Source organism: Saccopteryx leptura, chromosome 2, assembly GCF_036850995.1.
Source record: "Saccopteryx leptura isolate mSacLep1 chromosome 2, mSacLep1_pri_phased_curated, whole genome shotgun sequence".
Classification (NCBI taxonomy): Eukaryota; Metazoa; Chordata; class Mammalia; order Chiroptera; family Emballonuridae; genus Saccopteryx; species Saccopteryx leptura.
In genome coordinates this window covers 235,197,055-235,341,233 of record NC_089504.1, presented here as the reverse complement: position 1 = coordinate 235,341,233, position 144,179 = coordinate 235,197,055, and the positions used below count along the sequence as shown (strand labels likewise).

General features: G+C 42.9%; 1 protein-coding gene across 1 annotated transcript; it reads left to right on the top strand.

Annotated features, from left to right (window-relative positions):
• Window positions 1-32,353: 32,353 nt before the first annotated feature.
• GRK3 (G protein-coupled receptor kinase 3) lies at window positions 32,354-143,340 on the top strand. Its single transcript, XM_066370607.1, has 21 exons — window positions 32,354-32,695; window positions 52,975-53,051; window positions 77,215-77,288; window positions 88,319-88,420; window positions 90,221-90,295; window positions 96,039-96,100; window positions 100,084-100,135; window positions 101,844-101,935; window positions 103,601-103,700; window positions 110,877-110,955; window positions 112,736-112,866; window positions 115,318-115,412; window positions 117,693-117,800; window positions 125,129-125,195; window positions 125,668-125,768; window positions 127,933-127,999; window positions 128,801-128,896; window positions 132,857-133,019; window positions 136,037-136,173; window positions 139,191-139,304; window positions 140,173-143,340. The coding sequence occupies exons 1-21, from the start codon at window positions 32,583-32,585 to the stop codon at window positions 140,332-140,334; spliced, it is 2,067 nt and encodes a 688-aa protein (XP_066226704.1). The 5' UTR covers window positions 32,354-32,582; the 3' UTR covers window positions 140,335-143,340.
• The last annotated feature ends 839 nt before the right edge of the window (window positions 143,341-144,179 follow it).

The following is a 144,179-nucleotide window of genomic DNA, read 5'->3' as shown; positions in this document are numbered from 1 at the left end:
ACAGAAGAGAGAGATAGTGGGAAATTCAGGTCCTTAAAGGCTATCAAATGCCCTGGGCACAAAGTTGAGGAATTGTAACTCTTTCTTCAAGGTCATGGGGGAGTTTTCAAAATGAGAATGAACTATTAGATTCTGATATCTTAAATACCTTCCCAGCCCCAGAATGGAAGCTGGAATGAAGTATAACAATTATGAAAACATGGGGACAGTAAGGTGATAGAGGGGAGGGTGTACAATTGTCCAGGTGATAAGTGGTGACAGCTAAGACAGAATACAAATTTCGAGGGGACATAAACTTTCAGCTCATAACATACACCCTGTCATGTACCCGCACAAAATAAATGTATTAAGTGCCTGTTGTGCGTGTCTTCAAGTGTAGGGGTCCGGCCCTCCGGGCTTCCAGACTAGGTCCCTGAATGATCCAAACCGTCCCAGCTTCAGAGTCCCCCAGGAAGCCAGTGCTAATGCCGACTCTCAGGCCCCAACCCAGTCATTCTACAGTAGGGTCCCTGGGGTGGGCCCTAAAACTCTGCATTTGAAACCAATGCTTCTCACCTCCACCTGCCTGTGCAGAGGATTCTAGTAGCTTCCAAATCTTGAGAATTGCCACACTGTTTCTGCATCCTCTGGAGAGTTGGGGGACCTGATTTCTCTCCTTAAAGCTGACGTTTCTGTAATGACATGAAAACCGAAGCTGTGTGATACGACAAAAGCTGAGTTGGGTGTGGGCTGTGCTGCCTCCCCACCCCCAGCTTTATTGAGCTATAATTGACAAGTGAAATTGCAAGATATTAAAAGTGTACATCATGATGATTTAGGATATGTATACATTGTGAAAGATTCCTCCCACCTAGTAAATGAACATATCCATCACCACACACACACACACACACACACACACACACACACACACACACACACACACACAGATAGATAGACATAGATTTGGTGAGAACATTTAAGTTCTCTTCACAACTGTCAATTATACAATACAGTGTTATCAACTATAGTCACTGTGTTTTACATTAGCTCCTCAGTCCTTATTCATTATTTTTTAATTTTTAAAATTTTATTGATTTTAGAGAGGGAGGAAGTAGAAAGAGAGAGAGAGACATCAGTTTGTTGTTCCACTTATTTATGCATTTGCTGGTTGATTCTTGTATGTGCCCTGACTAGGGATTGAACATGCAACCTTGGTTAGGATGATGCTCTAACCAACTTAGCTACTCAGCCAGGGGCAGACATTATTCATCTTATAGCTGAAAATGTGTACCTTTTTACCAGCCTCGTTCTATTTTCCCCACGAACTCCAGCTCCTAGCAACCACTTTTTGACTCTGTTTCTATAAATTTGACTTTTTTTTAGATTCCACATATGTATAAGCGATATGATATAGTACTTCTCTGTCTCTGCCTGACATTTCACTTAGCATGATGCCATCAAGGTCTATCCATGTTGTTACAAAGGCAGGATTTCCTCTTTGTCATGGCTGAGTAATATTCCACTGTATACACCTTCTTTATCCATGCATCCATTGACAAATGCGTAAGTGGTTTCCATATCTTGGCTACTGTAAATAATGCTGCAATGAACACAGGAGTGCAAACACCGCTTCATGATCCTGTTTTCATTCTGGAATGTATCTTCTGAAAACAGCAGTATTTGGAACAGAGGTTTCATGAGCTACTATTTCAGTGTGTGGAGGAAAGAAGAGACATGCATTATAATCCAGGTAGACCAGGATTTTTGAAAACTGGGTTTCTGTTTGAAAAGGGAGAGAGACTTTGCTTCTCTGAAAACTAGAGGTTGTTTTAGATCAAATGCATGACTCCTAGTGTCTTCATGGTTGGTGACCACTTACTATTCCCTCTTGGAGGTGACGCCTCCTATTTGTGAAATAAGATGGATAGGGCTCTTCTGCAAGGCATTCTTTAATATCAATAGTATTAATTACTATTAATAATTCAGTATTAATATTTAAAAACTCAAGTGCTGCAATCACTTTTCATCTATGGCCCCTCTCTCCCTTTTTAAATTTTATTTGTATAATAATAGTGTTATATAAATGCCAACTTCAGATTTTAGTGTCCCTTGGACTTCAGTGTTGTAGTTCTATAAATTCTTGCCAAAGAGAAGACAGATGTGCTGGGAAAGTGATCTTTAGGTTTTGTTTTCTGAACTATAGAGAATGTCACATTTTGTGGTCTCAGGATCCACTTAGCTGAGGAGAACCCTCTCTTCTCTTCAAGAAGATGTGTTACATGGAACTATTTTGGCCATTTTGTCACTGTGATAAATGTGAGTTTGAAAGCTAAGCCATCATGTGAGAGAAGGCAGAACCAGGACAACTGCAGAGAAATGGAGTCAGCACCTTGATCAAGCTGTTCCTGAAGCCGGTATTGACCAAGTTTCTTTCATATAAGTCAACAAATTTCTTTCATTCTCCATACCATCTAAACCTGGGGTTCTGTTTCTTGCAATGAAACTCTAACTGGTACATTGATCATTATGCTTAACAGTTTAAATATGAACAGGTCCTAATGGAGACCTCTGTTCTCACTGTGAGCCCCCCTGGAAGCCAACTCAGCACTTAGGGTCATTTTTAAAAAGCAAACAAACCAAGGGCTAACAGCACACTATGTTAATGGGAAATGAGTATTTTACTAAAATTATTATGAAAACTCTGAGGAGGGAATATATGAGGCATAAGAAAAAGCAAAAAACTTGAGGATTCTTCATCACTCATCCCCATAGAACCGTAGTGCTGACACTCATCTCGTTTTTCCTCTTTCCCCTCACCCTACAGCTTCTAATATCCTTTTAGTAATTCCACTCTCATGCTACACTGATGCTCAGTACTCTGCAAAAAAAAACAACTACATACAACAAAACAAAGCAAAAAGAACCACCCACCATCTGTCCCTCCATTTGTTTCGAACCCCAGCCCAAGGAACTCATTGAGGTCTCTGTCTGATAAAACCAAGGCGGCTCTTCAACTGTTGAGAAAGCCATACTTTTCCATATTGTTATCCACTGTGTTACGGAAACACACAAGGAACGCTCTGATGCTGTCCTCTCATCTTGGCAGCCACTACCACAAGAAAGAGGACAAATCGTTACATCCTTCAGTGAGACTTGAGTTATGCTAATCTCCAACTCATTCCCTTGGGGAGTTTGGAGGAGAGAAATCACAGGGGAATCTGAACATGACAAACTTAACCTTCTGAGGGATGTGAGAATAATGATCAAGCAGTGATGTCTTTCAAATCTATTTTTCTAAAACCACAGCCAGTGAAAAAGGACTTTTTTGTATGCCAGAATCTGAAACCCGAGTTCCAAACGTATCACTTGTGCATACAATCTGTGGACATCAGTATTGTATTTCTGATGTAATCCTCATACATTTATGATAAACCTGCCAAAGAAGCTCTACTGTATATCTTTTCTCATAGTGGCTGGAGAGAAGATGAAAACATTCTTGACAAAACTGGAAATCGTGGTATGTATCAAGGATAAAGGTCACAGCAGTGCGAGGGGTAGAAACTGTGTTGTTTTACACCCAACGACCATTCTAAGTTTCTAGAAAAGAATCACAAGGAACCAAGATTATCGCTTGGAAAATGACGACACACCTTACATGGTGAAATTGTAACAAAGATGGTCAGCGAGATTTCTGGGTAATTAATATAGGAGTTTTACAGCCACAATAACAAGCTAAGAAACCATTCTTTCCTCCCTCCCAGTTTCTCCTCCCTGTCCCTTAAAAGACCTTCCCTGATTTATTTTTATAAACATTTTAAACATTCTTAAGATTCAGACTCTTTTTTTTTTTTGTAATTTTCTGAAGTTGGAAATGGGGAGGCAGTCAGACAGACTCCCGCATGCGCCCGACCGGGATCCACCTGGCATGCTCACCAGGGGGCGATGCTCTGCCCATCTGGGGCATCGCTCTGCTGCAACCAGAGTCACTCTAGCACCTGAGGCAGAGGCCACAGAGCCATCCTCAGCGCCCAGGCCATCTTTGCTCCAATGGAGCCTCGGCTGCGGGAGGGGAAGAGAGAGAGAGAGGAAGGAGAGGGGGAAGGGTGGAGAAGCAGATGGGTGCTTCTCCTGTGTGCCCTGGCCGGGAATCGAAACCAGGACTCCGCACACCAGGCCGACGCTCTACCACTGAGCCAACCAGGGCCAGGATTCAGACTCTTTGAAATTAGACAAGCTCTTCCAGTTCAGACACATCTATGCTTATCATTTAAATGGTTTGTGAACAGAGAAGTTTCTATTGATTCTTGCTCTGTGTCAGGCATTGTGGTGGATGATAAGGGCACAAAGGGGGCTGAGATACAGGCATTCCCATCATATATTGATAATAAGTGGGTATATAGTTTTCTCGTCATATCTCTGTCTGGCTTTGGTATCTGTGTAACACTGGCCTCATGGAATGAATCAGAAAGTGTTCCCTCCTCTTCTATTTATTAGAAGAGTTTGGGAAGGATTGGTCTTTTTTTTTTTTTTTAAATAAATTTTTATTTTAATGGGGTGACATCAATAAATCAGAGTACATACATTCAAAGAAAACATTTCCAGGTTATCTTGTCATTTAGTTCTCTGTTGCATACCCATCACCCGAAGAGAGATCATCCTCCACCACCCTCCATCCAGTTCTCTCTGTACCCCTCCCCCTCCCCCTCTCCCTCCTTCCCTCCCCCCACCCCCCATAACCACCACACTCCCGTCCATGCCTCTTAGTCTCGCTTCTATGTCCCACCAATGTATGGAATCCTGCAGTTCCTGTTTTATTCTGATTCGCCCATTTCACCCCACACAATGCTACCAAGACTCCACCATTCCGCTGCAAGTGATCCGATGTCATCATTTCTCCTAGCTGAATAGTATACCATGGTGTATATGTGCCCCATCTTCTTCATCCAGTTCTCTATTTTTTTTACAGTGATTAAAAGCCTTTAAGCAAACTCTTGGCCAATACAGCAAGAATCCCTAAAAGAGTAGTGTCCTTAACATGTTCACCAAGTCCAAGTTGACCCCATCACCATGCCAAATCCCTGAAAAATGCAACCCAACCACAGTTCAGTCTGTTAGGAGCTGTCACAGGGAGCAGGAGTCCAGGAAAGTTCCCCACAGGAAAAGTCCGCATGGCACTGGAATTGTTGTCACCATTTTATACTTTGCAGCTCATGTCCAAGTCCCAATGACCGCTGCTTCTAGCTGGTAATGATTCAGGTAGACTGGAAAAAGCCATTTGCAGCATGCATGGATATGGAGCTTCTGTTCTTCTCTGCCTGGAGAGTTGAGACCAGGTTGCTTTTCCCTGGAGCTCTGTGACTGTGGCCTGGTAAAGAGAACCTTGGGATACACTAAGCTGGGTGGCAAAGGTAAATTCATAATATAAGTTGGCAAAAGGAGGAAAGAGAGCTCTAAATTAGGAGTAGGTCCCAGCCTGAAATATGAGTGGGGCATTGAGGTAGGAGGGATAAAGGAAACACTATATATTAAGCAAAGCAGCAGAAAATAGGACTATCAACACCCACAACAGAGATCTTTGAGGGAAGAATAAAAAACCTGACTATTCAGGCAAAACATAGTTAAGTGGCCCTTGTGCGAATGAGATCAGTTTACCTGCTTCTTGGAAGAAATACCCTAGGCTCGTCCACAGTGTCGTAGATGGGGCCGACGGCCCTGGGCACCTTCAGCCTTCAGTGGCAAACCCCAGCTTTCTGGGCAAGGTTAGGTCATAGGTGGCTGGAGCAGGGCTGGAAGAGACTGAACCCTCCCTTAGAGGAGCGAGGGGGAAGCCCACCTTCCAGTGTCCCTGTTTCCTCACAGCAGAGGCGTGTAAGCCTGGCAGGCTTTAGCTCAATGACCTTCCTTTCCACTATTGAAGCAGGACCCAGATGGCATCCTATGAGACCCCTTTGGGGTGTTGGAGCCTTTAAGGGTGTATCCTAAAAGCTGGTAGTTCCTCTGATCTCTATTGGGCTTTTTCTGCCTCTAGGTATCTTAAAAGCCATTCTCAGAAGATCTCGCTGAGGGGTTTGAGGATCCCCATCCGCTTATATAAATCTTTTCCATATATCTGGAGCTATTTGGAAAAAAGACAGAACAGTGTTATTAGCTAGATCTAATAAAGAAGGTAGTAGTTTGCAGGCGAAAAAGATTTGGTGTCTCCTGTTCATCAGCATTCAAAAAAAATGTAAATTTTTTTTTTTTTAAGTAAAAAGCATGATATGGTAGACCCATCGGAGTCATTGGCCTGGTGTGCAGGATTCCTGGGTTCGATTCCTGGCCAGAGCACACAGGAGAAGCGTCCATCTACCTCTCCACCCCTCCCCCTCTTCTTCCTCTTCGTCTCTCTCCTCCCGCCCGCAGCCAAGGCTCCACTGGAGCAAAGCCACCTTGGGCACTAAAGATGGCCCCATGGCCTCCGCCCCAGTCGCTAGAATGGCTCCGGTTGTAAAAAGGATTGGTCTTGATTCTTCTTTAAATATTTGTGCCCTGGTTGGGTGCCTCTGTTGGTTAGAGCATTGTCCCAATATGCCAGGGTTGCGGGTTCGATCCCCTATGAGGGCAGACACAAAAATCTACTAATGAATGCATGGGTGGGTGGAGCAACAGATATCTCTCTGCCTCTCTTCTCCTCTCCCCATCTCCCTCTCTCCTCCTCTCCTCTTCCCTTCTTCTCTTTCCAAAACCAATAATATATATATTTTTTAATTTGTAGAACTCACCAATGAAAACATTTGGTTCCTGGCTTTTCTTTGTTGAGAGGTTTTTGATTGCTGATTTAATCTCTTACCACATAACAAGGTCTATTCAGATATTCTATTTCTTCTCGAGTCTTGGTAGTTAGTCTGTGCATAGCTAGGAATTTGACCATTTCATGTAGGTCATCTAATTTGTTGGCTTGAATTATTCAGAGTAAAAGGTAGGTATTGAACTGTTCCCTGTGATGAAAGGTAAATACTAAAATAAAGCCTAATAACAGTGTAATGTAAGCATAGAGGAGGGAAGAAGTCTTTTGGGTGTGGACATGAGAGGAAATCCACAGGAGGGCGCTGTATGATGAGTAAGAGTTGGTTAGGTAGCGATGTGTAAGAGGGGTATTCGAGATAAGGAATCACCATGAGCAAGGACAGAGAGGAATAAAAACGTGTGGTGACAGAACAGAAAGTGGGAAGAGCAGAAAGGGGATCTATGGACCAGCAAACCATGAGGTTGGGACAAGAATGTGAAAGGTGCTAATACCATGCTAAGGATGTTGGATTTCGTCCCTTGATTGACAGGAAGCTAATGACAATTTTTAAGCAGGGGTTTAAGAATAGCAGGTTTGTGATTTCCTAGAAAGATCGTTTTGGTGGCTGTATTGGAAGGGAAAGACTGTTGGCAGGGGCTGAGGCGTCTGCTACCATCCATTATAAAAGATGCTGCCTGACCAGGTGTTGGTGCGGTGAATAGAGCTTTAGCCTGGGATGCAGAAGACCCAGGTTCAAAACCTGAGGTTGCCGGCTTCAGTGCAGGCTCACAAGCTTGAGCATGGGGTCGCTGGCTTGAGTGTGGGATCATAGACATGACCTCATGGTTGCTGGCTTGAGACCAAAGGTTGCTGGCTTGAAGCCCAAGGTCACTGGCTTGAGCAAGGAATCATTTGCTCTGCTGTAGCCTGCCAGTCAAGGCACATATGAGAAAGCAATCAATGAACAACTAAGGTGGCACAATGAAGAATTGATGCTTCTCATCTCTCTCCCTTCCTGTCTGTTCATCCATCTCTCTGTCTCTCTCACAAAAAAAAAAAAAAAAAAGAAAAAAGAAAAAAAAGATGCTGGTAGAGTGTTGGTCTGGCATGTGGAAGTCCCAGGTTCAATTCCTGGTCAGGGCACACAGGAGAAGAGACTATCTGCTTCTCTACCCTCCCTCTCCCTCTTCTCTCTCTCTCTCTCTCTCTTTCTCTTTTTTTCTTCCCCTACCGCAGCTATGGCTCAATTGGTTTGAGCACATCAGCCCAGGTGCTGAGTATGGCTCCTTGGAGCCTTACCTCAGGTGCTAAAAATAGCTCAGTTGCAAGTACTGCCCCAGATGGGGGTTGCCAGGTGGATCCCAGTCCAGGTACATGTGGGAGTCTGTCACTCTGCCTCCCCGCTTGTCATTTAAGGAAAAAAAGAAAAAAGAAAAAAAAAAGATGCTAGTAGAGGAATGAATGCGGCAAGTTTGGCAAGAGGGTAGGGCTGGATCCCTGAGACCCTGAGCGGTGGAACCACTAGGACCGAGACAGCCAGCAATGAGGCACGAGAGTGGAAGAGCACTCGATGACGAGGTCAGAGCAACCAGCCCGGACCGTGCCAGTCCTCCAGGGCAGTGAGCAAGTTCACTCCTGATGCTTCCTACATTCTGTTGGTGTGTCTCTGGAGGGAAGTTACAGACACTGGTGAGTTTGTGTTCACGTTCATTATAAAAACGCTAAGGGGGAAAAAAATCCCAAAGAGAATAGAGATTTTCTGAAAAGCATTCCTGTCTCAAGGAAGCTGCATGCAAATGGAAAAACCTTGACATTTAATTGATTTCAGTAATCGTGAGGACATTGTGTTTTCATTCAGGCTGTGCAGTGGGGCTTTGAAACTGGGAAATTGACAGACAGGCCCTTGTTAGAAGAAATTAAAATGGTTCCAAGTTGCAAGGTTGAGTCTTTTTCTTTTCATAGGAAAAAGAAATACCCTATCATTTATAATAGTCTGAATGACACTTAGCATTATTTCTGTCCTTTGGAAGATATAATCTAAGCTTTTCCAGATAATAAAAAGCAGTCTGAGAAGAGTGGATGACACATTTAAAAATACTAATATCTGAAAATATCCTGTTTTGTGGATTTGACTTGCGAACCATGTAAATTTCTTTTATAATTATGAAAAGTCAAAATGAAAATGAAAACTCATACATATCAATCAAATGCAAATGTGTGGACCTTGTTTAAATTCTAATTCGGTCCTGGCTGGTTGGTTTAAGCGTTGGCCCAGCGCGTGGGTGTCCTGGGTTGGATTCCCACTCAGGGCACACAGGAGAAGCGACCATCTGTTTCTCTACACCCCACCCCACCCTGCTCCTTCTCTCTCTCTGTCTCTTTTCCTCTCCTGCAGCCAAGGCTCAAATGGTGATTGGTTCGAGTGCACGGGCCTGGGGCACTGAGGATGGCTCCGTGGAGCCTCCATCTCATGGGCTAAAAGTAGCTCAGTTGCAGGCATGGCCCCAGATGGGGGTTGCTGGGTGAATCCCATCCAGGGTACATGCGAGAGTCTGTCTCTCTATCTCCCCTCCTCTCACTTGGAAAGAAAAGGGGAAAAAATCTTAACTCAATCAAATTAACTGTAAAGTATATATGTTTGTAGGTCATGGAGGCAACCAGGAGAATTTGAACCCTGACTGAGTTTTTGATAATATTAATGAATTATTGTTAAGTGTTTACTAGTGATTCTGCTACTGTGGTTATGTGTTTAAAAAGAAAGAGGATCTCTCTGTTTTAAAGATACATACTCTACTGTACATGGATAGAGTGATAGAGTGTCTGGAACTTGCTTTAAATAATCCAGTGTAGGGAGGGAACTAGGTAGGTATAGATGAAACAAAAATGACATGTATAGTGGTTGTTGAATCTCTATGGATGGGTAGGTATATGAAGGTATTATTTTTTCTGCTTTTGTGTGTATTTGAAATTTTCTGTAATAAAACACTTATGAATAAGAAACACCAGTATGGTGATTGTCATTTAGTGATGTGTCCTATGACAGACCTATCAGGGTTCTTCTTTAAACCTGAGACCCCGAAGCTGCATGGCTACTTCAAACTCCTCAGTGGTGATGTTCCCTAAGAAATCAGGACTTGGACATGAACCTACTTTGAATGGGCTGGTCTTATTTGAATAGCAATAAATAGAGATTTGCACTTGAGACCTTCCTGTTCAATTGCCTATCAACTTCCCTTCTTGGATTTCTTGCAGGTATCAACCTGCAATTCAGCCTATCTAAAACGGAGTTCACCAACTCCCTCTCAGATTAACAAAGAGATCACTTCTCCCCTCAGTGTTCCCTAAGAGAGTGGCACCGCCAGTCACCCTGTTTCCTGAGAAGAAATCTGGAGTAGCCTTTAGCATTTCCTTTGTCTTAGTTCCCTCCACCCCCCAGGACCCACCCTGCCCTATTGATTTCACGCCAATGTGCCTTTTGAATGACCCTCACCCAGTCAGGTCACCGTCATATTTTTCCTAGACTCCTGCAATAGCCTTTGTATTGATTCCTCATGACTTAAAAGCTTTTCTGTGGATACCTGTGATTTCAGAACAAAGTCAAACTCCTCACTATGGGATGCTTTATATCTTCCCCCACAGGACCCCCTGGCATGTAGTAGGTGCTCAATAAACAGATGAGATGGTGACATAAGGATCACTGAGACATAATTTTGTCCAAAGGGACCTCTCTCACCAAGCTGTCAGTGTCTCTACACCCAACACTAGCTCTTCATTTCCAACCCCAGCCCTTCATTCCAGGTGTCCACTTTAAAAATAGATGTAATACAGAAATTAAAAAAAAAAAAGACTGTGGAAACCCAGAACATATGCTTGCAGCTGAGGGCTGCTACCTACCAGCTGTGTGATTCAGTTAAGCTCCTTGTCTTCCCCTCTGCAAATTGGGAACAGTCAAACTAATTTTATAAGGGGGCAGAGGGGATCATTTTTGTGAAGTGTCTCTTCTGTTTAACACATGATGGCTACTCTATGAATATCTCCACGTTAGATGATTAAGAACTTTAAGGAAAAGATGGAATGAGTGAGAAACAGAAGTAGTCAATGCAAAACCTGTGACAAGTTCTTGAGCAGCCCAAGGTGTAAATTTTCTAGGTAGGATCAACACTTCTTCCCCTCTGGTTGTCTGTTTTTGGAGGGACACTGCCCACCCCCGCTGAGGCAAATAAAACACAGAAGGAGAAACATGGGTGGCCCCCAGATGTTTTGGTAATACTCCCTTGTGGTCAGCTGTAGTTGTGCGATAGGGCATAGCAACCCTCCCATCTCAGTGGTTTGCAACAAACAACGTTTACTCCCCCCCACCCGGGTCTGGGTATTAGTCAAGGTTCACTGGGCTGGGACCCAGGGCAGTGCCATGTGTCTCTCATGCTGAGACCAGGATGAAGGAGCAGTGGCCACCTGGAGCGAGGCCAAGGCACGACACACGAGTGTATTTAAAGCCTCTGCTTACGTCACCTCTGTTCACAGGCCATCGGCCAAAGCCAATTGCAGGGTCATGCCTCAGTGGAGTCTGGAGTCCACTCGGTCTACAGTGAAGCTGTAGCAGGAAGCTACGGAGGGAAGAAAGAGTCGTGAGCAAACAGCACGGGCTACCACTCCAACATGACTTGCATATTCATACATCTATCTCCACGGTTATTAAATTTATTTTGTATTTCCAGCATGCACAGCCTATTAGGAGCAATGACTCCCTTATGAATCATGGGTTAGGAAAGTAGAATTTTCCCAATTGAATTTTCCCTACTGAAGAACAGAAGTTCATTACTTCTAGCAGATTTACCATGCTAATGTAAGACATCGTTCATGTGAATGAGAGGGAAAACTGGGTGGTGGATGAGAACTCTCTGTACTTGCCTCACAATTTATCCTTAAATCTATTCTCAAATAGAAAGTTTATTTGAAAAATAGTAGAACATAATTCAGAAAGATATATACACCCTTGTATTCATTGCAGCATTACTAGTAATAGGTAAGGTATGCCAAGATATGAGAGCAACCTAGATGTCCATCAATAGATGAATGGATAAAGGAGATGTGATTTTATATATATAATGGAATATTACTCAGATATAAAAATGAATGAAATCTTGCCATTTGTGATAACATGGCTGAAACTAGAGGGAATTATTCTACATGAAATAAGTCAAACAGAGAAAGATAAGTGTTGCATGATTTCATGTATGATGTGTAGGATCTAAAAAACCCCAAAAGAATAAACAAAACAGAAACAGACCCACAGGTATGGAGAACAGCTCATGGTTGCCAGAAGGGAGGGAGCTGGGGATTGAGAATAAAAAAAGAAAATTAAGCCCTGGCTGGTTGGCTCAGCGGTAGAGCATCGGCCTAGCGTGCGGAGGACCCGGGTTCGATTCCCGGCCAGGGCACACAGGAGAAGCACCCATTTGCTTCTCCACCCCTCTGCTGCGCTTTCCACTCTGTCTCTCTCTTCCCCTCCCGCAGCCAAGGCTCCATTGGAGCAAAGATGGCCCGGGCGCTGGGGATGGCTCTGTGGCCTCTGCCTCAGGCACTAGAGTGGCTCTGGTCGCAACATGGCGACGCCCAGGATGGGCAGATTATCGCCCCCTGGTGGGCAGAGCGTTGCCCCCTGGTGGGCGTTCCGGGTGGATCCCGGTCGGGCGCATGCGGGAGTCTGTCTGACTATCTCTCCCCGTTTCCAGCTTCAGAAAAGTGAAAAGAAAAAAAAAGAAAAGAAAATTAAGCAAATAAAAAACCAAGTAATACCCCCCCCAAATAAAAGGTTTATTAAAAAATAATAATAACAGAACAGGGGCATCCTTTGAGGATAAAGACAGAAGTTTAAGCATAGATTTTTGTCACATGGCTTCACATTTATTAGTTGTGTGACCCTGGGGAAGTCACTTAACTTTCCAGCGTTTCAACTTCCTCACTTATGAAATATAACTACCATAGTTTCTTTCTCATGGGTTGAGGAAAAGAGGTAACAATCCCATACCTAAGCCAGGGGGCATAGGGCAAACAATTATGGCAGGGGTCAGGAACCTATGGCTGGCGAGCCAGATGTGGCTCTTTTGATGGCTGCATCTGGCTCACAGACAAATCTTTAATAAAAAAATAATAACGTTAAAAATATAAAATATTCTCATGTATTACAATCCATTCATTTCCTACCGCTCATGTTCATGGTTGCGGGTGGCTGGAGCCAATCACAGCTGTCCTCCGGGACAACACCAAATTTTTATTGGATAATGCGTAAGGTACACGGGTTGTTGTATGGCTCTCAAGGAATTACATTTTAAAATATGTGGCATTCATGGCTCTCTCAGCCAAAAAGGTTCCCGATCCCTGAATTATGGTGATCGTCATCATTGTTTATTAAGTGGTTGATTTCATCACATACCCAAAGTATTCTCGATGGATTCTACATGATCACTTTTAAAATCAAATAAAAAAATGTAATCAGGAAATGTTAAATGATATTGAAAGAGATGACCTTCCGATACTACTTTAAGTTCTAAAACATAAAGTAGTTGAGCCCAGGATGAATTCCTAATACTTCAAGTGTTTACGGTAATCTAGACATAGAAATATGTTTATCTTGACAACTGAAGAGAGTGTAATTATTTGGTGACTTCAGGCAAAAAGATTATGAATGTTCCATTAAAAAAAAATTACAGCTCTTTCCATGCATGAGCAAAGCCCCTCCATGGCTTCCTGTGGCTCTTAACAGGTTCTACAAGATTGTACTACCTGACTCCTGCCCATCTCTCTGACCTTATAAGCTGTCCCCAGCCATCACCATCAGCTCACTGAACTTTAAGTTCTCAGAGCCTGTTCCTGCCCCAGGACTTTTGCACTTGTGATTCTCTTTGCCTAGAGTGCTCTTCTAATGGCTTCTCCTCTTTCTGGCATCCACGCAGGTCTCAATTCCTCTTCAAAGAGACCTCCCTTGACCACCAGTTTGGTGTTCTTTCCAAATCACCATGCGGTTCCTTCACAGCGGTGTTGACAATCTAACAGTATCTGGTTCATTAATCACTTGCTATTTTCTGCCTCCTGTTAGAATGAGAATTCTTCGAGGGCAGGGCCCTTGCCCATTCTGGTGCCCCAGGGCCTGACACAGGCTGGCAAAGTTGTCAGAACCTTAGGAGCCAAATGGAGGCAGCGATGTTGTCATGGGGGAGAGGTGGGGAAATAATTACCAGTTCACCAGGAGGGAGGATAGTGTGAAGGGGTGTGGGGACAGGCGGCTGCTTAGGAACTGTTACTCGAGGTGTTCATAGAGCATTTATTTTTACATTTCTCTATGGTTGCACTGCTGCTCTCTTTTAAAATAATTTTTTTCTTTTTTAATTACAGTGGGCCTGCAATATTATATTAGTTTTAGGTGTACAATCCTGTGATTAGACCTTTATATACCTAGGGTGATTGTCCCCAATAAATCTAGTATCCACCTGACACCACCCATAGTTATTACAATATTATTTCTAAAAGGAATTGGTGTGTGTGTGTCTCACACACACACAAAGACAAAAGAAGAGAAGCACATTCATCCAAAGAATAATAGAACTGACATGGAAGCTTCATGTCTTATCACTTAACTCTGCCAGGTATTTTGGGGTCTGTGCTGTCTCGCAGCCTCTCCTCCAGGTCACAGTCTGAGGACCCCCTTGGGGGAACCAAAGGTCCCCTGGACCATTGCAGTTTAGCATGACCACTTCTTTCCACATCCCTGTTGTGAGCTGGGAATGAGATAGTTCCTTTAATTTCAGAAAAAATGAAAATGTTGGGCCCTGGCCAGTTGGCTCAGCGGTAGAGCATCGGCCTGGCATGCGGGGGACCCGGGTTCGATTCCCGGCCAGGGCACATAGGGGAAGTGCCCATTTGCTTCTCCACACCCCCCTCCTTCCTCTCTGTCTCTCTCTTCCCCTCCCGCAGCCAAGGCTCCATTGGAGCAAAGATGGCCCGGACGCTGGGGATGGCTCCTTGGCCTCTGCCCCAGGTGCTAGAGTGGCTCTGGTCGTGGCAGAGCGACACCCTGGAGGGGCAGAGCATCGCCCCCTGGTGTGCAGAGCTTCGCCCCTGGTGGGCGTGCCGGGTGGATCCCGGTCGGGCGCATGCGGGAGTCTGTCTGACTGTCTCTCCCTGTTTCTAGCTTCAGAAAAATACAAAAAAAAAAAAAAAAAGAAAGAAAATGTTTTCTTGGGGGGGGGGAGCTGTTGGGTAATGTTCACCCCCACCACCACTGCTGCCAGCCCAGATCCACATGCCCCTATTTTCAGGGGACCCTTCTCAATCAAAATACTGTTATTGAATGTAAATCTCAAAGCAGAAATTCAGAAAAATGACTCTCCGGCAGCCGTATCTTTCTCTTTGTTTGTTTGTTAACCAACACCAGAATATAAAGTCAAAATCCATCTTCCTCTTCCTTATGTTTTCTCTCTTTTCCTGGCAGAGAAGGAAGAATGTAGGTGCTTCTCCTAGGGCTTGATTCTCAGGAAGGTCATGTCACACCGGGGTATAGCGTCAGCACCTGCTCATGGTGTGCCCATGTCCGGTCCTTATGAACTGAAAGGTCTGTGGCTGTGGAGACGGAGCTGACACCGCAGTGGTTGGACAGCAAGGGAGGCTGGAGTTTTCATTTCCTTTCATTTATTTATTTTTGTTTGTTTGTTTGTTTGATGTTCAATAGTTGAATATTTTCCTACTGTAGCTGATGAACCAGCCTCTACAAACTTGGTTCCTGTTGCTGCCGTGTTGCCATGGTTTTAAATGTCCCCTCTTGTCCTGGCTGGGTAGCTCTGTGGGTTGGAGTGCCACCGATGTGCTGGGTTGTAGGTTCGGTGCCTGGTGGGGGTACACGTGGGAGTCAACCAATAAATGTATGAATTGGTGGAACAACAAATCCATGTCTCTCTTTCTTTCCCAAATCAATTAAAAAAAAATTTAGGCCCTTACCAGTTGGCTCAGTGGTAGAGTATTGGCCCAGTGTGTGGATGTCTTGGGTTTGATTCCCAGTCAGGGCACACAGGAAAAGCAACTGTCTGCTTCTCGACCCTTCCCCTCCTCTTTTTCTCTCTCTCTTCCCCTCCTACAGTATGGCTCAATTGGTTCAAGCACATCAGCCCTGGGTGCTGAGGATGGCTCTGTGGAGCCTCTGCCTCAGGCACTAAAAATAGCTCGGTGTGAGCATGGCCCCAGATGGGGAGAGCATCAGCCCCAGATGTGGGTCACCAGGTGGATGCTGTTCAGAGTGCATGCTGGAGTCTCTCTATCTCCCCTCCTTTTACTTGGAAAAGAAGAACAAAAATTATTTTAAATGTCCCCTTTTGTCTGTCATCTCAGGGCTACTTATCCATCTTTGCTGGTTCGTTTTGTTGCTTCAGTTTTGGATCATGAATGGAAAAAGAGGTGACCCTCCATGTTTCACGGAGAAGCCAGGGCCCAGAAATAGTAAATATTTGCTCCACAAGTGATTGATTACCCTTCATGCCATGATTAAAGTTTAACTTTCATTGAACAACTGCACCACCTGTAGAGATAAAAATAAATACTTGAGGATGTCTGTGACAGTCCTTTCACTGGACTCCCCATAGTCTCTCTGGATCTCCCAATCATCTATTCTCTTCACGGCACTTTGGTTTGAAAACAAAAATATGGAGACACCACGTGCCTATGTAACACATTCAATGGCTCCCTCGTGCCCTCAGGATTCAGCCCACACTCCTTATCCAGGCTTTACGGTCCTGCAGGGTCTGGCTGTTCATGGATGTCTCCAGTTGCATCTTATACTGCTGCTTTTGAGGCTGGGGGGCCGGAGGCTGGGTGAGTCACTGTGGCTCCAGTCACAAAAGCAGAACCACACGGTATTGTGGATTAAGGACTATGTTATACGACTCAGAACATACATATTCGTGCAAGAAGCTGGGGAAGAAACAGTCCATAAAGGGGTGCTAAGGATGAAGAGAATGCCTGAACAAGTGTGGCTGCAGGTAAATGAGCTGGAGCTTGTAGACACATCTGGAAGCTCGGTGCTTCCCGCTGATGTGGCAGTCTACAGAAGTTTGCAGCTGCCGCCTGTGTGAATTCACAGCTAAGTGTCTAGAGATGGGCTTGGCGTCACTGCTGCCCGGCAGAACCAGGGAGAAGCGGATATGGTGTAGGTAAGAAAAAAAGCAAACCGGGAGCTGCCTCTGTGTCTGCCTGCCTCTCCCTGCTGCTCAGCAAGGACAACCTTCCCGGTGCGATGGCTGCTGCTCCTCTGGGGTCTCCCTGCGCCTTCACACCTTCACCTTCCCAACTCGAACCCACAACCACGCAGAGAAGGGCGGTCTGAGAAATGTGGTTCCCAGTGTAAGCAAGTTGCCAACAAAATCCAGCAGAGTGGGATGGGATGAAGAATAAGAAAGACATGGCATGCTGATAGGCAAAGGTTGCAGGTTCAATCCCCAGTCAGGGCACATACCAGACAGAGCGATGTTTCTCTCTCTCTCTCAGTTTCTGTCTATCTGTCTCTCTCTCTTCCTCTGTCTCTAAAATCAATAAATAAAAGTAAAAGAAAAATAAAGACATGGTCCCTGTACTCAAGGAACAGGCAGAAAAAAGAAGAGAGGTCCAAATCTGAGTTTTGCAGTGTGATGTGTGATGTAATTCCCTCCTCCATATCTCCACCAAATCTTCAGTAAAACCCACACCCCTTGGCCATATGTTCAAGTTGGCTTTGCTTCTTTCCTTCCCCTCCTGCCCTCTCTCTCTCTCTCTTTTTCTTCCCTTCTTTCTTGTAGATGTCTTGTGTCTGATCTGAAGTTGGCCTAGCAACAGCAAAGACTGCAAAAATGGTTCAAGCACATATATATAGTTTCCATTTTATTAGAAGGGGACATGAATGTCCAACATTGAGAAATCATAATGTAGCCTAACTCTCTCCTTTTATGTTAACTTTAAATCACATTCCAATAAGCAACACCTCCTAATTGTAAAGCAACACAGAAGTATAAAAAAGCAAAAAGTAAATGTTATGTCTCCCCCACTGCCTCCCAGCCCTCTTACTCCTTGTGTTATCATAAAAGATGCAAAAGCCCAGAGAGGTTAAGTGGCTTGCTCCAAATCACACAGCACTCACTTTGGCCTTATGAAGGAGCCTCTAATGAGTGACCCATCTCTTAAAAGGGCACACTCTCAAACCTGTTCTCTAAAGTGCTGACTACCCAACCCAAGAGATCTGAGAGCCTTTTCACTTAAAACAATTTGTATTGGTCATTATGGTTGCAACTTCCCGTTTTCCATTAAAGTTGGCAGAGTGAGGTGACTGTCAAACACCACAGGCAGAGCTTCCTTTGGATGGTTATATCTTGGTCAGAACAATCACGGCTTAGGGACTGGCCTCTATTTTAGGGACTCAATTTTAGAGTTCACTTGAGTGAAATCAACTTATTATCTTATTTTGGCAATAACCAGAACGTTTGTGGATACATTACCTGGCGTGGGGACTTTCAAAGTCTTTGATCGTGGCCCACAGTAAGAAGTACATTTTAGGCCCTGGCCAGATAGCTCAGTTGGTTAGAGCATCAACCCCACACACCAAGGTTGAAGGTTTGATCCCGGATCAGGGCACATACAAGAATCAACCAATGAATGCATAAATAAGTGGAATAACAAATCAATGTTTCTCTGTCTCTCTCCCTCTAAAAACAACTTTTAAAAAAGTAAAGTACATTTTATAAAGCAGTCCAGTGCGCGCGCGCACACACACACACACACACATACGCGCGCGCATGAGACAAATATTTCACAAAACAAGATTTTAATTATGTGGCTCGCTGTCTGATGATTTTTACTCCATTCCGTTTTACTTCATTGTTTTACAATGCTGCTTACATCTTTCTAAATGTTATTTCCTGACCTACTAATCGGCCTTGAGTGGTAGCCTAAAAAAATGCTGATCTAGGGAATTTCTTCTTGCAATCAAGTAATCTCAGAAGGACACAAACTTAATCATAACATAGTCCCTTGTTACCTCAAATCAGAGCTGAGAGCATCAGAGCAGTTTAAAGCCAAGTTCAACAAGGCTGCCGTAGGTCTGCCTGGGTGACTTCGCTTCACTGTAGGGCTTGCTTCTCTAGTGACCATAATGCTCATGTTTGCCAAGGAGTGCTAATTGCTCCCATTTGCTGAGTGCTTACAGTGTGCTAAGCGATGGAGAGTTAAAAAAAACAACAACAACAAAAACACGATCTAATACTATGGTAGAGATGATTAGATAGATGTGAGGGAGAGCAGCCCTCTGCCAAAGGTCCCGCCCAGAGGCAAGAATAATGAACACTGAGTTGTTTTAACACCTGCTGGTATCAGTGAGACGTGGAAGAGAAAACATCTGCCACTGACATCATTGTGGTCACAGAGCATGATCCAGTTTGCACACCCTTGGAAGAAAAGTAGCAACAGGGATTTTACTAGGAAGGGCTACTCAGGTTCTAAATATGGGGGCTCAGGATACCAAACCTCCCCGGTTACTGTTACAAGATAATGAGAGGCAGCGGACATGCAGACCTCAGAGGGTCCTGGTAGGGTGTTGCGGGCAGGGTCCACCACAGCGGGGAGAGAGAGCAGAGGAAGACAGGCTTTTATGTTTTGCATTTGAGAACTCCAGGCAGGATGCAGGTTGTACTTCTCTGTCTGCCTCTGATCAAGGGCACATTGATGGTAAACCACATCATTTCATGCCCGTGTTGCCTCCCTGGTCAATATCAGTGTGTGGGGGAAAACTTGGGCTTGGAAGAGACAGATATTCCGTCCCTTCTGATGCCCAGGTTAGGACAATCAAGGCAGTCTGGTGTCCGATAACCAAGAAGGGTTAGAATCTAGGATTGACAGCACTGTGATGGTATTTACTTAAATCAAGCCAATAACAACTACATCGACCTCTACATAGTATATATAGCTCTTTCTTCCTGCTCCCAGTCAATGCCTATCAAAGATGACTGCGATCCTCATCACTAACAGCATTGATTAGTTTTGTCTGTTTTGCAGTTGCATATAAGTGGTCTTCTATACGTATTTTTTGGAGGTCTGGCTTCTGTAACTCAACAGCATATAATTTCCCCATGTTCCTGCTTGCCACAGTGGTTTCTGCTATTTCACTGATGTATAGTATTTCATCAAACGACAATGCAACATTTTATCATTCAATAGTTGGTAGATATCTGGGTTGTTTCTGTTTTGGCTATGAACAAAGTAGGTGTGAACATTTGTGTACAGGTTTTTTTTTTAGGTATACATAAGCACTCATTTCTGTAGGAGATATATATATATATCTCCTACATATATATATATATCTACATATTTACTCCTATATATATATATCCTGGAGTAAAATTCCTTGGTCATATGATCAACATATATTTAGCATTAGTGGGTACTGCCAAATAATTTTCCAAAATGTTCAAATCAATTCACACTAACACCAACAGTGTATAAGAGATTCATTCACTCCATATCCTTGTCAACATTTGGTTTTGTTTGTATTTTTTATTTTAGCTATTCTACCGTAAAACACTGTCCTAGACATCATTATATGTTATGATATATAGATGATCTCAAATCGTCATGACAAGCTTATTATTGTTCCCATTTTCTGAGTAAACCATCAGAGGCCTTGGGAGGTCAAGCTGCTTGCGTGAGGCCCTTTGGCAAAGATTCAAACTGTACATTTAACAGCCTGGGTCTTGTTTCCTGGTTCCAGATGGATACGCTATCCCATGACCAGTTGTTAGTCTGTCACCTCCGAGCAAGTGTTTAGGGTCACAGTCCCCATGCAGTTCATCCCCATGTGTGACTGTATTATAGTATTTTATTAAGTATCACCTCTGGGACTGGGCACATACCCTAACTCAATGCTATACTCCCTTGTGCATTGTGTTGATAGAACTTGTGCAGTGTGTTGATAGAACTAGTTCTTTTTTACTTTTCAAAGTATAAATTTTGGCCAAACCATACAGTTTTAAAAAAAATAAATAGCAAGTTATTTGAACCAGTGACCAAGGATTTCATTCTTTTCAATGGAGGAAAGATTTCTAAAGTGGCAGTGGACAGACTCAGAAGCACAAGGCATGGGGCTATGATCCCGCCTCCTGGTGGTTATGTTCTTGTGTCATCTCCTCTCCTGGAGTCTGGGTGGGACCTGAGACTGGCATTTTTTTTTCTTGTATTTTTCTGAAGTGAGACACAGGGAGGCAGAGAGACAGACTCCCACATGTGCTCGACCAAGATCCAACCAGCATGCCCACCAGGGGGTGATGCTCTGCCCATCGGGGCCATTGATCTATTGCAACAGGAGCCACTCTAGCACATGAGGCGGAAGCCATGGAGCCATCCTCAGCACCTGGGCCAACTTTGCTCCAATGGAGCCTTGGCTGCAGGAGGCGAAGAAAGAGATAGAGAGAAGGGAGAGGGAGAAGGTTGGAGAAGCAGATGGGCGCTTCCCCTGCGTGCCCTGGCTGGAAATCAAACCCAGTACTTCCACATGCTGGGCCGACGGTCTACCACTGCATCCAGCCAGGGCCTGAGACTGGCTTTTAACCAGTACAATATGCAAAGGGCATGATTATAATGCCCATCTTTGATGAAGTGAGTAGCTGTGTTGGGAAGGCCCGTATGGCTAGGATTTGAGTGCAGCTTCTAGGAGCTGAGGACAACTTCTGGCTAACAGCAAGAATCTGAGGTTCTAAATCCAACAGGCCATGAGGTACTAAATGTTGGCAGTACCTACATAACATTGGCGGCAGACCCTTTCCCAGTTGAGCCTCAGTTGATACTGCAGTCCCTGCTGACCCTTGACTGCAGCCCTGTGAGACCCTGAACAGAGGACCCCATTAAGCCATACTCAGACTCCTAACCCATGGGAACTCAGAAATGCAAAATGTGTGTTGTTTTAAGCTGCTAAATTTGTGGTCATACAATTACATAACAAAAACGAATACTAAAGCCTTTTCTCTGTATGGAGATGCAGAATGCAATCAAGAAATCTGATTTGACTAGCCTACTGCTCTCACCCCGTTAGCGTGCTGGTCATAGACAACCACCATTAGAAAACTCCCTGTGGGGCTGCTTACATCCTATGACCAGCAGCAGGTGAAGGCTTTTGGAGCCAAGCAACCCATGATTTCTGGACTGTAATCCCATAGTCTTGGGAAACCACTCTCTCTCTTGCCTATTTGTTGGGTTCTAAGTGCGATTATAATAGTTCCAATGACTCCCCAGTGGGCTGTTTAGTTGCAGCAACATTTCTTGAGCAAGGGTTCAGCTGAAGGAGTTTCCTAACCTTGTGCTGGTTTCAACGTGGAAGGTAGTTAGACTGATGGATCAACACAGATGGGCAGCCATAGGGGAGAGGTCAGATACCGGCAAATACAGTCCTATTGAATAGCACCCAGATCCTGCAGTGACCCAGGAGAAGAACCGTTGTTGCCACCCCAACAAGCTAGTGTTTGCATGGGTCATCTATTTGCATAGTACACACTGGTCCCTGGCACTTCCAAGGAGGAGGCAAAACAGGCATTTCTGTTCAAGGCCTCAAGGGTGGAAACACTTTGGCCTAATGTTGCTCCTCATTCTTGTTTGTTTAGAAAAATGAAGGCCTGAATGGACAGAGGTACTATTTGTTTGCTTCCTCTCATTCCTATTTAAAGCACTTTATAAAGAATGTCCTCCGGAAAAATCCAGCCCCCTCCCTCAATACCTCCTGTTCAGTGCAGTCCTTGGCTTCTCATTGCTTGCAGGACAAAACCCCAGCTTTTCAGTGTGGGCTCCGTGGCCCTGACTTCCTTGTTCTCCAGCCACGCCCCTCCTGCTCAGGGCTTCTCCCTAGGCTGTACCCTCCACCTGGAAGCCTGTTTCCTTCCCCTTTCTGCTTATCCCTCAGTTCTCAACTTCAATGTCACCTCCTCAGAGAGGCCCTCCTGGATCCATACCTGATTGGGAGGTGCCCTGTTGTAAGCACTCGCAGACATCTATAACCTTTTGGCACACAGCACATTTAAAAATGATTTTTTTTCCATTGATTTGAGAAAGAGAAGCATCAACTCATTGTTCCACTTAGTTGTTGCTTTTAGTTGTGCACTCACTGGTTGCTTCTCATATGTGCCTTGACGGGGGATCGAACTTGCCACTTGGCATGCCAGGATGACATTATCCACTGGGCCACCAGGCCAGGGCCAGCACATAGTACAACTTTAGTTAAATGATCGATTGACTGTCAGTGAAGACCCCCTGCTCAGATGTTATTCTGTGAAGGTAGGGGGTGTCTACCTTGCTCCCACTGTCATTCCAGTGCCTGCCACACAGTAGGTCCACAGTAAATATTTGCTAAATAAATGATTGATGAAATGATGGAATCTGTGAATAAATGAATGAATGGAGATTAATGTAATTTTTAGAATCTGAGACCTTACTTGTCCCCTGGCAAGATGGGGAGGAGAGTCTTTGTCATAATTCCATAATTATCACTCCGCTTTGGGGTTACGGTGGCCAGACTATGATTCCCTCCAGGGGACCAACCTCTGCTCTCGGAGAGGTCGGGTTTGGTGATGCTGGCACGGCAGGGGTGACATGGGCTGGTCACTGTGACAGAAAGAGCTTCAGGACTGGAGTGGTTCCAATCCCCAGCTAATTCGTAAATGCTTCAAAATTGGTCTCAAGAATGTGATTCTCTGAAGAAGAGCCAGGATTCCAGGACTTTCTGTGGCCTCCAGTTGAATTCCATGCTCAGTTCTTTCCGGAAGCCATTATGTACCATAGTGACGCTGGGAGCATCTGAGGGTGTCCCTGAGTCCAGGCACAGGGTTGGTCATACCTGACTGCACCCATATGGACATCACTCATTCAAACCAATTGAGCTTTAACTGTGTGCCTTAATTATCTCATTTAATCCTCATAATCCTCATTTAATCCTCATAATTGTTAATTACCCTTAGTTATAGAGAAGACAACTGAGATTAGCTTAAGTGACTTAGTCTAAGATCATACAGGTAACGTGTAAAGTGAAATTCAAATTGAGACCTCCATCAGTGGTCATTCCCTTTCCTCTCAACTATGCCACAACCCCCAAATTGCTCTAGTCCACTGAGGTCAGCTGAATGACGCCTGGGGTTAAAACAACTGCTCTACCTAACACATCACACACAGGCACACAAACAATCCTGGTCATGAAATGCTTGTAAGAAGGGAAAAGCCTATGGTTTTTTTTGTTTGTTTGTTTGTTTGTTTGTTTTTGTATTTTTCCGAAGCTAGAAACGGGGAGAGACAGTCAGACAGACTCCTGCATGTGCCCGACCGGGATCCACCCGGCACGCCCACTAGGGGGCGACGCTCTGCCCACCAGGGGGCGATGCTATGCCCCTCCGGGGCATCACTCTGTTGCGACCAGAGCCACTCTAGCGCCTGGGGCAGAGGCCAAGGAGCCATCCCCAGCGCCCGGGCCATCTCTGCTCCAATGGAAGCGCAGATGGGCGCTTCTCCTATGTGCCCTGGCCGGGAATCGAACCCGGGACTTCTGCACGCTAGGCCAACGCTCTACCACTGAGCCAACCGGCCATGGCAAGCCTATGGTTTTATAATGAAGTGTATGGTTTAAAGATCAGACATTTCTGGGAAAGGTGACCTACCAACAAATTCACACTAAGGTGTAAATGACTGATTGGAGATCTTTCTCATGACAGCCACTTTTGATGAAGGAGGAGGGCATGGAGAAGAGAGAGGCATTAGTGCCTAAAGGGCTAGAGGAACAAGGGGAGAGGAAAAGCAAAAATAGAAAGAAAAGCAAAAAGGGTTTAGGAAATAGAGCTTCCTTCACAGCGCAATTCAATCCTTCACAGTCTTGCATTATTGCTTGGGATAGCATTGGAGCAGAGACTCGAATGAGGAAAGACCAGGAAAAGAACTTGAAGGAGAGTATTCCAGGCCAAGGCACGAGGGGTGAGAGCCTCCAAAATTAGAGTTAACTTGACCAGTGTGATCCCAGGCTCAGTGAGTAGGCTTGTGTGTAGGAGATGAGCTGATAAGATCATTTTAATGGGAATTTTACAACTTATTGCACTTTGAGTGTGTGCTATGCTAACTTGCTTGACCCAGAATCCCCGTGATTTTTAGAAGACAGGAATTAGGGAAACAAACTCTGGGCTCAGACTGCCTGGGTTCAAATCTCATTAATTTAGTTATTATGCTTGTTTTTTGTTTTTTTTTTCATTTTTCCGAAGCTGGAAACAGGGAGGCAGTCAGACAGACTCTCGCATGTGCCCGACTGGGATCCATCCGGCATGCCCACCAGGGGGCGATGCTCTGCCCCTCTGGGGTGTCGCTCTGTTGCATCCAGAGCCACTCTAGTGCCTGAGGCAGAAGCCATAGAGCCATCCTCAGTGCCCAGGCCATCTTTGCTCCAATGGAGCCTTGACTGTGGGAGGGGAAGAGAGAGACAGAGAGGAAGGAGAGGGGGAGGGGTGGAGAAGCTGATGGGCGCTTCTCCTGTGTGCCCTGGCCGGGAATTGAACCCGGGACTCCCGCACACCAGGCTGACGCTCTACTGCTGATCCAACCGGCCAGGGCTTAAGCTTGTTTTGAAATGACATTAATCTCATGTTTATTTTATTTTATTTATTGATTTTTAGAGAGAGAGGGAGAGACAGGGAAACATTTTGTTTATCCACTTATTCATGCTGTCATTGGTTAATTCTTTTTTAAAAACTTTTATTTATTGATTTAGAGAGTGAGAAAGGGGGAGAGAGAGAGAGAGAGAGAGAGAGCAACACCAGTCTTTTCCTATATGTGTCCTGACTGGGGATCAAACCAGCAACATCATAACCTCATATTTAAATTGAGACTAATCCGCTCCATTACTGGAGTTCAGGGAAGATTTAATGAATAACCACACAATGGGTTGAACGTGATAGTTGGCACACAGTAAGCACGTAATACATGTTACCTATTATTATTATTTCTATTCTATATAGCCAAAGTGACTCATTATAATTATAAATCTCCTGGGATTGACTGTCTTGGCAAATAAATGATTTCTTTTTGTGTGTCTGCTATGTTGATGGTACTCAGTAAATCTTTGTTGAGTAAATAAGAGCATGAACTACTGTGGCATGCATGGATCAGGCAGAAATAGAAGGCAGAGCATAGAAAGGTGGAGGGAGAGTTAGAAGATAATTTGGTAGGTAATGGAGAGCTATGGAAGGTTCTTGAGGAGGGGGCAATAAAGTGTCAGATGAACTGGAAGGAGGGTTTAAACATAGGATGAAGAGTTGGCGAGCTGTGGGCATCTTGGGATGATGAATAAGGAAGACTTGTTCTGGAGGTTGTAGGGAAATGAGAAGGAAGGCTTTCCTTTCGTACTTACTGCTGCCTTGGAGGCCTACAAATCACCGTGGACAACTCCCCCCCCCCCCCCACCTTGGCACACCTAATGCTCCTCTACATGTGATGTGCTGGTCTGCCTACTACAGTCTCTTCATCCAGGCCTCTGGGGCTCTCCCTCATTCACCTCTCCTGTATCTCCAGCCAGCAGAGGCTTATCAAAAATCACATCTGATGTCATCCCTCTTCTCTTTGAAACCTGCTGCTGGTTTCCCACTGCTCCAACGATAGCTTCAATTTCCCTCCCAGACCCTGCATATTCTCATCCTGCAGACCTCTCCAACCTGTCCTTCTTTTTTCTGCAGGGGCTGCCCACTCGGACTCAGCTGATCCGACCCGTTTCTAATCTGGAATCCTCCCACGTGCCCACTGCCTGAACTATTTCAAGGCCTGAACTGAAGCTTCTAGGGTGGCCTAGTGGAAGGCTTCTCACACTTTCATGTGCCCGGAAATCGCTTGGGTATCTTGTCACAGTGCGGATGCTGCTTCCCTGGGTTGGGGGTGGGGACTAAGATCCCAATGTTTCAGCGGAGGCACCATCCGGAGCTCGTGAGAAATGCAGAGTCCTCGGCCTGGCCTCAGCTCTCTGAGTCTGAATTTGAATCTGCATGTTGGCAATTTCAGCACAGGGTCTGGGAGTTCTGGTTTAGAGCACCTCTTTGGGGCGTGCAAGCAACTTTCTAGTGGTTCCTGGGGTTCTGTTGGTTCCACCAGGCCCTGTCCAGACACCGTGATTTTATTACTGAGTCTGACCTGTTGGACTCTCTACCCATGATCTCAGACAGAATGAGGCCAGTTCAGGAGCTATTACCCCCAACCGAGAGAGCAGAAACAGAACTGGCTGAGACTAGAACAAATGGTAGGTGCAGGAAGGTGGGGGGTAGCTTGCAGTCACTGGCCCTTGCGGCATGCCTCCAAATGACTTGCACTTGTAAGTGTGGCATGGGAGCTCTAGAAGACTTTTCTTAGCAGACCGGGGAGGCCTTTCTTGGGATATAATTTCCCAGCTGAGTGGCATGTGCCCTTTCAGATAGAATCTTGGAGGAAAGGCCATCAGGTTAAGGTAACTTGGCGATACAGAAAAATTCTGGCCTTTTGTGAGTTGTATATCCAGGGGTCATCTTCTCACTCCTTGAGAGGGAGACAGGTGGGCTTTCCAATCCCATGGGAAAGCCAAGGCCCGCCCCGGGCATCTGGGGGCTCAGGGGGCCCACTTTCCCAATGTCATTGCTGGTCACGATGTCCTGCCTCTGCTGAGTTCTTGTTCTCTAAGTGTTAGAGCTGCTCCTTTATCCCAGTGTGCGTTCTGGCTCCCCACTGCCCGTGCAACCTGCCACCAAAGCCCCCACAAATACAAACCATAATGTGGTAGGGGTCACCAGAAAGGAATGACATTTGTGTGCCGATCAGCAAACTTAAAATGGCCCAGAAGACAGAAGAGCAGACTTCCTATTCCTGAAGGTTCTCTGGACCACCTCACCGTCCAGGGGTTTTCACTGGCTACCCATCCCACGGAGTGCCTGGCCTTGGGCCATCTCACTGGTCTCTCTTATTCACATTCTCCAAGTCTCCTGTTGGGCAAAGGCATTCTGCTCTCTTCATCCCGAGGTCTGAAGATCCCAGACCGACCTTTACATAGCCCAAGTACATCATGGTTCTCAGCTGCTGGAGAGCCTTCTAGGCCATTAGTGGCAGCAAGGACCAGCAGGGACTGGGTGGTTAGGATGCACTCTTTTTAGTGGGCACTTGTGGTTTTCAACAGCATTTCCCCCGCTCTTTAGATTAGCTTCCGATAGAAGACTGTGTCTTTGAGGCAAACGATCAACAATCTTTTATGTCATTTGTTCATTTATTCACTTACTCATTCAATACATATTTACAGAGCAAGGTCAGTGTGGCATCCGCTGCAGGGATGAATACAAACGTGCTTGTTTCCGGAAGCTTGCTGATGGGTTGCTCACTTCACCTGGGACTGTGGTGTCAGGGAGAATTATGAATACTCTAGGTCTTGCCTAATACAGTAAAAACTGAAACTCACAAGCTGTTATTGAGGGGTGTGCGTATTCTTCAGCTTGCCAAGGGATTCACTCCCGGATTAAATAAAGCCAGAGGATTTTAGAATTTGAAGGGACCTCGGAGACCAGCTCATTCAATCTGATTAGGTAGCGGTGGAAAGGGGAATTTAAAAAGCTTAAGAGACTTGTTTATAATGACCCAGCAATGCCAGAGCCAACCAGTCACATCCAGGTCTGCTTTTCCATTCCCAGGACTGGCTTCTTTCCATCATGCTGTGCATCCTGTAGAGATCCTCCAGTTACAATAAGGATAATGTATGTTTTTCTTTTTTTCTTATCAAGTGAGAGGCAGGGAGGTGGAGAGACAGACTCCCTCATGCACACCGTCCAGGATCCACCAGCGACCCTGTCTGGGGCTGATGCTCTGTTGCTGGGCAACCAAGCTATTTTAGCGCCTGAGGTGAGGCTATGGAGCCATCCTCAGCACCTGAGGCCAACTTGTTCATTCGAGCCATGACTATGGGAAGAGAAGAGAAAAGAGAGAGAGAGAGAGAGAGAGAGAGAGAGAGAATGGGAGGGAGAGGGAGTGGAGAAGCTGATGATCGCTTCTCCTGTGTGTCCTGACCAGGAATCAAACCCAGAACTTCCACACATGGGGCCGAGTTCTACCACTGAGCCAAACAGCCAGGGCCAGGATAATAATTATAATAATTTTTTTGGAGTGCTTTCTATGTCCTCAACACTGTTCTAAGTGCTTTCATAAGTTACATTATTCTCATAGAAATCCCATTAGTGTCATTGATAGAGTGTTGAAGCACAGAGAGATTAAGTAACCTGTCTAAGGTCACACAGCACAGAAGTACTGACATTGGGATTCTAATTCAGGCCATCTGGTTTCCGAACTCACACTCTGAATCACAACTCTCTACATCTTCTCTTTGGAGGGGCGACTCCCTGACCAGGAGCTCCTGTAGAGAAATTTGTTTCCACCCACATATTTAAAGGAAGTTACTTCTGCCTTGAACATAATTTCAGTGCCATCTAAATCAAAGTTTGGATTCCTACCTTTCAGCAGATCTTTTACAGTTTTGAGTTGCTATGTATAGAGCCTCCTTTAAAGTAAAGCTTTGCTGTTAAAAGAGCAGAAAAGCAGTCCATATGATGTGTGTGACAATAGCAGAAATTGATCAAAAGATACAGGTGAAATGGGACAGTGACCCCAGCGCATTAGAAATACCTGCTGACTTTTCAGAGTGAGATGCTTGGAAATCAACTCATTCAAACCCCAATTGTGTGTGATCTTCTTGAGAAGTAATTAGATTTTAGGGGACTGCTTACTACAAAAATCAAGTGTCTCTTAGCAGGGATTGGATTAAATATTGTGCTATTAAGGTCAAGCATAGTCACTGGTCAAAAATCTTCTAATTGAAGTCTTAGAGTTGACTTTTTTTCATGTGTGCTTGACTAATTTCCAGAGTAACTGCCACTCCCCCATCCCAGCTTTGATTATCCAGGGATTTCTCACTGTGAGTAGGCAGTCCCAGTACAACCCAGAATCTCTAGTTAGTTCTCTAGTTAGCTTCTTCCCTTTGAAGCTGCTATCAAATTATACAAATTAATACTGGAGAGTATAAACTTGAATGCATCTATCTCAGCAACACCTCCCCTAATGAAGGGAAGTCCTAGAAAAGGGAAAAAGGGAACATTAGATGTCTGGAGTTTTATCTATTATCACAAACAGCGTGAGCCCAAAGTCATTTACATTGTCCAGAGGAGGGGGAGGAAGAGGGAGGAAACTTATTTGCAAGGAAGCATTATTGGCTGCTGATAAATGGGAGGCTATTTACTTTTTCTCTTCCTTGTAATGGTTGTAATGATTACAGGCTGGTGATGGTGTTTAGCAACAGGACCCAGCAGGTCAGTTATGACAACTTCATCACTGTCATTAGTGCTTTTTGTTTGTAGCGAACATAAAAGTGTTCAGCCTGAAGAGAGTCCAGGAAAAGAAAGAGAAGAGCGGGATGGAGAAAGTGAGAGAGCAAAGGGGAGAGCCAGGGAACTGAGGTTGGCACACTGTTAATACCAAGTAAAGATACCCCTGGGGGATCCAGTCAGCTGACTTCATGGGTGGAGGGGATCCAATTCTGAACTCCCTGTTCTTTCTTCTAAAAGAGCAATTGCTTATGTTTACAAAGGCTAATCATTTTTGCCCATTTTGGTTCCTAGAAAGCCCCAGGGAGATGTTATTTTTGGTAAGGGGTCTTCCTGCTTCAAGTGTAAAGACAATGTGAACAGTTTCAGCATCTAGCATGTTAGAGTAAAAGAAAGCAAATAAACAGAGAAAGTGCAGTCATCTTTGTTGGAGACCTACTGGGTGTCAGGCAAGGTGCATGTTTACATGTTTTATTTGATGATCTGATCATGAGATCATGTATTTATTTGATGATCTGATCATGAGAAAGCTTGAATGATATAAAGACATTGAAAGACATTGTATTAATTAAATCATTAAATGTGTTAGGCTTTTTGGGGAACTTACCTCTCCTCCTGGTGGGGACCTTTGACAAAACATTCTGTGTTTCTATTTTTAGGGAAAAAAATAAGTGGATGGGAGATGAAAGTTTGATATTTGGCTGATGCAAATCTTGGTCTCATTCCTGTATTTTTTTTTGCCCACAGGTCATTTTAGAGTTTCTGCTGTTCAATCAAACTCCTTCAACTTGTCTCCTACTTCTTACACCCCCTCTTGTCCTTTTCTGGACAACTTGACGAATGTCATGTTGTGGATCTTGAGAAATGTCTGGTAAACCGGCCAATTGCGATGGCAGGCACAAAGGGAACAGATCCGGGGACGGGGGAGGCGGGGGGCGTTGGTGTGGTGACAGAGGGAGAGAGAGAGAGAACAAAAGAGGGCAGGGTTCTTGTGATAACCAAATCAGGCTGCTTCTGCTGTGACTTTACATGTAATGTACAACATTCAACCTTAACCATTTCCGGTCAACTCTGTTAACCCTGTAAACAATTGACAGAATCTTGACTCAAATCCTAGTAAAATCTAGGCTGGTGTTGCAATATAGTCAAGGCAGATGACTTAAAAGGATTAAAAAAAAATTTCCAGCTCAATATCAGGTCTTCTGAAGACTTCTGGGTATCCCTTAACAACCGCTCCAGTTTGCCGCATGGTCTCTGAACGTGTACTAGGGTGTGTATCACTGCAGAAAAGTAAGAAGCGCATGAAACCCCCAGGCCCACGTGGGAGTGCTGACCAGACACAGGCTGTGAGGAGCAGGAAGCTGGAAATTCCCTCTTGCCGTAGTGTTTCAGCTTCTAGCTTTTCCACTTCCCTAAATCACCCTTGTGGTTGGTCTGCGTGCACAGTAGGTGCTCTCTGATTATCTCTTGAACTGATAACCACAAGAGCAGGAATACTAATTCTCATTCTCACAGATCATTTTAGTACCCTAACTCAAACCTCCCGCCTGATGGCCACGGAGCGGTGACCACCTTGAGCAGACAGCTCCTCCATCCGTGGGATCCCTAAAGGCGGCTCGGCCCAGAGGGGGAGCTTTCACCCCACTTTGACCGGCTTGGCATGAGACATAACTTTCTCCAGCTATTGGGTTTCTCTTTGCTGAGTTTACAGAGGGGATGTTCAGGGTTAGGAGGAGGTTTGGAGGCGCTGTTGAAGGGCAACCTTGACCGCGCCTTCAGCATCATCAGCGGGGAGGAACATCGCTGGGGCCACCCCAGACCTCCTGAAGGAATGCTGATTGAACTCTTCTTATTGAAAACTACTGTGTCTAGGGCACGGTGACCTCTTGGGTGGTGGGTGTCGGATCCCGTGCAAGTCCGACTTGCAGTGGTCCTGGGGGGAAAAAGGGGCGTGAGAGCGAAGATCTGGGGGCGGGAAGTCGGGAGCAGGAAAAGGAGAGGAAGTCCCTCGTGGCCACCCCGAGCGGAGGGCGGGACGGTGCTGGCGGGGACTCGGTCAGGAGGCCAGGGGTGGGAGGGCCTGGCTGGTCAGTCCGAGCGCGTAGGAGCACTGACCACTGCAGCCCCTCTCTCCGCGCCGACCCCTCGCGGAAGGGGCGGGGACGGGGGCGCGTGCGCGGGGCCGCGGACGGCGCGCGCGGGGGCGGGGCGGGGCGCGGTGACCCCGGCGGGCGCGAGAGTGCAGCGCGCGCCGGGCACTAAGTGGGGCGCGGGGGGCGCGTGCGCGAAGGGGCGCGCGCGGGCGGGAGCGCGCGGGGGGGGGGGCTGCCCCGGGGCGGCCCCCCCACGTCGGGGCGCGGCGGGCGGGCGGCGGCGGCGGGAGCGCGTCCCGTCCCGGTCCCGAGGAGCCGCCGCCGCCGCCGCCGCCGCCGCTCGCCAACATGGCGGACCTAGAGGCCGTGCTGGCCGATGTCAGCTACCTGATGGCGATGGAAAAGAGCAAGGCGACCCCGGCCGCCCGCGCCAGCAAGAGGATCGTCCTGCCTGAGCCCAGGTACCAGCTCCGCGGGTCCGCGCCGCGGTCCCCCTCGGCCGCCAGCGACCCCCTGCGTCCGGGAGGGTCGGGCGCTCGGCGACTTAGGGGAGTGGGCGCTGCGGGGCGGGTGGTAGTTCCCGTCTCAGAAGCGGGGCAGCGGAGAGGGCTTTCGGGGGGACTCTGGGAGAGAGCGCCGCAAAGTGACCCGCGCGGCGAGGGGCTGGTAGGATGTGTTATGACTTCGCTGGGTCAGCTCTACACTTGTCGCCCCCTCCTGTCCCATCTCTGTCTCTCAGTCCAGACCCATCGCTGTCCGTCCTAGTCTTATCAGTGCCCCTCCCTGTTCCATTGCTGTGGTTCCCACCTGCCCCATCCCTGTCCTTGTTGCCCCATCTCTGTCACCCCTTCTGCTCCATCCTTACCCTTCCCATCCAGCCCCATCCTTAATAGACCCCTTCCGCCCCATTCCTGTCATTCTCATGTGCTCTATCCTGGTCGTCCCTTCCCTGGTTCCTGCTGTCACCCTTTCCAACTCCATCCTCTCCTCAGTTCCCCTCTGGACTCCTTAGCGGGGGAGTGCAGGCGTAGTGTCTTTTGTCCCAGGTACTTAAGCTGCAGTTTTCAGTGCTTGCTCCCCTTTAGGTCCAATAGTCTAGTCAGCTTCCTACCCACCTTTTCCACTCCTCTGTGTCCCCAGGCAGTAATTGGATTGTGAGCCACTCAGTTTTCTTTTTGGTGCTGAGTGTGTCACCTGAGCTGCTTCTCTCAACTTGCAGATCTACTGGTGGCACTTTGTTAAAACATTGAAATAGGACTCAATTAAAAATGCACATTGAATGAGTGATTCCAGCCCGGACTTTGTTGTTGAAACGACCAGAGAAGGGCACCCATGGAATTGGCAAGGGGTTTGGTGAGGCCAAACCAAGTTATACTTTTATCTTGAAAATGATTTATTATTGATGAGCTAATAAAAGACTTCACTAGTTCATATCCTTAGCACACCCTCAGAAAAGGTTCTTCATCAGATTAATAGTGAGTTTCAAATAGTGTGTCAAAGCAAAAGGGTTGCCCCCCTGCCCCCCCCCCCCCGTTTCTTTCCTAATTAACACTATCATGTGTTGTACAGTGAAAGTGGCTTCTTGACGCTAAATAGCTCTTGGTGGAATTAATGATAAAAAGAGGCATCTTTTTTTATGGTGAATTTGAAGCCATGCAATTTTGTAAAATACTGGAACCTGCACCAAGCTTAGAAAGCATCAGTCCTTGAAGTTTTAGACACCCAAGATTGCTTACCTTGACATAAGAAAAGAAAAAAAAATTTTTTTTTGAAATCTTTCTTTTGATGCTAAGTGATCACCAGATTGTTTTCACAGGTCCATTTATGAGACCAAGCTCTATGCTATAGAAAATATCAGCCTCTTTGAGTTATTTGTTGTGGAGAGCCAAATTGTGTAAATGAACACGTTTGATTATTTTTGGTTTGCAGGCCCTTCTTAGCCCATGCATCTTGTTGGTTTTGCAGGGAGTGCTTTTTGATAAGCAATGCCAAGCAGTAAAAATCAGGGAAGAGTGCAGACCTTCCGGAGTGTTGTGAAATTAATACTCCTGTTCCAGACTTGAATGGTAGTCAGTGCTGTTTAAAATTTCCGGCAAATGGGAAACTAAGTAAAGCAAAAACCTCTTCCCTCCCCAAATCAAACCTGAATTTCATTAAAAGAAACTGCGTTTCTATAAGCATTGTATAAAATGCTTGCTTTTTCTCCTGCCTTTCCTCTTCTTCCTAAAGGGCAGAGAGTCCTAAATATATAATTTCTATATATGAATTCAGTAAATCTTAATTCAAGTGCAGTTTTTTGGGTGTGTGTGTGTGTGTGTGTGTGTGTGATGTATAATATTACTAAAATTAGGAACTTCTGTTCATTTTTTTTCTTGGTGTTTCGAACTTAGTATGACTTCTGCTTTTTGGTGTCCTTAAAAACATACGTACTTTAGTGCTTAGGGTATTCACTTCCTTGTATAAATGCCTTTATTTTAGGTGGTATTCTTTAGTAAGGTTTTTTACTTTTCAGGCAGAATTAGTCACTGCAAGCTTATTTCTTAGGACATTTTAGAAATGAGAAATATCAACAGGAGAGCAGTTTTAGGAAACAGCTCTTTAGTAATTGATATTCTGTTGCTATTTTTAAAATAGATTCTTGAATTAGGCCATTGGAACCTCCTCCAGGGATCCTAATTTGTTTTGTATTTATCTCAGTGGCTTTGGCTTGAGTTTTGTAATATGACTATTTACATAGTAACCACCACTCCTTGAGCTGTGTTAGGATTCTTTTACATTGAGATTATCAGGCAAAACATCTTGCAAGTTTTTTTCTACCACTGGATGGCAGTTAGTGGCCTACCTGCTGGATTTCGGGGATACAAGGTTGGGGGATTTCTACGTATCGTTAAGAAAGTTAATTTCATGCTAAAATGCCTCAGCATAGTGACTCAAAAAGACTAGTTTAGTTTCACTCTTTTGGTAAAGGTAACTGCTGGTCAAATGTTTTCTGATGAGAGTTTCTACTTCATTTTGGAGTGGTCCCTGTGATCACCAGTCTTTGGTATTCTTGTAAAAGAGCTTTAGATGAGTAATTTTAGTATCTAAATGACAAACGTAAAACCAGTCCCTGGCCTGTCACACTAGTGACTTTATTTCCAGCTAATTATTTGAAGTCACTATAGTCTTCTCTGTGCTTCCTGATTTTAGTTCCTTTGCCTTTTCCACCGTTTTAAACAGAAAAGCAAGAGAACGAAACCAGATCTGGCTGGGACTGCAGTCCCCTGTGCTATTAGGGGGAAGAATCTCAGAAAAATGGAACGTTCGGCCCAGGGGGGATGTTACCTCTCTGAGATAGCAAGAGGCAACCATTTTGTTATGTTGACACATTATTCAATTAACAAACCAATGGGTGTAAATCCTGTGAAAGCTGACTATTTGTTCAAATTATAGAGCTGCTGTAGTTTACCGAAACATTTGTTGAGCTAATGAAGCTGATAATGGGATATATTGGGAAGAGTAAACTGATTCAAGGACTCCCTGTGCAGACCCAGTTAAAAACATCATTCCGACATGTGTGTCAGTCGTCTTAGGACATGTGAGAAGGGAAATACTTTTGTTTAATAGGGTCTAATTCATAAGCCAAAGCCTAGAGAGGCTTAACATTTTAAGTAAGGCCTGGGGTGATCAAGACAGCTTTTACTCTTTTAACCTTTTTCAAACAATGAAGTTTGGTCAGCTTCCACAACCATGGTTGAAAGAGGTTGAGTAACACGAAACTGCCCTTTCCCCTGGGGTGTCATTTCTGCTTACATGGACCTTGCAAATTTTGGATCATCAATTGCAAAGCTTGGCCTTTCAGGGTAGCCGTACAAGACGATAGTAAGGTCTGAAAACAGCATTTTAAAGATCCATTTTTCACTTCCTTGGGACATTTAGACAGTCCTCAAGGAGACTTGTGATATTATTTATTTTGGTTGATTGAGTGCGTGATTGTAGAGCTGTCTCTCTGAGCCACTCAAAAGGGAGTCTCTGAGGAACCTGACCCAGACCACAGCCCCTTCCTGCAGCGGGTTTACAGTCGCGTGGGAATCACACAAAGAGCTGAGCCGAGAAAGGGGCTTACTTCAAAGTGTAGTTGCTTGAAGGCTTTGTTTAACAGAGGACAAGCAGCATTTGGATGACTTTTATTAGTCTGTATTCAGAGAACACATTATATTTGCTGATTGTTTTACAATAAATTGTTGCTTATTCCCTTTGAAGAGCTGTCTAGCCTTACTCTACATAGTAATATAATACTATGAGTTTGAATCATTCTATTTGTAAAACTCTGATATGGAATTAATCTCGAGAAGTATCTCAGTTTTCTTCTTTCGTGGAAATGGAGTTTCGTCAGTCATTTCCCGAACTCCATTGAGTGATCGGTGGATAACTTGAAACAGTCTTCTCTCTTCCGGTGGTAAGGGTATTCTAAGCCTGCACTCTCTGTACACCCAGCTGAACTTTGAACTGAAAAGTCAATGTTGAAAGAAAGAATAGCCTTCAGGAATAAAGGACCTTTTCTTGTTGATGGGAGGGTTTCTATGTATAAAACAGTGGTGATGTTCTTGCTTCTCTTTCACTAAAGGCACAGATACAAAATGTAATTTGTTCTGAACTTTCAGTTATTATTTCATTCTTGATCAAAGCTAATTTGTGTCAGGGACTTACTTGAAGGTGGAAGGGCTGTGAGTAGCTGTCACTTCTTAGAAATAGATGTTCCAGTGCAATCAATTTAGGACCTAGAATCTGCCCAAGTCAAGCACTGTGCAATGCTTTGAATTATCAGCCCATTTAGACCTCCTTGAGTTCTAGGCAGCCCCATCTGTTATATGCAGTGTCTTAGAGACAGCCTCTTGAAAGTGCCTCCACGCACACTGAATTTGGCTTTGCCAAACATCTGTTTGGACAAGGGTGGGAACGTCTGGATCAAGTACCAAGGTTGCAAAAGGGAAGTGTAGGTCTTCTTCATCAGTAAGTGGCTGGCTGGCAGAGTTGGAAATTCAGAATCGTAGAGAACAGGACACTGGGGTCCCTATAGCCCTGACAAGGGAAAGAGAACTTTAACTTCCATGAAGTAGCAATATAATAACTTACCCTTTCTTGGGAGCTCACCCTCCACCGGGCAGTTTATAGAATTAGTTCATTTGTTCCCCAGTGTTATTACAGAGGTAGCATCAGCCTCATTTTACTGAAGGAACAGGTGCTCAGGGAGGTTAAGGAACTCTGCCCAGGTGACAGCTGAACTTGGCCAAGGTTTCCCCGAATCCAGGTTCTTTCTGCCTTGCTGTGCTGGCTCACAAAATAAATAACGAACACCCTCCCCGCTTATTTTGCCAGCAACAGACAGAATAGCGATAATTTTTTGTTTGGGGAGACATTGGCCGCTGTCTCCATCGGCGAGCAGTGCAGCATTAGAAAAGTCAGGATGGTCCTTGGAGACTGAGAGAGAGCAGCCCTCCCCCCCGGGACCCACGAAAACAGTAATTATGACTAAGTGAATAAGCAGTTTGTTCCTTATTTCCCATGAGGAGCTTGAGGGTTAAATGTCTGTTCTGTTTAACACAGACGTGCAATCTTGCTTCTCTTGATGAGAAATTGTATAATAGGCCTCTTCTGCCTCCTCCCCCCACCCTCAGCCTGCAAACAGTATTTCAACAGTTAAGAAAAAGGGCATCTCAGGCTACCTCCCTCTCCCCCCTCCCCCCTCCCCCAGAAATATCCATTTCTGGGAAAAAGGTAAAAGGGCAAAACAATATTTGGGGCTTTATTTGCAGTAAAAATCACTTCCCATTCACACAACCTTCCTTGGCTAATGAAACTGTGTATTTGAAGGATATTGTCGATGAAAATGTGTTCTGTGTGCACCATGGTCTTGCTTGGCCTCATTCTCTGGGCATTGGTAATGGGGAAATGGAAATTGATTAAGTTAGCAACTTCTACTTGTTATTAAGTCGTTTGTATGGTAAGTAATTTGCATGCTAATGAGGCTGGATGTCCCAGACCTGCCTCTGCTCCTTCTATTTCTCCCTTCTTCTTCACTGTTTTTGTCATTGATTGGAAGTTAGAACCCCTGGGCCTTTTTTGATTGCTGTAGGGGTCTAAAATGCCAGAGAAGTAATAGCTCGGCTCCTTGCTTATTTCCTGCAAATGTTTCTTCTAACTGGGGAAGTCTTCTTTTAGGTCATGGTGCTTCAGCCTTAGGGCAGAGCACGAACGTGTTCTACTACTTTGTGCAGGACAGGATAGGAAAAGCCCATCAGAGAACACGGTGGAAAGATGTTTGCACTCTATATATATACTTTGTGATGGGTGATTTGTAACAGTCAGCCCTGACCCAGCCTTGGGCTCCTACTCTTGTTTGTTACCATTTCCTTCTTCCAGGGTCTCAGGGGCAGGAGAGGGTGATTATATGGAAGTAGCTAGGACAAACCTTCACCCTTTAGTGAACTTGAAGGCCAGCTCTTATCGTTGGTCCCTTGTTTTCCTGTGCTCTCCCTGTTATACTATATCATACTATAATAAAAGAGAAAGTTCTAGATTAGGAACCAGGAAACATGGACCTGATTCCACTGACAACTTGCCACGGGTCCTCAGTAAGTTACTTAAATTTCTCTGTATTCAAATTCCTGTCTGTACAATGTGATATCTATTCATTTCTGATCCTGAACTGTCCCAATAAAAATCTCAGTCTCTTGTGAGCATTTTCTATCCATGCAGTATATTTGTAAACAGCAGGGGACACTAATTTCAAACACAGCTCAAGAGAAAATGATTGGAAGAAATATTAAAAGGTAATTTTGTTTAATTGTACCATGGGTGGTGGTTGTTGGGATTATATGCAGTACAAGACGTCACACCTTTAGAAAGCACAAAATAGTAGCAGGTATAAGGCAGTGTTTTGCAGAGACCCTTGTGCCATGTGTTCTCTGGGACAGGTTCAGGAGGCAGGACTTATGAAAAGTTGAATTGTTAATGGGGCAAGGAAGAGCAAATGTTGACCTTAGACCCATAAGTAGGTGATTTTCCCAGATTTTTTCCTCTAGCTGTATTGTGCCTGTTTGTCTACACATGGTGCCTGTGGCTGCGTGTCTACTCTTGGTGCCTCACTTGGTTCCTGTTCTTTCTTCCCTTCCTCTCCTCATTTCTTTTTCTCCCCTTCACCCTTACCATCCACCCATCCATCCATCCATCTATCCATCCATTTATTCATCCATTTTTATTCATCCATCCATCCATTTATTCATTCATTTTTTCATCCATTCATCCATCCATCCATCCATCCATCCATTTATTCATCTATCCATCCTGCTCTGGGCTCTGTTGGCTTCAGTATGAGTTCACAAGCATGCTGCTGTTAAATATAGACAAGTAAGCAATTAGGAGTGTTGACTCATCCTTTAGAGGTGTTTGCTTCAGTAAAACGAACTGAAAATTCTGATCTAAAAGCAGCAGGCTTCAATGTATTGAGCATAAGGCGATTCATTCCAGTCTTCCTTATACATCAACAGATTGCATGTGACTAACCTAACATTGTAGTATATTATGCTTGACAAGATCTCGGAAGACATCCAATGTAGTCAAGCATTGGATGGGTGACCTCTCTCTAACATCTAGGGTCGTTTTTGCGGAGCATCTTTGCAAGTTCTGTGGTGTGAGAAAGTTCTCTTATAAATCATTCTGTGCACCAATCTCTTACTGTCATTTTGTGGGCATGCAAAACAGGTTTAATCTCCCTAAAAAGGTAGAGCTCTTCAAATAGCCTTTTGTAGGAAGTTGTGATCAGTTCCATCAGTCATTCCTCATGCTGAACTTTGCACACTGCCTTGGAATCCGCTCATCTGTCTGAATGTTACCTGGCTCAGTAAGAGTATTAAAATTTATGAAGACTAAAAAGATATCTGTAAAATTACCTAATATATTTAGTGATAGCAAAACTGGTAATGAATCCTATTTCCGGTGTGTGGCTGAGTCCCTGTAAAGTTCCATTATAGGGAGAAACTTTCTGGTTCCTCAAAGGATTTAAAATTCATTACTGCAGTTTGATTAGGGTAATAATGTTTCCCTTAGTCAGAATCTGGAAGCTAGTCATGGGCTCCATGTGTATTATGACAACAGCTGACGTTTGCTGAGTACTAAGAAGTGCTAGGCATGTGTACTTTTTAGACAATTATGAGCTAAAATATTTTAGGAAGAGCCCTGGCTGGATAGCTCAATTGGTTAGTGCATGGTCCTGGTACACTAAGGTTGTGGGTTTGATCTCCGGTCAGGGCACATACAATAATCAACCAATGAATGCATACATAAGTGGAATAACAAATTGATGTATCTCTCCCTTCCTCTCTCTCTAAAGTCAATAAAATAAAAAATTTAAAATTATAAAAAATATTTTAGGAAAAAAGCAAGCAAGCTTTGTGTTGAAGTCTTCTTGCGAGGATTTCAGGGTGTATGTTTCATATATTCAAAAAATGGTGCTCTGTTAGCTGGGAAGGCAGCTGTTTTCTTCATTTTCAGTAACACAGCTTTCCTGAATAATAAGCTCTTGGTTTGTGTGTTGTGTAATTAAGTAAGTCCAGTGCTCTCCGTTATCTTATCTAGAAAGATAACTGGTTATATTTTCAGGTTATTTCTTCTTAGTTTTCTGTATTGGTATTGCTTTTGATAAGGGTCTAAGTTAAAAATGAACTAGAAGTTACACTGGAAGGCATTTACACAGCTGTGAAATACTGCAGACTTTCTTCTTGCCTTGTGACTGTCTGAGGCTGCGATGACATTTTAGATGTATCTTTTAAAAATATGAGGCTTTGGCTGTGTGGTGGGGGGGCGGGGCACTTTGTATTCCAGTTAATAATGGAATGAATCCTAGTGGGCGAGGTCATGGCACTTCAATACACGTTTTTTAATGGGTCCCACTTTTTCACCCACATTTGCTATTTCTTTTCTTATAACTGGGAAAGGACTTATGCAGTGACCCTTGTCATGACATGTTAAGTATGGAGTGTCAAGTTTTTGTGGCCTTTGTTTTCCATCTAGAACTTGTTAGTGGCAGTGGGGGAAAGCTCATTACTTATGCAAAACATCTCAACTAGAATTGGTCTAGAAGGGAAAGGTGTTCTCTGCACAATAGCAATTTTAAGCAATGAATGAGAAGATACTATGTCAGTGTCCCCCTCCCAACCCCCCCAAAAAACAAAAAAGTTTTTGTGGTCAGGGATTTCTTAGAGTTTAATAATTTGATTGATTTTTTTTTTAATTTCAAGTGGAAAAACAGCTAGTATCTTTGTGTTTCTGTCCTTGAAATCAAGTGACCTGCTTTATGGGGGATTGATGTTTTAAATTATTTTTAAAAATCGGGTTACTTTGTATATAAGGATTGTTTTTCTCTGGTCATTTTATCCTGGAAAAGTTGAATGAAGTAGATGGTGGAGATTCCTTCATATGAGATGAGCTTCAGGTTTAGCATTACAGCTTATGGTTAGCTCATGACTATGTGAGGTGGGATGTATGGATCGCAAGCCAGCCAGCCAAAGCAAGACTCTTCAGAAGTGGCTCTATCCTGTGCAGACTCTTTCTCCTGCCCTTAGGAAACTTTCTTGAGAACTGGGGTAGAACTTGGATCAGTACTGAAATGATCCTGATGGGAAGTCAACGTGTTGGACTTAACACTTAGTTCCGCATGTGTATATAACTTACTGAACTGAGGGATGTCTGATACCTTTGTATTTATGCGATGGATTTGAATTGAGAGCAAAAAGAAAAGAATGTTGATTCTTTTTAGTACTTATAATTCTCTGTAGGAAGAAGAAGTTTACAAAAGAAAAAAATTATTCTAGACTTGTCGACATGGAGATATTGAGAGCTGTGCTTTGTTAATTGGGGGGGAAACTAGCTCTCTCCTTAGACACTAGTGTCTTTCCTGTGGTCCTGGAGAAGGCCCGCAGCCTTTCTAACTCAGAGGCTAGACCTTCTCGCTGTCCCGAGCATGTCTCTGGCTCTTACTGTGAAATTCACGTCAATCAGCCAAGTCGGCCTGACCAGCCTATTCTCTTCTTGGAGGCTGGTGGTTCTTATTTTAAAATTAAAGACCCTTTTGAGAATCTTATAAAGCTAGAGGCTCCCACTCCCCAGAACACATCAACTCACCTATTAGATTATCTGAAAAGCCAAACTATAACTAAAATGTAAAATTTGCTGTTTTACACTCAACACTCTCTCTCCCAAGAGCCTAGATGCCCGAAGTCTGAGTGGGCAGAGCACTCTGTCCCGCAGGTTGCCCTGGAGGTGGGAATGCCCTGCCAGTGAGCGGCTTTGGTGACAACATGTCTTTTTGCATTTCCTTGCTTCCTGTTCTCACGGGTGGACAAATCCTGTACTGGGTTTGAAGCCACACTCGCCAGCTCTGCAGTCTGGCATATCTCTCCCCTTTGTATTATGTGGTGATTTAAAATTTTTATTTTCAGAGGGCAAGTTTTTTTTTTTCTTCTAATTTTCAGATTCTGGGAAATATCACCACAATACTCATCATCTCTATTTAGAAGGGGGAAGTTCAGGTTCTGAGAGAAGCTAATTGCTCAAGGTCGCATTGACAGCAAAGGGTACAATTGGGCCTCAGTGCAAATTCTGTGCATTTTATTTTATTGAGAGCTGTGCTTTGTTAATTGGGGGGGAGACCCCCATATATTAATTGATTGGCTTATTAATTAATAAATTAATAATAATTGTTAATTTATTAGAGACTTACAGACTACCTTTTGCCACATAAATCATCTTAGAGAAGGAGGTGCTTAGATTTGGGTAGAAGAACATTGCCAGTTTCAAACATGACTAATACAATTGGAAAGTGCATTGTCCTCAGTCAACCAAGGGTTATCAACTCAGGCACCCGAAGAGGTGCTCCAGTAGCTTACATGTAATTTCCCTGGTGACACTGATTTAGTAACAAATATATGGGTGATTCCTTAAGAGATAAGATGTCAGAAGTTTCATGTTAAGTAATAGGGTAGTAATCAATAGTGATGGCAATGTTATAAATTGAGAAAGGCTTCATGTCAAGGGTTCTTAATATTTCCCTACCCCAAACATTGTTTTGTAATTTCACATGCACCCATATCTTGAAAAACAAATTAAAGTTCCATTTTCTTCCTGTCCCTAAGTAAATGGGTATCCTTGGCTCGAACATACTCGCCAGTGACTCTCAATACATAAAGGATTTTCTTATGTTGAACTTGATAATGTTAGTGGTACATTCTGAACTGTGATAGAAAATTAATGAAACAGGTCACATGTTTAACCTTTACGCACAAAGGTGGTTGAGATGTAGAGGGGTAGAGCTCTGTTTGTTGGGAGCACATCAGCGAGCCCATGTGTGACTTGTCTTCTTTACCTAGTGCTGTGTGTTCAGCTATGCCATGTTAGCGTGTGCAGGTGAATCTCAGCCTTTTGAATTGCTGCTTGATGTGCCGTCAGATCATTTTGTACCTAACCCTGTGTTCAGAATCACAAGTGCCATCGCAGTGAATGTGCTTACCTGTGTGTCTTAGGACCTGTGGGTTCTATAGAATAGACCCCCATAGGAGAAAACATGGGCATTTTTCGTTTTGCTAGATGATCCCAAGGGGTCTTCTGTACTTTTCAGGGTAAAGAGAGCTGCATTCAGCAGTCTTAATGTTGTTATTTAAAATTATTTCACATAGACTATATAAATATAGCTGGATAGTAAGAATTAAGATTTTAACTGTAAATGAAGAGATACATGAGTATAAGACAAGAGCTAAGTAAAAACCCTGTAAGGTTATATTTGCATTGGAAAGTCATTTTAAATCGTTATTTGCTTTTTCTTTTCAAATATATGTATGTATCATCTCTAGCCATGGAAAAGCCCAAGAAATAACTGTAGTCTCATCTCAGTGGGCACCTGACTCAAGGTGTGGTCAGGGATTGGGCAAGAAGGCTGGGACCTCTGTTTCCTGTTGGATCAGAAAGGAGCCATTCAGGAGTTGGGGTAGGCAGCACGTTTAACAGATGCAGAGGCCAGAAGAAGGGATTCTCCTGGCCAAAGGTGGGATAATTTGAACATCAAAAAAATATGGCTGCCATTGATTAAAACACTCTGTGTCTGTTCAGACCCTTGTGGTCAGGAGAATAATGGCCCCCTAAAATGTCCATGCCCTTTTCTTCAGGACCTGTGAATATGTTATGGTACATGGCAAGAAGGTAGGTAGCAGATGGAATGAGAGTCCCTAATGTGCTGACTTGAGGAAAAAGAGATTGTCCCGGGTTTCCGGGTGGGCCCAGTGTATTACAAGGAAGGCGGGAGAGCCGATGTTAGAGTGACAGAGCATCAGAAGGAGTCACCCTGCCAGTGCTGGTGCTGAGGACAGAATGAGGGCCATGGGCCAAGGAACGTGGGCAGTTTCTAGAAGGCAACAAGGGAAAGGAGATGGCTTCTCCCCCAGAGCCTCTACTGCATGCACAGCGCTGCTGACACTTTGATCCTAGCCCAGTGAGGCCCATTTTAGGCTTCCGGCCTCCACAACTGTCAGATAATTAAGTTCTGTTCTAAGCCACCAAGTTTGCAGTAAAATGTCATATCAGCAATAGGAAGCAAATATACACATGCTCCCGTCGTAGAGATCCCCAAACAAACAGGAAAGGGAAACTTCCCTTTGCTCACCACTGGCGGTAAAAATAGGGCACCAGCTCTGTCTCTGAATAGTGACACTCAGCCAGGTCAAGAATTGAGGATGTCTCTTGCCTGTCCTTTAAGAACTATATTTTAGCATAACCGAAAAGTCCTGGTTGGTTTTCCTCTATCATCTTCTGTAGAAGAATTAACACCAATGAATTTCTGCAGCAATTTTCACATCACTAAGAAAAAACTCGTGCCTCCTTAGGTAAGGCAGTGAGAAGTACCTAGACCATCTAGGGGGAGTTCCTGCCCCCAAAAGGTGGACTTGGATCGGATCAAGTCTTTAGAGGTCACTTTCAGCTGACAGGAAGTTTGGAGGTAGAGGAACAAAGGAGGAAGCACACAGGTAAATCCATAGTGGGAGACATTGCAGGGATAGATGGCCATCTTGGTCCCTGGTGTGATGATAAAAAGTGGGTGCTCTAGGTTAAAGCAGATTTAAGGGATATAACAATCAGATGAATGTGTGATCTTGATTATATCCTGGTTCAAACCCACTATCTGCGTGTAATGAGAGAATCATGGAAATTGGGTATAAAGTGGGTATTGTTATTTCCAAGGTGGGGCTGGGAGGGACCGTGAATTTGGTTTGTATAAAAAAAAATCCATAATTTTTAGAAATGCAAATGGAAGTAGTAAGGATAAAAGGACATGTAGCCTGAGATTTGCTTTTAAAAATGGGGCAAAGTTGGGGGGAAGATAAAAGTAGCAGACTAAAATCTTAATAACTCTTATGATGTGTTGAATGACAATTGTGGGGGTTTGCTATACTCTACTCTTTTGTGCAATCTTTAAACACAATAGAGCAGGCTCTGGCTGGGTTGCCTAATGGATAGAGCATTGTCTTGGAGTGCTGAGTTGCATGTTTAATCCCTGGTGATGGTATGTACAAGAAGCAACCCATTGCACAACTAAATGGAACAACTCAGTGGAACAAAGAATTGATGCTTCTTTCTCTTTCCTTTTCCCTCTCTCCCTTCCTTTCTCTCTCAAATCAATGGAAAAATAAAAAATAAATGAGAAACAGTAGAGCAGATGGATAGGTGTGAGGATCAACTATATTCTTGCAGGGCTGATGAAAACCTGAGTTGTCCCAATGTCATGTGTAAGCGCACCAGTGACTTAGGATATAAATTCCTAAGACAGTTTCGTACACAGATGCAAAACGTACCACAGTTCCAACAACTTAGACCGAAGGGTGGATGTTGTGCTTTTTGAGAAAGCATCAAATGACTCAGAAACAGGCTCCATGAGAGAAATTGCAAAGCCGTGGGGAGAGTTTTTATTTGCAACCAGAGTCCTGACTAATCCGAGTAGTGCAGACAGATTTACAACCTCTTGCCCCCAAGACTTCTTATAGAAAGTTGAGAAGATGCAAGTAGGCCTTATAAGAGAGAAAGCATAGTGAGACAGGAAACTTTAGAAAATCATATTCGTTTATTCTGAGTAATGAACTTCGCTGAACTTATTCAGTGATGAGTATCATTAAATCATAGCTCTGATGTTTAAATTAAGCAGGAAAAAAATAATAACCCATGCTATGTAAGATGATCTACCCCTCTGAGCATGTTTCCATGCCTAGTGAAGTGATGCCACGTCAGTCTCTCTCACTAAAATTACTTGCACAGCTTTCTATTTTTAAATTATTTGGATATTAATTTGTCAAAACATTTCAAAATAAGTACTTTAAAGTAAGTGTTTTCTAATGTGTTGCTCCAAACCAGAGCTCACTGACTGATTACCAAGTAGACCAGTATGAAGAAAGACAAAACTTGGTTAAGAGAAGTCTGAGAAAGCCTGGGTTCGCGGGGAGCTCTGAGGTAGTTCTAGATAGGAGGGCTCCATGCTGGGAAGATGTCAAGGCGCCTCAGATTAACCTGTAAACCCAAGGCAACCCCAGTCAGGATCCAAAGGAGAATTTTAAAGAACCTGACAAGCAGATCCTCATTCATCTAGAAGAGAAAAGTGGGCAAAAGTAACCATTAACATCTTTCTGAAATGAAACAATGGAGATCTCCACCAAATATACAACATTGCTATAGCATTTAAAACGGGGGAATTGGTGCAGGCGCTGGCATGTAAGTGGTACAGCGTGCAAAGTCATAGGTATGCATCTGTTTATATTCATGTATAATATAATTTGAGTTTGGTTTATGTATAAAGTGGCATTTTGAATCTGGGCTGGAGGGGGAGGACAGTGTGTGAAAGCTGGCCATCTAATCAAGTCATAACCCCTCCACACTGTATACAGAAATAAATTTCAGAGTGTTTAATGAGGGAGTCATAAAAATATTGATATTAAGAATAGAAGAACAAGAGAGAATATGTTTTTATTACTGCAGAGTCTAAAGGGGTCTACCAAGCAAACCCAGACCTGCAAACCTATGGAGATTATTACTGGGTACATAGCACAAGCTAAACGTTCTTGTGTGAGTAAAGGTATGAACCAAGTTAAAAGACAAGGCATAAAGAAATTCCATTGGATGCTCTGGTATGGAGCCTAGTTTAGTTTGTGAGTCTGTTTGCCTGGATGATGCGCATTTACTGAGGTTCTGGACTGGTTCATGTTGTCTTAGGAAACACCTGGGGAGCAGGAGGCCTGGACTCTGGTGGGGGCAGGGAAGTATGGAGATTGGCACCCAACAAGTCAGCATTTTCACAGGTCGTAGAAAGAAAATGTCATGTGTCAGTTTTTCAGGGGAAATGTTTGCTTTACACAAGCCACAAAAGGCTCAGTATTAATCTCATGGGTGGTCATTTAGGTATTCTTCCCCCAGAGTTAGAAACAAGTGAGTCTAAAGCTGTACGTAGACTGCTTGTGGGCTGCCATTTTCCTCTGTGTATTTTTTTAAAAATTTTTATTTCCTTTGTCTATTTCATTTGGTTATTTGGTGCCAGCTGACTTACAAGGTCCTTCACTAGTGTTCCCATGCTTTCTCTCTCACTTTATTTTTGCCAGTGGCCCCTCGGGTCTGTAGTTAGTCCTACTGAATGGGGTCTGTAGCCCCTGGAGTTGCTCCTGTAGAATCATGCTTGTCACACTGTATTGGGGCTTCTTGCTTGCTCCACCGGTACCCCGCTAGACAAGGGCTCCTTCGTGGCAGAGACTTGGTGGGACGGGACTTGCTGCGTACTCCTACTGTTGCGTACGGAGCCCAGCTCAAAGGAAGGATACAGCACGTGTTTTGAAAGAATGGATGATTAAATGCTTTTTTTCAGGTTTCACATACTTATCCATCAGTGTAAACCCCAACCCAGTGCACCAACACGATTTTCTGCTATGAGAGTGGAAATATTTCCTGGTGAAGTGGGAAATTGTGCAGATGGCTCCTGGAAGACCTTCAGTCTTTCCAGCTTTATTCTGAAACTTTATTTACAACTGTGGACCTTCTTTCTTCACTCCGCTGTGATCTCCATTCACAGAGCAGCACTGGTGTCGATCCCTGGGACCCAGTCTGCTCCAGGGCTCTGGGTTATTCCTTCTGTCCCAGCTGACATCTGAGATGTGCATATGTATATATTTACAATATATATTTATATGTACATGTAAAATATACCTGCTACATATTTATATGTAAATATCACATAGTTATTATATAAGGCATGTACGTTTGCAGTGCGTTGTAGAAAATGATCCAGCAGGGCCCTGGGACGTGCCGTGGAAACTGATGCGAGAAGACTCACTTGTGCAGGAGTTGGGAAGGCATCCTAGCATTAGTGATCCCTACCTGGATCCTGGAAGATGTGTGGGAGGTTTTCATGGAAAGAGAAGCATTAGAGAGAATAATACTTACAGGCTTACTGGGCAGTGAAAAAAATCAAGTGTGGCTGCTGTGTGAGAAAGAGTGGCAGGATGTGGTTGATGAGGGGTAGGGGTCCCTTTGGAAATACTCCCTATAATGTGCTAAGGAGTTTGGCCCTTGAAATCTTTGAAATGAAATAAGTATGTGCAGAATGGCTCTTGGAAGAGAGCAGGATGCTCCAGGCTCTCCTGGGGACTCTCCTTGCCTGGGGTTCTTTTCCTCCCTGAGTGCTAATGTCACACAGACAACAGCACAGCAGTAGAATGAAGCTGCTTATGTATTTGTTGCCAATTCAGTAGTGTTTTGATAATAAGTGAGTGGATTCTTCTAAAATGATTATTGTAACCAATTTGAAGGGACAGTTTTGATCAGGAAGGTTTAGTAGCTTTGATTTAGGTCAACTGATACATTTGTTCGCCCTTCAGATTGCATCTGTTCAGGGATGACTTGTATATGATGATGGGTCTTTTTGGCCAGTGAAATTCAAGTACGTTCCATGTCACTTTAATATCGGGTAATATGTTGCCAAGAAAAAGGCACTAAAAACATGATGTGGATTGTCAAAATGTTGTAGGAAAAAAACCACAAAGGAATTCACATTTAGCTTAATTGGGTTGTGATCTTCTGAATGTAAATTGTCTCATGCTGAATTGCCCAATGCTATGTAAATTATATGCAATACTTTTCTGCCAAAGATCTGTTGAACCCAGGAAACTTGAGAGGAGTCCACATTAAACTGAACTAGATACTTTTACAGACTCTTCAGGCAGTCTTATCTGGCAGAGTTTGATGGTTTTGAATGCAGTGGTGAAGTTTCTTATTGTGACTTGGATAACATAACTCTCTGATGTGTGTTTAATGAATAGTTAGCGGAAAATATTTAGTACCTGAAAATGAAAAATGCAACTTCCTTTTGGAGGAATTGACTCTTGGTATGACTGCTTAGTCATCTTATCTTTTAAAACAATCTGCCTTGGGGTTCCTTGGTGGTCGGTAATGATGACAACTCTCATTTGTGTGGTGCTTCTAATAAGCTCTCTTACCATCTTGCTTGGTCTTCGCAACTGTTTTATGAGCCACTATATTTTTAGTATGACATATAACATGTTGTATGTTATTTGAAACGTTTGTCTAATTGCATTTTATTCTGGATATTAGAAAAAAACAAAATTCATAAAAAATATAGAGGCTTTTAATAACAGGAGCTATCTACGGTAACTAGGTCATATATAGTTTCTCTGCTTGTAAGGTGTGAAAGTACAACTCAGCTTGCCTATTCTTTGGCCAGTAGAGAGCAGATACCTGGTAGCTAGTCTTTCAACCACAGTAGTAGTAGAAAAAATTAAAAATTAAAAAATTATTTTGTGTTTATGTAACAGGACCGGTTATGTAGCAGGTCATGAGAGCTAGAATTGATCTATCTCCAGCTAGTTGATAGTAAATGAAAAAAAGCCCCCACACTCGACCTCTCCAGTCACTACAGGGAGTCCTTGGGTTACAACAGTCTCAACCTATGATGTTTAGAGTTTATGACGCTCACTCCCATAAAAACATTAAAAAATTGAGACGTGAGTGATTTGACTTTTGCCGTTAGTGTCACGCTTAACGGACTATGTGGGCAAAGTAGTTTGGTTGCGGGCGGTGGAAGAATACGCAGTAATGCGACGTACGAGTGCAGGAGTTGGCACCCCCCCCCCCCCAGTACGCTCACCTACGCCATTTTAGACTGTTAAAAGCACAAGTGTTTGGCTTGTGTTAGGATAGGGTGTGTTTTGACTTACACCAAAATTTGGGTTATGTCACTGTCATAGGAACGTAACTGTTGTAACCCGAGGACTCCCTGTATTTGCGTAAGGACAGATATAAATGTCAATGCAACAGGTTAGTTCAGAAATAGACCTACCCCTACTTAGTATTGAATCTGCTAAAATGCCAAGGTAGTTCAATGGGGAAAGAATGATTTTTTCAACACTGATGCTGGAACAATTAAGTATTATAAGGAGAAAAAGAACTTCAGTCTCACCTTGTATCATACACAGAAATTGGATCTTAGACCTGAACACAAAAGCTAAAACTTAAACATTTCTCAAGGAAAATGTAGGTTAAAATCTCCACGACCTTGGGATGTGAAAGATTTCTGAGCACAGAGTGTCCTCCAGAAAAAGAAGTTAAACCAGAACTCGTTTATTCCATACTTCTGTTCTTAGAACTTCATGAAGAAAATAAAGACACAATGTGCAGACTGGGAGAAACTATTATCACATACGCTGATATAGAACTTGTTTCCAGACTATGTAAAGAAATTTTACAACTGAGTTATAAGACAAATAACTCAATTAAAAGATAGACAAAAGATTTCATCACACACATCATAAAAGAAGATACACGTATTCCGATAATCGTGTTCAAACATCCTCAACATCATTATTCATTAGGGAAATGCGAATTCAAGTACAGATCAATATAAGATGCCACTACACACCCAACAGAGCAGCTAAATCGAAAAAGACTGACAACCAAAGTCGTGGCAAGGAATGTAGACCAACTAGAGCTTCATCCATTGTTGAAGGGGATGTAACAGTGCGTAACCAGTTTGGAATCTAGTTCAGCACTTTTTCATAATGTTAAGTATATTTTACCATATAACTAATAGTTTCACTTCTAGATATTTACCCATGAAAAATGAGAACATGTGCTCATAAAAAAAGACTCACACACAAATATTTAAAGTGGCTTTATTCATAATAGCCCTAACTTGAAAACAACCCATATGTCTGTCAACATGTGAATGGGTAAATGAATGGTGAAATACAATGCCATACTACTTGGCAATACAAGAGAACTAAGTACTTATGCACACAGCAATATGGATGAAGCTTGCTTATGCCCAGAGGAAGAAGCCAGACCAAAGACAATATGTTGTATGATTTTGTTTATATTAAATTCTCAAACTGGGGCAGGTAACCTGTATTAAAAGAATGGAGATCAGTGGTTGCCTGGATCCCAGTAGAAGGGGAGATTGACTGCAAAGAGGCACCTTTTGGGGTGATAGAAATATTTGATATCTCCATTGGGATAGTGGTTTACAAGTGAGAACTCATTTAATGGTGCACTTGAACATACATTTAATTATATTTATATATAAATGATGCCTCAATTAGTTTGTTTTAAAAAGTGAAAAAAAGCAATGCTTAAATTGCTGCCCATCAATGGATGATAGTGTCAATTTCTACACTTTCCATTTGGATAATCTCTTTTGGGTTCACTTACTGAATGATCCTTCCTTTCCTGACTTTTCTGCTTTGCTACTTCTACTATATAGCAGAGTTCCATGGCACATGCGGTCAGTTTATGTGCTTTCTATTCCATTTCATTGATCAACTTGTTTATCCTGTCTTAATTCTTTTAGCCTCATAACGAGCCCTATTATTGTCCTTCTCTTTAGTCAGAAATGTTTTGGCTGTTCTTTTTTTAAATTGAATTTATTGGGGTGACTCTAGTTAATATAATTATGTTTTTGCTATTCTCAAGCCTGTGTTGTGTTGTATACATTTCATAAAAAGTGGCTATGCTCCTGTGCTCCATAAAGAAGTCTCCTGGGATATTGATGAGGGACTATATATAGATTTTATCGATAAATTTGGGTAGACTTTGAAATTTGGAATATTAAATCTTTTTGTTCATAACCACTGTATATCTTTTTACTTATTAAGCTCTTCAGTAATGTCTCTTTATGTATATGTCTCTTTTTGTAATTTTCTCTATAAAGTTTCTGTACTACTTTGAATTTATTTCAAGACATTTGATGTTTTCTATTTTCTCATAAGTGAAATATTTCTTCTAATTATGTTTTCTTGCACGTTTTTTTTTGGTGGTTGTTGCTGTGCAGAGATGTGATTTTAAAAAAATATTAATCATATATCCAGAGAACTTGAACTCTTGTTTCAAAAAGCTCATTAACTGATGAACAGCCTTAGTTACATGTATGCATGCTTGCGTATTTGGGAAAGCAGTGGCGTTAAGGATGCCCATGCTCCAAGGCTGGAGCTGTGATGTTCCCAGCTGGAATTCAAGCCAGTTATTCTTGCAGTCATGGATGTCGAGTCAGAGGGGTCTCTCATTGAGCCAATATCCTCGAGTTATAACCTACATCCATGTATTTTCCATTTTAGTGATGGTTACGCATGGTTCAGACTGTCATTGTTAAAAATGTGTCGCTCCTCTCTTTTAGTATCCGGAGCGTGATGCAGAAGTATCTGGAGGAGAGAAACGAAATAACCTTCGACAAGATTTTCAATCAGAAAATTGGTAAGTCCTGCGTGTTCCCTCAGCATACTGTAACTTCAGTAGTGACATCGGGTGACACTGCGGTGAGGACAGCATGCAGTCCCCAAAGCTTTACGTGCTTTATCCTTCAAGCGGGGACTGGAGGAAATCTCATGTAAATTAATTGGGTACCTAATGATCACTTATATTCTCAGTAATATGTCTTGTGAATAAGCTAGTGGGAAACAAGGCTAGTTTGATTCAAGGTTTTGAGGAAATTTGGGAGGTTGCCAAAATGGGGTACTTGGTGACCAGAAAGAAGCTATCTCTGTTGAGACCTACTTCTAAGACCCTCAGCTTTTCTTGATGCTGTTGTGCTGTCTCTGGTCACAAGGGTTGGGCTGTGTCTTCACAGACATCACCCCACTCTCATGCTTGGCTATCTCCTTCCAAAGTGTAGAGCTGGGTCACTTGATCTTGGCGTTTCTCATGGGTTTACAGGTTTGTTTTTTTCATTTTTCTGAAGCTGGAAACAGGGAGAGACAGTCAGACAGACTCCTGCATGTGCCCGACCGGGATCCACCCAGCATGCCCACCAGGGGGCGATGCTCTGCCCATCCTGGGCATCGCCATGTTGCAACCAGAGCCACTCTAGCGCCTGAGGTAGAGGCCACAGAGCCATCCCCAGTGCCCGGGCCATCTTTGCTCCAATGGAGCCTTGGCTGCGGGAGGGGAAGAGAGAGACAGAGAGGAAAGCGCAGCGGAGGGGTGGAGAAGCAAATGGGCGCTTCTCCTGTGTGCCCTGGCCGGGAATCGAACCCGGGTCCCCTGCACGCTAGGCCGACACTCTACCGCTGAGCCAACCAGCCAGGGCGGGTTTACAGGTTTTGTATGCCATTCATTCTCCTCAGTTCCACATCAGTGACTTTTATTCCTGTGACCCTGTTCAGAGTTTGTACCTAACACGTCACCAGAACACCTCCCTGTGGTATACACAGAGGTCAAGGACCTCTGGCAGTGCCCAACTATGGCTGATGCTGGTCCTGGCTCGTGCAGACGTGCAGTTGTGTAGAAGTGTGCCGTGGCTGCCACAGTTAGTGCCTAGAGAAATTAGGGCTGAGCGGAATTGTTTTAATGTGGAGTTTCAAGTCCAGTGAGGAAATGAGGTGTGTTCTCACCTGCCTGCTGAGAGGCTCACCATTTCTTTAGAGGTGACTGTTAGCGGCTTTAGGTAAGAGCTTTAGTCTACATACTTTTCCCCCCATTCCCAAAAATCGGTCCCTGCTGTCCAGAAGTTTTCAAAAGAATATTTTATTCTCAGCTAGGGTGGATTCATCATTTGGTCTGCCAGCTGGCTAGTTGTTCATTTGTTCATAGTGATGTGATAAACATAATCTAGGATTTTTACATGAAATCACAGAGAACGGATGCCCCTTTCCATTCTTTGGACCTTGCTGGCCTCTCACGATCACCCAGGTAAGCTTGCTGAGGAACTGAGGTTTTGTTTTTCAATTATTTCACTAGTAGAGGACATGACTGAAATTTCAAGAATTTAAGGTCTTATTGTAGTTTCCTAGATCTCTAATTCTGCATTCCATGATTCATAAACTAAGACTGACCTCTTTGAGACCGAATATTCTTAAAAATAATCCAGGGTTGCCCCTCCATATCCACGCAAGGATGTGTAGATGCAGGTCGGTGATGTGACTTGTCCTGATTCACAGTTCTCTATTCTAATTATTCTTTGAAGCCTGTTGGACAGGAAACAATGAACAGAAAATGTGCTGTAGAAGGTCACCTGGTAAGAACTGGATAGGTTTTTTTCAAAAAGAGTTACGGTTCTCTTTTTGGTCAAGTAAACTAGAAATCAGAACAGAAAATCTTTGGATTTTTGTAAACCAATTTGTACCAACTCTACAAAAATTAGCCAGTCTGTTACAGTGACTTGCAGTAGCTTCTGTGATAACCCATGGAACCTCGTGGTGAGAAGGTGGGTGACGTGGTCTGAATGAAGGGTAGCTTGTCTCTGCTCCGAGGACAATGTGTGGGGAGTTCATGGCCCTTAACCACATGCCGATGTGTCAGCCTAATCACCAGGATCTGGTTGGGAACAGATTAGTTAAAAGCGTTTGGCTTTTATCTCATTTTGTATTGCTGCTCCTCACTGTTTTACTGTCATCTGTATGAATGCTCCTGCTACTTCTGATTGTGCACCAAAAAGAAAAGGAAAACTCTCATGGTAACCAGAGAGAGAAGCACGGTGTCTTTGAGAGGCAAGGGGAAAAAAGAATTAATTAATTGTTAAAAAAAAATGAAAACAGCATAAAAAATATAAAAATTTACATTTTTAAAATTTATTTTTATTTGTAAAAATGTATATACTTAATAACATTTTAAATTTAAAAATATATTTAGGTATGTTTTACACAGCATAAAATCCACCCATTATATATAGCTCAGTAGTTTTCCTTTAGAGTATTCACTGAGTTGTGTAATTGTTCCCACACTTTTATTTTAGAACATCTTCAACTCCCCCCTCTAGAGAAACTCCCTGCCCTTTAGCAGTCACTCCTCATTTTCCCCTCCCCACCTCTGGGTACCACTAACCCAATGGCTTCCTCTGTGTTTGCCTGTTGGACACTCCAAATGAATGGAATCCCGCAGTATGTGGTCTTTTGCATCGAGCTCTGATCATATAGTATTTGGAAGGTTCACCCATGTTGTGTGTAGCACCTGTCAGGACTTCTTTCCTCTTTATGCTCGATAATATTCCATTGTGCGAATATGCCACACTGTGCCATTCATTAATTGCTGGATGCTTGGGTTGTTTCCACTTTGTGGCTGTTGTGAATAATGCTGCTATGAGAGGAAGATCCTTTTTCACATACAGTTTGTGCGAGTGGTCCCCTGCAATGAAGACATACAGGTGGGTGGATGGTGACAAGCCTGTTTCCCCTGTACCTCTCTTCACTTGAAATGCACTGAGGATTCTTTCTCCCTTTGTGCTTTCTGCTCCTTGCTCTCCCTTCTGTAACCCTCAGCACACATGCAGCCCCCCAGACATGTCCTTTCCATTGTTTGGATTAAAACCCTACCTGACATAGGCCCCAGGAGCCTTTGCTCTGAGGGCCTCGTGGCATTAACGAACCCTTGGACCTTAGCTTCAGCCACGCTGACTCTTCTCCAAGAGCTCCTGCATTGGACACTGATGGTTTGTGAATTTTATCTCAGTTAAGGTGCTAAAATATTAAAAATGGTTTAAATAAGTAATTCCTTCTTCCCTTCCTTCTGATTTGTGAGCTTGGAGCTGGTCAGGAGAAGTAAGTTTATACTTAGAAGCTCACAGGGAAGAATAGTGACTGATTGGTGTCCGGGCTGGGGGGGGGGCAGAGCGCACGGTAAAGATGGACATAGATCTGTAATTATGTAGCTGTGTAGTTAACGTGTGCCTCTGCTTGTCTGTCTGGGCCCGCTTTTGTATGTGGTGTTCTCATTTTCTGGCTGGCATTAGGGACTGGGGAAGAGTGGGAGATGGGCCGTGGTAGGGGTAAGTAGGTCTCCCTCTCCAGGTCTGCATTCCCACTTCAGCACCCATCCTTTTCCCTTGGTCTCTCCCATGTGTTCTCTCTGCCCCTTTCGGTGACAGTCCTCCGTGCTTCCGCTTGTTGATGTCTGTGTTACCCCTCACAGCTTTTCTGTGGTTCTCTAGTTTCTCTTTCAGCCCTTTATCTGCCCCTCCACCTCCACCTCCACCTTTCAACTCCTTTTCTCACTTCCCATGCCCTACCAGTACCCCTTCCCGCCAGTGGTTAGCGCAGGGTTTGGGGGACGCTCTCCAATGTGGGCTGTAGCCAATTTGTAAGAATGTTTTGTGACATGAAAAGAGGAGGAACCTTTCATTTACTTGGCCTGTGAGTCTGTGCTGAGGTAATGGGTAATTGGCAGACCTGTGGGCTATGCCACGAACTGGTGGTTATTTCATTAGTTTTCTTACCAATAAAGGCAGAGATAATAATAGTAGCTACTTCATAAGACTGTTGTGAGGATTCAGCAGGAAATGCTTGCGAAGCTCTTGACACGATGATTTGTTCTCAGCAGATGCTGAATGAGCGAAAGCTCTTAAGTGGAATTGTTTATTATAAACATATTTCATCATCTACAAAAATGGACTAGAATAACCAACCCCCAAACAAATACATCACCCAGATTCAAAATTCTTCAGCATTTTGCTATAATTGCTTTGTTCATCCCCTCTTTTTGTAGTTGCCAAAATATTTTAAAGCAATTAGTAAAATCATAGCATCTCAGTCCTATATACATCTCCTAAAGATACGGAAGTTTCTTATACAACCTCAATGCCTTTATCCCAACCAATGAAAATTTATGGTGATTCTTACTAGACTTCAATACTGAGTTTATATTCAAAATTTTTTGGCTAACATGCCTTTTTATTCTTGGTTTGTTTCAATCAGGATCCAGATATTCTTGTATTATTCTTGTTAATAATGTCCCTTTTAATCAACAGCCCGTGCCCCCTGCCTGCCTTCCCCCACACAGGTAGTTGACTTATTGAAGAAACTGGGCCAAGTGTATTACAGAATGTTCCACATTTTGGATTTTTCTGTTTGCTTCTTCATGGCATTATTTAAATCACCCTTCTCTTTCCTTTAGCGTAAACTGAGAGGGAGCGCTAACAGCTCGATTAGACTTAGGTTTGGCCTTTTTGAGTAAGAGTCTGTCACAGGTGGAGCTGTGAGCTTTGTAGCAGGAGAGATACCACATGGAGTTGTCACTCTGGAGTCGTGTCATGAAAGTGAGCTCAGGTGTGGCCAGCTCTCAAGTTCCTCATTCAGCTGCCATCTGCCATGTCTTTTTCATTGACTATCTCTGCTTAAATCAGTCATTTCATCAAGGAGTTGCAAGATGGCGAGTTTTCTAATTATGCGTGTCCTCCCACATTTATTACTTGTGCTCATCAACTGGAGCTCTTCAGTTGCCTTTAAATGTAGTTCATGGAGGAAAGGCAGGTGTGGTTGGGAGAATTCTAAAACAACCCCAGTGACCTTCGCCTCCTAGCATTACTACTGAAAGAAATTTTGCAGACCTAACTAAGGTTGTGATCTGGGTGGGCTTAATCTGCTCACTCCATCATAAAGCACGAGAGATTTCTGCTCACTGTTGCTGGCTGTGCAGATAGAGGGGGGCACACAAGAAGCAATTTTGGGGCGACTTCTGGGAGCTGACAGGCAGCCAGGAATCAGGGACCTCAGTCTTCCAGTCATGGGAACTGAATTCTGCTAACAACTTGAATGAGTGTGGGAGCGGATTCTTTCCTGAAGCCTCTCGATAGGAGCTCAGCTTGCCAACTCCTTGATTTTGGCCTCACAAGACCCTAAGGAGAAAACCTGGACTTGTGAGATAAAGGATGGATGTTGTTTAAAAGTCACCCACTTTGTGGTAGTTTAATACATGGCAATAGGAAATACAGTAGGATAGATGCTCAATTCTTTGTGGTTAACTGCCAATTTTTAGAATAAAGGAGTGAGGGCCGCCTTTATCCTCCTTCTCTTTCTTACACAGAAATGATGTCTTAATGTGGATTAATTAAGTTGATTCCTAATTTGCTGTCAGTAAAATTTACATATTTAAGTAATGACCCATTGTTCTTGCTTTGGCTTATTGAAGGAATAGGTTTAAAGGGATGCTGGTTATTGAATAGACAGTAAAATCAATTTGTCAGTGGTGGTCAAGATAATTTTGTTAACAATTTTCTTCTATAATATATATTGAAATGATAATTCATCATACGCATGTGAGGTGCATGGCATTTGATAAATTTCATCTGTCTGTAAACAGTCTATTTAGCTTCTCTGCCTGTGTACTCTCTTCTATTAGAGGAGGATGTTTCTGATTATGAGGAGACTCCAAAGTAGATACTTATGCATGAGGTATGTGAACTGTTACTGTCCTGTATAAAGAACATCACCGTTAATGTAATATTACATCAGTGTTACAGACATTTCATTTTATAATATTGACTTCAGATCTTAATCCAGAATTTAAATATTAATCTTTTCGAATGGGTTTGCAATAATGTCTGAAACGTGATTTTGGGTCAAAACAAACCTTTGCAATTTTAACTTTTTTTTTGAAAGACAGCTTTATTGAGGTATGGTATTACATGCCATAAAATTCACCCATTGTAAGTTATAATTTGATGAGTTACAGTTTGATGAGTTTTAGTAAATTTACAGAGTTGTGTAACCGTTACCACGCTCCCGTTTCAAAACATTTCCACTCCTTAAAGAGGCTCCCTGTGCCCATTGGCAGTCACTCCCTGTTCCCATCCCGGCTCCCAGCAGCCATTAATCTGCCTTCTGTCTCCGCAGTCATTTGCCTTTTCTGAACATCTCGTATAAATGGAATCTTACAGTATGTAGACTCTAGTTTTTTGCATCTGGCTTCTTTAATCTAGCGTATGGTTTTGGTTTGGTTTCATTTATGTTGTGGGTGTACCCAGTGCTTCATTCTTTTGCTGCTAATATTCCCATTACGTGATAGACCACATTCTTTTTTTTATCCACTCACCTGTTGATGGACATTTGGATTATTCTCACTTTGTGTCTATTACGAACAATGCTTCTGTGAACTTTCATGTACAAGAGTGGACATGTGTGTTTTCATTTCTCTTGACTGTGTAACTAACTAGGAGTGGAATTGCTGGGTTAAATTGTAAATTTAGGTTTAACTTCTTAAGGAATTACTGTTTTCCATAGTGACTGTACCATTTTACATTCTCACTGTCAATATATGAAAGTCTCAGGTTTGCTGTGGTCTCGATGCTTGCTGTTGTCTGTCTTTTTGCTTATAGCATTCTAGTGGTTAAGATGTGGTACTTCAGCCCTGCTCAAGTAACTCAGTTGGTTAGAGCATCATCCCAATATACCAACATTGTAGGTTCCATCCCTGGTCAGGGCACACACAAGAATCAACCCACGAACGCATAAATAAGTGGAACAACAAATCGGTCTCATTCTCTCTAAAAATCACTCAATAAATTAAAAAGATTTTTTAATGTTAAAAAAAGTGGTACTTCATTGTAGTATTGATTTGCATTTCCCTCACAGTTAATGACATCAAATATGTTTGTGCCAATTAGCTGTACACATATCTTCTTTGATGAAATGTCTGTCTAAATCTTTTGCCCATTAAAAAAAAATTGTCTTTCTGTTATTTAACATATGTATGATTTCCAAGTATTTTCTCCCAGTTTTTGGTTTCTTTTTTTCATGGTGGCTTTTAAGGTACAGAAAGTTCTAATTGTGATGAAGTCCACTTTATATGTATTTTATGAATCATACTTTGGTGTCAGATATGAGAACTTTTTGCCTAATTGAAATCCACAGAGATTGTCTTCTACACGTTTTATCATTTCTTTTAGCTCTTTCATTTAGGTCTTTGGTTGACTTTTTTAAAGTTAATTTTTGTGTATGGCATGAACTAATGGTCTAAATTCGCCCTTTGTTACATATGGATGTCCAATTGAACACCATTTGTTGAAAAATGTTTCCTTTCACCATTGGATTGGCTTTGTACCTTTGTTGAAGATTAATTGACCATAAATGTGAGGAATTCTTTCTGGACTCTCAGTTTTGTTCCATTAATCTACCTGTCTGTCCTCATCCAGCACTATGGCGTCTTGATTATTGTAGCTTTAGATTTAAGTTTTGAAATTAGGAAATAAATATCGTACCACTTTGCTCTTTTTTTTCATCTAAATTGCTCTTTTGCTGTTGTGGGTGTGTTGCATTTCTACATGAATTTTAGCATCAGTTTTTCAATTGTTACAAAAAAAAATTCTGGGATTTTGATGGGGATTGTGTTGAGTCTATAGATCAATTTTGAGAGAATTGCTGTTATAACAATATTGTCTTTTGGTTCACAAAAATGAAGTGTCTCTACGTTTGTTGACGTTGTCTTTAATTTCTCTCGGTGGTGCTTTGTAGCTTTTAGTATTCTTGTTAAATTTATTCCCAAGTATTTTCATGTTTTCGATGCTACTGCAAATGGGATTGTTTACTTCATTTCAGTTTTGGCTGTTCGCTGCTAGAACGTGGAAATAGAATGGGTTTTTGTATCAATATAGTGATCTTGTATCTTGCAAACTTGCTGAACTAGTTTACCAGTTCTAGTGTTTGTATATATATGGATGCTCCTGTGTGTATGAGTGTGTGTGTGTGTGTGTGTGTGTGTGTGTGTGTGTGTGTGAATTCCTTAGGACTCTGTATATAGGATCCTCTCTCTGAATAAAAGCAATATTCTTTCATTCCAATCTGGTGCCTTTTTTTTTGTTTTACTTTCACTTTAATTTCTTAAGTGTTTTTTTTATGTTGGTCTCAAACATATTTAGCATGATTTCAAAGGACATTTACATAGGAAGAATATATAAATTATTTTTGGCATTTGAGGCCAAGGCATAAGAAATATACTTGTTAGGGGCTTTGACAACAAAAATGTATGTTTTGTTATAAAATAATACAATGGGAAAACAAAAATTGTACCAGTGGTCCTTTTAAAAAACATTTCTGAGCACTCCCTATAGAAATAAAGAAATAAAGATGAGCACAAATGTCATAGGTACCTATTAATAAACATTGGCAATTATATAAGACCAAAGAAATACTAAACACAAAAGAAACAGAATAAAATGTGTTGGGGTTTTTTTGTTGTTAGTTTCAAAAGAGCAGTTTCCAGTCTGTTTTATAATTTATCAAATCACTGCTTGAACTGTTTTGTTAAAATCTGCACATTTTTCTAACTGCAACTTCTAACTCAAAGGCTGGACTTAAATTATAGTAAATTGAGCACTTTTGCATATGGTTCTAGAGAGATCTCTTAACCTGGGAACCAGCCTATGTCTTTGCTTTCTCTTTTGTTTCTGCCTTTGTTTGGCTGCATTGGATTCTGTCCCCTGAAGGGCCTTCCTCTGACAAATGCTCCCCTGATTGACAGTCAGGGAGCCAGGCTCCCACCCTCTCTTATCTATAGAATTTCCTCCAACTGAGAAGAAAAACGGGGCAGGGGGCACACATTCAATTCTGCATCCATTGTCCCTATCTTTGTGGAGACTTTTAGTGAGGGAAAGAGTTAAAGATCCCTTTAAACTTTCAAATAGCAGAGATCAACACTTGACTAAGCACAGCTAATTGGATTTTTCAACCTAGAGAAATTAGGAGCACAGGTTCTACAGTTTCAACTTGGGTTTCCTGCTAAAAATGCTGCCCAGAGAGGATGGACACTGGAGAAGAGGGGAGAGCTGTTAGGACTTACAAACCTGTTGGCCGCACGCACTCTTTCCCGTTGACTTTCTTATTGCCTCTGTTGGCTTCAACAAGCTTGGGTATCAGTTCCTAGTGTTCGAGTCTGCCCGATCTGGAAGACGTCACCCACCCTGTCGTGAGACTCTGCTGCTCTCAAATTGGGGACATCTGAGAGATGTGAGGTAGCTTTCAAAAAGGATAAAAAAAAAAAAGCCAAACCAGTTCTATGAGAAAATGTAGTTGTCTTTTAAAAAACAACAACAAAAAACACTGTTTATTAGAGCTGGTTTTCTTTTTTAAAGCTTTCATGCGAGTTCTAAGATCAGTCAAGAAACAGTTAGACAAGCTTCATTTTACTAGGATAAGAGAATCTTTTCATCCAAACTAATCCCAAGAACTGTAGGGGCGCTGGCGTATGGCCACCTAGGCCCCTGGTCTGCGGGCTGGCAACTCCATGATCTCTTAAGTTGTTGCTGTTTAATTTCCCTGAATATTTCTGAGTTCCTTCTTGATAGGAATTAATATTAGTTTAAGACAGTGATGGCTACCTGTGTACTAAACACTGCGTGTTTTCTACGTCAGGTTAAGTAATGTAACCATGTTCGCTGAGTGTGAGTGACGGGGGAGTCAAGAGGCTCTTGAGGCAATCATGAGGACTTGGCTTTTACTCAGAGTGAGATAGGACACAGGGAAGTTTGGGTGTCAGGGTGGCATGCTCTGACTGAGGTGTTCACAGCACAGTCTAGCTGCCTGGAAGTGGGGCCGAGGAGGCAGGAAGCAGCGGCTTCTGCGACATGCAATGAGCAGGGATGCTGGCTCTGGCCCGTGGGCGGGCAGCAGTGGAGGTGATGAGAGGCCACTGGTTCCAGACTTGAAGGTAGGGTTCGCAGTGAATTATGTTGTGGCGCAAAAGGGGGTGGAAGGGATGGGGACTGGCAGGGGACACATGTCCTCAGGTTCAGGTGCGGCCAGGGGTGCCGGGAAGGCTCAGATAAGAAGATGGGGATGTAGGGTAGTGATTTTGTTCATGCATCTTGTTGGTGACTTGATTTGCATCGCGGGCTTTTTGCCAGAAGAGAATTGTCATACCTCCTTTGCATTCTGCCCGATGCTTTTAGGTCAGCCTTAGCTCAGATCTCTGCCCCAACTCTGCTAGCTTTCAGCTTGCTGTTAAGTAGAGAAGTCTTAGGATTCGGGTTAGACAAGAAATCCCAGTGAAGGTGGGGCAGGTAGGGTTGTTGTAGTCCCTCAAAGAGACTGTTTTAAACAGTGGTGCACAAAAGGAGAAACGAGGGCAGCTTCTTAAAGAAGCACATGTTCTTACTTTGTAAGATGCACTTGCTAAAGAAATCTATTTAAAATAGAAAACTTCACTATAACTTAAAAAAATAACATTGTTGGTTTTCAAAGTTTGCTCTTTGGGAATTCATTTGCTTTATCACATAATTTCCAACTATTTAAGAAGATTGAAATTAGTTTTGTTTTGTGGCTCCTACTCTTAAAGTAACAGGTGGGTTCAGGGTCGGTGATGGAAAAGAATGTGACAGAATAGCTTGCTGGGAACCTTGATTTGGGCCCTCTTCTCCCATTGTTGCTTTTTAGTGTCTGGTTATCAGAATGTGCCTGGTTTCCTTCTGGTGAGACATCACACATAGAAGGATCCAGGTTTTGTTGCTGTGTGTTATTTATTGATTAATATGCTATATGCTGTGTTATTACTTTGGAAGAACAACTCTATAGAGGTCTAATACGCATATAATACTAGGCATCCATTTTAAGTATAGAGGCTGAATTTTGGCAGAAGCGTACTCCGTGCATTACTGCACAATCCACATACAGACCATTTTCATCACTTTTAAAAGGCATACTCTTGACCCTTTGTATTTAGCGCACCCAGCCCCAGGCACCTGCTGATCTACTGTAAGTCACAGTGGGTTACACTTGGCTTTTATAGAGCTTCATATAAATAGAATCAAACAGTGTGCACTCATTTTTGTCTGGCTTATTGGCCTCAGCACAGCGCCCTTCTTTGAGGTTCATCTGTATTGTTGCCTATGTAGAGATTTTGTCTCTTTTATTGCTGAATAGTATTCCACAGTACAGACTTAACACGGTTCACTTGTTCGTGGACACTGGGGTTGTTGAAATTTGGGGCAAGTATAAATAGAGCTGCTATGGACATTTTTACACAAGTCTCTGAACATACCCTGTCATTTCTCATTGGTGCGTGTCTGGCAGAGTACTTGCTGGATCTCCTATGATAGTTGTGCGCACATTGCGATTGTTATGTCATCTTGATGTGTCGACCCCTCTGCCATTATGAAATTCTTTATCCTGATAATATATTGTTCTAACATCAACTTTGTTTAATATTGATATAATCACTCCAGCTTTTTTGATATTGGTGTTTGCATGGTACATCTATTCTATTAACTCTCTGTTGATTCGAGAGAGAGAGAATCATCAACTCATTGTTCTCCTTAGTTATTCCATCTAGTTGTGCACTCATTGGTTGCCTCTCATATGTGCCCTGACCAGGAATAGGACCCATGACCTCAGCATCCTGGGATGATGATCTATCCACTGAACCACCCAGCGAGGCCTATTACTCTGACTCTTCCATTTACAGTTGAGTAATTAATAGTAGAGTTGGACTTAAGTCTCATATCCTCCTATTTGTTTCTTGTGACTTTCCCCCTTCTTTTCCTGTCTTGTTGGGTTGTATACGTTAGGTAGTTGTCACTACTAGCTTCTGAGCCACACCTTTTCATTTCATTTATTTATTTTATTGGTGTTTCCGGCACCTTGGCTTCCCTGAACTCCTGGCTCCCTCACCTCAGCGAGACCACCGTGGTCTGCTTGGGCCCCCCCCAGTACCAACTTTCAGAAAGTACCTTCAGGCCAAGAGCTGGCCCACCCCAGCGCCTCCTGGTCAGTGTCCCTTTCCCCAGGGATTCGAGCCCTTTCCATGCCTGAAAACAGTCATTGCATGTATTTTGTACAGTTTTCTGGCTGTTATGGTGAGAGGTTGAATCTAGAACTTGTTACTGTATCATAACCTGAAGTGTAATTTTATTTTTGAAATAAAAAATTAGGCTCTTGGTGGGAAGAACAGGTTAAATATCTGAAACTGGACTGCTTGCGAAACCCTTGACCTATGACACCATCGGTTTCTAGCTTCCCCATAGCAGCACAGTCAAATCTAAGAAGCAGAAGCTTTGAAAAGATCTGAATGATGATGGCAGTAGTCATCAAGGTCTTGCGTGGTCTGTGCCGTATGTACGCATGTCATTTAGTCTTCAGGATAACCCCACATGGAAGTCCTGGTAGCTCCATTTTTCAGGTGAGAGAAGAACCACTCAGAGGTGAAGTGACTTGTCTAGCATTTTGCAGACTTTGATGGCCTGAGCTAGGGTCAACCATCCAAAGTGGGATCTGCCACAGTCCAGAGCCGGGGCTTTCTGTCATTATGCAGGGCAGACTAATCGAATAACTAAGTAGTAGGTTTTCTCCAGATTCTGTAGATGAAATGTCTTCTGGGGCAGTAGTGCAGTCTAGGTTAACTGATGTGGGAACTTCAATGCATGAAGTGGTTAGTTTCTTCCTGAAATAGCTACTGTTAGTTTCTTCCTGAAATAGGAACAAAGGGTGTCTAATGTCCCATAAGAGGTGGTTCTGGAGAAATCACCCTCTGTCTTCTCTTTTCCTCTTCTTTTCCACCTTTCTTCTTTCACTCTTCCTTTTCTTTCCTTTATCTCTTTCCCCCCTTTTCCACCTGTCAAACAGCACAAGAGCAATAGCAAAAAGGAATGAAATCAAAACCAATCACATATATGCACCCCTGTGTTCATTGCAGCACTACTTAAAATAGCCAAGATATGGAAGCAACCTAAGTGCCTGTTGACAGAGGACTGGGTAGAGATGATGTGTATATATGCAGTGGAATACTATGCAGCTGTACAGAAGGAATGGAGTCCTGCCATTTTTGACAACATGGATGGACTCAGAGGGTATTATGTTAAGTGAAATAAGTTGGATAGAAAAAGACAAATACCAAGTGATTTCACTTATATGTGAAATCTAAAAAGAACAAAACAAATGAATAAACAAAATGAAACAGAAACAAACTTAGATACAGAGAACAAATGGACAGTTGTCAGAGGGGAGAAGTATAGGAGGTTAGGTAGAAAAGAGGAAGGGGTAGTACTAATATGATACTGTATATCAACTGCAATTGAAAAACCTTTTTTTTTTTTTTTTTTGTATTTTTTTTCTGAAGCTGGAAACAGGGAGAGACAGTCAGACAGACTCCCGCATGCGCCCGACCGGGATCCACCCGGCACGCCCACCAGGGGCGACGCTCTGCCCACCAGGGGGCGATGCTCTGCCCCTCCGGGGCGTCGCTCTGCCATGACCAGAGCCACTCTAGCGCCGGGGGCAGAGGCCAAGGAGCCATCCCCAGCGCCTGGGCCATCTTTGCTCCAATGGAGCCTTGGCTGCGGGAGGGGAAGAGAGAGATAGAGAGGAAGGAGGGGGGGGGGTGGAGAAGCAAATGGGCGCTTCTCCTATGTGCCCTGGCCAGGAATCGAACCCGGGTCCCCCGCACGCCAGGCCGACGCTCTACCGCTGAGCCAACCGGCCAGGGCTGAAAAAACTTTTTTTAATTAAAATAAATAATCTCTGTCACAGTTAAATTCCTGAAACCATAGAATGTTAGGTCTAAATGAAACATTAGACTTTATCTATTCCAGTCTCGTAGTTTTATTGATCAGGAGACTAAGGAACATTAGCACAAAGCGAGTTGACTAAAACCACACAATTTGTTGACATACAACAGGAGTGAAACTTTAGAGTACACTAACCATGGGGACCATCTGATTTCCAGGTATTGTGACTATCACTGGGGCCTAAGCATCTTGTCAGTGCCCGGTAGATAATGAAAAGCCGATGACAAGAAGGAGACTAACCAGGCAATTGCTTAAATTAGTTGTCTAGGGCCTGACCTGTGGTGGCGCAGTAGATAAAGCCTCAGCCTATAATGCTGAGGTCGCTGGTTCAAGGCCCCGGGCTTGCCTGGTCCAAAGCACATATGAGAAGCAACTATTATAAGTTGATGCTTCCTATTCCTCCCTGCCCCCCTAAAATCAAGAAATAAAATCTTAAAAGCAAATAAATAAATAAATAAGTTGTCTAGGGGGTGTTTCTTAATGATTTGAGAAGGTGATTGATTTCAAGAAGGAAAGAAAGCCATCCCCATGAAGATCAGGTGGAAGCACATTCTCAGCAGAGAGGGAACAGCATGCTCTATAGAAGGAACAGCATCGTAATAAACTGAGGAAGGAAAACACACAGCCTCTTTTAGAAACAGCCAGAAAGGCCCAGGCAGGCAGCACTGAATGAGAAACAGGGAGAAGATAAAGCCAGAGAGGTGGACAAGACTCAAGAACTGAAGGGCCATTTGGGGTGGGGCGTGTGACAGTGTGCTTGGTTTCTGTGATGCCTTCTGACTCTCTCCTTGTCGCACGTGCCCTGTCATTTTCCATCTCCACTGCCACCACCTTTATTTATATCTGCGATTACAATCCAGCGCAGGTACTGGATGATTGCACTTGGATTGCAGCATGACCCACATTTTTGGGGACGGTTCTCCTATTTTTCTTTTCATTCTCCAGCCCCGTTCCTGTCTGTGATAAGGTCATCTGAAAATACCCTTTCATAATGTCACGTCTGCATCCTGAGCCCCCACCGCAGGGTAACATTCCATTTGTTACTGTCATTTGAGTCATCTGAACTGGCCTCGGTCTTTTCTTCTTTTCTTCTTCCTTGTCTCCTGCTACCCAGCCTCACTGGCTGGCGATACACTGTCACCATGCACACTCGTCTGTGTCTGGTGTCCCTCTGTGGGTTGCCTCCTGGCCTGTGTTCTTTTCAACGATCCGCCCATTTATGGGTTAGCTTAGCTATAAACAGCCCATTTTCTGATGTCCCTGCTGCTGCACGTGTGGCATTCATTTGGCACTTGCTCTGGAAAATGTAATAGGACCAGGTGCCTCATTAGAGCTGTTTCTCTAACCAGACTCCAGAATTTCTGAGACCAAAGATAACTTCTGGTGCTGTTTCCCCCCAGTGACTCTAGGGAGTCAGGGTCAGTATGTTTACATATCAGAGGGATCGGCTTTTTATTTTGTTGATTTTGTTTTAACATGAAATTCTTTCAACAGCCATTGCTATAAAACTCTTATTTGCAGCATTGAGTATTTGTATACCGGTGACTATTTTCTCAGTGTGATGACAGCATTCCAGGGGTGAGTAGTGATCCCCTGATTGCACACCCAGTGTCCCCTTCATCACCTTCCCTGTGGCCCTTGTGGGTGACTGCACCGTTGGGATGGGTGACGATATGAACATAATGGAAGCAGAGGGGTGAATTGGGCAGCAGTTTTGAGCACACAGGTCATGGGACAGCAGCTGTGGAATTGTCTCCCCACCCCTTGCCCAAAGGGTAGACAGAGCGTTCACTGAAAAAGCCAGTATTGCTTCCCATGGCAGCATCCCCACTTCTGGGAGATGGTAGGAAGCCCTGAGTGTAACTGCCTTTATAAACGTAAACTTTCGGCCCTGGTCGGTTGGCTCAGCATTAGTGTCGGTCCAGTATGTGGAAGTCTCAGGTTCAATTCCCAGCCGGGTCACACAGGAGAAGCGCTCATCTGCTTCTCCACCCCTCCCCCTCTCCTTCCTCTCTGTCTCTCTCTTCCCCTCCTGCAGCCAACGCTCCATTGGAGCAAAGTTGGCCCGGGCGCTGAGGATGGCTCCATGGCCTCCACCTCAGGCGCTAGAATGGCTCTGGCCTCAATGGAGCAACGCCCCAGATGGGCAGAGCATCGCCCTTGGTGGGCATGCTGGGTGGATCCCAGTCAGGCACATGCGGGAGTCTATCTGCCTCCCCCCACCCTGGCCCCCGGCTTCACACTTTGGAAAATATACAAAAACAAAAACAAAAAAACCGTAAACTTTCTATACAACATTTTAAAGTACCTGTGTCCTGTAATTGAGAAATTACTAGAATCAGCTGGTTATCAGTCAAAATGAATTTGGGCATCGTAATCAGAGAAACCATTTCATTGCTCTAGTAAGCAGTCTTTTCGTGCTCAGTTTCAAGTTAAAATATGAACAGCACCTCTAGCCATGAGTCACTGAGGTTCCTCAGCAGCGGATGTGGGCCTTCTTGTCTCAGCAGGTGGGGCGTGGCTGCCTCACCACCTGGCGTTCTGCTCTCACGGTTCTTTTCATTTGAGTCTCAAAGGCTTTTGATAACATCTTCACATTCGAAACAGCGATTTTCAACCGGTGTGCTGCAAGAATTCTTAAATCATGTAATACCTGAGTATTTAGTCAGAGGTACTAACCTCTTTTCCTTTAGATTGTCAAATAAAAACAATGACAACAGCCAACACAATAGCCATCCGATGTAAGTGAATGAAAATTATACATTTTTTTTTATTTGGCAGATTGGGAGAAATATATATTTTTTGGTGTGCCACGGAATTTTAGTAATTAATTTATGTGTGCCATGAGATGAGAAAGGTTGAAAATCGCTGTTTGAAGAGAAATATTAAGGGAGTGATGGTAGGCAGGCAGTGCTAGTTTACAGGGGTCAAGGACCTGCTTTAGCTCAGCTTAGGGAATGGGATGAGGATGTGAGGGCCACCTGGGAACAGGAGTGGTGGCGGATGAGGGTCCTGTCACAGAAGGCTATGGGGAAGGGAAGGGGGAAGAATTCAACTTTGCTCAAGGCCTCAGACCTGGATTGGAAAGCTGAGTTTTAATTTTTTATAAAACAATCGTCCACTTGTATTAAAAGCTATTCCTCAGCAGGCTCTTTGACATTTCGAAGCGTTCAGCAAACGCTCATGATTGTGTAACTGATAAATACCCGGTGGTACTGGTACTGGTATTCTTTTCAATGGCGCCGTAGCCTGCTGGACGGTGCCCAACTCTCCTAGCATCCTCAAGAGCAGAGGTCCCCAAACTTTTTACACAGGGTGCCAGTTCACTGTCCCTCAGACCATTGGAGGGCCGGACTATAAAAAAACTATGAACAAATCCCTATGCACACTGCACATATCTTATTTTAAAGTAAAAAAACAAAATGGGAACAAATACAATATTAAATAACAAGTAAATTTAAACCAACAAACTGACCAGTATTTCAATGGGAACTATGGGCCTGCTTTGGCTAATGAGATGGTCAATGTGCTCTTCTCCTGACCACCAATGAAAGAGGTGCCCCTTCTGGAAGCGCGGCGGGGGCCAGATAAATGGCCTCAGGGGGCGCGGGCCGTAGTTTGGGGACCCCTGCTCAAGAGCATTATTACGTAAGGAAGCATCCCTCCACTTCTCCCGTGGAAGAACTTGCTCTGTCCAGATTTGAAGTCTCATTCTTCCCTTTGCTCAACTCCACTCTCGGAGCTCCCCGCCCCCCCTCTCGACCCTCTGGTCTATCAGTCTCTCCGGGCCCAGCCTGTACTCAGCTCTTCCTGAAACCATCCGTGACTACGTCTTAATTCCTGCTGATCTCCCACTTTGGAAATTTAGCACATGTTTATTGAGCCGAGTAAGTCCTAGCCATTGTGCTAGGGATTAGAGAGAACCAATACACAAGAGCGGCCACCGCCCTGTGAAGCCCGTGAATAAACAGCTGCTGGTGACTCGCACAGAAAGAGGTGCATTTGGTCCTAACCTGCCGCCCGCTGCCTGTGCCAAAGGCCAGCATCTTGTTTAACGGGGAAGTGCTGGCATTTCCATTAATGCCAGGAACATGACGAGGACCCAGAAGTGGACACGTGGGTCACCCAGATGGGGCCGAGTACCTAGAGGTGGGGAGGTGGACGGATTCCATGAGCAGCAAGGATTGGATTGACTAGCGAACCTTGATACAGAAAGTCCGGAGACACTTGTGAGCCAGAGACCGTAACTCAGATTGAAAATGGGCAAAGGTCATGAAAAAGCAAAAGCAAATGGGACCAAAACATAGGAAAAGACTTTCAACTTTATTTTAAATAAATAAATAAGAGAAACACAAATTTATATTTTTTATCTTTCTGATTGGCAAAACCTCCAAAAGCTTTATAAGACATTTCTGGTGTGGCAGTGGGTTAGAACGGGCACTCTGATCCATTGCAAGCGGGAGCACACCTCGGCACCCATCCAGCGGGGCTGGTTCGGTTGGGTCTGGTCACAGAATGCCTTTGTAACCTTCGGCTCCGAAGTTCCATTCTGAGGAGTGTATCCTACGAGCACGCATGCACACATGAGAAATGATGTATGGAGAGGGTATATTGGCAGCATCTCGCATGCTCATCATTAGGGAACGAGTTATGTAAATACTATGTTCCGTCCATGATAGAAGATCCTGCGGCTGAGGAAGCCACCAGGTTATACATAGTTACTAGTGCAGCCAGTTGTCCAAGGTGCCGTGTTCTGGAAGAAAGACTGATGCAGGCAGTGTGTATAGTGCAGTGAGAATAAGAATTGGTATTTGTCCTGCCTTTGTTTTGTGTTAGAAGGTTACACAAACACAACAAAGAGACCCAAAATGTCCGAGGCTCTACACATAGGTGTTTCTTTTCCTTTCTCAGTGGGTGACAGGGCAGGCAGTTCAGGTTAGTGTCTGGCACCCCTTCCTCACTCCCTTCTTGTGCTGAGCTCTTCCCTTGTTGTGGTGCTGGGGCCCTTAGGCCCTGTAGTCCTCTGTATCTAACTGGGTGAAAGAGGGTGAAGAAGTCACACCGATTTCTTAACAACCCTGGGCCAGAAATGACACATGCCACTTCCCCACTGGTGGTGGTGGTGCACTGCTGGGAAGACAAGTTCAAGGATGGGAAGGAAACTTCTCTCTCTCAGCCTTTTCATATGCCTTAAAAACTTTGAACCATTTTATCCATTCAGAAAATAGGCAATAGATAGTGGCTCTGTAGTGGGATAATGTGAAAGTGACAAGAACCCAGGGCTGCAGGCTCTGGAAGAGACAGCTCCACCTAGCCTCTGGTGGGGGTCATTCAAAACCCACTGCATTAACCAGGTGAAGTCTGGAGGAGGTGGGTGGTTGTGAGAAAGACGGTGGAAAAGTGGGTGGGGGAGAATCGCCAGGTGTTTGCTGAGAAGGGAATGGGTTTGCTTCAGAGAGAGGAGCCCTGTGAAGGTATGAAGGGCTCCTGGCATGTTGAGCAACAGACAGCCCCAGCTGTGCGGGGCAGGTAGGGTACCAGCTGAGCTTTGGTGCTGGGAGGTTGTGGGCAGAGTGTGGTGTGCACTGCAGTGCAGATGGAGCTGGGTCTTACCCAACATTCTGAGTGCCTCCAATGAACAGTTCAAAAGCAAGGGAACAGCACGATCAGACCCAAGGCAGCCGTGTGTGGGACGAACTGGAGAGGAGACAGGACGAGCCTAGTGTACTTGCTGGGTGGTGATCTGAGTGTCATGCATTCCCTTTCTCCTTTACACAGCGAATTTGACACTTAACTAATACAGTGCAATGAAGTATTATCTTTTATGTCTGCCCGTCAATACCGCCAATCAGATTATAATTGCTTTGAGAACTCCTTCATTTCAGAGTTTCATGCCATGAATGCTTATTGATTTTTCTTTTGTTTTAAATAAAGCCATGTATTGAAATAGACATAGAGAAAAGGGCACAGATCCCAAGTACATGGCCTCATGAATGATCACAAAATGAACACACTTGTATTAATTGATTAACTCTTATTCTGTTTCCTTTTTGTTAAAATTATGGTTAGATTCAGCATGTTCAATCCCCCTCCCTTTTGTCCTGGCTATGTTTAATCTGTGGTATACTCTCATACCCTCATTTCCATAAAGCCAGTGTTAATCGTTGTTTTGGACACCTTTGGGAAATCTAGATCAGATGGCTTATTGGAATAATATTTCTATTTAACTTAATATTATTTGACATCCCACTTTATTCTGAGTGTCAGTTTGTTTGTGTATAATTAGATGTGCACAGAACTGTGATTATTGAAGGTATTGACCACAGTCTGGTGACATAGTCAGAAATTTTTTTCTATCATTTTATAATAAATATTTTCAGAAAAGGCTGAAAGTAATCCAGCTATTAGAAGAGTTAAGGTAGAATTTTTTTGCCCCTGAGTTTTCCTGTTTTCCCCCCAGACCCAACATTCTTTTCTGTTCCCCGTTAAATTAGGAGTCAGTGGCTTAGAGCATTCTATACATTTTTCTTTGGCCACATTCATTATCATTGGTCCTTTTGTCCAACAGATCTTTAATATTCAGGGCCCCACGTCTCTTCCATTATCTAAATGAATGATTTCATTAATTAATAGAATATTTTATTGAGCATGCATGTGCTGAATTTCAATTGGGAGTGGAATGGATAATTTGGGTTTTAGGAAACCTAACTAAGTATTCCTGAATGACAGTTTGTTTATAATTTTCTCTTTCCATAAAGTTTGAAGTCAACAAGTGAAAGTTCTAGTTTGTTAATCAGAGTCAAATGAAAATAAATATATGTAAGATTTATATGAAAATTGTAATTAGCTAAATATTCATTTTGATTTATATTGTTCATTCCTGTTGGAACTTGGAAGAAATGAAAGCGAGTGTTACTCACTGGGAATTCAGCCAGAAGGGACATGATACCCTATGGGAATTTTCAGTCTTAATACTGCTATCCATTTTTTCTTCATTTATGAATTTGTTTTTCTATTTATCATTGAAGATTTTCTTTATTTTCACTTGTAGAGAATATTGTGTATCCTAGATGTGTCAGAATAGTTGTTTTTGACCTCCGCCTTACTAAGAACCTTTATTACTTACTTATTTTATCCCATGCCTCTGTGTGTGAATGATTTTATTTTCCATAGAAGCCTGTGCTTTGTATGGACATCCTGTAGATGCTGCGAACCCTATAAGTGATCAGGCAGCTATATATGTTTTAGTAGTTACTTTGTAGATAGGATTTGTTATATAGATAACCAGCTTTTCACGGATGGAATCAGTTTTAATTCTTCCTTTCCATTTTGAATAACTTTCATTTCCTTTTCTTACTTTATTGCACTGGCTAAGACCGTTTATAAACTATTGAGTAGAAGAAGTGAGATTAGATATTCTTGCTTGTTTTAAACTGAAATTTTCTGTATTCTGTTCATCTCACAGCTCAGGGAAGTCTTACTGAGATTCTATATGAATCTGCTCCTCTTTTATCATTTATCTCAACACCTTTTTAAAATTCCGTTATCTCACTTCCTATAAATCACACACTTATTTTATTTGCTTACTTTGTTGTCTGTCTCTTACACCAACCCATAAGCCCCTTATAGAAAGAACTCTCTCACCACTGGCTCTTACAGGATACTCCGTAAATGCTTTGTCAGATCTGTCTGTGTTGGTAGGTTATGCATTCTGTCCTCCTTCCCAGTGTTTGAATCTCTTTGTCAAAACCTAGGACAAGTATTTCTTGCAAGACTTCCTTCATATTTCTCTTCTCACTTTTATAATTTTTTTAGGAGGTAAAATTTCAAAATTTCTCTTAGACACCACTTGTATTGAACACTTTCAGAAATTCTCATAAATAGTTTATAAAAAGCAACATAATTCTTTCTGCTAATTTTTGCACAGTATTGTGGTGGAAAGTTGTGGTAGTTTGACTTCCCTAGATGTTATAAAGTTAATTAGCATTCCTGCAGTTTGCATGGTTCGCATATGGAAACAAGGGTAAACACATCCACGGTTATCTAGTAAGCACATGCAAAATCTGGAGAACTCACACTGATCAAAGGAACCTGGTAGGCAAATTATTTTCCAATTTTTGTCCTTTAGATTTTGTTCTGATCTGAGAAGTACTTTGTTTTTTAAAATATAATTTAAGTCTGATGAAGGTAAATTGCTTTCATCCTGGAACACAATGATCTAGAATTAATCCAAAAGGCAAAATATCTTCTGGCTGTTCCGTGTAACAGCTGCTGTGATAGAAAGGAAGGCTTCAGTTCCTGTGAAAACATGAGAAAAAGAACGGTATTCCCCCACTGCAGAATGTTACAGTAGTTCTTTGGCTGATCCTGTACATTGACAAAGGAGAAGTTGCATTAAAGAAGTAGCTAAAAACATTTTAAGTTGGATCTTTATTTATTCAACTCCCCCTGGCCCTCATCTTTCTCATTCCCCCTCCCTCTTTTCCCCTCCTCCTTCCTGGTTTTCCTTCGTTTTTCTCCTTGCTTTCCCCCTCCTTCTTTCCCCACCTTCCTCCTCCTTCCCTTGTTCTCTCTCTGACCCTTCCTCCATGTTCCTATCAATACTGTATTCTTGTTCCTAGATGGACCAAATTTTGGGCCCAAACCAAGTTTCAATAAAATTAAAAGCATTGAAATCATAGTGAATATGTCATCTGACCATAATAGAATTCAATATCAGAAATATATGTGAAGGAGAAAAAACCACTTCATATCTGAAAATTAAACATTTCTGAATGACTCACGGGTCAAAGAAGAAATGACAAGGGAAATTTGAAATGACTTTGAAATTAACGAGAAAATGAGAATCATCGCTTTTATTTGAGAAAAGATTAATATGCAAATAGGCAAGAGATTCCCATTTTCAACTCTTCTTACTTCTCTGCATCTTGAATTTGCCACTGATTCCCTACATCAGCCTCCCCTCGGCTCCTGGATAAGACGAGTGTGTCCATGTCCCTGCTGCTGGTCTGTACCCAGCCCTAGGTAGTGTGACCTTGCTGACTTAAGTAAGTCTGGATACTTTTCTTTTAGTTCCAATGAATGACCATTTACAGTTTTCAAAGGTCATGTTCCTGGAACTGTGGAGGGGAATTTATGGAGCATTTAACAGGCAAGTTCAAGTTAAATGATTCTTAGGCTAACCTTAATTAAAATCTTGTCTAAGCTGCTTCCTTTGTCTCAGTTCTCCCTGGGAAATTCTGCTCTACCTTCTTCCTACATGTTGGACTTTTGTGAATCCCTCTTCAGTTCCCTCTGTGACTTCTGTTTCTTCTTGCAGTCCTTTAATTATTTTGACTTTTGTTCTTGACTGATAATGGCCTGTCCTACTCAACGTCATTCATTCATTTAGGGTTGACTGTATGTTGGGAGTTAAGCGAGGCACTAACTTTGCAAATGAGGTGGGAGACTTATAAGTCAGATAATTAATTAGAATGTGCTGAGTACTTTGACAGAGGCAGGTTGGAAGGGTTATGTAAATAAACATTCATTCAGCAAATATTTATTGGCTTTCTACTGTGCAACGGAGGTGGTATTCCAGGCGTCCAGTACCGATTGTTTAAAGGTGATGCATGGGGTTGTAAAGGAGTGACAAATGATTTGGGGATGGGTCATCTGCTCTGGCAGCAAGTGCTTGGTGGGGGCTCTGAGGTAGTATGTAAGTGGTCAGAGAAGAGGCTAGAAAGGTTGTGAAAGTCCTTCCATCTTTTAAGGGAGTTTTGTCCTGTGTCCGTGGACATGGTGTTGATTCACTCCGTGGTGACCACCCTTACCAGCACTTCCATGCTGCTTGCATCACTGTTTCTTTGCTTATCCTGCACACGCGAGTGACCAGCGGCTCTAAGCAGTGGTGACCACTAGCACTGTTTATCATGTATTTTTAAAAAGTGGGAGGGAGGTTGCCAATAGAGACGGAACATCAAAGCAAGGAGTCAGGTATGTGGTACTACCTGGAACATTCCCCTCCAGGGTGTAGTTAGCCTCCAAAATCTTTACTTTTATTATTTTAAGGTAGGGAAGGAAGAGGTTGACGTATAAACACACTACTTTAAAAATACCCTGTGGGGTAAAATTTCAATATGCTGCCCACCCTGAAATTATTTTTTTCTTTTCCTTTAGGTTTCTTGCTATTTAAAGATTTTTGTTTGAATGAAATTAATGAAGCTGTCCCTCAGGTGAAGTTTTATGAAGAGGTAAGAAATAACTTTTTTACTAATGCTTTTATTTGAAAAGCATATTGAAACTGTACTTTGGAAAATGTTAAGACTAGTAAGTAGAGATTGACTGAAAGTAATACAAGATGTAACATATAGTTTGTTAGAGATGCTGACAACATCTGTACAGGTCCTATCTGTAAAGACCCTGGAATGCTCCGGAGGCATGAGGGACAGTGGACTGACATTCCACGGAAGGGAGAGTCACGCTGCGGTGCACCGAAGATGACCTGCTGTTCTATTTTCTGCAGAAACTTGCTGATTCTGGAGACAAAACTGAGGCAGAGGGCCGCTACTGGGTGAAAGAGAAACTAGCAGTTTCCTGGTCACACCTTGCTGGAGTGACAAATCGGAGACTTGGTGGGAGAGGGTGGAGGGGAGCGAAAGCGGTGGGCTGAAGCTTCCAGGAGACACACTGAGAACTCCCACAGCCTTGCTGTTCGTGCAGTATTGAAATGTAGACCCACTGTGGGCCGGAGTCTGAGGACTGAACGGCGGGAGGTGAAAGCCCAGGGGAGTGCTCTGATGAGGACCTGCTGCCACTTCCCGCCTGGGTCGGCCTGCGTCAGCCGTTGACTCCAGGTGTAACACAGTCCTGGCACATGGGAGTCCAGGTTTGGCCCTTGGCAGAAGGCAGCTTCTGGGAGACTAAAAGCCAGAAGAGGTTTCTGGGGCTAAAGTAAAAAAATGAACATGATTGGAGGAGCCCCACACCTGGGCTTAGTCTCCCTATCAAGTTATCTGCCAGGTTTTGAGGGTGAGTGGGACAGGAGGCAAAGCGCTGTTCTGAAAGCCTCCTAAGGGCAGACGTAATTTCAGTGCTGAGGAGACAGATTTCTCATTGACCTTCATGGAGAGCCATGCCTTAGGAACAGGGCAAACGAGAGGCAGACTGAACCCTACAAAAATGGCAACTCACACCCAGCCCAGCTCAGCCCTGTGGGTGCTGAGCCCCTCACTACCTGTGTGACAGAATACAAGGGGGCCCTCTCTGTCTTTCTCTGCAGAAAGAAAATAACTATAAAGAATCTACAGGGTTTCACATACAGTAAAAACTATTTAACACCTAAGAGGCAAGATCATATGACTCAGAAACAAGGCAATAGAGGGCAGACTCGTAGATAAATCAGATGTTGGAGACAGCTGACAACTGCTTAACATAACTCTAAATAGTTTGTTCAAGACAATAGCTATAAGAAACGATGGACAAAATTGATGAAAGGATAAAGAATTTCAGCATAATTTTATTATGAAAACCAAGTGGACATTTAGAATATTATAGGATTTGAAATTAGAATTAATGGCTAGAACCAATAACAGATTGTTTACAATGCAAGACAATAACTAGTGAGGCAGATCAGTACATAATCTCAAACTGAAACACAGAGAAAAAAAATGAAATAGATAAGGACATTAAAGACATGTGGGACATGGTTAAAAGGTCTAACATATGTAGAAGTGGAGGCTAGAACAGGAGGAAAGAATGGGGCAGAAGTAATACTTGAAGAGATAATACTAAGAATTTTACAAAATGATGAAAGACAGCAGCTTACAGATTCAAAAAACTTAGAAAATGCTAAGTAGAATGATTATGAAGGAAATATTTCTTTGCCCATTATTATAAGACTGTGGAAACATACCTACAAAGATAAAAGTTTTAAAAGCAACCTGAGGGTGTAAGAAGACACATTGCTTTTAAAGAAGCAATATTCTGACTGATGTGACTGTGACATTTTAAAAGAAATAATTTTTAAAAATCAAACAAAAGGCCCAGGCCAATTGGCTCAGCAGTAGAACATTGGCCTGGTGTATGGATGTCCGGGATTCAATTCTTGGTCAGTGCATACAGGAGAAGTGACCATCTGCTTTTCCACCTCTCCTCCCTATCTCTTCCTCTGTTTTCTCCTCCTGCAGCCATGGCTCAAAAGGTTTGAGCATAGTTGGCCCTGGGTACTGAAGTTGGCTCTATGGCCTTACCTCAGGCACTAAAATAGCTCAGTTGCTGAGCAACAGAGCAGTGGCCCAAATGGGCAGAGCATCGCCTGTTAGGAGGCTTGCTAGGTAGATCCTAGTTGAGGCTGCATGCAGGAGGAGTCTGTCTGCCTCCCTACCTCTCACTTAAAAAAAAGAAATCAAACAATGAAATGGCCCACTTTCAAGTACTGAAAAAAGAAAATCTTCTACGCTAGAATTCTACTCCCAGCAAAAATTTTCTTCAAAAATGAAGGTGAAATAAAGATATTTTCAGACAAAAACAGGATATTTGTCAGTAATGGACTTGCATTACAATAAATACTAATGGGAGCTACCTTAAGTAGAATTATCCCAGGTGGAAATGAAAAAAGGAATGAAGGACATCATAAAGGAGAAATATGCAAAATATTAATAGGTGTTGACCATGCAAAACAATAACATAATGTCTTTAGAGTTTAAAATATATGTAAAACTAAAACATATGACAGTAGCACAACAATCAGGAGAAAGGTTAAGTGTTTTTAAGAGTCTGGAATTACGGGAGAATAGTAATAGTAATACTTTGCATTGGTGTGGAATCAGTCAAGGATGCATATTGTAATCTCTAAGGTAACTTTTAAAAGAATAAAATTTGTATATTTAACAAGTTAAAAGGGGGAGATGGAATAAAACAAGATTACATTACTCTACAAAAAGGAATAAAAGGGGGACATAAAATAATAGGTGTTTAAATTGAAAACAGAATAAGATGGTAGCTATAAATCCATCTATAATTATATTTAATATATATGGGCTAAATACTACAAGTAAAAGACTAAGCTTGTCAGACTCAATAAATAACCAAAAACCCTATTATATGCTGCTTACAAGTGACATACTTTAAACAGAAGGATGGAGAAAGATGTACAATAAAATAAAATACTAACCTAAACAAAGCCGATATTAGCCGATATAGCTAATATTAAAGTATGCTAATGCTCAAATGCAGCTTTGAGATTGAGAGATTATTTCATAGTGATAAAGGGGCCAGTGTCACAATCTTTAAGCTGTATGTTACTATTGAATAATAACATAACTTCAAAATATACAAAGCAAAAATTGACAGGTTTAAAACAAGTCTTTAATCCTAGTGGGAGATACACATACTTTATGAGCTTGTAGATCAAACAGATAAGAAATTGGTAAGGCTATAGAAGATCTTAATAAAGTAATGAACAAACTTGACCAAACTTACTTATGTAGAATGCTACACCCTGCAAAATTAGAATTTTCATTTTTAAAAAGCACATATGGAACATTTATCAAAGTAGATCACATGATCTAAAGATCTAAAGAAAACTTCTACAGATTTCAAGATTGAAATTATTCAGAGTATATTCTCTGCCCACAATGGAATTAAGCTCTAATTTAATAACAGAGTTAATTAAGAAATCTTTAATTGCCTGGAAACAAATATACTACTAAATATAATATGGGTCAAAGAGAAAATTAAAACTAGGAAGTATTTTAAATTAAAATAGATTTAAGAGATGACATGAAGGGGAGTAATATACAGTGACAGAAAATGATCTGACTTTGGGTGATGGGCACACAGCACAATCAGCAGTTCAAATATATATTATAGAGATGTTCACCTGAAACCTATGTACTCTTATCATCAGTGTTACCCCATTAAATTTAATTTCTAAATAAGAAAGAAAGAAATAACATGTGCTGTTATCATTAACATAATGTATCTTTATCCCAAAGCATTTTGAGTGGTCCAAAGAAAACATAGCACTATTAGGATTGCTATTAGTAATTTCTGTACAGGTTTGAAAATTGAAGGGCTATCCCTTTCTTCCTGGTTTGTTGATACATGAAAACTTGATATTTGTCTATGGTTCTAAAATTATATCAACGTATTTCTGGCAAGAATGGTCAAATTATAATATACACATAGTGGTGTATAAAAATGAGCTAAACTCAAAAAAATTTTACTCAGTATGAAGTAACTTTATTATTTCATTCTGAATCACAATCAGGCATTTTATCTGGGTGTCAGAGCTTTATCTGTCAAAGAAAATTTTCATTCCTGTGTTGCTAAAAGTGTCACCTTTCCAGTTTCAGCACGTACTAAGTCGCCTTGTCAAATAGGGAGAACTCGCCTTGAACAGACAGCTGTTGCGAGGTTGCAACAGATGGGCGAGCTACTTGGGGTTATTTCTTAAGTTTTTCTTGCCAGTGTGACTACTGCTGATGTGTTTGCACTTGACCTTTAAACATTGGAGTTCCCCTTTGTTGGCTTGCTCCCCAGCCCTTCTTCTCGCCTCTCTTCTGGCTTGGCGCACGGTGGATCTGGGCTGTCAGATTATCCTCTTGGAGGATTATGTGCCAGAACTTCTTTATTCTTTTACTGAAGATAAGCATCCAGCCTAGAGATTCAAATACAGTTCTCTGAGTCAGTGCAGTCTGTGAGCATTGAAGTTACCCGCACTCCTTGGTTTTATCAACCTGATTGTTTCTGATTGTTGTTTTATGACCCCAATCCCTGGAAAATTCTTTTGTTAAGATTTCTAAAATGTCTTATTTTTTACATTGCATTTCAATTTTTCTGTGACCCCAAACTTTTAACGCTATCCATTTTCTTTGGGTTAAAGTCCTAATAGTTTATCCTGACATTCACATATTTTATTAGTTATTACCTAACCTTTCTCTCTTTATCTTTCCCTACTTTCCTAATTAGAACTTCCAGTAACCAACATTTCCAAACTCACTGAGCCCATTCCATCTTTTTTTGTTACTTATGTCCTCTCCCCAGCCTTGAGTGCTGCTTCCCCTTCTCAGCCTGTGGAAAGCCTAGACCTCACTCACTTTAAATTCTAAATTTAATTTCATCCTCTCTAACAAGTCCATCTGTACAGCTGTCCCAGTCTTCTGTGTTGCTTACTCCCTTGGTTTTTACACCATTGATTCTCTGTAATGCTCACGTGTAACTCTTAACACATGCTTGCTGCGTGTGTGTGGGATCAGTCTTTTCATCTTGACCGTTATTTGACTCATAGAAGGCCCAGCTAGGATCCAGGGGCAGCTGTCCCTCACTAGCTGTGGGATGTGGAGCCCATCACTGAGCAAACTCAGAAGCACCTCCCTAGTTTCAGTTCTGGAGCTTGAAAAAGTAATCAGTACATTGTTCCTATACATGAGGAGTTCACAGTATCAGGACTCACTATGGAGCTTCAGTTACTTCATCTATGAAATGTCATTAGTGACTATCTCCTGCTACTAGACAGGCTAATTGTGTCTCAAATAAGATGCTGGGTGGACAGTTGATTTCTAAAGCATCATATCTATAATATGCTATTCAGATATATGGGATAACAGAGTGGATGAGAGTTCTAGCCCTACACTCAGACTGCCTGGGATTGGATTTGGACTCCACTGGTTACTGGCTGCATAAACTTGGGCAAGCTGTCTGGCATCTCTGTCTAGGTTTCCACAACTAAGAATCAGTGTGATTGCAGTGCCTGTCTCTTAGGGTTGTATGTGAAGGCAACACACCAGAACAGCACCTGACACATAGTTATTGCTCAGTGTGTTGGTTTATACACTTGTTTGTTCCAGTTAGATTTGGAGGCAGCTTATAAAAATATGTATATGATACTTAGATTTAAAAACAAATCATAAAAAACAGATTAGAGATGAAGCTACTATGTACAATTTTCTTCACTCACTCAACCAATATTTATCAAAACACCAATGCTGGGAGGCATTGTTTGGATGAACAAGATAAGGCAAAGTCCTTGCTGTCTTTTAGTTTCTTTTTTTGTTGAGACAGACAAAAAGAAAAAGTAACAAATAAACAGGAAATGTATCAGGAAGTAGTAATAACTGCTTACAGTGACTCAAAAGAGGTTCAAAACATAGGAAATACATCAGGAAATAGTAACTTATGCAGTGATTCAAAAAGGACTCAAAACTGATGTACTGTGACGTGGTGGCTACTTTAGGGTGATGGGTCAAAGATTGGCTTTCTGAGGAGGTGGCATTCAAACTGAAACTCAAGTGACAAGGAAGCTAGTCTTTTGAAGATAGGAACTGGGTGGGTGTGGGGAGACTATTTTAGACTAAAATCATGGCTAAGACATAGCCCCCAATGTGGTGAGAAATAACTTGTCTTGTTTGAGGAACTGAAAGATCGTTGTGGTGTGCTGTAATGGGTAGGAGGGGTAGGCTAGTGTGAGAACAGTTCAGAGACATGGTTGGGGCCAGAGTCACAAACTTGGATTTTACTCTCAAGCCTATGGAAAATTTTAAAACGGGAGTGTAGGGTGAATGTTTTATGATATCAATTAGATCAAAGTGGCTGATGTGATAAGTTTTTTTCTACATTTTTACTGATTTCATATCTAGTTCTGTCAATTTCTGATAAAACTAGATGTAAAATCTCTAACTCTTGACTGTGGAATAGTATTATTTTTTGTCAGTTTTTTCATGCATTTTGAATCTCTGTTATTAGGTGCATATACATTTGTGATTGTTATATTTTTATATGAAATGCTCCTCTTTATTGCTGGTAATATTTTTGTCTTGAAAATGACTTCCCTGAATATTAATATAGCCAGTTCAGGTCTCCTTATGATTATTGTTATCATGATATATCTTTTCCTATCCACTTTCAGTGTTTTCTAATAGTATAAAGTGTATTTCTTTTAGACAGATATGAAAGTGTCTGCTTACCCCATTCTATCCTCACTCCCATTTCTGACAATCTCTGCATTTTAGTAATCTTAGATGTTGTATTTGTCCTTTGTGGGATTAGCTCAGTTTCTCGAGTCTGTAAATTTATACCCTTCACCAAATCTGGTAAAAGTTGGGCCATTATTTAAAAAAAATTTTTTTTTCTACCTTAATCTCTCTTTACCCTCCTTCTGAGATTCTACTTATATACATATGTGATTTTTTGATATTATCTTAAATATTACTGATGTCTTTTTTCAGCTGTTTTCTTCCAAATAGTTTTTCTTTCTATAGTTCTTATTGGGTAATTTCTATGGATCTATCTTCAAATTCATTGACTTTTTCTTTGTGTATCTCTAGTCTGCAGTTATGTTTGATTGAATTTTTAATTTAAGATACTGTGTTTTTTATTTCCATTTGGTTCTTTTCATAGTTAATATTTTCCTGATGCTACTTTCTGCCTTTCTATTCATTGCAGCTATGCTTTCTGTTTTGTCTTTGAGTATAGTTATAATTGCTGCATCAAATCCCTGTCTGATAATGCCAACATGAGAGCCATCTTGGATTGGTCTTCATTTATGGTCTGTTCTGTTGTATGTGGGGCACATTTTCCTGTTTCTTCATATGTAGAATAATTTTAGAATGTTTCTTGTACATTGCTATTGATATATTGTAGATAGCTAGACTCTGTATTCTTCCCCGAAGGGTATTGGTTTTTGGTTTATAAGTTTGGCTTATTCAAACTCTGTCCTCTCATACAACGGGTAGCAACTGAATCTTGTTATTTTTTTTAGCCTTATCTGGACTGCTTTGTGTCTGCTGTGTTCACATGTCATTATGGGGCCCAGCAGAGATTTTGACAGTTTATATACACAGAATTTTAGATTCTTCCCCTCTGGCCCTTTGTTTCCAGGAGTATCCTCTCTTACTTTCCAGCTTCTGTCTGATGCCCCTTCCCCAAGTGTACTTTTGGTCACTCCAGTGCCTCAGTGTAGCTGGGTGTCGTATATGTCCAGAATTTGTTTGTTTTTCCACAGGAGGATGACTCTGTCAGCAGTTAGCTGACTATTTCCCAAAGCATAGCCTGGGTTTACAATCTGTTTTGAGTGTGACGCCAACACGATCAGCTGATGATTGGGAGATGATGGGTGGTGGGGGTAGAATCGATGATGATTATTCCTCTTTGGCTTAAGCTCCTGGGAGTGTGGCTTTACTCATTTTTGTGATAAAGAAGACAAGGGGAAGAGCCCATTTGCCTGGGGCAGAGAGGAAGTGGAAATGTCAAATAGGTAGTTAATGACTTAGAATGCAGAGCTCAGGGGGACAAGGAAGCCCTAGGGAGCCAGACTTAGTCACGGAACACGTGTGTATGACACTGTGACTGAATGGCTTTACCCCAGGAGAATATAGTGGGTGGAAAGGGGGTGCCCCAGCATTGTGCTCTGAGGCATGGCGAGAGGTATCAAGAAGTCAAGCCGGGGATGGAAGAACTACCGAGGGAGACTGAGGACGAGGGGCCAGAGGCAGACCCTTGTAGAGTCAGAGAGGAAAGCTTCCAGGAGGGCAGGAGTGGCAGCTCAGTTGCATGCTGTTGAGAAGTTAGTGGAGCTAAGGACAAAAGAGAGATGCTTGAGTAGGCAAGGCAGAGGCCGCAAGTGACTGTGTAGACCATCCCACCGGAATGGTTGTGGAGCAAAGGTGGTGAGAAGGTGGAGACCGGAACAGCTGTGGACCAGAAGTGCTTGCTCTTAGGGTTCTGAATCTTTAGGCTCCGTGTTCTGCTGTGAGCTTTGTAACTACCGAGGCAGGAGGGGACTGCAAGACCAATGTATGTTTATTACTGGTGACGATGCTTCTGCTCTACTGTAGGGAAAGTCTTTGCACCTTGAACCCAGAAGTCTGCCTACTTAGGTTGCCAGGACAACCTATCTGCCAGAATTAGAGGTGGCATTTTCTTTTTTTTCTATTTTTCTGAAGCTGAAAACGGGGAGAGACAGTCAGACAGACTCCCGCATGCGCCCAACCGGGATCCACCTGGCACGCCCACCAGGGGCGATGCTCTGCCCACCAGGGGGCGATGCTCTGCCCCTCCGGGGCGTCGCTCTGCCGTGACCAGAGCCACTCTAGCGCCTGGGGCAGAGGCCAAGGAGCCATCCCCAGTGCCCAGGCCATCTTTGCTCCAATGGAGCCTTGGCTGCGGGAGGGGAAGAGAGAGACAGAGAGGAAGGAGGGGGGGGTGGAGAAGCAAATGGGCGCTTCTCCTATGTGCCGTGGCTGGGAATCGAACCCGGGTCCCCCACACGCCAGGCCGACGCTCTACCGCTGAGCCAACCGGCCAGGGCAGAGGTGGCATTTTCTATGTTATGCTACAATAAGGACATCTTGTCTAGAGCTCGCTGGTAGTTGACTGCATGTTGTTCAATTGGTGATCTTACTGGTAACAGTAAATTTTGAATGATAGCCACAGATACTTGAGGTTCTTACTTTACGTAGTAAGAGTTACATTTTTGGTTGTTCAAGTTGAAGTTTATAAAGCACAGGCTCTTGATGAAGCAAGTATTGTGGTTTATAGTATCATTTGCCTTAGAAGCTAGAATTCTTGGTATAACTGGGTCATTACAGTTCATGAAAAGCTTTCATAGAATCAGCATTTGTTTAACTTGGTGTCAACCTGCTTTCTAGCTCCCCTAGAATGTGGACTTACATTTCATTTCACTTATTTCCAAGGATGATATTTCCACAAAGGCTTATTATTCCTTGAATTTGTTCAGACGTGTAGGCAGAAGCATCGGTCTTTGGTTCACTAACAGTCTACCTGCTTTAGCCTAGCGTCTGGCATTCACCTGGCTAGCACAAAACAACAAAAGCAATCAGCTGAGCCAGAATCCTAACTTTATTTTTTGACTTTGCTTCTGGTTTTGGTGGCCGGTTTCTCTTGCCTTGCAGCCACCACAGTTGCATCTGCCTGATGTTTGACTTGTCCTGAATTAATTCGGGCTGGTTAAGCCCAGGTCCTTTGATTATTGCTGGATCGCGTCTTCATGAAAAGTCTCCTCCTCTTGGACGGGGTCTGAACCTACCCTAGTCTGCCTGCCTTTTTATGTCAGGTTTTATTATCTGTTCCAAGAAGACTCCTTTCTAAGCCCTGGCAGATACAGACGTGTGACTCTCAGCTGTCTCAGTGTTTCAGGGCGTGTAAGATGATCTGGTAGTTTCTTTGTGTGAGCAGAGAGGCCTCGGATGGGACCTCAGTATTGCACACCCCTCTGGTTACCAGAAATCCTTATGGGGTTTACTGGTTTTGATTTCAGAACTGCCAAATCCAGACTATAAAGGAAAAAGGTAACTTTTATTTCCATTAGTTTATACTCTCCCTTGGGAGTAGTCAGCCCCACCTTTTATCCTTCAAGAAAAAAAAGTACTCAGATACCAGGTAACTCAATAGAATGGCTGGCTACCTGTTGGAAACATTTCCCCTCCCAATTTGTCGTGTGTAGTAATTAGTCATCGCATTGAAGATCTTTGCTAGCGGTCTTCCTGCTAGCTCCCTGTTTCATCTGTGTTTTCATTTTCTCTTTTTCTTTTGGATTAACAGTATTTCTGTGAAGAAATTAAAACTCCGCTCTGATCCAGAGCTTCCGTTATCAGGTTAGAATGACTGGGGCCATTTCCATGTAAGACACATATTTCTAAAGCACATTTCATTACTGGCCCCCGCTAACACTGGTCCGGTTACCTCCCTGAAGTTAGCAATGTATACCATTTTGAAGTAAGCTTTAATAGTGCAGATAAAGTTACAATGTTTAACCTATGGGTGGTGCCTTTCTAAAATATTTAGTTGATTTAAAAAAAAATCCTCTTTGCAGGAACCTTGACAATGTGTATATTTTCTCCTGTTAGTTTTTGCAGTGCTCTAGTTGAGCAAGAATTACATCATAACCCTCATAACTGAATTACAGCCAAATGTAACTTGTGCTTTTGGAAAGGGGAGTTGGCAGGCGTGAGTGGTCCATGACTGGTAGAGTACATATAAGATAATTGTAACCATGGCAGTGTTTGTTTCCCAATGTTGTGTTTCTAAATTTTAGTGATGAGGCTCATCATAAGAAAAATTCCATTTGTAGGTTTCACATTGAGTTTAAATTATCCCATCTTCATTATAACCACATTAGAAGCAGTTTTTTCGTGTGGAATAGCGGGTTCCACAATTTGCACGATCTTGGGTGGAAGCGATTTCTCCCAAGACAAGTAATGTCTCTGAATAAAGTAAGTTTCTGGGGAGGCATGCCTAACAATGGTAACTTTTGAACATCTAGATAAAAGAATATGAAAAGCTTGATAATGACGAGGATCGCCTTTGTAGAAGTCGACAAATTTATGATACCTATATCATGAAGGAGCTGCTGTCTTGTTCACACGTAAGTATTTCTTTGTTACTTTGGGGTGGATCTATATGAGAGTCTGCAGTGTTTCTAGAATGGAAGTAAAATAGGAGGAAGGTGTTCCAAAATTAAATGATACCCATCCAGGAGGGAACCCATTTCTTCTGTTTGTCATTTGTTTCCTGCGAATACCGATACAGTGTCCATTGTGCCATATACTCTTAATGTATCTCCAGAAAGCAGATACTTGCGCTGCAAAAATTGATGAAATGAAACAAGTAATTCAGGACAATCGAAGAAAAGGCTAGTCTCAATTCTAGACTTTCTTAAGGAAACTAAACTTTATTATTTTTAATTTAGTTACATGTTCCCAATTAGACCAATCAGATATTGATAAACATAAGTCTTAAGTGGGTTCTTTGAATTAATAAGGAAGATTGTAATTATTATATGAATTATGTTCATTAATTGTTAAATAATGATAAAAAACTTTTGCTTCCAAATCGGATAAACAGTTCAGTTAGGTCATGGGAATAAACTAGATTTCTAGGAAATTATCTTACCAGGATTGAGTGGAAAAATTAGTAATAAAAATTTACCATGTAATCTCTTTACATTAAAACTTACGTTAAGAGGTTTTCCAAAGGAATGACCTCACATTCCTGGCCTGCTGTGTCTGGTATAGTAGCCATTGGCCACATGTGGCTGTTTAAACTACTTAAAATTAAATGGAATTAAAAATTCAATTCCTGCCTGTCCTGTGGTGGATAAAGCGTCAACTTGGAATGCTGAAGTCACTGGTTCAAAACCCTGGGCTTACCTGGTCAAGGCACATATTGGAGTTGATGCTTCCTGCTCCCCCCCCCATCTCTCTCTCTCTCTCTCTCTCTCTCTCTCTCTCTCCCCTCATCGAAAATGAATAAATTAAAAAAATCAATTTCTAATTTCCTCACAAGCCATATTTCAAGTGCTCAGTAGCTGCATGTGGCCCAATGGCTCTTGTATTGGACACCTTAGATACGCAATATATCCCTCACCGCAGTACGTTCTTTCGGCCAATGCTTGTCATGATAGTGATGTAGTTTTGTGATTCTGTTTTTATTGTATTGTTTACAATTCCTACTGACATTTGTATAGCTGTAGTGGCTAAAGATGACACCTCTTGTTACGTAATTGTGATACTGTTCCTTGGACCCACCTACCTTGTGGTAGAGAGAATTTCTGAGCTGGAGCGAAGCGTTGGCGCTGTGTGCCTTGCTGGAGAATGGTTGAACCTTGGAACCCAGATATTCGCTGGGAAAGCCTCTGTAAACTTAGTTTTCATAGAGTTCGGTAATTGAGCAGGCTTTGTAGCAGTGTGATATGCTTATTAAGCCATTCTTCTTATTGTGCATTATTGAAGATGTAATATGAAGTTTGGGGGAGGGTTGAGTTTGTAATTCCTGTCAGGTAATAAGTTTCATTCTTTTAGGACCAGTTCCCCTCTGCTGTGGTCACAGCAGGACTTTCCTGAACCTAGAGCCCTTTACCACCTGGCTCAGATTTGTGATCCTGCCATTTACTTCTTAGGCGTGTTTGCAGGCATCCATTTTCTCTTTCATAGAAATTTTAATTTCGTAGAAATTTCGTGCTTTCAGGACCACATCAGCTAATCGTTAGCTACCTCCATACTTGCCATTCTTCCCAACATGGAGGCATGTTAATATAATGTGGGTTTTTTATGTTTCTAGGTTACTGTTTAATAATTGTTATGTTAAATTGATGTTGTGATACTGTGTAACAGGTTTGTCATGTTTTATAATTTTTGAAAAAAAATACTGTTTTTATTTTTAAAAGCCATTCTCAAAGCAAGCTGTGGACCATGTACAAAGCCATCTATCCAAGAAACAAGTGACAACAACTCTCTTTCAGGTAACTTAAAAGCATTTCAGAATAAATCTATCTAGTTGGCCTAACCATTGATTGGGTGGCATTTTCTTTCCGTGTGTGTAGGTACTAGAGGACATGGTATCGGGAGGTCTATCAGGAGCAGTTGAAGTTGAGTATTGCTTGTCTGCTCTCTGAAATGTACTCTCCTACCAACATCCTCCATAACGGCTTTCCCGAAACAGGCCGCTAGAACTTTCTAGTAACTTTCAATAAATCAAGGAAGACGTTGGAAGGAAAAGCCTTTGCCCACTTGGCACCCAGGCACCGTGTGGGGCCAGGGACCTGACAAGATTTGTTTTATCCCTCAGATGACACATTTATTTTTAAGAATAAAGAGTGAATGTTGGGACAACCTTCACATCACGTCTGAGGAACTGGATTTAACCTTGGCTCCTTGTATTTGCAACACAACAAACCACAGTCCTGTAGATTTAAATTACAAGACTTGGAAAACTTGGTCCACAGATAGTGGACCTGTGTATTTTCTGCTCCTTAGATGTAACGGGCTCTCCTCCTCCCAAAGCCTTTGCCATCCTGTGTGTTTTCTGCAGAGGTGACAGCTTGCGATGGCATGGCCACATTTTCAAATGGATGATGTACTCTTTTACATTTCTGTGAATTAAAAGAAATAGGAAAGAATATCATTAAGTAATGTAATGATTTTTTTAAGTGAAAAGAACTAACATCTTTTTTGAATCATTCAGCCATTTACAGAGAGGTACGTTGAGTTTTGCATTGGTGCCTCAGGATAGGATTGAGTTATTTATGAAAATGGATTTAATTATTCTATAGAGAACATACTGACTTGGCTCTTAGGATGTTTGGATACAGAACACATCAAGTGTTAACCTTTCTGCCAAAATAAACGGCCTCTTCTTAAGCTGCAGTGCCTTTCTGTGTAGTCCAGTGGGTTGTAAACTTGGGCTCTGATGTCAGTGACCTGGCTTGAGAAGCCTGGGCCACCTCCTGCACCTCTCCTGACATTTTCCATCTGTGGAGCAGAGGTGACGGTGGGCTGTCCTGCAGATGGGGCCCCGAGGACTCTGAGAATGGTGCACCTGAGCTGCTTTGCACTGGACCCGCTGTCACAATGCCCTGTACACATTAGCTGTTACCAGAGTTTTTCCATTCAAAAAGTGCAACACAAATATCTGCTTTTTGTTGTCTCCATGATATTTTATTGCCAATTTCAATTTTCAGCTGACTTTGACGTGGTTCACAGATAGGCTATCCGTTACAGTTAACATTGCTGAATTATACCTCACCATTTATGGACTTTATACAGCTCTGATTTAGCTTTTCTTGTAGCACAAATAAGAAAGCGCTTCTGGTGCCCTGGCCGGGTGACTCAGTGATTAAAGTGTCCTCCCTGCACACTGAGGTCACATGTTCAGTCCCCAGTCAGGGCACATATGAGAAGCAACTAATGAGTGCACAACTAAATGGAGCAACTTTGTGAAACAACAAGTTGATGCTTCTCCCTCTCTCTCTTTTTCTCTCTCGCTCTTAATCAATGGAAAAATTTTTTTTTAAAGTTTCAGGTGAGATATAAAGACCACCACAATTATTCTATGCCTTTATGTAATAGCCATTTAGAAGCTACTCCTTTAGAATCATTTGAAACACTACTGGTTTATTCATGGAAAAATAAATTAAAATAATGTTCTGGTAAAATAGCTATAGAATAGATTCTTATTTCAAAGGTGGAGGAAATAGTCATTATTAAATGGTTAAAATAGGGAGTGTATTACTGTAATTCACCGTAAGATGTGCACCGTCAGAACATATTAAAGTCCAAACAGAAGTTAGCCTGACCTGTGGTGGCGCAGTGGATAAAGCGTCGACCTGGAAATGCTGAGGTCGCCGGTTCGAAACCCTGGGCTTGCCTGGTCAAGGCACATATGAGAGTTGATGCTTCCAGCTCCTACCCCCTTCTCTCTCTCTCTGTCTCTCTCTCCTCTCTCTCCCTCTCTGTCTCTCTCTCTCCTCTCTAAAAATGAATAAATAAAAAAAAAATAAGTTAGACATTTGGGTGTCCTGTATACAAAGGGCCATTAACCATACAGTTGGGTGACATCCTTTGAGTTGAAATTTCTTCCCCCACCAACTTTATTGAGGTATGATTCACAAATAGAAATTGTATGTAATCTAAGGTGTACAATGTGATATTTTGATACATGTATACATTGTGAAATGATTACCACAATTAAACTAATTAACATATCTATCATCTCTTATAGTTACATTTTGTTTATGTGATGAAAACATGATCAACTCTTCTTGATATAGTCACCATGCTGCACATTAGATCTCCCGAGCTTTACTCATTCTCACAACTGAGACTTTGTACCCTTTGACCAGTATCTCCCCATGTTCCCCACTTCCCAGCCATTCTACCTCTGCTTTTATGAATACGTTTTTAGATTCCACATATAAGTGAGATCATACAGTATTTGTCTTTCTGTGTTTAGTTTATTCCACATAGCGTAATGTCCTCCATATTCATCCATGTTGTCACAAATGGCAGGGTTTCCTTCTTTTTAAGGACTGAATAATATTTCCATTGTGTATATCCCTTCCCACATTTTCTGTATTCATTCATCCATCAATGGACACTTACGTTGTTTCCATATCTTGACTACTGTGAATGGTGCTGTGATGAACATGGGAGTGGAGAAAACTCTTCGATAAATACCCAGAAGTGGGATTGCGGGATGATATGGTATTTCTATTTTTAATTTTTGAGGAACCTGTATACTATTTTTCATAGTGGCTTCACCAGTTTACATTCCCACCAACAGTGCACAAGGGTTGTGCTTTCTCCAAATCCTCACCAATACTTATATCTTGTCTTTCTGAGAATAACCATACTCACAGGTATGAGGTGATATCTCACTGTGGTTTAGGTGTGTACTTCCTTGATGATTAGTTATGTTGAACACTTTTAATATGCCTGTTAGTCTCTTGTATGCCTTCTTTTGAAAAAAATGTTTATTCAGATCCCTAGCCCATTTTTTAATCAGGTTTTAAATTGTTTTGTTTTGCTATTGAGTTGAGTTTCTTATATTTTTGGATATTAACTTATCAGATATATGGTTTGCAAATATTTTATCCCATTCCGTAAATTTCCTTTTGCACTCTGTTGATGGTTTCCTTTGCCATGCAAAAGCCTTATAGTTTGGTGCAGTCCCACTTGTCTATTTTTGCTTTGGTTGTCTGAGTTTTTGATATGCTACCCACAAAAATTGTTGCTCAAACCATTGTTAAGAAGCTTTTTCCCCTGTGTTCTCTTCTAGTAGTTGTATGGTTTCAAGTCTAAGACTTGAAGTCATCTTGAGTTGATTTTTGTATATGGTGTGAGGTAAGGATCCATTTGCATTCTGCCTATGGCTCTTCAATTTTTCCACACCATTTATTGAAGAGACTATCCTTTACTCATTGTGTGTTCTTGGCACCCTTGTCAAAGAATCATTGACTGTAGATGTGTGGATTTATTTCTAGATTTTATTCTGTTCCATTGATCCATAAGGTCTGTTCTCTATGTCAGTACCAAACTATTTTGATTATTGTAGGTTTTAAAAAAATATTTATTTATTCTAGAGAGAGAGAATAAGGGAGAGAGAGAGACAGAAACATCAATTTGTTGTTCTAGTTATTTATACACTCGTGGGTTGATTCTTATATGTGCCCTGACCAGGAATCGAGCCCACACACTTGCCATATCTGAGCAGTACTCTAGGCCTGATTCCTGTAGTTTTACAAAAGATTTTGAAATCAGGAAATATGATGCCTGAGTTGATATTTCTTATTAAGGAGAAGAAGGGAGTGAAACAAAAATACTCTGATAGTAAATACAAAATGTTTTTTATTCTTTTTGTTTGCACAATTGATGTTAGAAGTAAATAATTGCATAGGCACATTTGGTAACAAAGGTTGGAAGGGGTCCTGGCTTACATTTAGGTGCCTAAAATTTGCCAGGCCCTGTGTTTGGTTTTCAGCATTCTTAGTTTTACTAAATTCTCATGACAGCATTGCAAGTTAGCTATGGCTCCCCCATTTTACAGGTTAAAGGAACTGAGAATCAGAGAGGTGAAATAGCTCATGAACCCATATTGAACTCTGGCTTTTGCACTGCTTACCTGGCATACTGTAATACTGTGTGGTTCTTTTGTTGAAAAGTGGCAATGTGGTGTATATACTCAGTCTTAAGAATTTCTAGTAACCTTTGTCTCTTACTTCATTAGCAGAATGTATGGGATGTTTGATAAAATATGAAAAATAGTAATATAGTTTTTATAAATAGAAAAATCTGTGATATACAATTTTAGCCTTTTTATAGGTCTTTGAACCCTTGATCTGTTTTATCTTTTGATGTCTTTTGAACCTCTCGAGATTCGTGGCCTTCAGTCTTGCCCGTAGAGGACTTAGTTTAGATCAATGTTACATGTCATCATAGAATCCTAAGATTTCAGAGTCAGAAAGAGCTTCAGAGAGAGAGTTCAGCTTTCCCTTTTGCCAGGAGGGGACAAAGTCCATCTGGCTTTAGTGACCAGCCCAGTCCCTGCCCAGGACAGTGCTAGCCCTGTGCGGTGGTGGAAGTGGTCTCAGCCCCAGTCTCCTTTCTGCTGCAGGAAGTGAGGCCCCCGAGAGCTGTGGCTGTCTCACTGCCTGAGTTTGGTCACTGTGGCTTCTGCGCACTTCCTGGTCTTAATCACTTGTCTTGGATTGTTTTTGTCTGGTCTTCCCATTTTTTAAGTGTTCAAAATTATCTGTGAAGACACAGAAAAAAATAAATTTGCATTATTCAGTGAGTGGATGATATCAAGATATTTGACAAATCTATCTAATTGATTCTATGCCAAACTGAAATGTTAGCATTTGCTATTGTTGTAGTTCTTGATTTAATGTTCATCTTATGGAAAATAAAAGTCAGGTTGTTTACTTGGTAATATGTAAAGTGGAATGAAATGGAAGTAGATTGTTCCCTGTAGGGGAAAAGTTCAGCACAGGGGAGCCGGGAGCCTTTCCTCAATCCCAGTTCAGCCATGATCTTGCTCACAGACCTTAGCAATGGATCTGCCCACAGCCTATGTACAAAATGAGGATTCAGATGACCTTCCCCTCATCCATCCCTCACCCCCTGAGGTCACCTTTAGCTCTGTGATTCTAAGGGGTGAAAAACCAATAAGAAAAATAGTTAATTTAAAAAATTTTGCTCCATGGGTCCCCTAGCATTTAGTCTTTAAACTCATTAATAATGCTGATAATTTACAGTAGTAATCTACATGATGCATTACATAACTTACTGGGCTCACTACAAAATAAAAAGAGCCCTTTGTTCAGAAATGATTAAGAGCGTTATGATGGTGACAGCAAAGCTTGGTGCTCTTCTGCGTGGAGCTCCATGAGACCACACAGGTCACACACCCGCTGGGCTAATTCTGGTCATTTAAGAAGTGTTTGTGACTTGCAGTGGGGATATAATGCCAAACAGGGTGGACCTGTCCTTACCTCCAAAGACTGTGCCATCAAGTAGGTAACGATTAAATAAATGCATATGCCTCTGTGAGTGACACCTGGACAGGTGCTGAGAAGGGCAAGTCCAAGGCGCCATGGGAGAAGTGCGAAACTCCGAACCTCACCTTGTCTGAGTCTCACCTGTTTGTTTTTAACTGAAACACATTTCTATTTATGCAGTGTGGAATATCTTTTCTTTCCTTTCCAGCCATACATAGAAGAAATTTGTGAAAGTCTACGAGGCAACATTTTTCAAAAATTTTTGGAAAGGTATGAAACTTTATGCATGTGTGTGTGTGTATAAAATCTTTTTATTGAGATACATTTAACATATAACATTATATTAGAATAGTAGTATATAGATAAAATCCTGTACTGTGCAGGTATAACCCAATTTAACCCAGCAAACGCTGTGTGTTAATTTATTCATTCACCAAGTGTTTACTGACCATGGGCTCTGTGCTAGGCTTTGTGGTAGTCTCTTTCCTCGATACTTCACATTATAGTTTTGATTTGTGTATCTGAATGTCTCCTTGACTTTTAGTTCTTGAGCTTCAAAATAGTTTAAAATTTACATAGGCTAGGGAACCTCAATATTAAAAGTACTGTATTGGGACACCTTTACTAATGCAAGCACAGCTACATAATTTATCTATTTTGTTTGTTTGGACTTTGAAATCATGTCTCCCAAAGTGGGACAAGCCTGTGCTTGATTTTAGTAGAGTTTGAAGGGTACAGTAAATATGTCATCACATATGTTGTTACTGTACCTAACACACATGTCCCTTTGGGTTACTCAGGCGATAGAATATTGTCAGAAAATTCTGAAACATGTCAGTGACATCTGTAAAAGCGTCCAGCTCATCAGCTTTTCAGTCAGTTCTTCCGTATTTGGAGGATTTGCCTGTGATGATGAACTGTTGGGGATCAGACTTTCTAAAACCAAATCAGCCCTCACCCTGATTGTGTTTTTCTCCACACACCCGGCTAAGTTCTGGACAGTGGACACGGCGATTGCGCCTCATTGCGGGAGCTGCCTGCAGCTGTTCCATCCATAATTGCCCTTTAAGAACAAATGCTCTTCATTACATTCCCCCCCCCCCCCCCCCCCCCCCCGCATGTTCAAGTGATTTAGAAAAAAAAACAAACTCATGTCTTGGTTCTACTAGAGTTCAAGAGATAATTTTATCCTGGAGCAGAGTCAGTACTTTGGGAAATGAATGTGCATACAAATAATTACGCTGCTCTGAGTAGGAGCAGAAACTTGGCCCAAAAGCAGCTGCCTCAGACCGAGGGGATGGGTTGCTGGCTCAGGGCCCACTCCATTGCTCTTGGTTCTCAAATCTGATCTTTCCCAACTCTGGGTCAGCCTGGCGTTCGTGTGAGCCTTAGGGGACAAGGGAGAGTAGAGGGTGGTCATTTAAGTTGAGGAAGGGGTTCAACCTGCATGGCTATGTTCTCCTGCCGAGGGCGCCAGTCTCTGCTACCATCACAGGAAACACACAGGAGGCTGTTTGCATTTGAGGCAAGCATTTAGGAAATTCTGGATTTCCTAAAACATTTACTATTTTATATAAATAGATGATTTTTAAAGTCCACTTGTTCATTTGTGTATATACCATACCTTTTTGGGTGCTTTTTTATGTTAATTCATTCTCAAATTGGTATGAAATATCCATCATCAGACCAAGAATTTCGAGCTTGGGGTTTGGAAAGCATGGACAGTCCATAGAGAGAACCTTGTAACGTTCACCATCCCCAGGACCAGCTGTGCGCCGAGGGCCTTGGGGGCGAGGCCGTGTCTAGGTGGCCATACCACACTGTGACAATAACGGTAACCCTCCAGCAGCACAGGGACTTCTCTTGCCGTCTCCTGAGGCCCAGCAGGGACACAGGGCTCAGTTCCAGGTAGCTCCATCCGGGAGGGAGGCTGTTCCTCTCCCAGGTGAGGCTCGTGAGCCATGTTTGTGTCATGAACTTCATCTGCTCAGCAGTCTAAAGCCAAGTCAGGGATCGGAGTTAGAGACACGCGCTCTTCCCCACCCCTCTTCCCTTGGCCAGCAGGGCACTTCTCTCCCTGGCTGTTAGCTAGTTTGCTGGTTGGTAAAATGTGCTAACGCACCACCCGTGTTGCCAGCTCTGAACCCCAGGGGGTGTTAGCCCAATGCACCACGTGGGTTTCACAGTAACAGTCATAGGTTTATAAATATGGAGTATACCCAGTGTGGTTTTGCATTTTGCTCTCACCATACTTTAAAAAAAAAACTGTTTGAAATCTCAAAATACAGTTTTCTTTTACCAACCTCATTGAGATGTTAGGCGAATCAATGAAACACTCATAAAAAAGTCATTGTAGATTCACTGAAAAAAGATGCTATGTAATTACGGAAAGTTCTTCCGCTTTTGATTTTCAGTTTGATTATTAGCTTCGGAAATATTGTTAAATGACCCTGAGAAGGCATACTAGATGAAACCCCCAGGGAACTGGGATACTTGGATGCCTTGAGGCATTTTATTATAATGGTGATAGTACTTATGAGTTGTACTTCATAAGAACTACTGCCTTGTCTCTTTTCTCCCTCCCTCTCATCCTTTTTGCCTTTTTTTCATTCATCCAAAGAACCCTGAACACTGCTTATGTGTGAGAAATCATACCTGGTACTAGATGAAATCCAAGTCACCAAGAATGTTCTTTGATTTTTCAGGACTATTCAATCTAGAATGCATCTCTTTTGAAAACATTTTTTTTTTTTTTTGTATTTTTCTGAAGCTGGAAACGGGGAGAGACAGTCAGACAGACTCCCGCATGCGCCCAACCGGGATCCACCCGGCACGCCCACCAGGGGGCAACGCTCTGCCCACCAGGGGGCGATGCTCTGCCCCTCCGGGGCATCGCTCTGCCACGACCAGAGCCACTCTAGCGCCTGGGGCAGAGGCCAAGGAGCCATCCCCAGAGCCCGGGCCATCTTTGCTCCAATGGAGCCTCACTGCGGGAGGGGAAGAGAGAGACAGAGAGGAAGGAGGGGGTGGGGGTGGAGAAGCAAATGAGCGCTTCTCCCATATGCCCTGGCCGGGAATCGAACCCGGGTCCCCCACACGCCAGGCCGACGCTCTACCGCTGAGCCAACCGGCCAGGGCCTTGAAAACATTTTTTTAAAAAAAAATCAAAACACCTTGTAGATATGTTGCTTGTTAATAAAAAAAAGTAATAAGAAAATGATGTATCTATTAAATAGATATTTTTCTTCATAGATGGAAAAGCACTCATCTGAGAGCACATCACTGCAGGGTGACATAGGGTATCTTCTGATTCTAGTCTGAGGGTTCCTCTCCTACACTGTTGTGTCTCTGAGAGGCAGTACTTGGTCTGGGTTCAAATCTTAGTCTACCCGTTCTCTCACCATGTGACCTTGGGCATGTCTTAGTTTTGGCTGTGAAGTGGTTATCAACATAGTGTCTGCCCATAGAGGGTTGGATTGCATATATGAGCCTTTAGAGCCTGGCACATTAGAGTGTCTGCTACTTTTATAGTTGTTTGTAAGCATTAATTTTTTTGTCATTTAGAGCTGCTGTCCAGGACGATAGCCACTAGCCATAAGCAGTGTCGAGCACTCGAGATGTGATAGTCTGGATGATAACATGGGGCTATGATTGTAACATACACACCAGGTTGCAAAGACTTAATAAAAAAACAAGAGTATAGAATTTCTCCATAATGATTTTGTACTGATTACACATTGAAATGATTATTTTTTATATATTGGGGTTAAATTAAATATATTATAAAAAATTTAATTATGTATGTGGCTTGTGTTATTTTTCTTTGAACAATGATGATTAAGATAAAGATGTTCCTGTAGCATAATGACAGTTATAGGAGAAATGTGATGCTTTTCATTTGAATCATAAAATGAAGGCAATAGGTGCACACATTATGAAAAACGTGTTTAAGAAAACTTACTCTGGTGCTGGCTGGATAGCTCAGTTGTTAAAGCACAGAGGGTGGCAGTTCGGTCCCCGGTCAGGGCACGTACAAGAATATATCAATGTTCCTGTGTCTTTCTCTCTTTCCTTTCATCTCTCACTAAGTCAATAAATAAAATTAAATTAAATAAATTAAAAAAATAAAACTTACTCTGTTTGAGAAGTAAAACAAGTACACAGTATAATTCTGATTTATGTTACAGCATTGTTCTCTAAATTCAGTTAATCTGATATTTACCTTTCTAGTAATTATTTATGTTCTCTTTTAGTGACAAGTTTACTAGATTTTGTCAGTGGAAAAACATAGAATTAAATATCCATGTGAGTATCATTTTTTTATTTGTGTGTTTTGTTTTGTTTTTAAATAAAAACTCCCTCTGGCTTTAGTATGTGAGAAAAGACTTGGTTGTGAAGTCTGCTCCCGAGGGTGACACATGGCCTGAGCAAATGTCCTTGCAGCTTTACGTAGGAAACGTCACCCTCCCTTCCCTGCTGTAAACAAGTTAGGTTTTAATTCTCTTTTTTCATATCCCTATAAGGATGTGTTTGTTTATTTAAGAAAGGATATTTTAAGCAGTAAACGACCCTTTAATGGAAATACTGGTGAAAATGCAAGTCTACCAAATGTCATTCCTATACACCCTTGTCTGCTGTCTTGTTAGGTATTGTTGTGTAATAAAAACGATGGCATCTTTTCTTAGACCAAAGTGTTGTTGTTATTGTTGTTGTTGTTGTTATTATTATTATTATTATTTTGACACTGCTAAAGCAGTCCTTAGACCCTGGCTACTCTCTACCATGTATTTCCCTAGAGTTACATCTTCTTTTAGCTTCCAGCATCCATAATTCTAGGATGCGATCTCTGTGTCACTTGTAGAACATACCTTTCTTTGTCCAGCCTCTCTCACCTTCTCCTTCCTGCTCGCCCTTCACAGAGGCTTGTGACCGGGGAAAAGAAATTATCAACTGGATTTTTTGTGTGTGTGGGGGGGTGTTTTTTACTTGAATGGGCCTATTGGAAGAGGAGTTGGGTTTTTATTTTTTATTTTTTAACCTCCCCTTTCGTCACATTTCCTGGCAGGATTTGGAAGCGAGAGGCAGTAACACATTTTTAAAAATCCGTTCTATCTGCGGTGGCTCTTCCTTATGTTCATGACCCTTCAGCAGGCCTGCTGTCCTCATGTCCCATGTCTGCTGTGTATCCAGCCTGAAGCCCTTGGGGCCAGTTGCCCCTGCCTGACTGCAGACATGGTGTTTTAAGGGGGTATTTAGAGAAACCACGAATCTGACCCTTAGTTTGCCAGGATCTGTAAACTAGTAGACATTTGCTCTTGTCCAGCGGCATCTTACCATGACTGTGGGTTGTCTGTCTGCCTTTGCTCTGTCTAATGCTGTTAGAACTCTGTATGAAGCAGGGCATTGCTAAGTTGTTTTTTAGCAAAAGGAAAGTGCTTCTGAATAAAGCCTCTTTATATAGTTAGCTCACACTCAGTCTTGTTTCATGCTCACATGCCCAGCATGAGTTCTCTACTCACTGATGCTACCGATAGAAAATTCACATGGCCGGCATCTGTTGGGTTTTCTGATCGTATGGCTCACTCTTAGGAAAACACAGATGACCTTGACAGGGACTTATTTTGCTACATTGATGGTTCCTGGAATTGCTGAGTAATTCCCAAACTTTTGGCTTCAGAGTCGCTGACGTTGCTTTTTATTTTGACTGGAAATGTCACAATCGCTTGACTTCAGGGGATGAGTCTGTAATCCAAGATCTATGAGATTGGAAAAGCAATCTAACTTGGTTCCCACTTTGTTATCTTCCCATCTGACTCTACCTTGCACATTCCGGTGGTGGAGCAGGAGGTTCTAGAAAGCCTTTGCCACCTCGTGCAGCCCCGTCATGGAAATGGCAGGTCCCCACCTCAGAGCTGCCATTTTAATGACTTGCGCATGTTTTGTATAGAAAAAAATCTTTACATCATCATTTTTATGCCATTGTATGTTTCTATTTCGTATCCTGAATTCACAGTTGACCATGAATGATTTCAGCGTACACAGGATCATTGGACGGGGAGGCTTTGGTGAGGTGTACGGTTGCAGGAAAGCAGACACTGGAAAAATGTGAGTTTTCGATGCTTATGCAGTTTTTTTCAGGGACTATCAAGGGGATCTTCTGCTTACATCCAAAGAAAATTCTTGCAGAGATTTTTGGGAGCCCATGATCTCATTCCTGAAGAAACAGATATTCTCTTTTCAGTGGTGGCCACCCACAATTTAGCCTGTGCAGTTCAGCATTCCAGGAGATGTGGGTTCCACAGATGAGTAGCTGACGAGGACGGTGGATGCCCCTGGGGCAAGAGGCAAGGTCATGGGGCTCCGTCACTCATCTCAGTCACTTGTCTCATGGGAGGTTGATATGAGGCAATAAGGTGCACATCAGCCGGGTGTCAGCGTCTTCTGGGAATGAGTCATGGAATTCTGAAGTGAGGGGAGAGTTTATGTTACTCTAGAAGAAGTTTAAGTGAACATATCTCTGAAGGCAAAAGAGAATGGAAAAGTATGATTTGATAGACTAAAACCTGCAAGTTTGGTTAAGTGACAGGCATGTCAGATCAGTGGGCAAGTGAGAACAGTCTGTGATATTGGTTTGTAAAGTCATTGAGTCAGTGCAGGAAGGAGTAATTAGGGTGCCTAGCTCAGTGCCTGCCCCCCTTGCTGCCCCAGCGTCTCTGTGGGGTTCTTCTTCGGCCTCTGTGTTGTCTGTCCTGGTCCAGCAATTGGCATGTTTTTTATTAGGTGGGGGCTGAAATTTACCTTCAGTTTGTGCCCATTGCTCTTTTTCCTGCTGTGGGCCTGTGGGCAGGGTAAACCCTGTTCCTGGCACCCAGTTGTCTGAAGTCTGGCCTTGTGCTGAGACACGATAGCTTCGGGATTTCGGATTGTGGGTCCCTGGCGTCACACAGCTAGGTCAGAGTCACTTTTACACTGTCTCTCTGGCTTGGGCAAAGCCTATGTCTCTGAGCCATCACATCCTAGTTTGTAGAGATAAAAAAAGGTCACCTGCCTTCCTGTGAGAATTAAATGAGATAATTTATTGTAAAAACAGAATCCTGTTATGAAAGCATTCCTCCCCATTTGGTACTTGCCCCAGAGGACTGTTTGACCCTAGATGTTATAGTATACTTGTCGCTTAGTGCATTTCACTAAATTAGTTTTATTTTATCATTGCAGCTTGTTGAGATATTTAGAATAGGCTGTCGCAGGATGTTGTAGAAGTAAATGATATCAATTTGTCTCCTCATACACATTTGTTATTTCACCTCTCAAAAACTGACATATAGTAGAATGTCTTTCAACTTCGGTTTGTCTGATGATTTCCCACAGTTAGACTGGGGTTATGGGCTTTCGGAAGGAAGACCCCAGAGGTAAAATGTCATTCTTATCACATCATGTCTTTATTAAAGTGTTATTAAAGTGACCCTGGTTTCTTGTTACCCTCCCCCTTCTCCATGCTGTGCTCTGGAAGGAAGTCACTGTGCACAGCCCACACCTAATAAGGAAGGTGTGTGTGGGGGGGTATGTTCCCTTTCCTGGAGAGGGGAGTGGATTTTCTCTTTCTTAATACATGTAATAAAATTTTCTTTTTTTCATGGCACTTGGGTGCAGATTTGCTTCTTTTAAACACTGCCCGAATCTTTAGAAACTTCCCGCAGTTTGCTGTGCCTTGTTCAAATCAGTCTAGATGTATTTTCAGTGTTGATTTTTCAACAGTGTTTATGTTTCTAGGTATGCAATGAAGTGCTTAGATAAGAAGAGGATCAAAATGAAACAAGGAGAAACATTAGCCTTAAACGAGAGGATTATGTTGTCGCTTGTGAGCACGGGAGTAAGTAGTCCATCTGGAGCACTGCCCTTTTTTTGTATTTGTTTTATATCAAGACAGTTTGTTTAAAGTGCAGGCATTTTCTGGTGAATTATGGGGCTAGCTGATTCTCAGGTGAGTTAGGATTTATAGCAGGGAACCGTAGCACTGGGTTAATATAGTGTCCAGTTCAAACATTATCTCTGTTTATTGGGAGCTAGGAAGGTACTAGCAGCCATCACTGGGAACACCGCTACCTTCTGCCTTCAGTGCTCATTTATGATTAACTTCACTGTGGGATACGGTTGGTGAGAAGGCAGAGAAACAATCATACCAATAACAACAACAGAAATCACTTGAGTGCAGTTAAGAATTGACTGCACAACTGAGAAGGACTAAACCAGAGAGAAAAAGTAACAGATAGTCGCTCCTGTCCTTCATAAGCAGACAGAGAGGGAGCGACTGGGGTTGGTCAACGCCGCATCGTCCCCACGAGGTTGTCCTCAGTCAGCGCTTCCTTTGATGGTGACTTTATCTTCTCAGCACTTGCCGCTCTCTACCTGCTGTGGACTTTGGCTATTTCCATTTCCAGGACTACATGTCTGCCTGTTGGACGTTTTATTTGTATGTCAAGCTAACGTGTTTAGCTCAGCACATGCAAAAACTTGCAAAACAGTGTCCCGTTCTGATTTCTTTTTCTGTTAATGGTATGACCCAGGATCAAGGCCTTGCTTTTGTTTATTTGGACAGATGTATGTAAAGACATATCCAGAAGAACTCACCGTCCGAGAGGCTGGGCCTTGCCTGTGTGCACCTGTAGGCCTGTCGTCCAGCGGTCATGGTGGTCAGGGAGCCGGGTATTAGAAGGAGAGGAATGATAGGAGCCTGGAATGGCCGGCCCCGTGCTGCACAGCTCGCATGGGATTTAACACCAGGTGGCCAGGAAGGTTTATATGCAGCGAGACCTATGTGGGGCTGCCAGATATCATGGCTGGGTTCTAAATAAGGTCATCTACACCCGAAACATTTGAAAAATATCACATTTTAATGGTCAAAGAATCCCTTTCGTCTAGTAAGCAAGGAACCGGAGACCCAGGAGGTTAGTTTCCTCACCCAGAGTCTCTGGCCTCCCTGGAGCACCCCCAGGTTCCTTCCCGCCAGCGCTTTATGGGCCCCCTGCTTTTGGTTTATCACCTGCGCTGATTGCTTCGAGGTTAATATTATTCTGGCAGTAGATTTAATGGTTCTCGAAGAGCTCTCTGCTATTGGAGCCAAAGAATGTCATAATTTACCTCGACTCTAACGAATGAGAGTGCCGTAGCTATAAATAATTCTTAATCACGCTCCTCTCGCTCCCCGCACGTGGACACGAAGCATCTCAGACAAGAGTCAGTGCCCTGTGCTGCGACCAGTGTTTCAGCTGACAGGAGTGTAAGCCAAGCAGGCTGCATGCACCCCCTCCCCTGGGAGTCGGCCCACGTGGCACTGGCTCCCCCTTTCTGCTGGAAGTGTCTGTCCTCGATTCCGAGCGTGGATGTGTGCACACTGCAGAGTTTCAGTGGTTATTAAAATATGAATATTTAATGAGTTATCTCACAGCTTTGGGTGTTTATTCTCTAGAAGGCCTGTGGAAAACAGTCGTTGGTATTGGGCAAATATTCGTACAGTTTTTGTGTAGTGATTTCATCTTTTTTTTTTTAATTCAGCTGAGGGAGAATGTGGTTAAGGTGTTAATTCCCCACCTATCTACCACTAAGGGAATAAATAAAAAATTAGGGTTTTCTGGGGCTACTGCTTTGAATTAATTGAAGAGAATTGTTTATATAATATTATTTTTATTCAAATATCAAAACTGTTTAGTTTTTTTTTTTTTTTACATATAAAATTTAACCAAAAGAGTTGTATTAAAGTCAAATTATTTGGCATTGTTTTTGCTTGTCAGAGCCCACTTTATACGTTTTTAGTAATCTTCTTAAAATTGCCTCATTGCGGCGAAGTTTAAATCAGCCTTTACCAACATGATGCTGTAGGACAGGTCCCCAAACTATGGCCCGCGGGCCACATGTGGCCCCCTGAGGCCATTTATCCGGCCCCTGCCACACTTCCGGAAGGGGCACCTCTTTCATTGGTGGTCAGTGAGAGGAGCATAGTTCCCATTGAAATACTTGTCAGTTTGTTGATTTAAATTTACTTGTTCTTTATTTTAAATATTGTATTTGTTCCCGTTTTGTTTTTTTACTTTAAAATAAGATATGTGCAGTGTGCATAGGGATTTGTTCATAGTTTTTTTATAGTCCAGCCCTCCAACGGTCTGAGGGACAGTGAACTGGCCCCCTGTGTAAAAAGTTTGGGGACCCCTGCTGTAGGATGTTGGTATGATATTTAGCTACACTCCCTTGTTATAGTTGTTTTTTGTTTGTTTTTTTACTAGAAGTATTTTTTTTTCTTTCAATCTCAAATGGAGTAGTTTACCCCTCACCACTCAGACAGTGGGAAGTCCTGTTGCCAGTTTTGTTCTGTAATTTTTGCACGGTAACAGGGTAAGTCTTGTTTGAGAAGCAGAATAAGTACGTCCATGGCTGGGAGGAGTGCTCAGCACCGTCATTTCATAGATCCCTTAGTGTTCCTCTGATGTGTCCTTCCTCCCTCCCTCCCTCCCTCCCTCCCTCCATTCCTTTGTGGAGGACCTAGACCATGCCAAGCAGTCTGTTATAAGATGGGGTCCCAAAACCTGACTTTGCTCCTTGCTCGTATAGAGCTGCATAGAGAATGAGAGAAGGTGGTAGTATTCACATCATCTCAGAAGAGTACAGGTAATTGGACCATGTGGCAAGAGCTATGAAAGACAGGTATTCAGAAGGCGCTTACCAGGGTGGAGACGTCAGTAAGTGTTCCTGTGGAGTCAGGGGAGGTGCCAGCATGTGTCAGGTCCTGAGCACAGAGGGTTTGGGGACCTCAGAGAAGGCCGCCTGGCTGGTGCCGGATGTGACGGGGTGAGCAGCACAAGAAGGAGCTCAGAGAGAGAAACAGACATAGGCCAGAATGGACCATAAAGAGCTTTCTGGGCCGATGTGGAGAATTTAAAAAACCTTACAGCAGTTGGAAACAACATGTGTTAAGTAGGAAGATAACATAATAAGCCTTACAGTTGGAGACAATTCCTCTGACTGCAACATGGAGAAATTTCTTAAAGAAATACTTCATGGCTCATTTTATCACAGTTTTATGCAGAGTTGCTGCAAAATGCAAGCTATTTTGCTTACTATCAAAGACAGTTCTTTGCTGAGGGACTTTATTTTAGAGTCTACCTTGAAAAATTCACTATTACTGATTTTTATTTGTAATCAAGGCAGAACATCTTAACAGAAACCATCTTTGGAACTGTATCATCACCATTCATTAAATTGCTGCCTGTTTGTTCGTGTTGGTTGGTACTTGGTTCTTTGTGTCCCAGAGTCCACATGAGACTGGATGGTGTCTGCTCAGTGTTGCAGTCAGCGAGTCAGAGGAGGGAACCGAATCATCTTTCTTTCTCCAAGGTTTTACTTTACGTTGCTCTGGAAGTCTGGCTTTTAGAAGCAGCCTAGCGTAGATTTCAGCAGAGGGTCAGGAGGCTTGGGGTTGGAATGTTGGCCAGCCACCAAATTTCTCTGTGACCTCAGACAAGTCATTTCCCTTTTGGGAAGCTTGCGTTTTCTTAACATCTTTAAAATAAAGAAGTTGAACCAGGTAACTTAAAATTTTTTTAAAGAGCCCTTGCTACTCAGAAAGCCTATGATTCTAAATCTGCAGTTCACACCCCACCTTAGTAATGTATTCTCTTACGTATACTTTAACCTTTGGACATTTTCTCAGCACTGTCATGAGAAGGATTGTGTATCATCGTGTTCAGAAATGCCCCTGGGTGGGGTCTACCTGTCCCTGTGGTGAAGTGAGGCAGTCACTGTCTCAAGCCAGGAAAGACCCTGGCTTTACTAAGTCCTGGGTCCAGCCACTTCCCCGCTCTTCAGATGAATCGCTCACTGGATCAAGAACCAGAGTACGTGGGGAACTCCATTTAGGAAGAGGCAGGATGAGGCATCTCCAGCAGACTGTTGGAAAGGTCTGGTGCATCATGGCTGGGTTCCAAGTGGGACAGCCCCCAACCCCCAAGGTCACATGGCTGTTAACAGAAAAGCGATAGCATCTTTAGTTACAGCAACACAGATCTTGAAGTCAGTAAACGGTAGCACCATCTCAACAAAACTCTAAAGAAAACTAGGTAACCACAAAATGAATTTTGTAATTCACTCTGGGGTAATTTTCCCCAGAAGATTTGTGGAGATTTGAGTTCAAGTTCACAAATCTTCAGCAGTTAGGGATGCTTGAACTCTCATTTAGCTGGATGCCCTTAATACAGAGGTTTGAACAATGTGAATTTCCCTGCAGGTTATTCTGTTGAAACTTGAATTTAGTCATTCTTTTATTTCTGTTAAAAAAGTAGATATAGTGAGTCTTTGCCATTTTTTATTTGAATCAGTTGAGTGGCAAGTGTTTAGTGTATGTAAAGACTCTAAATAGACCTTATTCTAGAACCAGCATAGCACTGATGAATTTTCATGGGGGAGCCCACGTGTGAGTCCAGCACCCAGATCATGGGGTAGAAAGTGACCAGAGTCCCAGAATCCTCCCTGTGCCCCTTTCAGCCACTCACCCCCACGCCCAAACTAACTGCTACCCAGATTTCCAGCACCATAATTTAGCTTTGCTTGTGTTTGAACTTTAAAGGTTCTTGTTTGTGTGTAGCGCCTCTTCACTCAGTGTCGCTTGTGACATCGTCTATGTCGCTGCACACGACCGCCGTGCACTCCGTGGCTAAATATAGGGCTTGGCAAGCTATGTATATAGCCTGCGGAACAAATCTGGCTCAGGGCCTTGTCTTGTCCAGCCCACGAACCAAGAATGGTTTTGATATTTTGAAAAGATTGTAAAGAAAATAAGCAAAGAATACACGACAGAGACGGTCTGGGGCCTGCAGAGCCGAAAATATTTACTGTCTCGCCCTTTGTCGAAAAAATTTGCTGACCCATGTTCTCTGGTATGTCCATTGCACACATATACCAGAATTTAGGTATCTACTCTCATGAGATAGGCATGTGGGTTATTTCCTGGTTTGGGCTCTTCTGAGTAGTGTTGTGAGGAATGTTCTCGTGCAGTCCTCTGCGGGCACCTGAGCGCAGGGTCCGTGAAGGGTGTAGCCTGGGCGAGAATGCTGGTCACAGATTCGCAGGTGGTGCTCAGCTTCTGCGGGTGCTGCCCAACAGCTTGTGAAAGCAGTCACCGCGTGGTACGCTCCTAGCAGCCACGTATAGAAGATCTATGTCCTCCATTCCTGCCCAACACTCAGTATTGTCAGCCTTTTTAAATTTTAGCCAGTTCTTGTAAGTTCAGGTGATGATGGCATGTTGTGATTTTTAATGGGCATTTCCTTGAGGACTAGCTAAGGTTCAGCATCTGTTCCTAGGCTTGCAGGCCATTCGATAGCCTCTTATATGAAGTGCCCATTTAATTATTATTATTGTTATTGTTATTATTATTTGCCATTTTTCTGTTGGATTGATTGCAGTTTTTTTTCTCTGTTGATTTACAAGAGTTCTTTATATGTTCTAATAAGAGTTTTTCCTTTATTGCATTTTTGGATTACAAATATTTTCTCCCATTCTGGGACTTTATTTTTTTACTCTCTCAGTGGTGTCTTCTGAGGAACAGAAGTTCTCAATTTCATTTTGGTACAGTTTATCAGTGTTTCATTGTTAGTGCATTCTGTGACCTGTTGAAAAAATCTTCACTTGTCCTAAGTTCAGGAAGATACACTCTTTCATTTTCTTCTAGCAGCTTTATTGTTTTAGCCTTATGTCTGTGTCCATACAGAGTGGACGTCAGTGTGGTGCGAGGCGGGGGCGGTTCCTTACCTTTCATTGCACAGAAATCCATTTGCCGCAGCACCATTGATTGAAAATGTCACCGTGCCCTCTGCTCTGTTGTGTCACTTTATCACAAGTAAATTGACCATTTACATGTGGGTCTATTTCAGGAGTCTCTGTTCTATTGTACTGGCCTATTTGTCTATCCTTAGAATAATTCCCCACAGTCTGAATTACTGTTGCTTTATTGTAAGTCTTGGTCTCTGGCATAATGAGATTCCCAGCTTTGTTTTTATTCAAGAGTACAGGGGGGTCCTTGGATTATGACACAGTTCCATTCCTATGACAGTGACATAACCCGAATTTTGGTGTAAGTCGAAACACACCCTAGCCTAAGTCACTTACCTATCCTAACACAATTGTAAAATCATAATCTAGAACATAAAACCACAACTAAGCCACAGAAAAAGGAGAAGGACATAAATACACTGTACTGTACACTGTACTGCGTGTTCTTCTGCCGTGCGCAAACTAGTTCGCCCATGTAGTCTGTAAGTACGACACTAATGGCGTGAGTCAAGACATTCACATCTCCACTTTTCAAGTTTTTATGGGAGTGAGTGTCGTATACTCGAAACATCGTATATTGAGACTGTCGTAACCCGAGGATCCCCTATCTATAAACTTCTCTTGTGTGTCTGGGTTATTGTGTACATTTTAGAATCAGCTTGTCATGTTTCATTTTAATTAAGATTGCATGGCATCAATAGAATAGTTTTGGGAAAATTGGCATTGTTGCCACTGAGTTCTTCAGTCCTTGACTCTGGTGTATCTTGTTCACTTTCAAATGCTAATTTAATTTCACTTTTATTCTTAGTGTTTGAAGGTAATAATACAGATCACATTTTACCCGCCATGGTATGGTTGTTCTAGCTCCAAATCAGAGATTGAAAAGGGCATTTGGCCTACCAGAACCAAAATGTAGACCAACAAACAGACGAGCAAGGAAGGAATAGCTTTCTGTGGAATCTGAGCCTTTTGCGAAGACATAGATAGAAGAGACATGATTAAAGCCAAGGGAGAGAGAGAAGACCTTGGAGTTCATTGCCCCATTTAGTAATGCTGTGTCTCTATGCATGTTATCATGTAACCTGCTCTGTTTTACTGTGACTGTCCAAGTTACCCTGTAAGTGTCTGTGCTCAACGCGTGGGACAGTGATGTGGGTGGATGCAGTGATGTGAGGTGTGCTTTTCAGGGAAGGTTTTGCTTTTCTTATATATATATTTTTTATTCTAGGATTGCCCTTTCATCGTATGTATGACCTATGCCTTCCATACTCCAGATAAACTCTGCTTCATCTTGGATCTGATGAATGGTAAGCAGACCCTGCGAAGTCTGGATACCCTGAGCGTCTTGGCCGTGACGGTGAATCTTTGCACGTGCTGATGCAGGCTGATGGACAGCTTGCCTCTTTCAGATAATTAGTTCCCCCCTGAAGATTAAGGAAACCTTTTACTCTTTAGTTTTTCATTAAAATTCATTTTTAAAGGTTGACTGTGGTTTCCCTCGAGTCCTCCCAGTCTCTCCCCAGCAAGTTGCATTTTCTAGAGAAGATTTTCATAGACTCCTTCCAGTGAAACTAGCTTTTCTGGAATGCAGCTGGCCTAGATCTTTAATTAGCTCGTTTGCTGATCCTCGACTTTTAGGGATGAAATATCTCATAAGAATGTAAGAATATTGGTTAAATGTATTTAAAAACCTGCTTTGAAGGATTTTAGCCCAATTTTCTGTACCTTTAGCCAAGATCAACTATCTATTGATTTTTTTAAGCTATGAATGAATGATGACCCTTAGAATGCCCAAAAAGTTTTAGCTAAAAAAAAAAAGTTTATAAAACAGACAGTGAGATAGTATCTAGTACAATTATTTTTAGTTACAAGAGCTGAAATTAAAGGACATACAGCTCAACAAATGAAATACTTTTTTTTTTTGAAATTTACATGAAGTTTTACTGTGTTTTGAGTGTTTAAGATGGGGTCTATCTGACAGTATGAGGGATTTCACAGACATAATGAACAGAAGCCACACAGCAGCATGTATTCTGTAGAATTTTATTTGTGTGACTGGCAGGACAAGCAAAACAGAAACTCTGGTTGCCTGATGGGACAGGGGTTGCAGGGTGGGCGAAAAAGGTTAAAGGATTACGAAGTACAAATTACCAGTTATAAAATGTAAAGTATAGCATAGGGAATATAATTAATAATATTGTACTAACTGTGTGGTGTCAGATGTGTGCTAGATTTATTGGGGTGATCACTTTGTAAGTTACATAAATGTCTGACCACTATGTTGTACACCTGAAACTAATATAATATATTATGTTAGCTATAATTGAAAAATAAATTTTACTGGCCCTGACCGGTGGCTCAGTGGATAAAATGTAGGCCTGGTGTATGGTCATACCTGGTTCGATTCCTGGTCAGGGCCCACAAGAGAAGTGGCCATCTGCTTCTACCTCACTTCTTCTTCCCCTTCTCTCCTTCTTCCCCTCCCACAGCCAGTGGCTCGATTGGTTCGAGCATGGCCCGGGTGCTGAGGATAGCTTTGTTATTCCAAGTGTGTAGGCCTCAGGCACTAAAAATAGCTATGTACTCGAGCATCGGTCCTAGGTAGGGTTGCTGGTAGATCCTGGTTGGGGCTCATGCAGGAGTCTCCCGCTCTATCTCCTCTCCTCTTACCTTAAAACAAATTACTGTATTTGCTTTATGAACTATCAATATGACCAATTTATTTATCTGTTTACTTATTTTTCCACAAGGCCAATTGCTAAGCCAGCTACTGTATCCCTACATATAGGTTGACTCAGTTATGAGATAGGATTGAAGTAACCCAAGCAGAAGAGCTAATCCCACCCTGTGGGGTTTTCTGGGAGCTGTGCTACCAATCTGAGAATGACGACTTCGTTTGATATTGTCCTAGCCATCACTGCATTTAAGTCTTCTCATTGTTTAAGTTTTCTCTGTAATTTTTAAAGTGTTTTGTCAAACTTTAGAAATCGAAGATTGGCATATAGACGACGCAAAAGTTTTCGACTATGTCCCAACTATTTAGGATGACAACAATTTTTAAATTAAATTCTTTATCTCTGATTCTAGGGGGTGATTTGCATTATCACCTTTCACAACACGGGGTGTTTTCTGAGAAGGAGATGCGGTTTTATGCCACTGAGATCATCCTGGGGCTGGAGCACATGCACAATCGGTTTGTTGTTTACAGAGACTTGAAGGTAAGGCTGTCCGGCCGACTCACTGTGACCGCACCTGCACAGTAGGTGTGTGGTCCAGCTCTCCAGACAGCCCCTTGTTGTTCAATGTATCCTGTTGTTTTCCTTATCTTAGCCCCAAAGCAGTTGTCACCTGTGTGATGTCTTTTTCTTCCAGACTCTAAACTCTGTTCTAGGAGCTTGTGTCTGTCCTAGTTGTCACTGTCACTTTGGTGTCTGCGACAGTGCCTGGTACGGCTTAGAGACTAATTCAGAATTTTTAATTAGTTCATTCATGAAGCGCAGGACAGTAGTTATTTGGTGTTGCTTGTTTTACAGTTAATTGTAATTCAATTACTGTTCGCTAAGGAGCTGATGTGATCCTGGCTGTGTGTTCGAGCTGGAGCTGTACAAAGATGACAAGCAGAGAACATATGTCTCGCAGGACTCACACTCGTGAACCAGGCAGAGCTTGGCTGAGTCATAGCTGGTCGGCAGCGGCTCAGCAGCCTGCAGACGTTCCCCCAAGGCCGCTGTCACAGCTTCACATTGTTTGGAGATCACCTTAAAAAACCACAAGTAGATAGACTTTTAGATCCCTCAACTCCGTAACCCCAGAGGGCTATGTTTGAGTGTCTGTTCTTGTTTTGTACTTGTTTTGTTTTTTGTTTTTAAACCTCACTGGACTTTGGAAGCAAGTAAATAAAATAATAAAGAGTAAATAGAAAATAAAGCAAAAAAACAACAAAAACGAAATCTCGCCATTTGCGACAGCATAGTTGGACCCAAAGGGCATTAAGTGAAGTAAGTCAGACAGAGAAAGACAGATACAGTAGGATTTCACTTATATGTGGAATCTAAAAAAACAAACAGACGAATAAACAAACCAGAAACAGCCCGTCCATACAGAGAACAAGCTGATGGTTGCCAAAAGAGAGGGGAGTGGGGGACTAAATAAATAAACAAAGTTTGTAACTCTCACTACAGTTGGAAAAACAAAAATAAGTCTATTCTGAGTTTTTCTGTTCCAGACCGCAGTGCTTGGTCCTGGGTTCTGCTCTGATGAGGAAGCTAGGAGTTTGCTCAGTACATCTGTGGGGACACTCATCTGGTCAGCTGTCTGAAGACAGGGCAAGAGACAAAGGGGCCATGGCACACTGTGGACGTGATCATCTAAATATATAAATGTGTAAATAATAATGAGAAGAAAATGATAGGCATGGCCATTTCCCAATAGGATGGGAAGACCCTAGGAGACTGGGTCCACCTCCCATCTCAGATTCCTTCTTGAATGAACCATAGGTAACCAACCAAAGTGTACAGACTATGTTCTTCCTTCCAAGGAGCAAGCATGTTTTGATTTGCTTTTTATAATTACCTTCTAAGAATCTAAAATAAAATACTTTATTTCTTGAGCATATTATTATTATTATTTTTAAAATATTTGGCAAGTTTTAAAGCTCTTTCAAAGTTAAAGAATTATTCCCTTAGCTTTCATGTGAGCATAGAGAAGAAAAAAATGTATTTTCATTGAATCAGAAATAATTAGACACTGGTTGGCACATGACATTTTAGCTCCTCATGTGAGTTTTGTAGAAGAATAAAATGCATGTTGAAGGCCCATAAAGAACTACTGTAATGCATTTTAATTTAAATCTATAACCGGTTCCTAATCGTCTTTAGGCTGTAGTTTTGTTTTCTAAGCTATTTAGTAGGCAGTGGTATTATTTAATTTCTATTCCAACTTAATTCTAGTCCCTCATGATTATCTGTGCTTCATTTTTCTAATAGCGTGCCATCATTTTTATTTCAAGCAAAACAGTAGTTGATCTCCAGCAGAAAAAATATGAAGACACGACTGTAATTCAATGTATGTTAGGGAGAGGAGCTTTGTTTTTCATGATTATGCCAAGTAAATCTAATCGTAATGGATACATTTCATCAGCGTTGCGGTCAAAATTATATTTGTGATTTGGTGGAGCCCGGTGTTGATCATGCACCCATAAACAAATGACACTGATCGGGACTGGTGTGGCATGGTGGACTGTTTTGACTTCTTAGGCCAGTGTTGGTACATTCTTGCAAGATTCCTTTCTGTGCTGAACTGTCAGTCACCTTTTTGGAAGTCGTTATGCGTTACAGAAGCCATGAAGCCAGTGGCTGCAGTGCAGAGAGGAACAAGCTATTTGCTGATTTGTGGTCCCAGTCCTCCCTTCTTAGCTGTACTGTGTTTTATTTCCTAAGTCGTAGGGTCCTTCACCTGTCATTGCCACTTTCCTGCTGAAGCTAACATGACAAAGTTTACTCTCCGTATCACGCCCTCCTTGTCTGTGATAATGTAAAGCTAGAATTTCTGTTTAGGAAGAAACGGCGATAAAATAATAGCATCTTAAGTGCCTGCAGTTTTAGAAGTTCTCAAAGTCTCTGTGGCATATGGGGAATTCTCAAAGATCATTTTCTTTTTTTTCTCTTTAGCCCGCAAATATCCTCTTGGATGAATACGGCCATGTTAGGATATCAGATCTTGGTCTCGCCTGTGATTTTTCCAAAAAGAAGCCGCATGCAAGTGTGTGAGTAGTGCATCGACTCTGTTCGCTATCACTCCTCCTAATGCAGCTCGTTGACTCCCTCAGACCCCAACCTGGTCACGTGTCCCCCCTCGCCCGTCCACCTTGCCAGCAGTGATTTCAATATAAGATAATGCTGGGCCCTGGCCGGTTGGCTCAGCGGTAGAGCGTCGGCCTAGCGTGCGGAGGACCCAGGTTCAATTCCCGGCCAGGGCACACAGGAGAAGTGCCCACTTGCTTCTCCACCCCTCCGCCGCGCTTTCCTCTCTGTCTCTCTCTTCCCCTCCCGCAGCCAAGGCTCCATTGGAGCAAAGATGGCCCGGGCGCTGGGAATGGCTCTGTGGCCTCTGCCTCAGGCGCTAGAGTGGCTCTGGTCGCAACATGGCAACGCCCAGGATGGGCAGAGCATCGCCCCCTGGTGGGCAGAGCGTAGCCCCATGGTGGGCGTGCCGGGTGGATCCCGGTCGGGCGCATGCGAGAGTCTGTCTGACTGTCTCTCCCTGTTTCCAGCTTCAGAAAAAATGAAAGAAAAAAAAAAAGATAATGCTGGCTCAGGGAAGAACCCATGTCCCCATGTGCGGGAGAGGAAGTAAGAGCCTGTGCGCTCTCTCCTGGTCTGCGGGAGCGTGGACAGTCCCCAGTGTAACTGCACAGGGACCGGGTGGTCTTTGGGAAAGGTAGGGGCCTCGGCAGCACACCCGAATCCCTGTGGGCGTGTGACCCTGGGCCGCTCGTTTTTGCCTAGTGGACCCTTGGGATCTCCTATGAAGGTGGTAATTAATCTCTGAATGTTGTAGTAAGGATCAATGACAAGGTCTGTGTGCCAAGTGCAGAGGCAGAGGTCAAGTTTCTCTCTCCTTCTGCTTCTTCCTTTTCAAAACAGCTTTTTCCTTTTAATTTTTTCAAGAGAAATTAGGAGTATTTTTTTAACTGAAAAGAAAAAGTCTACTGTTGGCAGTTCAGGCTTTGAATGTGGGTCATGTTAGGTTTGAGTATTCTATCAGTCCTCTGCATGTCCACGCTGAGGAACCTCCCCGGCTGCTGAGCGCGCCCTGGCCTGCGCCTGGCGATGACGGCGCTTTATCTGTGTGTGTTGACCCTGGCTGAGGACTCCTCTGAACCCAGAATTGCTAAAATGACAACGGGAATGTCCCAGGGCTCTGCTGACGGACACCGAATAGAATCCCGGCGGGTTTTCATTTGTATATCTGTTATCAGGTTTTTTTGGTGGAAAGTACGGAAAGGTGTATAGTTTGCGGAAAAGCAGACAACTTTTGCTTTATTTATTTTTTTCTTTTGAAATGTATCATTCTTTTAACATGGTATCATATGGTACCTCTTGAGCTCACACTCTTCTCTGTGTTGAATGGCCATGCAGACACTCTCAGGAGCCCGTTTGATGCACCCATGCAGAAAATACACCACAAACCTTTCCTTTTGTGGAAGTGGGGTGCTTCTGAACGGCAGTCCCTTCTGGGGGACTGCATTAAATCAGAATCGCATTTTCAAGCTGTAATCCATCATTAACAGTGAACAGCAGTACCATTTCTGTAAACACGCTTCTCTTTCTACGGAATCTGGGATATGGTGATAAAAGCATTAGCGTTTGGATAACACTTTTAACGTTATGAGGCCAGACCTCTGGTCTCAGGACCTTCTCCCAGGGAGTCCATCAGACGTTTTTTTAAGAGTCATTTGAATTTTTAATGCCCCAGCTATTTGGTATGCTAATTTCTCCAATTTAGTCAAGTCACCACTGCATATGGATCCAAAAGCTCATAAGCGTTAATCTTCTGATACAGGCTATTTATTTCTTTATAGAGCCTTCCCCACTCTTTGCTGTAGTTCACACGTCAGTTTGAGGCCGTCTGTTCTCAGTATTTGAGCAGCATCAGTGACGGTGATGGGGAAGATTAGTTTCCGTGTTTAAATGATGATAGGCCACTGCCTAAAAAAGCTAAGCACACAATAAAATACTGTATTTAAAGTAACAAGAGGTATACTGGGGCCAAAACACTGGCTTTGGAGCCAGCAGATTGAGGTTTGACTCCTTCATATTTTATGGTAATTTATTTGTATTAATTCCTGCACTAATTGAGACAGGAAAGGTTGTTTCCCGTTGGGTGTCGGATGATTCGCCTTTGTGTGGAAGCTCCTCTGTCCCCTGTGCCTTGTTTACAGTTGCTGCCATTTAATGAGCGATGCCTGAACCTCTTGATGAGCTGTTAATATGTTATAAGGTGGCTGCACTCGGATAACGCACGCCCCCTCTCTTCTCCCTAGTGGTACCCACGGGTACATGGCCCCTGAGGTGCTGCAGAAGGGGACAGCGTACGACAGCAGTGCCGACTGGTTCTCCCTGGGCTGCATGCTGTTCAAGCTGCTGCGGGGGTGAGTGACAGGGCATGGGCTGGGGTCACAGGCACGAGCGTTTAGACTTCATTAGGCCCTAATGCGGCTTTGCTCGCACAGTCATCTTTAAGCCACATGCTAATCTAAACGATGACTGTGGCTCTTTCTGCCTCGTTAAAGTGACAGCTTTATTCTCACAAGATTACGGACAGAAGCTTATGGTATGGTGTTTTTGTTCCATACCATGTAGGAATCACGACATACTTATATCTAAAATCAGACTGCTTTGAAAAAAATTTTTAAATGAAAAAAAAAAAAGACTACTTTGAAATATTTCTCATTGATATGCTTTATTTGAGAATAAGTGTTATCTTAAAAAAATGTGGGTAGCTGAATAAGGTAGGATTTTTTTTTTCCTAGAAATTTCTCATGATTGGCTTTGGAGCTCGGGACATTTTGAGGGTTACAGGAGTAGGTGAAGACCAGAAATGAAGCCATTGTGAAGTGTGCATTTATTTGTAATCCTGCTGAAATCAATTTGTTTTTAACACACAAAAATGCAATTGTGTAATTTTGTGTTTTTAATGGATTTGTGTTATAGTTGACCCTTTGTCCTAAACTACTGAAAATAGTGAAACCAAGAGGAAGGATGAGATGATGACAATACTCTCAAAATATGTTCTCGTATTGAACGTTTAAAAACTGTTAGCATTTCCATTCATTTTAAGAATGTTTAGCCTATTTTAATAGGGTGCTTCAGTTTTCAAAATATGGTTTTTATTATTCTTCACGCACAAAGAGACAAAAAGTGCTTTATGTTAAAATTTCCTGGTCAAGATCTTCCCTCTAATGTTTCTCTCATGAACATACAAGGCTGGTGTTTTGCTAAACTCCTCAGTTTCTCACTGGGAAGCCTCCCTGAGCGTGCTGCACCTGGTTATTACAGTGAGAGCACTCTGGAGGGAGGCTGGGCTCCACTCCTCACCCGCTGGGCTCTGAGCTCCCCCGCTGCTTCCTCCGGGCTCTGACAATCCGGCTGTTCTCTGCTCACCCTGCTCGCTGGGAACTAAAATTGTATTACCGCTTAGAGAGTCAGGTCTTGTTGGTCCTGAATTGAATTATTGTATTTGTGGAGCCTGGATGGCCTTAATTCATGTCATCAGACAAGCTGACCTAATTAGAGAGCTCCTGCAAGGCCAGCCAGAGGAAGCCACTTCCACAAGAGACATTTTTCCAGCCTGGCTGAGCCACCCGCGCCCAATGAGTGCGTGCACACTTGCCAGGGTCTTTGCCTGGGTCTCCACTGGAGATGAAGTTAGAGATGCAGCATCTACGCTTAGAAGAAGTTCAAGATGGTAAAAAGCTGCAAAGCAGCGCAGCTGTTGATCGCGTTAATTCAAGATTCAAAAGTCTGTAGTATAACGATTTGAGGAAACCTGCAAAAGGCTTGCGTTTAGGACTTTGTGCATATCTTTATTTTTGTTTAATGTTATTTTGTTTATCATAATGTCCATGCATATAAAAGAGGGATGATCTGGCATAGCAGTATTATTAAAAAGATCCGAGTGTTTGGTTTAATAACACTGTAGAAGCTAGCATTGTGATTTGTGGTTAACAAGGTGAATTCAGTCTTATTTGGCCATCATTCAAATTCGGAGTGCTGAATTGGAAGGTATTCATTCATTTGCAAAGCCCTTGATCAGGCATGGTGCAAAATTACGTTCAGTGTGGCTCCTATTGAGCAGAGTCTTGGCTGACAGGAAGGCATCCAGAGGTTGGTCATGAGGATGGGATGGGGTGGATGACGAGAGGGGAGAAGGAGCTAGAAATCATGGCTCATAAGGAGCTGGGTGTAGTCTTTAGGGGAGCCATATGATTGGCTTCAGCTCTTGGAATGCCCATCTTACTGATGGGGCAGAAGTCATGCTGTATAGCTCCAGAGGGTAGGCTTTTTAAGGATGGAAAGTGTTTCAGCTTGACACAAGAATGTCCTTTCAAGTGTTTGAGCTGCCCAATAAAGGTGGGTCCCACCTCACAGAAACAAGCTCCCTAACACTGTTGGGTGACCCTTGATTGAGCTTGAAATGGAAAGAATCTTTCCAGTGCAGAATGGATCAGATTTGATGACTTCCTCACTAGGATGTATGACCTAATGCCATTCGATTGCTCAAAAGCCATTCACAGGAAAGGATATGGCGCTGAAACCAAAGAGTAGGGAAATATATTTTGACTTAATTGACTTAAATTAAATTTGGTAAGTATTTATTTAGTACCTTTCATATGCAAGACTGTGCTTGACGCTTTGGGGAAAGGAAGGGAGGAAAGGAAAGAGAGAGGAACGGGAGGACAGAAGCCACACGCGGTCCCTACGGAACCTGCAGGGAGCAGGTAGATTTGCACACAGGATTGCGAGCCACATGAGCTGGGCTGGTGTGCACGGGTGCGGCGGTATGTGGGGGCAGCACAGAAGGGGGTTGCCCGTTCTGACGGGGTGAGGGGAGTAGGGCCGACTTCGTGCAGGAGATACGCAGAGCAGGCTTTGAAAGATGAGGTGGCAGCAGGAAGACCTGGGGTGGGAATAGACATGTTTTCTCTGGGGTGGGGACAACATGGAGCAGGTTGCCTTTCCCACTGGTGACCTGTGAGTGATGGGTCAGCTCCTTGTCAGGAGGGGCAGACGTGCTGAGAGAGGAGGTCGAAAGGATTGGGTCAGGCCCCGGGGAGAGCCTAGAATTCCTGCTGTGGAGTCGGGGCTTTGTTCTGGGGGCCCCAGAGGCTAAAGGCCTTGGAGCCAAGGAGGGACATGGGGCTGTTGTTCAGTACGAGGACCAGGCAGTAGCACGGAGCGTTGGAGGGACAGGGACAGGCGACATGGGTAAGAACCAGACAAAAGTCAAGGAGCGCTTGGGCTGGCACTCGGTACTGGGACCAGAAAGGAGGCAGGTGCCTTAATGATGTTGTCGTTAGAGTCCACAGTGCGACAGTGATTTTTGTTTTTGTTTTGTTTTGTTTTTTGGATGGATACTTGGATGTGGAAGAAATTTGGGATGGTGCTGGTTGTTTTGATTCAAGGTAGTTGGGGGAATGATGATACCATGACCAGAATCAGTGGTTGTAAATGTCAGTGGTTCTCATGAAGCTGATGTTGACTGAAGGCCCTTTGTTGTACAGGGTCCGCTGGAGCCGGGGCTGTGCCCAGGGGCCCTCCTTACCTCAGCTGGAAACGAGCAGATACTGTCACCTGTTCCTCACAAGGTGGCAAGTGGGAAAACCTTGAAAACATGTCTAGAGCATCCTATCCAGCTTTCATACACCAGAGAGGGGAACCCGAGCATGAGGGCCATAAGACACCGAAACAAGCAGAGCAGGAGGGCGGGGCGAGCACCGGAGCCCTGGCCGGGCAGCAGCCTGTCCCTCTGCAGGCTGGGCTCTCATAGGGCAGCCGCCAGGCCAGCCACTACCCAGTGCTTGTCCTCAACCCACGGGGGCTTGGCAGTGCCTGGAGGCATTTTGGGGAGGGGCTACTCCTGGCACCTAGCGGGCAGAGGCCAGGGATGCTGCTGATGCCCAGGACAGCCCCCGCTGCCCCAACAAAGACACCAGCCCAAAAGGCCAACAGCGCCGAGGCTGAGAAGCTGCTCTGGAGTACTTCCCTCCTCCGACATCTGTGCAGTCAAGTTCAGCCATGGTCACCAGGGGTCTTTTTTGTTCCGTTTTCTGTGGTTGAGCACTTCCCACATGGACCATGTGTCCCACAGCTTTTCCTGCAACACTTCTCAGCACACCCAGATTTTTCTTGATGCCCTGGGAGACCAACTCGGGGCAGGAGGGAAAGGAACCTGGACACGAGAAAGTTTCCAGGCCTGAGAATGTGTCTGCGACCCGGGACTCCCAGTGATGGACTGAGCCACTCTGAGGCCTGTGTTTGGGTGCGGGTCACTGTATGCACTTAAGAGGCCTCAGATGCGTGAGAGTACCCACATATGAAGATGTGGCCACCCTGCAATATGTGGGTCCTTAGTCTACTCCTCAATCATGGTCCTGAGTTTGGGTTTCAGATGTCACTTCAGGGAATGACCTGATGGGACAGTAGCCTGACCTCAAGCTTGTCACCACTGATTTTTTTTTAATTCATTCAGTCAGAGGGAGGCAGAGAGATAGACTCCCACTTGTGCCCTGACCAAGATTCACCCTGCAAGCCCACAGGGGGCGATGCTCTGCCCATCTGGGGCATTGCTCCATTGCTCAGCAACCAAGCTCTTCTTAGAGCCTGAGGCAGAGGCCATGGAGCCATCCTCAGCGCCTGAGGCCAACTTGCTCCAATGAAGCCATGGCTGCAGGAGGGGAAGAGAGACAGACACAGAGAGAGAGAGAGAGAGAGAGAGAAAGAAGGGGAGGGGTGAAGAAGCTCATGGGTACTTCTCCTGGGTGCCCGGACGGGAATCAAATCCAGGATATCTACATGCCGGGCTAATGCTCTACCACTGAGCCAACATGCCAGGATCACCATTGATTGTTTATCTCCAAAGGCGTCAGACTCAGGGAGAGAGCCCAGGTGGTGGTCTGGGGGAAGTTGAGCTCTGCCTGAGGTTGGTAAGTCTGTTCCATGTGGAGAAAAAAAGGAATGTTTATAAATATTTTGGCAGCTATTGGCTTAGGTTCAAAATGCATGTAACATGCAGTCATTCTGGTATTCTAAAATTAATGTTTGATGTAAGGGTTTTTAATTAGTTGTGATGATGCGCGCGTGTGTGTTTCCATCATTTGTCAGAGTTTGAACGACTTCCCAACCCGTTTGGGGGAACTTTGCAGCTCCCCCACTCTCTCTGTTATTCAAAAGCCACATCTGACCACTGCCCGTTGGAGCTGTGTTCCCATAACATCCCCTGGTGCGGTCAGAGTGTTGCATGTGCCATCGGGAGAGCTTGGCTCGCCTGGGAAGCTGTTGACAGGCCTGTGGCTGCATCGGGAAGCAGCTGTGATCACACAGGCTCTGTGAGCACCACGTGCCTCATGCCGAGTGGCGATTATTACCAGTGGAGGTTTTCTTTAACATTTTCCAAAATAGAAACCGAGTCTTTGGTTTTGTTCACAAAGAATAATCAAGAGTGCATTGGAAACAGATGTGCCTCAGGATTTGCACTTGAAAACCCAAACTTTCTCAGCCCCACAGCATAGAAATGAAAGGCTGGAACACACTTCCGATCATTTCTTCTTGAGTCGGCCGTGGAAAGAGCTATATTTATAACACGGGATCTGTAGTGATCAGGCCCATGCGCTGGAAATGTTTTTGGCACTCGCAGCCCCTGACTCCAGCCTCCCGCCAGTCTCACGAAAGACTTTTTAAATTTAGTACAGAGCATTGCTGTCAGAACACAGCGGTCCTTCTCCACCAGTGTCAGGACCCAGCCCTGTCCTTCCGGCGCCAGATGCAGGTCAGTCCTTGGGGTCAAGAGCAGGAGCGGGGTCTTTCTGGCATTGCGCGCAGGAGCCACGTCAGACGCGGCCACAGAAACGCAGAGGCCGTCACACAGTCCCTTTGTACACGTTCAGGGACTTTGTGGAAACAGCTGTGTCAAACAGAGAAACCAAGATTTTAGTAAGACTGTAATAATAAGCTTCTATTCCTTTTCTCTTGAACCGTGAATGTGTTAATATCTGTTCTGTATATTTTGTGTAAAAGAGTGATGCTGTTGTTGTTTTTTAACATTGTATTTTCTTGTGAAGAACAACTCAGTATTGTTTGCTGTTATACCCTATTCGGTTTTCAAATGCAGTAATTGTACCGTTTTGTCCTTGGACACAATCAGGGTAAAAGACTATTTCCAATCAAGATCGATTTCAAAGATTAGTGTATGTTTGCTTGGTACCAGTTCTTGTTTAGATTTCTTTTTCAAATTAGTGCGTTCAAGAGGTGGAAATTACTTTGTGTTTCATTGCATGATTAAAGGGAAAATAAAGAGTGAGAGTGCCCTCTCTTGTACAAAATGAAAATTAAAATACTTAAGATAATAAATACTTTGAAGTGTTACAGTCTCGTTAAGAGATGAGTCATTGAGTAACTTAATCAGTTCATTAGGATGGCCGATTGGTTGCAGTAAGTGGTAGAGCAAATATAAGTGGAATTTTAGGGTTTTTTTCCTAAATTCCTTTGATTTGTGTGTTCAACATTCTAATCCCTTTTATAGAGTTAACTTTGAAATATCTTACAAAATAGCCCAACTCAGGTTTTGTTACCTATGCCTTAAAAATAAATCCATAGAATTAGTAATTTTACAAGCATGTTTTACTATAAGAAAACTTAATTGTTTAAATACTTATTATAAAATAAAATAAATTACAATATAAAAATGCATATTAATTATATATTATATATCAATTTCGTCTTTAATTTTCATATAAATAAAGGCCATGGTTTTCTAATTTGCATGTTAACTAGTCTCTCTTAATGCTAAGATTTCCTTTAAAAGCCAGCTTCTCCATAGTGTTAAAATGTGGTAAGGAGTAAGAATAATTTGTTCTACAGAGGGTGTCAAGCAGACACTCATTTTGAAAAGTAAGATTCACCTTTATTCATGTCACAGAGCGCTTCTGCAGTAACTGCCTACTGTTTACTGCCGTTGTCTGCACTACCAGCATTGATTATTTTGGTTGTTCCCTTTACCACGTGTGTAAGGTATGAGGCATTTACCCGTCTATAGAGGAAGAAATCGATGCTGAAGGTTTACGTGACTGGCTCACCACCAGTATACTGCCAGGTGACAGCTTGAACATAGGTTTTCTGACTGTTCAGACTGGGGGACCCGTATGTAAATAATGAGTAGGCAGGCTCAGAAGTCTGGAGACCCGAGGCTAGTTTATCTCTGTTACCATCAAAGGAATGCATGGCTTAAAATGGCTGACTTTTGGAGGGAGGTGTGTTCACCTTGGTGATGCTTTGGTTTGACTGCAGTTCCTTGGGTTGTTTGAGGGACTAATAACCATTTTTATAAAAAAAAAAATTGTATAGAAATGATCTCAAACACTAATGTGACAAATATTGTATAAATGATTTTCATTTTCATGACTACCTGTTGACTAATTATTTTTAATGATATTTTACCACATTGATTGGAATATATTTGCTAAAATATATTTTAGGACTTTATTGATGAGGGCAGCAGGTAGTTCAAATAAGCATAAGCCTTGCTTTTTCTGGACTTAACATAGCTGATCACCAGTGCTTTCCTCTGGAAATGATCAATGTGATGACTTCTCTATTTCTATAGCTTTGAATGAACAGTGACAGGACACAATACTTATTCATCAATGATATGTGCTAAGTTAGCTGATACCATGTTGTAATAGACTGTCCTTTATTTCTGCAGTCACAGCCCTTTCAGACAACATAAAACCAAAGATAAGCATGAAATAGACCGGATGACACTCACCGTGGTAAGGAGATTAAAAACTCACTTTTTATTCAGTTTCATGTTTCTATTACAACCAATGCAAAATTTTGCTGTCTCAAAATAACTCAGTGCAGACATAGTCCCTAGAAGAACCTCAAAAAAGAAGAAGAAGAAATAATGAAAATAGATGCTAAAGCAAAAGACCAAGATTTGCTAACAACTAGTAAGAAAAAGATGTAGAAAATCAGGAACAAAACTAAAGAAATCAAACAGAAGGGAAGGTTTACAGAGATGCAGAGAGGGGAGGCGAGCTTCTGATTCTCTCTCTCCTGGGCCCAGCCTGGAGATTGGCTTTGTAACCGAATTATGTTTCTTTAGAGGAAATAATTCAATGAGGATGAATCTGTAATGTTTAAAACCATTCTGATCCAAAAAAATGGTCTTCGAATCTGGTTGGGTGTGAAGGCACCATTTCCATGACGGCACTTTTGAGATTGTGTCTCTTTCCCCCCAAGAATGTGGAACTTCCAGACACCTTCTCCCCGGAACTGAAGTCCCTCCTGGAGGGTCTGCTCCAGCGAGAAGTTAGTAAGCGGCTTGGCTGTCACGGAGGCGGGTAGGCTGGTGTTTCTGCCGTCGGAACCTTTACCAGAAAGCAAATCAGTCCTTTCTTTGTTTCCTTGTTTCTTTTTCATTTTTTAATTTCTTAATCCATCATTTTAATATATCGAAAATCATTCTGTTCTGTAAAAATCTTCCATTTTGATTCCAGGGAGGTAAAAGATCACATGGGAAGTATGTATACTGTCCCATGGGTTTGGTCATTAACAAGTTGAAGAAGTCACTCACTTTTTGACTTTAAACATCAATCGTAGAGGTGGTGGAGATGAATTCTGGTGTTTTATACATCATTTGGTTAGCTTTTAGTAATGATTGTATCTGTAATTATGGCAGTTTACTATTCTGATCAGGTTCTCACGTGTTTTCTCTGATGTATAACTGACTAACTGTCATCTTATATGTAGTTTCTGTCTGTCCCCTTCCTGCCCCCACAACTCCCCACCACCCCGAAGAAAAACAGGAAAACCCCCAGGAATACCTGGAGAGCTTATAGAGGACTTTAAAACAGACCTTTCCCTTATTTCTCCCCTCCCTCAGGCTTGCTTTATATAAAAACAGCTTTTAATCATGTTATATATGTGTATGGCACATATATGTGTGCATTTTAGAGCAGCATATGTGTATGTATACATATTATATCTATGTATTGTATGTATGTTATATAGATAGCTAAATAATGTGTGCTATGCATATTTCCTTAAATTTATTAATTTCTTCTATAGTAGATATTTAGCTTACTCGTTACTTTTTACAGAGCCTTTCCTTTCTACCACCCTCTCAAAATAATGAAGAACTATTTTTGGTTCCTCTTTTGCTTAACCTTTGCAGCTTCAGATCACATACTTACCCAGTTGTGTCTTGTGGCATCAATTATAAACAGTGTCTCTGGGTCCCCACTATATAGTGATGGTTTTGGCATTCATGTCTTTCATTGTCCTCTTCTCTCCACTGATTAGCGTTTGTCACTGTTAATTTTGATTTTTACATCCTCAGGTTGGCATTGTTGACTCCCTATTCTGTCATCATTGTCAGGCTGCATGCTTTTGCACATAAGCTGACTTCAGAAGTTACAAATGAAGAAGTCGTATTTACACTCTAGGGCCACACGCAGTGCAGGACCGTCAGCATATCCTCTATGTTCAGACCCCACCGCCCCTACTGAGCGTGGCATTGGGGATCCGAGGTGGGAAGAAGCCGTCAGGCCCAAAACAGGCTGAGGAAGAGCTGTGGGGAGGACGCAAGAGAAGAGTGGTGGTGAGGGTGATCCTGGCTTGCGGTCCTAAGATGGCAGAGTGTGGACAGGAACACCAGGAGTTCCGCTTGGACCTTGAGCCTCCTCTAAGTGGAGATACAGAGTGGGCACCTAGCTACGTGGGCTGCCTTCAGCGCAGGACAAAGGCCAGCATTTGGGACACAGATTTGGGAATTATCTTTAATTACAGGGCACTTAATTCAAGGCCTGGGCAGGGTGACATCACCCAGAGAGTGACTGTAGAGGATGAGGGCTGAGAGCCAGCCCTGGGGCTCTGCGACATGGACAGGTGGAGGACCCTGGGCCGGGGCTGGGGAAAAACCATTGTGTGGGACATCAGGGACACACGTTCCTGATGCAGGCTTTACCCAGCATGTGCGCTTTTCCTGTCCTGTGTAAATCGAGCTTTAGCAATGCCCCTCAGGAAAACTTGTTTCCTCTATTTATAAAGCGGGTCGGCCACATGATTCTTTTAGATTTCTTGTCTGCTTCTGATGAAATATTTGGTGCTTTGTATTTCTGTCATGTATCTCTTGTGACGTGGAGGCATTGCTATAAATCTCTCTCATGTATAGGTCTTGAATTTAATTGTTATTTAAATTTGTTCTCATGATTACAGAAAATAATAAATATATGATGTATGAAAGAAAACTCCTCAGTTCTCCCAAACTAGATTAAATGTTCCAAATAAGTTATCATGTGGGATCATATTTCTACCTTTGGCATGCAACATTTCTAAACATCACCGTGTTTCCGGTGTTGCTGTGAAAGGAGTATTTTTTTTTACTTGCTTTCTTAAGGGACTGAAAATAGTTGTTCCTCTGTGTTCCTAATAGACAGTTTTCACAAAATATTCCGTGGGTTCCCTGATGCACACTCACCCCTGTTGTGCCCCTGTCTTCCACAGAGCGCAGGAAGTCAAGGAACACGGCTTCTTCAAAGGCATTGACTGGCAGCATGTCTACTTACAAAAGGTGCTCCCCGTGGGACCCACCCTGGGCACCCCCGTGCTCTCTGTCTCTGCTTCCTGGTTCCGTCCCCGAGGTCCCCCCACCAGCTTCCTGTCCATAGCACCTTTCCTGCTCTTTTGTCCAAGTATGGCTGGCTGGCTGGCTCCTAGGGGACCACTAGTGGCTGCCTCTCTCTCTCTCTCTCTCCCTCTCTCTCTCTTTTTCTCCCCCCCCCAAATATATATAAATCTTAAAAAAAAGATATTTTTATATTCTCATTGATACAGGAAAATACTCTAAATTAAAGGTTTGGGTTTTTTTAATGTTGATAATCAGCTTTGAACTCATTTTTGTATGAACTGAAACTGTGGAGAAATAGTGGAGTGGGCTGTTTGTCCTTCCTGAATAGCATGGGAGTCCGCCATTGGCTCAGTGAGTGTCGGTCTCGGACCTTTGTGGGTGGAGAGCGCCCTCTCCTGCTGTATTCCAAAGCCCTCCATAACCCGAGAAAATGTGCTTCTTTAAAGTTGCGCTGGGAGCCTGTGCTGTCTTGAGCCTTCATTACATGTAACAATTATTTAAAACTTTGGACATGAGTCTTTTTTTTTTTTTCCTTAAATTCGTCTGTGGTCTTCCTTTGGGGCCATTCAGTGCAGAAGCTTATCTGTAACCTGGAACGAGCTTTGTGTGAGCTTGACGTCAGGTCTGCAGAGAGTGTGGCGTGTGGAGACGGCACACTTTGTTCTGTGTGGAGCGGTGGACTGGGACGGGGCCGTGAGGTCGTCTGGTAACTGACACCCTTCCTTCCTTCTTTGGGTCTTCCAGTACCCTCCACCCTTGATCCCTCCCCGGGGAGAAGTCAACGCTGCCGACGCCTTTGACATCGGCTCATTCGATGAAGAGGACACCAAAGGCATCAAGGTACACGTATGATGTTGGCTTTCAGTGGTTTTAGGGGGTAGGAGGATTTTAAAATTTTATTAGAGATCAAACTTTGTGATTGTTTTAGTATTGGTCCATTGGTGGGATCTAACTTACAAATGAACATCTACACATTTGAAGAATGTAGGAGTCAAGGACCTAAATTAGTTAGACACTCAGAAAGCTATGGGAGCTAATAACTTTATGGTTGAGAAACTGCAAAATGGCCAGGTTTTTTACTGATTTGGATATATTTGTGATTGACATGAAACTTGAATGTATAGGAAGCAGGAAAAAAACCACCTTGTAAAAGCAACCATACTTCTCCTGTGATCAAGAGCCAGGCACCTTAATTCTGCTAAGTATTCAGAGCTCTCTGTGTCAGGCTGAAAGGAGCGACCGGCATGAATCATGTTGTGTTTGTCAATCAAAAGTCAAATAATCACTGTTTTTTTAAATGCACCCCTCTGCATTTTTCAAACTTTTATTCAGATCATTCTTTCCCTAAGTAGACACGATATAATTACAGAGGGTGAGTCATGAGAGAAAATCACCCTCTTTGGAATGCCAAGTCAAAGTGTCTCAGAACATGTCAAGCTCTCATCTGCCCCCACTTCTCGCCGCTTTCCCCGGGATCTCCCCACCTCCTCCCAGCTGCTCCCGGTCTCCTCTCAGCTGCCTGAATTGATGCCCTGCTTATCCAAGCCCCCCGATTTTTGCTTCCAAGTAGTCCCGACTCCAGAAGGCTGCGGCACTGCTAACACACACACTCCTGAGGGGTGTAGATCTGACAGGTGAAATGCCAGGGCCCAGCAGGAGCTGCAGCTAGAGATGCACAGAACTAGAACCAAGCAGGACATGGGTCCGTCAAGGGTAGTGAGGGCTGGAGGAAGATGTGAAGACTTCTGGAGAGGAGAGCAGCCCATGAGAGCAGCGGGGGACGGGAGTGACAGTCGGTATCAGGAGAGGAGGGGCTGAGCTGCATAGGACCAGCTTCCCAGGAGTGGGAGGGTAGGTAAAGGGGGTGTGGAGAAGGTCAAGGCCACTTCTTTTGGGGTCTGGAAAAGTGGCTCTCCTGGGTGACAGCTGCGTGACCCGGTGCCCCCACTAGGCATCTTTCATGTCCTTGACAGACATGACGATTCAGGTGTGCAAGTACTGGTCCACAGTAGTGCTTTGGGGAACAATCCATCTACAAAGCTATTTAAAAGGCTTAGTGCTGTCACAGCAGAATGATGTCATCAGATACCCTGCCCTCTGTCTAGGGTGCTAAAAATAAAATGACTATGATGTGGGAGCCCATGAACACTTTTGATGTTATAAAGAGATTCTCCTACTTTAAATTATGTCCACTGTAACTGGGCTTCGGAGTCCGACAGACTGGGCTCGGTCTGCATCTACTAGCCGAGTGGACTGGGGCCAGTTAGGTAACTTCGTGAGCTTTGCGTCTCTTCCCTGGAAAGCGACTGGTTTCACTGCCAAGATTCCCTGAGTATAAATGGCACAACCCGTTAAGCCTCTCGGCGTGTTACTGGTGTGCACACTAGCAGCTCCTGTCACTGTGGTTTGGGTTCTTCCTGACAAGCACATTTGCAACAGGAAGTGGCCTGTGGCTGGAAGCTAGGAGCCCGGTGGCCTGAGGATGGCCTTGTCCGGCTGGGGAATCTGCATTTTAAGAAACTGTCTAGTCTCTGTCTTTAGGAAGCAGCCCAAATAATTGTCTTCTTTACCAAAATAAGCTCACAGATAAATATAAATCTTAGTTTTAGTTCCTGTAGGAGTGGAGGGCAGGTCACATAGATCAAGGCATTCTGAGTTATAGGAGGCAGAACAGTTTTGTGCGTAAAACAGCTGTAGTCTCAGAAGAACTGCTTTGGGAAGGAGTGCTCTAACTCTCCCAGGCTCTTCAGCAGCGGTCCCAGTGTCCCTGACCTCAGGGTGCTCTTCTGGCCTTGGTGCTCTGCCACCCCAGCACATGCACTCACATGCTTACACACGCTCACGCACACACATACCTCCAATGTTCACACCCAGGGCGGCCAGAGTTTTCAGCTCTGGGCCTGGTTTGCATGTCAGAAGAAAACTGAGAGGCTCCCTGAATCAAAGTGATCTTAACACCAGAACGTTGTTGTTGTGGTGGTAGGTCAGGGAGAGAGGTGGGGGCAGGTGGACAGCATCCTGGGTTGGGACCCGGATGTACGTCCTTCGATGTTCCACTGTCTGCTTAGCGCTTGTGGGCAGTGCCTCCCCCTTGCTTTCTCTCCTAAATGACATGCCTGTCATAGTCTCTATTCAGTACAGATTCCCCTCGACTTGCGATGGGGTTACAGCCCAGTAAACCCCGTGGTAAGTGGAAAATACTGTAAATTGAAGGTGCATCTAACACAGCCGACCTGCTGAGCGTCAGGCGTGGCCTCGCCCTCCTCCGCTGTGCTCCGCACACATCCGTCAGCCTGCAGTTGGGCAAACTCACCTCGCTGCTGCGGCCTGGCATTACGCAAGAGTATTGTACTGCGTGTCCCTAGCCCTGGAAAAGATCAGAATTCAAAATTCAAAACTCAGTTTTTACTGAATGACTCTCACTTTCACACCATCATCAAGTCGAGAAATCGTTGAGTTGACTCGTCTCAGGTCGCAGACCATCTGTGCTTGTCTCGCAGGCAGATCAGGTTTATAGAGGGACCTGTGCTTTTGAAGGACACATGTTGGTTTCTCTCAGGAGGATCACTGGCCTTTCTGTCACAAAACTGTCACTCCAGCGCGCAGAACTATTTTCTTATTTTCAGAGTGCGGTCTTAGGGAGAGGAATGGAGAAGTCTGAGTGAGAGTTTGGAAGAGAAACACAACCATTAAGAGTAATTTTTATTACAGCTCCTCTTAACCCTGAGTAGTACGAACGTTCATGTACGTCCTCGTGCCTCCTCCTGACCATCTAGAGTACGATCGTACATGTGTAAGGCAACATTAAAAAAAAGGCAAATGTGTGTTCTTCTTGTTTCCATAAATTGGTTATCAAACAAACATGATTTTAAGTTAATAAAACTGGAACTGAAAAAACTCACTCCCAGGAGTCAGCAAGCATGAAAAAACTCACTACTCCAAGGGTTAAAGGCTAAGTTGCCTACACTCTCCATGTAGTTTGGGCTTTATGCTTATACATTTGACAATGCTGCTACATTTGGATTAGCTGGGGGGTTCATGGAATGAATGATAAATTCAGCCTCGCTTTGGTTTTATTTTCCTCACTTTTCAGATTAATTGAAGGTGGTTAAAAAATTTTCCTGACTGGCCCTGGCAGGGTAGTTCAGTTGGTTAAAGTGTCATCCCAATACACCAAGGTTGTGGGTTTGATCCCTGGTCAGGGACATACAAGAACCAACCAATGAGTGCATGAATGGGTGGAGCAACAAATCAGTGTTTCTCTCCCTCTCCCCCCCTCCCTCTTTCCCCTCCCTCTCTCTCCCCTCACTCTCCCCTCCCTCTCCTCCCCCTTCCTTCCCTTCCCCTCTCTCTCTAAAATCAATCAGTAATTTTTTTTTTAAATAAAAAGAAAACTCTCCTGGCTTCTCCCATTTATTGTTTCTAAAAACTATTTTCCAATGTAAATGAAGTGTCCTCACCGTAATTGAAATTTTATATTGTTGTCAACACTTTTTAGTACTTCAAATAAAATCTTATATATGTTAGCTTTCATCTGCAAAAAGGTAATGAAGATAAAATTGGAGTGAATTGAACTGATTCAGGAGTGAGAAAGAAGTGGTCATCAGGCATAACCGTCTGTGACTCCTGGTGCTTGGTGGCTTGGTTGGCATTAGCGGTGATTTGTCACAATAAGTAGTAGGTTCTAAATGACTATATGCCATCATTGGGTTATGTTCCTACATAGTTATGATACTTTTCTATCTGCTGCCTTTGAATGTATGGTCACTCATAAAAATCTCGATTTCTTAAAATAATAAGCTTCTTGATTGCGACCAAGAACTCTACAAGAACTTCCCGTTGGTGATCTCAGAACGCTGGCAGCAGGAAGTAGCCGAAACCATATATGACGCGGTGAACGCAGACACGGATAAGATCGAGGCCAGGAAGAGAGCTAAAAATAAGCAACTTGGCCATGAAGAAGGTGAAGTAGCTAATGTTTCTCAAGATATTCCTAATGCACTTAATTTTCAAAATTTCTTATAAAGCTGAAGAAGTCTTTGGGTCACAGAGTGCTTTCCAATGGAGAGGGGGAAATGCCATAAATTGTTTTAATTTTATCTGGTTTGAAAAAAATTCAGTATAACATTTCAAAGTCTCTAGTCAGCATATAAATTAAAATGTGTGGAGATAATCAGCAGTATGGTTAGTGTGTCTTCTTAGGAATATGGGGGTTACTTGGGAAGTTTTTCCTTTAAGAGTGAATATAACACTGTCTGGCACAGGACTAGTGTCATGGGTATGGGACCTGTAAAGCCCACTCTGTTGAATGCTCTACTGTCACCATCGTGACATTCTTAATTTTTGAATAAGAGGCCTGCATTTTCATTTTTTTGCCTGGCCCTACAAAGTATACAGCTGGTCCTGGTGAGGAACTTAGCATTTCATATTACTTGTCAAGAGATATACATATATGTACACATTTATATTACAGATTGTATTTTTATTTATAATATTTGTGTGCCCTCTTAGGCTTTTCAAAATAGAAAACATAACATAGAGTATTTTTTTTTAAAAAAAAAGAGAGACAGACAGGAAGGGAGAAAGATGAGAAGCATCATTTTTTTTGTTGCGGCACCTTAGTTGTTCATTGATGTTTTCTCATATGTGCCTTGACCAGGGGGCTCCAGCCAAGCCAGTGACCCTTTGCTCAAGCCAGCAACCTTGGGCTCAAGCCAGCGATCTTGGGCTTCAAGCCAGCAATCTTTGGGCTCTAGCTGGTGACCATGAGGTCATGTTTATGATCTCACGCTCAAGCCAGCGACCCCACGCGCAAGCTGATGAGCCTACACCCAAGCCAGACAAACCTGTGCTTAAGCTGGCGACCTTGGGGTTTTGAATCTGGGTCCTCTGTGTCCCAGGTCGATGCTCTATCCACTGCGCCACTGCCTGGTCAGGCAACATCATTATTAAATAAACTAGAGCAATCATTCTTGAGTCACCAAATATTGTCACTCTTTGATTTTTCTAAGATTTTATGGCTTTTGGATATTTGAAATCATTGTGGTTCATGATTATGGTAAGATACCATTTTGTTTTACCTTTCAGCAAAAACCTTTTGAGGTTAAGTTTGTGTAATACAGTGACCTAAAACAGTGTAACTCTATGAATAAGATCCTTGGGGGCGGGGGCATCTTGATGAGGCTTTATTTGTCTTGTCCATGATTTCCCAGTAGCATTTATCATCTACTGAGAAAACTATCCTTGGTCTGAGATGAATCACCCATTACGTAGTAGTTTCCCGAGCGCAACAGGGGAGTAGTCCAGCCCTGTAACTGTGCTTACCCCCATTCCCCAGGGAGAGCGGCTTTATTTCTAAGCTGTTCCATAGAGAAATGGTCCGCTGAGATCACTCAGGATCGTGCTAGCTGTAGCAGATTTTACGCAGAATTGATGAAATTCTATCAATGGTAATTTGCTCCAGGGAGGGCCATGATTTCACCAGAATCTTGATAAATTAGCCTTAGAAAAAAAAGATATTCCTCAGTGACTTTGCTGAAGTGTTTCTTTTTAATTAGACCTATAATTAGAACACCTGACAACTTAATGAATTTATCTTCATGTGTAAGTAAGGACTTTGGGCATAACTAGGTCTTGATTGAAGATCTCAGAAGTCACCTTCACAGAACAAATCGTCTAGGGCTAGGCGTGTAGATCTCTGAAGTAAAAATGGAAGACTTAGACTTTGAATAGATTTTAGGAATGCAAGCACTTTTCCATTAAAACGACACCTCCAGGAAGCTCACCGCATGCATCTCTGCTGCCCTTCCCTGGTTCCGTCCCTCTCTGGTTCTTTTCCTGCCACGTGACACAATGTGGATATCGTTTATGTGTTTATCATCTGATTCTCCCACTGGAAGTAAGCTCCCTGAAGGCGAGGAGTTTTGCCTCTTGTTCTCTGCTGAATCCACAGTGCCTAGAACATGCTCAGCACTTTGATGTTCACTTGATATTGTTGATTGAATGAATGAGAGTGAAGGAATGACTTTAGCACAGTCACCCAAGCTTTTAATGAAGGCAAAGCAAGCCACTTAAAATGAACCTTTTTTTTTTTTTTTTTCAAGAGTCAGTACTTCCCTGTAGAAAGTTAATCAGGACGTGACATGAATGTGAATTAGCTTGGACTCTCTATCTAACCGTATATGTGAGAAACAAATATAACCTTAAGTCAGGGAATAAACAATTTTGATCCTTCCATTACTCTGGCCTAGTAGACATGGACATTCCCACTCTGTTATTATTTATAAAATAGGAGGTAGGTTAAAGGGAGAGCCCCAGGCCCACATAGAGGCAAAAATACTTTGGGAATAGCTTGAATTCAGTTACCGCCTACATTCTTCAATTCTCATTTTATATAATGGAAAAACAGTTTCAGAACAAACTTTTGCCCTTTCATAGCAATAAATGACCATCAAGAATTTATCAGAAATTGAGAAGCAACTATTTAATGTCAGTAGAGAGAAAGCTGAAAAAACCTCCAGTCTTTAAAAACCCATGTATTTAAAGACTGAAATGATGATTTCTGCAACAAATGAACAGACAAGACAAATAAAACCTCACAGGCAGAGACACCAGTATGGTAGTTACCAGAGGGAAAGGGGATGGGGGGAGGAAGTAAAAGGTAAATGGGGTCAAACATATGGTGATGGAAGAAATTTGATTGTGGGTCGTAAACAATGCAGTATACAGGTAACGTATCATTTCAAGTGCCGAATTCTACACTTGAAATCTGTATGATTTTATTAACTAGTATTAATTACCCCAATAAATTTAATTTAAAATTAAAAAAACAGTGATTTCTGTAATGTTGTATATTGCTAGAAATTTATTTTTTTTCCAGAAAATGTGTAATTCCCCCTCCCCCTCCCCACCCCCGCCAAGACTAATATAGACATTCTGTTCTGGGCCGTATTTAACTTGGAGTGATTTTCTGTTCCTCAGATTACGCTCTGGGAAAAGACTGTATTATGCATGGGTACATGCTGAAACTGGGAAACCCGTTTCTGACTCAGTGGCAGCGGCGATATTTTTACCTCTTTCCAAACAGACTTGAATGGAGAGGCGAGGGCGAGTCCCGTGTAAGTCTAACGCTCGTTACCGAGCACTTACTGTCGTGACGTTGAATGTCAGTCAGATGGTTATTTCCTACTGTTGGCATGTTTTGTACAATAGCCTCCGAAGTTCTGTGTATCTATTTTAACTTGTATGCTTGAGATTTTCATGTTCAGACTGTAACTTTTAGATTTCTGAGTCAAGGAAGGATGTTGTCATATCTGGAAATAGACTGTGCTATTCGGTGAGGTCCAAAGCAAATAAGTTTGAAGAAGGCTGGAGATCAGTCGGGTAAATCCGAAAAAAAAAAAATCTAGGACTTTGAAATCAAATAGAGGCATTTAAATCCATTGCTTGGTGACTCTGGGGCTTGGAGCACATTACACTGATGCTTTGTGCCTCAGTTTCCTCATCTGTAAAATGGGAGAGAAAGAAATCATAACAGCTACTATATATTTTTTTTGCATATTCACCTTCAATGATATGCTGTTTAAAAAACTCATTTAGCCCTAGCCTGTTGGCTCAGTGGTAGAGCGTCGGACTGGCGTGCAGGAGTCCCGGGTTTGATTCCCGGCCAGGGCACACAGGAGAAACGCCCATCTGCTTCTCCACCCCTCCCCCTCTCCTTCCTCTCTGTCTCTCTCTTCCCCTCCCGCAGCCAAGGCTCCATTGGAGCAAAGTTGGCCCGGGCGCTGAGGATGGCTCCATGGCCTCTGCCTCAGGCGCTAGAATGGCTCTGGTCACAACAGAGCAACGCTCCAGATGGGCAGAGCATCGCCCCTGGTGGGCGTGCCGGGTGGATCCCGGTTGGGTGCATGCGGGAGTCTGTCTGACTGCCTCTTGGTTTCCAACTTCAGAAAAATACAAAAAAATAAAACAAAAAAACCCTCTCATTTAATGTGTAGAACCTTTGGGGGTCCAACTAGTATTTTCTTCAGAGGAAACCAGATCTTAGAAAAGCAAGGTCTGGTGCCTACCACACAGCTAGACAGTTGTGAAGAGTGGTTCTGACGGGTCTGCCTGGGTGTTCAGTGTCTTCATTATATAGCTGGCCTTCCCTCATTGGGGACAAATGAAATGAGGTAAGCAGTGCTTGGTACCGAGGCAGAGTCACCAAACCATACTTCCTTTTGTCTCCACCTTGTCGGAAACTTGTAAGTAGATTCCATACAAGATAAAAGATATTTTCAATCCACACCGTCCCCTGTCAGTAAGTCAGGCAGCGTTTATTAAGCACCTGCTGTGTGAGGAGCCCGGGGCTCTCTGCTCTTGGGGAGGGAATGGTCAGTCACTGGGGACCAGGTAAGCAGGTCATTGGCTCCAGTGGTGAAACCATAGTTGATGTGTTGGAGATACCGGAATACTGCCTGTCAGTTCTCTGGTGGTCAGCAGTGTGGAAGAAGGAAGCTCAGTTCTTGTTTATTTGACTTTGGAATATGGTTTTAAACCCGTGTTGGTGAAGTTGCTGTTTAATGATGAGTGATTGCTATTCCATCTTACCGCATTCTTTATAAACAGACAAGATCTTCTCACTATTACTAATGACATAGAAGACATTTTCTAAAAATTATGCACCTAGGATCTGACTTATAGTTGTTAAGACCCTTTGTGGGGACAGGGGCTCCTGAATTATAACTCAGATGCTGGTAAGTATTGTGTAACATAACATATAATATTATACAATATGTAATGTAATATACAGATATATATGCACTCGGTACCTGAGTTATAATTCATATATAATTTATCATTATTATTATTTTTTTTTCTTTTTTTTTTTTTCTTTTTTCGAAGCTGGAAACAGGCAGAGATAGACAGACTCCCGCATGTGCCCGACTGGGATCCACCCGGCACGCCCACCAGGGGCGACGCTCTGCCCACCAGGGGGCGATGCTCTGCCCCTCTGGGGTGTCGCTTTGCCGCAACCAGAGCCACTCTAGCGCCTGGGGCAGAGGCCAAGGAGCCATCCTCAGCGCCCGGGCCATCTTTGCTCCAATGGAGCCTTGGCTGCGGGAGGGGAAGAGAGAGACAGAGAGGAAGGAGGGGGGGGGGTGGAGAAGCAAATGGGCGCTTCTCCTATGTGCCCTGGCTGGGAATCAAACCCGGGTCCCCCGCACGCCAGGCCGACGCTCTACCGCTGAGCCAACCGGCCAGGGCCTCATTATTATTTTTATTATACATAATTCCAGGTAGTGAGTGGCGCTGGGTATACAGTGTTGTAAGTCACTGCTGTGCACATTAAAAGGAAACTGTCCCACTTTTCAGGATATTTGAAAACTAAATTTTTTAAAAACCTCCCTTTGTTTAAAATCAGATACAATTAAAAGAGTCAGCATTTAACATTTTATTTGAGAAGCTACATAACATGCATGGGCAGACCCGCAGGTATCGATAAGGAAAAAACAGACATGAGCATTCATGATGGTGTTGTTTTTCATTTAGGATTCCTGGAGTATTTATCCCTAAAAACATAAAATGCTAAGGTACTCACGGCCCTTATAACATTCACCTTAAGAAATTGTGCTATAGACCTAGCATGACAGTCCTTTAAGGATGTCACCTGTACTTATAACAGCATTTTGATGTTACCAGAATAATGTTAGCAGACGTGTGCATACTGTCCGGCCGCACACTTGTGGCTCCTGCACGTCACGTGCAGCGTTTCTTGTTCGCTCCTGGCTGTGCTGCTGGAATCGAGATGAGTTTGGGGTACAGAGTGTCTGTGATTCATCATCACGCAAAACCCAGTTCTGGTGGAGGGAGCAGCTTTGCCCTTCGACCTTGTAGAGACGTTCCTCTCCTTGCAGTTTTTTTTGTTGTTGTTGTTGTTTTTTTTGAGATGTTATCCCTTGAACATCTGTGTGTGTTCCTTTGTGGCCATCTGTCCCCATCTTCCAGAATATCGCCAAAGAAAGAAAAAGGGCAAACTTTGTTTTGTATGTGTACTTTTCCTAAGTTGGTAGTTTTCGGTATTATTTATTAATTTAACTTAAGAAATCATGAGTGATTGGAAGTAATGTCTGATTTTTATTTTTATAATCAGCAAAATTTACTGACAATGGAACAGATCCTGTCTGTGGAAGAAACTCAGATTAAAGACAAAAAGTGTATTTTGTTGAGGATAAAAGGAGGAAAGCAATTTGTCCTGCAATGTGAGGTGAGTTTTTATTATTTTCTTATATGTGGAATTTAGATCAATCCTTTCTCTTTGTCTGTCTTCAGAAAAGATGGCTGCTTCATTATAAAACATTTACTCAGTCCGTGCTTTGTCACTTACAAACTTAGAAAGCCCTGTTGCTTCTCAGCCTTTTGGCTAAGATCAAGTGTAGAAAGAAAGCCCTAAGGTACAAGGTTTCCAGAAAATTTAATTATCTTTCAGGATGCAAATGTTAGAACACATGAAGAGGAAGTGTGAAGTAATTTGACTACCCTATCTGGAAACTCTGTCTGATACTTATAGAGCCCTATAGTTTTATCTGTTACTCCGGACCTTTCAGTGTGCTTTTGAGTTTGAGGTTGGTGTATTTAAAATAAATGTACGATACCAAAGTGACCATCAGAGGGGAAATACCATATTTCTCTCCCCAAAGCTCTATTGTGGCCCAAATTGAATTCCTGAATACTTATCTACTGGGGCACTGGTGTGTGTGCGTCAGTGAGGGAGGGGGCTTTCAGAGATATAACCAGTAGTAGGTATAAAAATTTGAAAGTATTAAAATCGTCAGATCTCCTCATCTGCTATTTTATAGACTTGAGTCATTTTAGGAATCAGAGCTCAAAGATCATCTTGAAAGAAACTGAAGGCAGTATTGTCAGTGGGGAAGGGCTCGAATGGCCCTTCCTCCCTGACAAGAAGATGGGGGGATGTCCGTGCAGGACCCACCAGCCAGCACTGTCCCCGGGGGCAGGAATATAGAGTGTGCTTTCATTTGGGGCCTCCAGGGACACTGGTCGCTGCCAGCGGCACCCACAGCTGCTGGCACCGTGGTGAAGCTGTCACAACTTCTCCATGTGTTCCCATGTAGAGTGATCCGGAGTTTGTGCAGTGGAAGAAAGAGTTGACAGAAACATTCACAGAGGCCCAGCGGTTGTTGCGACGAGCTCCCAAGTTCCTCAACAAGTCTCGCGCGGGCGTCGTTGAGCTCTCAAAGCCACCCCTTTGTCACAGAAACAGCAACGGCCTCTGACGCCCAGGACGGGCGGGTCCTGGGGAAGACGGTGCCTCGAGGAAGCTCGTACCAGGGGTTCTGGGCCCTTGACATGGAGCCTTTCGGAGAAGGATGGGGACTAGAGGATGGATTCGCTCATCTCCCGGGTTCTTCCATCGCGGGGAAGACCCAGGAAGCCGGATGCTCCTGCTAGGATTCATGACCGTCCTCAGGCGTGGGGTCAGCCTCCCTCCCCTCCGGAGTGCCCTGGCCGCCAGCACATTGGCTCACACTCAAAACTACTGAAGAAAGTTTTTTTCTTGGCTACACACTTATTTTGGTATCTATGAACCCAGGACTTGAGATAATTCCTACTTATCACTTTAATTTTTATGTCTGATATCAAACATATCTTCGACTTGCCAAGATGGCATTTAACTGTCCACAGTGTTGGGTACCAGATCGTCCCAGTGTTGCCATATTTTATCTATAAACAGTCACTGCTGACTTTCTACATCTTTGCTCCAAACTGCTGGGGGATGGGAGATCAACCTTGTGTCTCTTCTGTGTCCTTCAGAACCGACTTCTTGTTGTCCTGGGGTTGGAAGTTGGAGATACTGTCTGAGAAGTTTGCACTTGGGCTCTTACTGTGGGTGCCACACCCCCAGGTACGGGTTTGCCTCCAATAGGGAGCTCTCCGTCCACGGGGACCAGAGGGGGCGGCCCTCAGAGGACACAGGAGTCACTCACGATGGTGTTCAACGGCAGACCATTGGAAAAATTTACGGTGATTCTGCAGGAGAGGCAGTGGGGTTTTCAATTTCAGGGCAATAACGATTTTCAGAAACCTTCGAGTAAACAAACAGCACTTCCACGTGTGTGGGTGCACATGCACGTTTGGGGGTGCGTCTGTTGGGTTTTGACAGTGAGCCGGGGTGTGTGACACAGTAATCCTGGTTCTTCTGCCTGACCTCAGAAAAACATTGGCGATGGCTGTGTACAGGAAGGGAACTCGATTTTACCTTTTAGTATAATTTAAAATGAATTTTATTGCAAAAAGAATGAATGTGTCAACATGGGTTACTTGTGTATATTGGACTTTTATGTTGTCGTTTCTCTGTCATGAGTGAATGATTTTGCACTGGGTGGGTTGTCCTATGAAAATGACATTGGAGGGTAAAGACTTTGCCCGAGACTGGTAGCGTCCTTTCCCCATGGTTTCCCCTGACCAGTTCCTTGCCCGTCTCACGCCCGAAATAAATGCTGGCTCATAAGAACCAGCGTGTTTCCCAGTGAAGTCCTCCATGCTGTCAGACTAAAAATAATAACAGTAATTTTAAAAGTCCACTTACTTGTCCTGTTCTTAGTGCAATTATATTGTACATTCCTAAGTTAAAACTACTAACAATATACGTAACTTGACATCATAATTATCTGCATCCTGTCCTTGATATTTGTAGTGGTTCCAAATTTTTGGTTTTACCTTTGTGTGCTTTTGTGTGTGCTGTGTTCACCGGGAAAGATTACTTGTTAAATGAAATTCTGTTTTGAGAGTTGGAAAGATAATTACTAAAAGAGTTTTATTTCATAGGAGTTACTTTGGGAAATAAATTTGGAGGGTCACTGTCCATCTCAACCATCAGAGTTTAAATTAATGCACATATTTCACTGTCTGCTGTTTCCAATAAGGAGGAGGGGAGTACTGTTTACATGGATTCTTGATTTTAAATAATAATTAAGTTCTGTTTAAAAAAACACCCCAAGACAGAAAAGCAGCTGTTCCTACAGAGTGGGTGTCTTCCCAGGCACGGTAGGTCCCACTGTCACTGTTCTTGTCCCCATGACTTTGCATGCTCAGCACGTAGAGTTTAGAAATCTCTGAGTCTGTGTCTCTACTGGACAGAGTAAAAGGCTTCCTGTGGTCCATGTGCAGAAGGCACACGGACCCCTTTAGGGTCTGGGTTGAGCATCACAGTAACTTCACCGATTCGCATCTCAATGAAAAAGCATAATTTTTGTTCTGGATTGGAAGGCAAGGTACATCTCTTAGAAAGAAATTTAGAAAGTGCTCCTAAGAAATATGAATTGGAGGCCCTGGCCGGTAGGCTCAGTGGTAGAGCGTCGGCCTGGCGTGCAGGAGTCCCGGGTTCGATTCCCGATCAGGGCACACAGGAAAAGCACCCATCTGCTTCTCCACCCCTCCCCCTCTCCTTCCTCTCTGTCTCTCTCTTCCCCTCCCACAGCCGAGGCTCCATTGGAGCAAAGTTGGCCCGGGTGCTGAGGATGGCTCCATGGCCTTTGCCTCAGGCGCTAGAATGGCTCTGGTTGCAACAGAGCAACGCCCCAGATGGGCAGAGCATCACCCCCTGGTGGGCATGCCGGATGGATCCCAGTTGGGCGCATGCGGGAGTCTGTCTGACTGCCTCCCCATTTCCAACTTCAGAAAAATACAAAAAAAAAGAAAAAAAAAGAAATATGAATTGGAAAGGTAACCTCAGACCCTTTCTGTCTCAAACGTATTCCAAGTAAACTTGTATATCCCCCCAACTCACACTTGATTTAGAATGACATGGCTGAGAAGGACTTCACACAGGTGGAACTTGCCGTAGACTCTGTGATAGGAGTGCATGGCTTACTAAGGGGGGTCTGGCTTGGCAGGCCTGGGGAGCTGGTCTTCTCCCTGAACTTGTGCCTGCAGCCCTCCTGATGAGGTAAGTGTTCTTGCTGCCAGACGGAAGACTCTCCTGGGACCCTTCGGTGCCAGCACCTGGTGCCTGCTTGGTCAAAGAAGTTCGTTGGTCTAGAAGTCTTGGAATACGTGGCTGTTTTAGAAGGTTCTAAAAGTTTTATATCATTCCTAGATGTTGAACTATTAAAAAAGACAAAAGTTTGCTCAAGTTTTCTGATTATTTTAGATATGTGTATGGTTGGGATATTTTAACATTGTCAAAGATGATCATCAAATTGATAATTATTTTTATAAAGTTATAAGGAGTCTTGATTTCATAATTCAAAGCAGTCAATAAAGCAAAGTTTAAAATAAAAGGTTACTTCAAGCTGCTATATAGTATATGTGGAGTAAATTTTAAACTTTATGAATCCAAGATTTTTTTTATTTTAACATAAAACATTCTCTTTGGTGTATTTATCCCCTCCTGTCACTGGGGCTCATGATTTTTTTTTTTTTTATGTCATGTTTAAGGATGATTTTTCAGCAAATCTTCTAGAAATTAGCTATTCTTTCACTGCTAATTAAAATATTTCATTACTCATGCCTCTGACTGGTCCAGTCACTGAAATTTCAGTTTCAAATTCTATGTGTAAAAAGCAGGGGGCAGAGGTCGAGGAGCACCGAGGGAAGGAAGCGTTCTGCTCAGAAAGATAGCAACAAAACGGGAAAAAATAAAAAAAGAAAGTGAGAAAGACAGCAACAACCAGCAACGACCTTGCTTAAGCAACGTTGATCTTGATTTGCAGTTTGAAATATACCGTGAGATATTTAGAAACAATTGTTTTAAAGCCCTCACTGGCCATTATAAAAAACGCGTTTACCAATTGACAGTACGATTTAATGATAAGATTGAAAAGGTCACAGTGTGTGTTTTTTTTCTTTAATGGATTATTTTATTCAGAATTACACTTGGGCTAATTCAGTACATTTGACTTTTCAGTGGAATCGACTTTTCTGATGTTTCAAAAGTTTAATCTATTGAGAAGAAATAAAAATTCTCAAGGTTCGACTTTTTTTTTGATTGATATAAATCTGTAAAAACACCCACAAAATAACCACTTTGAAGCCTGTTGGTGTGAGATAAGACTTACCTTGTATGGTTTAATCACGTACGCTTCTTTTTTTTTTCATTCTTAATTCGGAGAACTGTTTC

Excerpts from the sequence above, each read along its gene's own strand:
- GRK3 (XM_066370607.1), top strand. The coding sequence starts at position 32,583 with ATGGCGGACCTAGAGGCCGTGCTGGCCGATGTCAGCTACCTGATGGCG. Across the intron at positions 32,696-52,974 it reads ATCGTCCTGCCTGAGCCCAG|TATCCGGAGCGTGATGCAGA; the intron begins GTACCAGCTCCG and ends CCTCTCTTTTAG. Across the intron at positions 117,801-125,128 it reads CTGTTCAAGCTGCTGCGGGG|TCACAGCCCTTTCAGACAAC; the intron begins GTGAGTGACAGG and ends TTATTTCTGCAG.